The 144,179-nt window shown below is 46.7% G+C and overlaps 1 protein-coding gene across 4 annotated transcripts; it reads left to right on the forward strand.

The window, feature by feature from the left end:
* The first annotated feature begins 26,996 nt into the window (after positions 1-26,996).
* Positions 26,997-109,838, forward strand: gtf2a1 (general transcription factor IIA, 1). 4 transcript variants are annotated; one of them, XM_086002649.1, is made up of 11 exons: positions 26,997-27,290; positions 53,994-54,140; positions 65,712-65,813; positions 82,748-82,952; positions 83,915-83,997; positions 89,607-89,697; positions 90,770-90,918; positions 92,370-92,474; positions 93,053-93,292; positions 94,607-94,696; positions 94,932-94,982. In XM_086002649.1, the coding sequence occupies exons 1-11, from the start codon at positions 27,261-27,263 to the stop codon at positions 94,965-94,967; spliced, it is 1,278 nt and encodes a 425-aa protein (XP_085858775.1). In that variant the 5' UTR covers positions 26,997-27,260; the 3' UTR covers positions 94,968-94,982. The 4 variants fall into 4 exon arrangements, with proteins under 4 accessions (XP_085858775.1, XP_085858774.1, XP_085858773.1 ...); XM_086002648.1 differs by lacking the exon at positions 94,932-94,982 and adding an exon at positions 108,134-109,838 and having other exon boundaries at positions 26,998-27,290; positions 93,095-93,292; XM_086002647.1 differs by lacking the exon at positions 94,932-94,982 and adding an exon at positions 108,134-109,838 and having other exon boundaries at positions 27,000-27,290.
* Positions 109,839-144,179: the final 34,341 nt, after the last annotated feature.

Genomic DNA, 144,179 nt, shown 5'->3' on the forward strand with positions numbered 1-144,179 from the left:
CGACTCCCCCACCCCCAGCATCTCCAACTCCCCCACCCCCCACAATCTCCGACTCCTCCCCCCACCCCACAATCTCTAACTACCCCCCAACTCCCCCCCCCTCCTCCAATCTTCAATTCCCATTCCCCCTCCTGTGATCTACTTACTTGACATGCGCTCCCTGGCTGCTTTCCAGTCCAACAGGCAGGCAGACTGTCAACTCGGCTGGCTGTCGGGCAGGAAACCAGTTGAAAACATTTAAAAGACGGCCTGCAATTAATTTCTGCAGTAAATCCGGGAAAACCGGACTTCCAGGTTTCCCGTCCGGAAATCTTCTTCATGGCCCTGAATAGCCATCTCCTAGAGGATTGGGTGATACAGTGACTTAGCTATTGACCTTTCACCTCTGGGACAGGGGTTTGATTTCAGCTTGGACCAGAAGGAATAAAAGGGCTGGATTTTCTCAATGGGGAGCTTTTGGAGGCGGGACTCCCGCTTGTCGGGTTTCAGTCCCGCCTCCATCGACTTCTGGTCAACCCACGCTATTTTCCCTTGATTGACCAGCGGGCTAAGCAGGCCAATTAAAGGAAAGCCGGTTACAGAGAACGTCAACGTATGAGGTTTCATCTGTCAAAAATTTTTGATGGATGTATTGTCATCGTTTGACAGCTCTGTGAAGCTGTCAAACACTGACATTCTCTGTAGTTTGATGAGTTCTTGAATTCAAGACTCATCAAACCTCTTTATTTAGCAGAAATTAGATGGTTGCTACATTGGAGAATGCAGCGGCCATCTGTCATCTCTGGCGCGGTGGTGCGAGACTCTCCGCATACCCAACTCTTGAAGCTTGCAGGAAGAAACAAAGGTAAGTAAACTTTTACTAACACTTTCCACTCACTTCACATACTCACCTCTCCACACTTGTACCCATTACTTACCTTCACAGTGCACTTTTGCACCCCGCAGACCCACTGCTCGCCTCGGTGACCCTGGCGGGGTTCAGAGCCTTCGGGAAGCCCGCACTTGTGTGGATAAAATGAGGATAATCCTCTTATCTGCCTGTTAACTACCTGTTAACAGGCAGATAAGTGGCACTAATCCCCTTCCTGCCTCCAAGGAGACGGGACCCGGCGCGAGTCGGCTACCCGCCTCCTGGCAAGATGGCACGGAGGCGAATTGGGGACGGGTCCCGCCTCCATAGGGCTGGCAAGATCGCGCCCATTGTCTCCCATGACCTTGCTGTTTGTGGGAGCTTGCTGTGTGCAAATTGGCTGCTGCGTCACCTACATTACAACGGTGGCATCACTTCAAAAAGTACTTTGTTGGCAGTAAAGCGCTTTGGGACTGCCTGAGCCTGTGAAAGGCGCTATAGAAATGCAAGATCTTCCTTTCTTTATCTCTTTGAATGGTAAGGACCCTACTTGATATGAGTTTGGGCATCGCTCACAACACAAGCAGCCCTTACTCGGCACTGAATTGGCAATCCTGGCTAATGCGAGGAATGGAGATGTTACGTTGAAGAGGAGATCATGAGTTAAGAAACAGTGTTGGGTAGAGTTGAGACAACTTTAGGAAGAAAAGAACTTGAATTTATACAGCACTTTATCATGTCCTTAAGCACTTTGCAAGTGATGGATTACTTTTGAAATACAGTTAGTGTTTGGGAGCCAAACACCGCAGCCAACTTGTGCTCAGAAAATGAATGACCAGATGATCTATTTTTGATCGTGATAGTTGAGAGATAAATGTTGGCCAAGATTAGGGTTGCCAACCCGCCAGGGTTGTCCTGGCGTCTCCAGGAAAGACAGATTAATCTCCTGGACACTGCTGCCGGCAACTCAGGAGAAAAATCAATGGAGCTTTAAAAAATTGTGCTTGTTTCATTTTCATTTATTAATTTTTTTTAAATATTGGTAAATGAGGAAAAACAGGCTGTTTTACTGGGTGAAGTAATGTAATGGGATCTCCAGGAACATGACCGACCAGAGTTGGCAACCCGAGCCAAGACAAATATCTGAAAGGCAGCACCTCTGAAAATGCAATCCTCCCTTTAATCACAGGATCATAGAACAGTACAGCACAGGAGGAGGCCATTCGGCCCATCGAGTCTGCGCCGGCTCTTTCGAAGAGCGATCCAGTTCAAGATCAAGATCAAGATACTTTATTTGCCATATGTAACTAGTGCAATGGAATGCTTACTCCCCAATCACTCCCACAATAAAGCTGTGGGAGCTCACAGAGACACGTCGGCTATTTTTACAGCGCCGTGTTCAGAAAGTCAATTCTTTGGCATCCAGTGGCAGTGGGAGCACAATGTCCCTCAGCCGCTCCGTCCTCCTCGTCACCGCGGCCTCCTCCTCACTGTTGCCGGCTCGGCTCCACGTGCGGTAGCCTGCTTCTCCCGCTCACCCTCTGGCCACCATTCCCGGCTCCCCTCCTCCCAGTCCCACTCCCCCGCTCTTTCCCCATATCCCTGCAATTTATTCTCCTTCAAGTGTTTATCCAATTCCCTTTTGAAGACTACTATTGAATCTGTATCCACCACCCTATCAGGCAGTGCATTCCAAATCCTCACCACTCGCTGCATAAGAAAGTTTTTCCTCATGTCACCTCTGGTTCTTTTGCCAATCACCTTAAATCTGTGCCTCCTGGTTATCGACCCCTTCAGCCATTGGAAACAGTTTCTCTTTATTTACTCTATCTAATCCCTCTATCAAATCTTCTCTGCTCTAAGGAGAACATCCCCAGCTTCTCCAGTCTATCCATGTAACTGTAATCCCTCATCCCTGGAACCATTCTAGTAAATCTCTTCTGTTCCCTCCCCAAAGCCTTCCTAAAGTGCGGTGCTCAGAATTGGACACAATGGGGCCGAACTAGTGTTTTATATAGGTTTAGCGTAACTTCCTGGCTTTTGTACTCTCTGGGCTGGATTTTCATTCTGGAGGCGTGTAGGAGGCGGGACTACAACTTTCACGGCTTTAGTCCCGCCTCCATCAAGTTGTGGCCAACCCACGCGATTTTCACTTGATTGACCTTGTTGAGCCCGCCCGGGGCTCAGCAGGCCAATTAAGGGCCACCCGGCAACAGGTGACGTCACAGATTGACATTTCATCTGTCAAGACCTTTTGACAGATGAAATATCAGCGTTTCACAGCTGTTTGAAGCTGTCAAACACTGACAATCTGTACTTCAGGTTAATTCCTTCCTCTCAGGCTGATTTAGAGATCTCCCCAGAACAGAAAGCTGAATGCTGCAGATTTTGACAGCTGGCGGCCATTCTGCTTTCTGTGCCGGTGAGATGAGGGACTCCCGAGACCTGAAGGAAGGAAGGCTGTAAAGGTAAGTAAAGGTTAGTAGAACTTCTTTAAACACTTTACACACACCAAGCACACTTACCTCTGCACTCATGCACCCATCACTCACCTGAACACCGGACATCTCAAACCCTTCAAGCCCTTCAGCCCGACGGTCCGCCTCGCTAACTTGGCGTGGTTTGGAGCCGTCGGGAATCCCGCACTTCAGGGATGAAAATAGGGATTAGGCTAAAAACTGCCTGTTAACTACCTGTTAACAGGCAGTTAATTGGCACTAATCCCCAACCCAGCACAGGTTGGGTATCCGCCTCCTTTGAAACTGGCATGGAGGCAGGTTGAGGGGTGGGATGGGTTCGGGACCCCCAATTTCGAGATTTTAACCCCCCACACGCCTCCAATCCTGCCTCCACGGCCCAATGAAAATCCTGCCCTCTGTCTCTATTTATAAAGCCCAGGATCTCATATGCTTTATTAACTGCTCTGTTAACCTGTCCTGCCATCTGCAAAGATTTAAGTTGTGTTATCGGGGCTTGAACTCATAAGTTGAGAGTGCTAGCAACTGAGCTAAAGAGATGCAGAGGCTGCACATTCAGAGCAGGGAAGGATTTATGGAAGGGAAACCCGGAAGTACTGGGTTTTTTTTTTCCTCCAGGTTTCCTTCCCGACAACCAGTCTGATTGACAGACTGCCTGCCTGGTGGGCGGGAAAGCCTGTAAAACAAGGCCGCAGTGGAGGAACAGGTCAGGGGGTAGCGAGAGATCGTGGCCCGGGGAAGCGTGGGGGTCTAATGGTGGGGGGTGGGGGGGTAAGAGATTGCGGTGGGGTAGACTGTGGTCAGGGGGCCGGGGGGGGAGCGCGGGTGAGATGGTGGTTGGGGGGTGGGGGCGAGATCACGGGGGAGGGGTCGGACCGCAGGGGATGTTTACAGGGTAGCTTGTTGGGCCTGGAGGAAACACTGCTGCTCCTCCTGGCCCACAAGCAGTGCTGTAAAGGCACTCACCTCATGGATCCAGCCCTTCTCGCTTCCTCTTACCTGACGGATTTCCCGAGGCCAGGGAAACCCGCCCGACATGAGTTAAAAATAAAAAGCTTGTTAAAATGGAGACATCCTTAAAAGGTGTTACCGAAAGACCCACGTCCTAAGAGCGAATTGGTCACCCTTCCCCCTCCCCCATCCCGCCTCCGTTAAAACCGGAAGTTGGTGGGTTTGAGGTGGGTTGGGGTTGGATTTGAATTTTAAAACATTTTAGCCTCTCACCCGACCCAAACCCGCCCATTTTTGGGGGTTAAAATTACCCCCTTGGACTCTGCATGGAACGGTTTTGTACTTAACCTGTAAGTGTTTGCTGAAAATGAATGCTTTCCCGGTACTATCATCTTCAGGCTTGATGAGCACAAACATTCATCTTAGCGTTAACAATGTGCAGCCCTCTCATCCTGTCAGCGCGACAGCCTGTATTAAAATGTCCCCTCAAATTAATTACGTGAGGACATGTTGCCCCTGAATATCTTCCCCGCTCATTCATTTAATTTTCTTCGCGCCCCCCCCCCCCCTCCCCGAGTAAGAACTGGAACGCCTACGGTCAGTCATAGCATCATAGAAACTTACAGCACAGAAGGAGGCCATTCGGCCCGTCGTGCCTGTGCCGGCTCTTTGAAAGAGCAGTTGTGCTCAGTTCCCACATCCCCGCTTTTTGTCCGTAACCCTGTAATCTCCTCATCCTCAAGTACCTCTCCAACTCCCTTTTAAAATTATTTATGTAATCGGCTTCCACCACCTTTTCAGGTAGAGCGTTCCAGATCACGACGACTCTCTGAGTGAAAAATATTCTCCTCGCCTCCTCTCTCGATCCTTTGCCAATGATTTTCAATCTATGACCTCTGGTTATTGACCCACTCGCCAGAAGGAATATTTTTTCCCCGTTTACCCTATCAAAACCTCTCATCATTTGAAAACCTCTATTAGGTCACCTCTTAACCTTCTCTGTTCCAAGGAGAACTGTCCTTTTAAATGCCAAAGCCTCTTATAGAGCCTGTGGTTTTCTTAATTAGGTATTTGTGGGACATCAAGATTCTGTAGCTGATCCCGAGCAGATATCTACCGCCATGGTTCCTCCTCAGATCTGTGACTGCTGCCCTGAGTCCTTCACATCTAGTCCAGGGACGTAATGCGACGTGAAGCACCCAGGGTTAAAGGCAGCTTTAGGAGAGAATTGAGCAAAATCCTTGTGATCCTCATTGTGGCTTAACACAGATTTTTTTTTTTAAATCAACCACGGTGCTTGCCAACTGAATGAATAAAGAGCAGTGACAGATAGAAACATAGAAACATAGAAGATAGGAGCAGGAGTAGGTCATTCGGCCCTTCGAGCCTGCTCCGCCATTCAATGAGATCATGGCTGATCATCCAAATTCAGTACCCTGTCCCTGCCTTCTCCCCATATCCCTTGATCCCTTTAGCCTTAAGAAATATATCCAACTCTTTTTTGAATATATTTAATGAACTGGCCTCCACCGCCCTCTGTGGCAGAGAATTCCACAGGTTCACCACTCTCTGGGTGAAGAAATTCCTCCTCATTTCAGTCCTAAATGGCTTACCCCTTATCCTTAGACTATGACCCCTGGTTCTGGACTCCCCGGCCATCATAAACATCCTTCCTGCATCTAGTCTGTCCAGGCCTGACAGAATTTTATAGGTTTCGATGAGATCCCCTCTCAATCTTCTAAACTCCAGTGAGTATAAGCCCAATCGACACAATCTCTCCTCATACGTCATTCCTGCCATCCCAGGTATCAGTCTGGTGAATCTTCGCTGCACTCCTTCCATGGCAAGAACGTCCTTCCTCAGGTAAGGCGACCAAAACTGCACACAATACTCAAGGTGCGGTCTCACCAAGGCCCTGTACAACTGTAGCAAGACATCCTTGTTCCTGTACTCGAACCCTCTTGCTACGAAGGCCAACATACCATTTGCCTTCTTAACCGCCTGCTGCACCTGCATGCTTACCTTCAGCAACTGGTGCACAAGAACACCCAGGTCTCTTTGCACTTCCCCTTCTCCCAATCTATTGCCATTCAAATAATAATCTGCCTTCCTGTTTTTGCCACCAAAGTGCAAAACCACCTCACATTTATCCACATTATAGTGCATTTGCCATGTTTCTGCCCAATCACCCAACCTGAACTGGAGTTTCACGACATCCTCCTCACAGCTTACCCTCCCACCCAGCTTTGTGTCGTCTGCAAATTTGGAGATATTACATCCAATTCCCTCGTCCAGATCATTAATATATATAGTGAACAGCTGGGGTCCTAGGACCGATCCTTGCGGTACCCCACTAGTCACTGCCTGCCACTCGGAAAACGACCCCTTTATTCCAACTCTTTGCTTTCTGTCCGCCAACCAGTTCTCTATCCAAGTAACTTGGCTGTAACCCTTGTGTCACAAGACTTGTGTCCTGTTCAGTTGTGCTCTGGGGCTTCAGAGAGGGAGAATGGGAATAGTCGGAGGGAAGCTTCAAAGCTACAGAATATCCTTACCGTCAGAATGGGAGGACGTGACAAAGAAAAACACATTGGCCTAGAAATTAGGTATAGCCCCGCCAGGTCTTTAGCGCCCGAAATTTAGCGCTCGGCCGGATTCCCGTAGCGCCCGCCTGAAATTCAGTTGCGCCGCCCCAACACGGAGGCGGGCGCTATTGGAGGGTTTGGCCGCCTCGTTTGGGGCGAAGAATGTCAGTTTCAGGCGTCCAGCTGCCGCTGCGGCACCCGATGCGGTGCGGCAGGCTGGGGTACTGCAGGCCTCCTCCTTCTCTTAAGGAGGAGCTGCCTGCAGCCGTGAGATCGCCGCTGGATTCCCCCGGCAAATGAGCCAGGCACCACGGAGAAGTGCCGGGCTCGCGGGAGTGACACACCAATGCCGCGGGGGGGTGGTGCAGGAGTCCGGGGAGGGAGGTGTGGCCAGGCGGCCGCCGGGAAAGCGGCCGGCCGCCCCTCCACCTTTATGCGCCGGCCTCTCGGAGCTGCAAGGCACCGTTTTGCAAACGCTGTTTGCGGCCGCCACGGGAGAGGCGGCCGCAACTGAATTTGGCGGTCGGACCGGAATTGCATTGGAACCGGGGCGCTGCGCACACCGATGACGTCATCGGTGCCGGCGCAGCGCTACCGGCTAACGTCGATGTTACGGACCAACTGAATTTCGGGCGCGAAACAACTTCCGGCGCAAACCACTCTATAGCCCATAAGTGGGCGCAAACGCGACTGAATTTCTAGGCCATTGGCATTTATATCTTCTTGTAACTAAAGCCAACAAACTCCTGTGATGAAAGTTTGTGAATCCGTTTTTTTTTTTAAATTGCATTTACGTAACACCTCGTCATATCCCCAGGACATCCGAAAATGTTTCACGCAAATAATTACTTTTTATGGTGTTTAGTGACTGACATGAATCAACTGAGCGGCCTGCGGGTGGCGCTGTCCAGGGAGAGTATAAATACTCGGGCACGGGCCCAGCTTGTGCAGGACATTCTTAACAGGAACTAGTGAAGGACACAACTAGACCTCCATGTTGTAAAACAGTTGATTAAAGCTTTGTTTAACGCTTAGATCAAGTGCCTAGTAGTTTTCTTACGTCAGTGACTGTTATGTTTTAGTCTGTGGGAATGATGATGCTGTCCAATTGTGTGGTCCAACTCACTGTGTTGCTAGTGCCAGTCGCTTCAGCGCCTTCCCTTCTCTTTCCTAAAGGTGATGACTCATACTGAGGTACGTTCCCAGAGACACAACAACAACAACAGCTTGCATTTATATAGCGCCTTTAATGTAGTAAAACGCCCCAAGGCGCTTCACAGGAGCGTCATCAGACCAAAATTTGACACCGAGCCACATAAGGAGATATTAGGACAGGGCAAAACGGTGGGTTTTAAGGAGCGTCTTAAAGGAGGAGACCGAGGTAGAGAGGCGGAGAGGTTTAGGGAGGGAGGGAATTCCAGTGCTTAAGGCCCAGGCAGCTGAAGGCACGGCCGCCAATGGTGGAGCGATGGAAATTGGGCATGCCCGAGAGAATTGGAGGAGCGCAGAGACCTCGGAGTGCTGTAACACTCAATTAAATTGATCATTTAAGACAATACTTAGCATCCTTGTTTTACAGACAATCTAAGTACTCATACAAAGACAGCTGGTTGATTTAATCTCATCACATCCGTTTCCCAATGTTTATCAAATGTTTCTTTATTAAAATCTGTCAGTCAAATTTTCATGATATCCGGTAATTACTCACGACATTTACAGCCTTACCCCTGCAGTGCAGCTCCATTCCTATATGATTTCATGTTGCCTTGGCTAACCTGGTGTCTGATAGGCACAGAAACCCACCACTCAGGGCTGAATTTTAATAGGGAAGACGGGTTGGGGGGCGGGGCAGAGGGGGCTCCGAGGCAGTTGGGAAACCCAGGAGAACGTTAAATTCGGCAGGGCCTGAATTGAATGTGAAGCCTCGGTTTCCCACAAGCAGCCAGCCAGATTGAGGGGCTCAACGTAAGCTCGAGGAACAGCACCTCATCTTTCGATTGGGCACTTTACAGCCTGCCGGACTCAACATTGAGTTCAACAATTTCAGATAATAATCCCTGCCCCCATTTTTCATGCAGTATGATTTTGCCATTCCCATTTGCAACATTTTCACAGCATGTTCTTTCAATTCCTTCCTCCCCTCCTAACCACCCCCCCCTCCCGTCTCTGTACCTGCTTAAAATCTGTTACATTTCCAGCTTTTTCCAGTTCTGATGAAGGGTCCCAGACCTGAAACGTTAACCCTGTTTCTCTCTCCACAGATGCTGCCTGGCCTGCTGAGTATTTCCAGCATTTTCTGTTGTTATTTCAGATTTCCAGCATCCGCAGTATTTTGCTATTAGATTGAGGGGCTGGCTGGCTGGCTTCAGGCGCGTAGGCCTGAGGCACTAGGCCGCACAGAGGAGGGAGGGAGGGATCGCGTAAGGGCCGGGGTCGGTCTGGAGGGGCGGGAGGGATCGTATAGAGATCGGGGGGCCTGGAAGAGCAGGGGAAGGATCGCAAAAATATCGGGGGCCTGGAGGAGCACGGGCGGGGGGGGGGGGAGGTGTTGGGGAGAGGCCTCATGTGGGGTCTCCGATCGTGGGGGGGTGGGTTAGGCAGGGTCAGCTGGTGGGTTTCACAAGGCCTGCAAAACCCTCCCTGTTAAAGTTAAATTCAAAATGGAGTTTAAAGCAGAGGTCTCCAGCCTCATTATAATATTTAAACAGACGGCCCACCTCCTGGCAGCGGGTTGGCTGCCTGTTCCCCGTCCCGCCTCCGTTAAAACCGAAACTGGGCTGGTTGGAGGCGGGTTCAGGTCGGGATTCTCATTTTTAACACTTTAACTTCCCACACGCCCCCAACCCACCCTTTTTTTAGGTTAAAATTCCCCCCGTCTCCCGCCGGTAAGATTCTGGGACCCTCGTTATCCCGTTCAAATCAGAGTGATAATACAACAATATTATTGATGGAATCAGCTTCCACCACATTTTCAGGTAGAGCGTTCCAGATCCTGACCTCTACAAGCTGCTCCAAAAGCTCTTTCTAAAAAAAACTTTTCAAACGCTTTTTGTGAGGCCAGGATGAATACTAACTAACTTTTATTCGTTCCTGGGGTGTGGGTGTCGCTGACAAGGCCAGCATTTATTGCCCATCTGGAATTGCTCTTGAGAAGGTGGTGGTGAGCCGCCTTCTTGAACCGCTGCAGTCCGTGTGGTGAAGGTGCTCCCACAGTGCTGTCAGGGAGGGAGTTCCAGGATTTTGACCCAGCGACGATGAAGGAACGGCGATATATTTCCAAGTCAGATGGAGGGGAACTTGGAGGTGGTGGTGTTCCCATGCGCCTGCTGCCCTTGTCTTCTAGGTGATAGAGGTCACGGGTTTGGAAGGTGCTGCTGAAGAAGCCTTGGCAAGTTGCTGCAGTGCATCTTGTAGATGGTATACACTACAGCCACGGTGCGCCAGTGGTGGAGGGAGTGAATGTTTAAGTTGATGGATGAGGTGCCAATCAAGCGGGCTGCTTTGTCCTGGATGGTGTCGAGCTTCTTGAGTGTTGTTGGAGCTGCACTCATCCAGGCAAGTGGAGAATATTCCATCACACTCCTTACTTGTGCCTTGTAGATGGTGGAAAGGCTCTGGGGAGTTAGGAGGTGAAACATTCACCGCAGAATACCCAGCCTCTGCCCTTTTCTTGTAGCCACAGTATTTATGTGGCTGGTCCAGTTAAGTTTCTGGTCAATGGTGACTCCCAGGATGTTGATGGTGGGGGATTCGGCAATGGTAATGCCTTTGAATGTCAAGGGACGGTGATTAGACTCTCGCTTGTTGGAGATAGTCATTGCCTGGCACGTGTGTGGCTCGAATGTTACCTGCCACTTATCAGCCCAAGCCTGAATGTTGTCCAGGTCTTGCTGCATGCGGGCATGGACTGCTTCTGAGAAGTTGCGAATGAACACTGTGCAATCATCAGCGAACATCCCCACATCTGACCTTATGATGGAGGGAAGGTCATTGATGAAGCAGCTGAAGATGGTTGGGCCGAGGACACTGCCCCGAGGAACTCTTGTAACGATGTCCTGGGGCTGAGATGATTGACCTCCAACAACCACAACCATCTTCCTTTGTGCAAGGTATGACTCCAGCCAGTGGAGAGTTTTCCCCCCCGACTCCCATTGACTTCAGTTTTACTAGGGCTCCTTGATGCCAGACTCAGTCAAATACTGCCTTGATGTCAAGGGCAGTCAATCTCACCTCACCTCTGGAATTCAGCTGTTTTGTCCATGTTTGGACCAAGGCTGTAATAAGGTCTAGAGCTGAGTGGTCCTGGCAGAACCCAAACTGAGCTTCGGTGAGCAGGTTATTGGTGAGTAAGTGCCGCTTGATAGCACTGTCGATGATACCTTCCATCACTTTGCTGATGATCGAGAGTAGATTGATGGTGGGGTAATTGGCCGGATTGGATTTTTCCTTTTTGTGGACAGGACATACCTGGGCAGTTTTCCACATTGTTGGGTAGATGTCAGTGTTGTAGCTGTACTGGAACAGCTTGGCTAGAGGCGCGGCTAGTTCTGGAGCACAAGTCTTCAGCACAACAACTGGGATGTTGTCGGGGCCCACAGCCTTTGTTGTATGCAGTGCGCTCAGCCGTTGCTTGATATCACGTGGAGTGAATCGAATTGGCTGAAGACTGGCTTCTGTGATGGTGGCGACCTCAGGAGGAGGCCAATATGGATCATCCACTCGGCACTTCTGGCTGAAGATGGTTGTAAACGCTTCAGCCTTGTCTTTTGCACTTGCTGTTGGGCTCTGCCATCATTGAGGATGGGGATATTGCTGGCGCCTCCCCCTCCTGTTAGTTGTTTAATTGTCCACCACCATTCACGACTGGATGTGGCAGGACTGCAGAGCTTTGATCTGATCCGTTTATTGTGGGATCGCTTAGCTCTGTCTATAACATGTTGCTTCCGCTGTTTAGCATGCATGTAGTCCTGTGCTGCTGCTGCTTCCCCAGGTTGGCACCTCATTATTAGGTAGGCCTGGTGCTGCTCCTGGCATGCTCTTCTGCACTCCCCATTGAACCAGGGTTGGTCCCTTGGCTTGATGGTAATGGTAGAGTGAGGGATATACCGGGCCATGAGGTTACAATTCCCACCAATTCGTGCCTTCAAGACTTGGATTTGTCACTTCAGGCTTTTGTATACTTATATTTCCCCCCTCCAATATGAGTGAAGCAATGTTGGGTGTATCTACGGTTTAAGTCACAGTGTCTGTGTAACTAATTGTTTTTTTTTGCACCTTGTAGGCTTATAAATGATAAGACTCTCAGAGCACAGAGGAAAGCCATTTGGCCTGTCGTGTGTTGATAAAAAAGACTTGCTAAAAAGATGGGCGTTTTTCTTTTTACTTAAGTAGTGCCAAAAATAGTCATTGCTGAGAGGTTCAAAACCTTTATTTCCTCCTTCAGCATAGCAAGCAATTTACAAGCGGAGCAGGTTTACAGACAGAGTACCATGAACCTAGGCAGGCATTCTAACGCGGTACTGGCTTTTCCTTTCCTACCGTTCTTCTATATCTAGCAGCCTTGAATCTGCCTCCTTTCCCTTGGTTGGCTTCCTTCTGCCGTCTGCCTTCATATCTACCTCCCCTCTGATGTTCCCTTTAAGCTGCACGGTCCAAGGGGTCCCGCGCAGCCAGCGAGGCGGTTTAAAAAAAAAACACGCACGCGCAGAATTTTCAATTGGCTGCCTGGCCCGTTAAAGGAGCTGCACGCCCCCCCCCCCAAAAATAAATTACGGGGAACATGGCTCCCCTCCAGGACCTTTCCATTGCTTCCGCACTGGCCCAAAGCTCAGGTTATTCTGCAGGTAGAATTTCCCGTTTCTGCCTGTCCACACCGCCACCCGCCCCCCCCCCCCCCACAATCTGTCTGCTTTCTGTGTGAAAACTGCAAAGAAGCAGCTTCGTTTTTCATAACTCTTTCAAACTTTTACAGCCAAAGGCCTTCTTCTGGCAGACGTCCCGTGTCCAGCCTTCTTCACCACATTACAGTTCAATTAAACAAACACATTATCTTGCAGTAATATTTTCTACTCTATATGCTAAGCCAGCTTTTAAACTTCTCAGCTACCTCTCTGCTACTTCCTTTACCCCATGTTCCAACGTCGTGCCTGTGCCGGCTCTTTGTAAGAGCTACCCAACTAGCCCCACTCCCCCTCTGCTCTTTCCCCATAGCCCTGACAATTTTTCCCCTTCATGTATTTATCCAATTCCCCTTTGAAAGTTACTATTGAATCTGCTTCCACCACCCTTTCAGGCAGCGCCTTCCAGATCTCAACGACTCACTGCGTAAAAAAGATTCTCCTCGTCTCCTCTCTGGTTCTTTTGCCAATTAGCTTAAATCTGTGTCACAAAAGCAGAAAATGCTGGAAATGCTCAGCAGGTCTGTAGTGTATGTACCTTTAAGAGCCCCTGTGTACTGTAATACCCATGGTGTGGAGATGCCGGAGTTGGACTGGGGTGGACAAATGTAAGAAATCACACAACACCAGGTTATAGTCCAACAGCTTTATTTGAAATCACAAGCTTTCGGAGCGCTGCTCCTTCTTCACCTGAAGAAGGAGCAGCGCTCCGAAAGCTTGTGATTTCAAATAAAGCTGTTGGACTATAACCTGGTGTTGTGTGATTTCTTACTGTAATACCGGTAGTGACCACTCGGGTATATCAGCCTGTATAGCGTCTTGTATCTTTTAGTTCACCTCCAGACTTTGTTCAGTAAACACCTGTTAAACCAACTCCTGCATTCCGTGTCTCCATTAACACACGGATACAACAAGGTCAGGCATCATCTGTGGAGAAACATAGAAGATAGGAGCAGTAGGCCATTTGGTCCCTCGAGCCTATTCCGCCATTTAATGAGATCATGGCTGATCATCCAAACTCAGTACCCTGTCCCTGCTTTCTCCCCATATCCCTTGATCCCTTTAGCCTTAAGAAATATATCCAACACCTTCTTGAATATATTTAATGAATTGGCCTCAGCTGCCTTCTGTGGTAGAGAATTCCACAGGTTCACCACTCTCTGGGTGAAGAAATTCCTCCTCATCTCAGTCCTAAATGGCTTACCCCTTATCCTTAGACTGTGACCCCTGGTTCTGGACTCCCCGGCCATCAGGAACATCCTTTCTGCATCTAGTCTGTCTAGTCCTGTTAGAATTTTATAAGTTTCAATGAGATCCCCTCTCATTCTTCTAAACTCCAGCGAATATAAGCCCAATCAACCCAATCTCTCTTCATACGTCATTCCTGCCATCCCAGGTATCAGTCAGGCAAAAGAAAGAGTTAACTTTTCAGGTCTATGAGCTCCCATTAAAACACTGAGGCCTAGAAATTCAGTTGTTTGCGCCAGCCGCTAGCGCCTTAGGAGGAGGAGAAGTGGGGTGCTAAGCGGCTAGCGCCCGGGCGCAGCGTGATCTGCGCCTCTCGCGAACTTCAGTTAAGATTTAGCGGCGGCGCAAAACCTTTGCGCGCGCTCAGCTGCGCGCGCAGATCCTGATGTCATTTCATGGTGCAACGCCCTTTGTGCGCCCCAAACCAGAAATTCAGTGGCGCCGGCCTATTGTGCGCCTGGCGCCCCTAGCGACTGGTAGAGGGGAACGGTTCCCAGTCGCTGCGGGGGGTGCTAATTAAAGGGGACTCCTCCTGCAGTATAAATGGCAGCCATTTTGCACCACTCCTTCTTTGTGAGAGACGGATCTTTGGAGAGAGACAAAGGTAGAGAGCTTTCTGGTTTGGCTCAACACTCGCACAGGTACTTGTGGCTTCAGGCCACAGCTTTGCACTTGTCTTTAACTTCAGAGTCATAGCACTGATTGGAAACATATAATGGGGGCTGCAATGGGTGGAAACGTTGGGCTTCTCCATTGCTTTCAAAGGGCTCAGAGACGCCGTGAGAGAGTGCCAATCATGGCCAGACGGAGAAGGGGCAACAGGCGTCGGCAAAGGAGGCCTTACCCACCCAGGGTATACCGCCAGCAGTTCTCATATCTGAACATGTCTGAGGAGCAGTGTGTTCGGAGGCTGCGATTCAGAAGGGCGGTGGTCACTGAGATCTGCCACCTGCTTCGCGGAGATCTGCAGCCACAGCTGAGGAGCAGGACGTCTCTGTCGGTGGCAGTGAAGGTGACGGTGGCTCTCAACTTCTATGCCACCGGCTCCTTCCAATCCACTACTGGGAACATTTCCAACATCTCCCAGTTTGCGGTACATTGCTGCATCCGCCAGGTGACCAATGCCCTTTTCAGAAGGAGACGTCAGTTCATCTCCTTCCCCATGACCGTTGACAAGCAGCAACAGCGTGCAATGGGCTTTGCAGCATTAGCGGGCTTCCCCATGGTGCAGGGCGCCATTGACTGCACGCATGTGGCTTTGCGGGCACCTCTAGAGAATGCCGAGGATTACCGCAACCGGAAGGGCTACCATTCGCTCAACGTGCAGTTGGTGTGTGGCCACAGGCAGCTCATCCTAGCTGTCAATGCCCGCTTTCCAGGCAGCAGCCACGATGCCTTCATCCTGCGCCAGGCTTCTGTGGCAGACATGTTCGAGGCCCAGCCTCACCCACGAGGATGGCTTCTCGGGGACAAAGGCTATCCTTTGTGCACCTGGCTGATGACCCCGCTCTGTGCGCCCAGCACCCCTGCTGAAGAGGGATACAATGACAGCCATCAAGCAACCAGGAACATCACTGAGCAAACAATCGGCGTGCTGAAGCAACGGTTCCACTGTCTGGATCGTTCCGGGGGAGCCCTACAGTACTCGCCTGAGCGAGTCTCCCATTTCGTTGTCGTGTGCTGCATGCTGCACAACCTGGCTATCCGCAGGACTCAGCCACTGCCAGCAGACATTGGAGGACCACCAGAGGAGGAGGAGGAGGAGGAGGAGGAGGACCAGCACAGGAGGGAGGCAGAAAGTGCAAGGGCCGCCCGTCGGCGTCTTATTGCAAGTCGGTTCTAGGCCCCCTCTCAGGGAATGGCTTGTGCCAATGGCAGAAGATGAATGTAGCCGCTCCACAAGCCCTCAGCCGAGCAGGGCGACCAGGACTTCCAAAAGAAAGCATGGACAGTGCGATTTAAGAAATTTTTTTACTATGATACCTCTGTGCCCTTCCCACATGACAAACTAATGGAGAGAAACCCCCCCCAAAAACACACATACACCAGTCTCGGCCTTTACAAGTAAAACAAATATACCAGTCTCGGCCTTTAAATATGAAACAAATACACCAGTCTCGGCCTTTAAATATGAAACAAATACACCAGTCTCGGCCTTTAAATATGAAACAAATACACCAGTCTCGGCCTTTAAATATGAAACAAATACACCAGTCTCGGCCTTTAAATATGAAACAAATACACCAGTCTCGGCTTTTATAAGTAAAACAAAACATTTGGCCACACCTTCTACTTTTTCCCCTGCGAGGGTGATCCGTCTCGCTTCTGTGACTGGCCCCTACCCGCCCTGCTGCTCCTCCTCAATGGGACCCCAGTGGCTGCAGCAAGGCTGGGGGAAGGCTGCTGAGGGTCAGATGGTGAGACGGCAGATGCCCTTGGGGGTCGGCCTGGACCAGCTCTGGGCCTGGAGGGGCCGGCTGCTGACTGCTCCAACTCTGCTTGGGCGGCAGCAGTCTGTCCAACAGCTGGTGGCAGCTGCAATGGAGGAGTGACAGTGTTGGCTGCAGGAATGCTGCCAACCTGACAGATCACAGGCACTCCCTGGTCGGCTGAGACATTGGCACGCGCACGGGCCAGCACTGCAGCATGCGTAGCAATCTGCTGAGGCACAGACTGCTGGGCTGCTGCGGCACAGCGAGTGCCCCGGCGATGCCTGGCCGATCCAGCGAGTGTGGCAGCAGTTAGTGCCTGTGTGGCCCTGGTCTGTGTCTGCATGACAGCAGCCAGTGAATGCCCGGCACGACTGAGCACTTGGCTAGAAGCCGCCTGTGAAGCAGCGAAGTCCTGCTGACTCCTAGCCTGTGCTGCCATGATGTCCTGCAGACTCCTGGCCTGTGCTGCACTGAATTGTTGCTGACTCCTGGCCTGTGCTGCACTGAATTGTTGCAGACTCCTGGCCTGTGCTGCCCCGAATTCCTGCACACTCCTTGCCAGTGACTCTATGGAGTCAGGCATCCTTGCCACTGCAGCCATGAGCTCAGTGTGCCTGTGCTCAGCCTGGGCGCCCATTTCCGCTAGGAGCCGCACCTACTCTGCGCTCACCGTAGCAGGACTGGAGGCCGCACTCACCCTCCGGGGAGAAGGCCGCCGAGCTTCCCCACCCCTCCCACGTTGCTGCAGCCCGCTGGTCCCCGGAGCTTCACTATCCTCCGACCCTTCCCCCCTGCTCCCCTCCAGGGAAGACGTGTCACCATCATGGCCATGGGCTGCCTCGGCTGAGGGTGTCCCTGATGGGCTGGCTTCCTCTTCCTCCTCCTCTATGTCTGACTCGGACACAGTGCCAGCTTGAGGGGCCGCCTCCTCACCTGGCGAGTCACCATCTGAAAGCAGGGAGGCACAAGAGTTGCTTTAGAGTGAGGACAGGGCGGCAGCGAGGGAGGCATGAGTGCTGCTGTGCACTGCATTGGTTCGATAGTGGCAAAGGATGCTGGCGTGAGGCGCAAGTGGAAAGGGAGAGGTCAAAAAGGTGATGACCTTACCATTGGTGCCCAGAACAGGGTCAGCATCTCCAGTGGTGACGGGGCCACTCAGCCGGCCTGCCATGATCCGCTCCACTCGCTGCTCGAGGTCGCTCAGCTGTTTCAGGTCAGGACGGCCTCCCCCGGTCTGTCGCTGCTGTCTTCTGTTATGCGCCAGCTTGGCCTGCAAGAGAAAGGACCGCCTCTAAGTACAGTGTCAAGCCCTGATCTTGCCCGCACTGCCTCCCATGTTCGATTAGCCCTGACAGTGTCAAGCCCTGATCTTGCCCGCACTGCCTCCCATGGTCGAATAGCCCTGACAGTGTCTAAAGTCCTGATTGCGCAAGTGCTTTTCATGCCAGTCCCATAGCTGCTGGATGAGGGCTGGCCATTAGGGCTTTCAGACCTGTTTGGCCATAAAGTGAGGTGCACATGCAGGGATGAGGAGGATACTGGAAAGGGTACTCACCCTGACAATCCGAGTGAGGTCGTTGAATTTTTTCCGGCACTGGGTTGGTGTCCTGCCAACCACGCTGTTGGACGTGACCCTGTTTGCCACATCCCTCCATGCTTTCCGATATTCGGCGGGCTGCGGCCTCCTGCCACCCTCAGGGAAGAGGATATGGCGCCTGCGGTCCACTGCGCCAACCAGCAGCCTCAGGTCACCCTCGCCCAAGCGCTGCGCTCTCTCCCTGGCCTTCTCCATTCTCCTGGGCGTGGAGCTGTTCCAGAAGCAGTGTTCAGGCCTTGCCTTAGGGCTGCTGTGTGCAGGGCGTGGCAGCCAAGCAATTCCACCCTTCCCCTTTAAGTGCTGACCGGCGCCTGACTGTCTGGCCTCAATGAGCAACTCGCCGCACCTGCGCTGCGCCCGCCTTCGGTGTTTGCACCCCGGATCGCCGGCTTAGCGCCTAATGATAGTCGTGCATCGCCTGCTTTAGCGCAGCAGCAACCTCTTGGGGCGATGCAACTGAATATCGGCGAAGGTGGCGCTAAGTTGCGCCGGGCGCAAAAGTTAGCGAACGCCATGCTGTAGCGCCCCAAACGTGGCTGTACTGAATTTCTAGGCCTGAGTATTTCCAGCATTTTCTGTTTTCATTTTAGATTTTCAGCATCCGCAGTTTTTTTGCTTTTAAATCTGTGTCCACTGGCTACTGACCCTCCTGCCCGCGGAAACAGTTTCTCCCTATATCAAAACCCTTCATAATTTTGAACATCTCTATTAGACCTCCCCTTAACCTCTGCTCCAAGGAGAACAATCCCAGCCTCTCTAAATCTCTCCCCATAAGTGATGTCTCTCATTCTGGTAAATCTTCTCCGCACACGTTCCGAGGCTTGAGCATTTCGGAGGGCTTTGGGGGCCATGCCAGATTTGTATTTGAAGCTTTTGGTCACCTTTTTTGTTAGTTTTCTTGGCGAATATGGAGAGTAGCAAGCAGTGGAAGGCCGGCATGCACTCAGGCTACAGGACGATGTAGACGGGTTGGTCAGATGGGCAGAACAGTGGCAAATGGAATTTAACTCTGAAAAGTGTGAGGTGATGCATTTTGGGAGGACTAACAAGGCAAGGGAATACACAATGAATGGTAGGACCCTAGGAAGGACAGAGGATCAGAGGGACCTTGGTGTGCATGCACATAGATCCCTGAAGGCAGCAGGACAGGTAGATAAGGTGGTTTAAAAAAACATATGGGATACTTGCCTTCATTAGCCGAGGCATAGAATATAAGAGCAGGGAGGTTATGATGGAGCTGTACAAAACGCTAGTTAGGCCACAGCTGGAATACTGTGTGCAGTTCTGGTCGCCACACTATAGGAAGGATGTGATTGCATTGGAGAGGGTGCAGAGGAGATTCACCAGAATGTTACCTGGGCTGGAGCGCTTCAGCTATGAAGAGAGACTGGACAGGCTGGGGTTGTTTTCCTTAGAGCAGAGAAGGCTGAGGAGGGACCTGATTGAGGTGTACAAAATTATGAGGGGCATAGATAGGGTAGATAGAAAGGAACTTTTCCCCTTAGTAGAGGGGTCAATAACCAGGGGACATAGTTTCAAGGTAAGGGGCAGGAGGTTTAGAGGGGATTTGAGGAAAAACTTTTTCACCCAGAGGGTGGTTGGAATCTGGAACTCACTGCCTGAAAGGGTGGTAGAGGCAGGAACCCTCACAACATTCAAGAAGCATTTAGATGAGCACTTGAAACGCCATAGCATACAAGGCTACGGACCAAGTGCTGGAAAATGGGATTAGAATAGATAGGGCTTGATGGACGGTGCAGACATGATGGGCCGAAGGGCCTCTTTCTGTGCTGTATAACTCTATGGGGGAAAAATTCAGTTGGTAGCGCCACCCGTTAGCGCCTTAAGAGGGTGCTAAGTGGGGCGCAAAGCAACTAGCGCTTGGGCACGGCGATATCTGCGCCTCTCGTGAAATTGACCGGACATTTTGCGGCAGCGCTAAACAATACTGCCACGATCTCCTGCGCCGGCAGATCGTGATGTCAGTCGAGTGCGCAACGCCCTGGACCGGAAATTGAGTGGCGCCCCCTGCCTTACCGCCTGCCAACGACAGGTTGAGGGGAGCGTTATGCTGTCAGAAAGGGACTGGGGGAGCGCTATTTAAAGGCGACCACTTCCTGCCTTTTTTTGTCGGTGACATTTTTGCACCACCCATTCTGAGAGAGAAAGAGAGGGAGAGGCTTCTGGAGAGATTCAACGCTGTGTGAAGGAGTTTTGGGTACTGAGCAGCACTTTGCAGGTTGGTTTTGATTTGCCCTTCCTTGTATCGATTTAGAAGAGACTGTGGGGGCTGCACTCTGAGCTCTTTCCCTGGTTCTCTCCATTATTCTTTCCAGCAGATTTGATGTACAGGTCTCTCCTGGCCAAGATTCAGGCCGAGATTCAAGGCTGCAATCAGCAGGATGTGGATGCAGAGCAAGATGAACCCTCCCCTTTAAGATAAAAACAGAAAATGCAGGAGAAACTCAGCAGGTCAAGCAGCATCTGTGAAGAGAGAAACAGATTTAACGTTTCAGGTCGATGACCATTCGTCAGAACTCCCCTTTAAGAACTGAATGGTGCCAGTGTGTGTGTTACATTGCTGACTGAAATCACATGAGCTTCGCCAGCGCTCTGAGGTAGCGCCTCGCTCCTCAGCCTTAGCGCCTTAAGAGAGTTGTGTAGCGCCTGATTTAGCGCTCCAATCACCTCCAGGGGCGATAAAAGCCAAGTTTGCTGTCGGAGGCGATAATTAGCGCCAGGCGCTAAACTTTGCGCACCGCCAATAATAGCGCCCCAAACGGGGCGATACTGAATTTCTCCCCCTATGACTCTAAGACTCTATGCAGTGGAACCGACAAGCACTGCTGGGGTGGGGGAGAGGAGAAACATATATAAATGAAACATAACCACTACGGAATCTCCAAAGGATGGAGCAAAGCTCCTTAGTAGGAGTTTAGTTCTATTCCACACCCTTCTTCATTTAGCCTGGAAGACTAGCATGTATAACAGCATAGATGCATTTAAGGGGAAGTTAGACAAGAACATGAGGGTGAAAGGAATGCTGAAATAACAACAGAAAATACTGGGAACACTCAGCAGGTCAGGCAGCATCCGTGGAGAGAGAAACAGAGTTAACGTTTCAGGTTGGTGACCCTTCGTCAGAACAGAAGGATATGCTGTTAGGGTTAGATGAAGTGGAGTGGAAGGAGGCTGGTGAGGTGCATAAACGCCGGCATAGACCAGTTGGGCCGAGTGGGCTGTTTCTTTGCTTCACAGCAGTGTTTCTAAAACGGGGGTCCGTGGACCCCTTGGGGCTCCGTAGACTTTCCAGGGGGTCCGCGATCGGAGGTAATTTCAAGCCTGCCCCTCTTTATAAAATGGACACTGATTCAGTTCTTGCGAATTATTCTCAACGGCTGGGCCTGCCTCCTCACAGAGACCCACAGCTCTCACTCACTTTGCAACGAGTGCTTCCCGTCAGTCGGGCCGATTGCTCTCCCTGGCTCCGCAACCCTGCGTGGGCATCCTCCCGACACGTGATCAGAGCGCCTACGGGGCCCTTAAACAAGTACCTGAACGTGTTCACGCAAAACACGTACAATCCCACGGCGCAGCTGTTACAGAACATGCCAGTGGGACAGTGTGGCGCTGAGTCGTGCTTCCAGCAGCATCCCAGCAGGTACACGGGTGCTCGTGCCCTCACTCACCTTGGCCAGCCTGCTGACGGCTTTAAAAATTGCCCAGCACTAAGTGGCTAATAGTGGCCATGGAGGGATTTGAAAATAAGGATGTGAGAATTTTGAAATCGAGGCGTTGCTTAACCGGAAGCCAATGTAGGTCAGAGAACACAGGGGTGACGGGTGAACGGGACTTGATGTGAGTTAGGACACAGGCAGCCGAGTTTTGGATCACCTCAAGTTTACGTAGGGTAAAGGTTGTTCCATAGGGTTCCAGGTTGTTACATAGAATCTGCAGAGTTAAAAAGACTTGCATTTATTTATATAGCTCCTTTCACGACCACCAGACGTCCCAAAGCGCTTTACAGCCAATGAAGTACTTTTTTTTAAAGTGTAGTCACCGTTGTAATGTAGGAAACGCGGCAGCCAATTGGCACACAGCAAGTTCCCACAAACAGCAATGTGGTAATGACCAGATCATTTTTTTTTTGGTGATGTTGATTGAGGGATAAATATTGGCCAGGACACCGGGGAGAACTCCCCTGCTATAATAACAACAGAAAATGCTGGAAAAACTCAGCAGGCCAGGCAACATCCGTGGAGAGAAATTAGAGTCGACGTTTCGGGTCGAAACCCTTTTTCAAAACTGGAAAGGAAATGAAATAGATCGAAAGGAGGGCTGGGGAGGGAACAAAAGAAGTGAAGAGACATTAAGAGGTATTCAAAACGAGACGAGATGGTAATAGGACTAGTGGAGACAAAAGACGGCTCAGATTAGGTGTGAAATAGACTGGCAGAATGAGAGACAGCTGCCATGTGAAAAAAAAGAGGAAAAGGCGGGGGGGAGGGAAAACCCAAAACAAAGGGGTGGGGGAAAAAAATATATAAGTAAATATGTAATAGGGGCCGAGGTTATGATCTGAAATTGTTGAACTCGATATTGAGTCCGGAAGGCTGTAAAGTGCCTAATCGGAAGATGAGGTGCTGTTCCTCGAGTTTACGTTGAGCTTCCGTGGAACAATGCAAGAGGCCAAGGACGGTGAGGTCCGAGTGGGAATGGAGCGGTGAATTAAAATGACAGGCGACCGGAAGCTCGGGGTCACCCTTACGGACTGAATAGAGGTGTTCCGCAAAGCGGTCACCCAATCTGCGTTTGGTCTCCCCAATGTAGAGGAGACCGCATCGTGAGCAGCAAATACAGTATACTAGATTGCAAGAAGTACAAGTAAATCGTTGTTTCACCTGGAAGGGGTGCTTGGGGCCCCGGACAGTGGGAAGGGGGCAGGTATAGGGGCAGGTGTTACATCTCCTCCGCTTGCATGGGAAGGTGCCAGGCGAAGGGGAAGGGGTGCTGGGGGTGATAGAGGAGTGGACTAGGGTGTCTCGGAGGGAGTGGTCCCTACGGAATGCTGAAAGGGGAGGGGAGGGGAAGATGCGTTTGGTGGTGGGATCACTTTGGAGGTAGCGGAAATGGCGGAGGATAATCCGTTGAATGTGGAGGCTGGTGGGGTGAAAGGTGAGGACAAGGGGAACCCTATCGTGGTTCCGGGAGGGAGGGGCAGGGGTGAGGGCAGAAGTGCAGAACACCCCCGCTCTTCTTCGAAATAGATCTTTTACGTCCACCTGAGAGGGCAGACGGGGCCTCGGTTTAACGCCTCATCTGAAAGACGGCACCTCCGACGGTGCAACACTCCCTCAGCACTGCACTGGGAGTGTCAGCCTAGATTTTGTGCTCTGGAGTGGAACATGAACCCACAACCTTCTGACTCAGAGGCGAGAGTGCTACCCGCTGAGCCACGGCTGGCACTTGCAGAGTTACACAGACGTTGCATAGAGTCCAGAGCAGTGGTTCTCAAACATTTTTTTTGGTTGAAGGACCCCTTTTCAAATAGATTAGTAATCACAGACCTTCTGCCTCTCTCCTCCTTTAAGAGGCTCCTTAAAACCTACCTCTGTGACCAAGCTTTTGGTCACCTGCCCTAATTTCGGTGTCAAATTATTATTTTTTCTTTTAATACTCCTGTGATGCGCTGTGGGATGTTTTACCACATTAAAGGCGCTATATTTAAAAATTCTCATCCGTATCCACTTGGCGAGTTCGGCCAACTCAAACCTGCCAATAAGATTTTGTGTGTGTGTGTGTGTGTTAGTGTGTTAGAGAGTGTGGTTGTTTTAATTTTTTTTATATATACCCTCCGAAATAAAAGAGACTTTAAGATGGGAACCATTTTTTTTTTTAAAAAGCAAATGGTTGTTACAATAGCAAAATACTGCGGATGCTGGAAATCTGAAATAACAACAAAATGCTGGAAACACTCAGCAGGTCAGGCAGCATCGAGGAGAGAGAAACAGAGTTAACGTTTCAGGTCGAGGACCCTTTGTCAGAACTGGAAAAGGTTAGAGAAGAGAGATATTTAAGCAAGTGCAGGGGCAGGGGCAGGGAGGAGGGGAGGAAAGAACAAAAGGGAGGGACTTTGATAGGCTGGAAAGAAAGACTTGCATTTATATAGCGCCTTTCACGACCACTGCGCTTTACAGCCAATGAAGTACTTTTGAAGTGTAGTCACTGTTGTAATGTGGGAAATGCGGCAGACAATTTGCGCAGAGCAAGCTCCCACAGACAGCAATGTGAAAATGACCAGATAATCTGTTTTTGTTATGTTGGTTGAGGGAGAAATATTGGCCAGGACACCGGGGCTAACGCCCCTGCTCTTCTTCGAAATAGTGCCAGGGGATCTTTTACGTCCACCTGAGAGAGCGACAGGGGCCTTGGTTTTAAAGTCTCATCTGAAAGTCGGCACCTCCGACAGCACGGCGTTACCTCAGCACTGCACTGGGGGGTCAGCCTAGCTTTATGTGCTCAAGTCATCTTGGAGTGGGACTATGAACCCACAACCTTCATGACTCCAGGGGCGAGTGTGCTACCAACTGAGACACAGTGCAGGAGAGATTGACTGACAAAAGGGATTATGGTGCAGGCAAAATGGTTGTTGTTGTTCATAGAGTGGTAGAAATTCAGCCCATCTTGTCCGTGCCGGCCGACAAAGAGCTATCCAGCTTAATCCCACTTTCCAGCACTTGGTCCGTAGCATTGTAGGTTACGGCACTTCAAGTGCATATCCAAGTACTTTTTAAATGTGATGAGGGTCTCTGTCTCTACCACCCTTTCAGGCAGTGAGTTCCAGACCCCCACCACCCTTTGGGTGAAAAAATTTCTCCTCAACTCCCCTCTAAACCTTCCATCAATTACTTTAAATCTATGCCGCCTGGTTATTGGCCCTTCTAAGGAAAATAAGTCCTTCCTAGTCACTCTATCTAGGTTCCTCATAATTTTATACACCTCAATTAGATCTCCCCTCAGCCTCCTCTGTTCCAAAGAAAACAACCCCAGCCTATCCAATCTTTCCTCATAGCTAAAATTCCCCAGCCCAGGCAACATCTTCGTAAATCTGAAATAACAACAGACAACGCTGGAAAAACTCAGCAGGCCAGGCAACATCCGTGGAGAGAGAAACAGAGTTAACGTTTCAGGTCTGGGACCCTTCGTCAGAACTGAGAAAAAAAGCAGGAAATGAAACAGATTACATCCTCGTAAATCTCCTCTGCACCCCCTCTAGTGCAATCACACCCTTCCTGTAATGTGGTGACCAAAACTGCACGCAGTATTCTAGCTGCGGCCTAACTAGTGTTTTATACAGTTCGAGCATAACCTCCCTGCTCTTATATTCTATGCCTCAGCTAATAAAGGCAAGTATCCCATGTGCCTTCTTAACCACCCTATGACTCGCCTCTGAGTGCAGTGCTGAGGGAGTGCTGCACTGTCGGAAGTGTCGTCTTTCGGATGAGACGTTAAACTGAGGCCCCGTCTACTCTCTCAAGTGGACGTAAAAGATCCCATGGCGCTACTTCGAAGAAGAGCAGGGGAGTTATCTCCAGTGTCCTGGCCAGTATTTATCCCTCAATCAACATAACAAAAAAACAGATTATCTGGTCATTATCACATTGCTGTTTGTGGGAGCTTGCTGTGCGCAAATTAGCTGCCACGTTTCCCACATTACAACAGTGACTACACTCCAAAGGTACTTCATTGGCTGTAAAGCGCTTTGAGACGTCCAGTGGTCATGAAAGGCGCTATATAAATTCAAGTCTTTCTTTTCTTTCTTTATCTATCTGTCATGCTACCTTCAGGGATCTGAGGACATGCACTCCAAGGCCCCTCTGATCCTCTGCACTTCTCAGTGCCCAACCAGTTACAAGAAGGACGTAAGAAATAGGAGCAGGAGTAGGCCATTCGGCCCCTTGAGCCTGCTCCGCCGTTCAATGAGATCGTGGCTGATCTGATCTTTTCCTCAACTCCACTTTCCTCATAACCCTTGACTCCCTTGTTAGTCATGGAGAGTCATAATGGCACAGAAGGAGGCCATCCAGCTCTCTGTAGAGCAATCCAGTCAGTCCCATTCCCTCCGCCGGCGTTCTATTCCCGTAGCCCTGCAAGTTTATTTCCCTCAACATTACAACAGTGACTACACTCCAACTAGTACTTCATTGGCTGTAAAGCGCTTTGAGAGGTGCAGTGGTCGTGAAAGGCGCTATAGAAATGCAAGTCTTTCTTTCTTCAAGTGCCTATCCAGCCTCCCATTGGAAAACATTGAGTGCCTCCACTTCCTGTATTCCCTCGCCTTGTCAGCCCAACCCCAATGCACTTCAGTCCCACGCTCCTGATCTTTGGTCACCCGCTGCGGAGGGGAGCGGGCAGGTCGGGGAACCTCCTCGTGGGAATGCTCCTGGGCCTGGCCAAAGTGGCCATCAACTGGTCCAGGCAGCGGGCGGTCGAGGGGGTCGTTCGGCCTGACCGCCTGCCTCTCTTCCGCCGGCACGCTCGAGGCCTTCCGCGACCAGTGGGCACCGCAGGGACTGGGAGCGCACCCCCTTCACCGCGGAAACCAAATTTTAATTTAATTTGTTAAAGTTTCATTTGATGTATTTTAGTTTAAGTTAGTTTTTTTTTGTTGTTTCTTGATTGCGCCAAAAAGAGCAGCCCAGCCCCCAAATGCATTTACCTCGCACTTCTCCAGATTGAATTCCAAGGCAAAACAAAATGGTGGATGTGGTGGTGGTGGAAAACTACAACTCCCAGCTGCCTTTGCGGGGTGAGTGAGCGGGGAAAACACCCGGATGTCTCTTTCCTCCAGGAGAGGGAAGGAAAGCGGTTCAGTCAGCCCACTCTCGCGAGAGTTGCCTCAGTCAGTCTGTCGGTGGGGGGGAGGGAAGCGCTGACGCAGCGCCTCATTTGCCGGACCCTCCCTATAGCGGCAATTGAAGCTCCATTCGGCAGTATATAAGCGCTCGCTGGAAGAGGACGGACGGCTTTCCCAAGCCCGCTCCACGCAACCCCGGGAGAGAGAGAAAAAAAAAACAACCCCCTCCCTCAAACAACCCGCATTTTAATTTTGTTTTTATTTTTTAAAAAAATATATAATTTTTTTTAAACCCCCCCTCCCCAATCCCCTTCCCTCTCCTTTTACCTGGAGACATTTCATTTAAAAAATCTCATCCGTATCCACATGGCGAGTTCGGCCAACTCAAACCCGGTGGTAAGATGTTTTTTTGTGTGTTGGAGCGAGTGTGGTTGTTTTTTAAATATATATCCTCCGAAATAAAAGCGACTTTAAGATGGAAACCATTTTATATATGTACATTAAAAAAAAGCAAATGGTTTATTTTATTTTTTGTTTCCACTTCCCCATCTCCTCAAGCAGAAAACGACGATTTAAAAAGTCGTTTATTTCCAGTTCAGTTTTCCCCCTCACCCCGAAAAAAAATTCTTCAGCTGACTGAAATTATATTCCCCCCCCTCTCTTCCTCCTCAAGCAATTTAACTGCAGCAAGTAACACAACAACAACAGAAAATGTGGCTGGAATAAACTGCAGAGTATTTTTTGTGTGTTTGTGTGTGTGGAGCTGTGGCTGGAGTTGTACTTCATGGCAGAAAAGGAGGGGAAAAGAGAAATAATTTCCCATGTCTGTCTCTGGCTCTCCATTTTTTTCTGGAGGGAAAATATATTGAACTTCTGCTGCTTTCTAAAGTGGCTGGGAGAAGAAAAGGGGGAGGAAAAAAACCTCACTCCATTGCTGTCTTTAAAAAAAAAAAAAATAATAATAATAAAGTGAGCACATTTATTAAGATGTTTGATTTGAAGATCCTAAGGCGATTTAAGCAACAAGCTTTATGTCCATGAGGTGATTTAAGCAAAATTAAGTTGGAGATGTTTCAATAAGTTCATGAATTTACATCAAGCATATGATTTAAATTTTTTTTAAATGGTCTAAGTTCGTGAGGGTGATTTAGCAATTAAAAAAAAACATAGAATATTTTGGGAGATTCTTGGAGGGAATCAAGTTTGACGCCAAGAAAAACCCTTTTAAGATTTTGTGTGTGTGAAGAGTTCGGCATGTTCCAAACCACCGTAAACTCTCAGATTTCTAGTTCTTGTGGTGGTTTAATTATTAAAAAAAAAAAATCCTGTTTTGAAGATATAATCCCAACTAAAAGTGGAATTAAAAACCCCAAAACACTAACACACACATTCCCTACCCCCACTAGAGCACACGGGGCGAGAGAAGGCGATGGAGGCTTTAGGACGGTGAACCATTTTGTTTTTTTTACCTTGTCTTTTTTTTCTGGCCCGCCTGACTGAGCGGGAGAAGGAGGCGGGGGTAACATTTCTCTTCTACCCATAAAAGTCGGACTTTTTTTTATTGTGGTTTTCCCCCCTCCATATATTTCCTAGCCTGCCCTTGTGTGTCTCTGGCTCTCTGTTTGCTATGTGGTTTGAGAGAGAGCGAGAGAGATTAGGGTCCTCTCTTCCCTTTCCCCGGCTCTGCCTGCCGCTCTCCAGCCGGCCGCCTCTATTATAATCTCGGCCGGCCCGGCGGGGATGTGCCTGCCAGCCCTACGTCACGGGGGAGAGAGAGAGAGGGGAGGCTCCCCTTCCCTAATATAAGCCGGGAAGGGAAGCTCGACAGCAACAAAGTCATGCCCTCGAAGGCCCCAGGGGAACCAGCTAGCCCGCTTCCTTCTAACTTGTTGGGCCCACGTCTCCTCCCGCCTTTGCCCCCTTGTATTTTTATTTGATGCGGATCTTTTTTTCTTTTGGCCTTCCAGACAAACATTTCCTCTCCACCCACCCCCTTTATTCGGAGCTGTGTACTGCCGCAGGGTTGGCTACACTCTAGTGTTCAGTGTGTGAAAATACACTTTAAAAAAAGCTGCAAACAACCACCCCCCTTCCCGAGTAGTCTTTATGTTCTGTAAATCAACCAAAACACATTTAAACCGAGTTTATTTTTTGTTTTTAATTCCATTGGAATATTGGTGATTGCTTCAATAATTCAATCCTTGTACAATGTACGGTCCTTTTCGCTAATAAAGTAGATAATTATTTGAAGGGGGGGCGATTTGCAGGGCTGTTGGTGGGGGAAAAGGGCAGGAGAGTGTGACTAAATGGATAGCTTTTTCACGATGGCCCGAATGGCCGCCTCTTGTGCTGTATGATTTACAAGCTACGCAGTTCCACTGTTAGTGATTATCTAGAGCTCCCTCTTGCTGGTGAGAATCAGTAGCTTGTTACGCAAATGTTTCTGTGTAACGTTGTGAAAAATAGTTGTCGCATGTGTTGTGTCGTTTTCATTAACACCTCTCCAGCTGGTTATTGATGTCATTTGGGCCCAATGGTTAAACTTTTATTGTCACTTGCTCATATTTTGAAACATCCATCTTTATGCTGCTTTAAATTCTTGGTGTTTTGGGGGGGGAAAAACTTGTTTGTCATTAAAACAGAAAATTCTGAAAAAGCTCACCAGATCAGGCAGCATTTGTACAGAAAGGAATAAGTTAATGTTCCAGTTATAGCCCTTTGTCAGAACTGGAAGAAACAGGAACAGAAGTAGGCCGTTCAGCCCCTTGGCCTGTTCCGCCATTTAATTAGATCATGTTGCTGTGTACTTCATCTGCCTTTGCTCCATATCCTTTGATACCCTTACCTAACAAAAATCTATCGATCTCAGTCTTGGGAAAATTTAAATTGATCCAACATTCACAGCCTCTTGGGGAGAGAGCTCCAGATGTCCACTTCTGATGAAGGGTCATCAACCTGAAACGTTAACTCTGTTTCTCTCTCCACAGATGTTGCCTGACCTGCTGAGTATTTCCAGCATTTTCTGTTTTTATTTCAGATTTCCAGCATCTGCAGTATTTTGCTTCTGTATCCAGATTTCCACTACCGTTTGTGTGGAAAAAGTGCTTCCTGATTTCACTACTGAATGGCCTAGCTTGTCCTCATAATTTAACCTGTTAAGCCCCGGTGAGCTAGTGAATCTGCATTCTGCCCCTTCCAAAGCAGATTCATACTTCCTGAGGTTCGGGCCCCAAAACTGAGCGCAGTACTCCAGATGGTATCTGACGAAAGCTCTCTACAACTGAAGCATCACTCCTCACTATTCACAATCTATATCCATTATTTGGATGAGGGGACCAAATGTAATATCTCCAAGTTTGCTGATGATACAAAACTGGGTGGGAATGTAAGTTGTAAAGAGGATGTAAAGAGGCTTCAAAGGGATATAGACAGGCTAAGTGAGTGGGCAATAACATGGCAAATGGAATATAACGTGGAGAAATGTGAAGTTATCCACTTTGGTAGGAAAAATAGAAAAGCAGAGCATTTTTTAAATGGTGAGAGATTGGTAAATGTTGGTGTTAAAGAGGGACTTGGGTGTCCTTGTACATGAATCACTGAAAGTTAACATGCAGGTACGGCAAGCAGTTAGGAAAGCAAATGGTATGTTGGCCTTCGTAGCGAGAGGGTTTGAGTACAGGAACAAGGATGTCTTGCTGCAGTTGTACAGGGCCTTGGTGAGACCACATCTTGAGTATTGTGTGCAGTTTTGGTCGCCTTATCTGAGGAAGGATGTTCTTGTTATGGAGGGAGTGCAGCAAAGATTCACCAGGCTGATACCTGGGATGGCAGGAATAACATATGAGGAGAGATTGGGTCGATAGGGCTTGTACTCGCCAGAGTTTAGAAGAATGAGAGGGGATCTCATCGAAACTTATAAAATTCTGACAGGACTAGACAGACTAGATGCAGGAAGGATGTTCCCGATGGTCGGGGAGTCCAGAACCAGGGGTCACAGTCTAAGGATAAGGGGTAAGCAATTTAGGACAGAGATGAGGAGGAATTTCTTCACCCAGAGAGTGGTGAACTTGTGGAATTCTCTACCACAGAAGGCAGTAGAGGCCAATTCATTAAATATATTCAAGAAGGAGTGGGATATATTTCTTAAGGCTAAAGGGATATGGGGAGAAGGCAGGGACCGGGTACTGAATTTGGATGATCAGCCATGATCTCATTGAATGGCGGAGTGGGCATGAGGGGCCGAATGGCCTACTCCTGCTCCTATCTTCTATGTTTCTATGTTTTGAATTCCAATCCCTGTGAGAAAATGGCCAACATTTCATTCGTCTCTTTGATGACTTTTTGCACCAGCTTTGTGATTTGTCTACATGGACACCTAAATCCCTTTTGCTCCTCCACAGCTCCTAGTCTCTCGCCATTAACAACATATTCTGATTTGTCTTTCTCGTATCCAAAGTGGATGAAATTGCACTTCCCCACATTGAACTCCATCTACCATAGTTTTGCCCGCTCACTTAGCCTGCCTATGTGCCCTTGTAACTTCCTGCTCCCATCTACACAACTTGATGTGCCTCCTAACTAAATATTACCTGCAAACTTGGATATAGAACTCTACATTCCTTCAGCCAAGACGTACACGGTGAAAAGCGGAGATCCTGGGGAACATCACTTGTCACATCCCGCCAATCAGAATGAATCCTTTATTCCAACTATCTATCTCCGACCTCCTAACCAATTTCCAACCCATTTCAGAAGGCTATTTCTAATTCCATGTGCTGTCCTTTTTGCGATTACTCTCTTGTGTGGAACGTTATGAAATGTCCTGCGCTCGTCTGCCAAAATTGCTCACTATTCCAGAATCATTCTGGAATGCAAAGATAAACCCCGGCTTCTGTTCTCCACTGCTAACCGTCTTCTTAAACCCCTCTCCCGTGTCTCTGCCACCCTCACCTCCGACAGCAAGTATGAGCAGTTCATGGACTTTTTGTCTCCAACACTGAGACCATCCGTTCAGCTGCCTCTGCTACGTCCCTTCCTTCCCCATGCCCAGCGGGCCAAACTTCCTCCAAGGTCCCCCCCCTGCCCTAGCCCTGAACTCACATCTTTCTCCAGTTTCTCTCCGCTCTCCCCTCATGACCTCTCTGCGCTCACTTTGTCCATGAGACCCACTCCCTGATCCTTCGACCCTATTCCCACCAAACTGCTGACCACCCAACTTCCTTTTCTGGCTGCCATGTTAGCTGACATTGTTAACGGTTCTCTCTCCTCAGGTACTGTCCCCCTTTCCCTCAAATCTGCCGTCATCAGCCCTCTCAAAAAGCCAACCCTTGACCCCCCCCCGTCCTTGCAAACTACCGCCCCATCTCCAACTTCCCTTTCCTCTCAAGTCCTTGAATGTGTTATCGCCTCCCAAATCTGTGCCCATCTTTCCTGCAACTCCATGTTTGAATCCCTCCCAGCAGGTTTCTGCCCTCGTCACAGTACCGAAACAGCTTTAATCAAAGTCACAAATGACTGACAAAGGTACACTATCCCGCCTCGCCCTTCTTGACTTGTCTGCAGCCTTTGACAAAGTTGACCACTCCATCCATCTCCAACGCCTCTCCACCGTCGTCAAGCTGGGTGGGACTGCACTCGCCTGGTTCCATTCTTCTCTATCTAATCGTAGCCAGAGAACCACCTGCAACAGCTTCTCTTCCCACATCATTGATGTCTGATCTATCCTTGGCCCCCTCCTATTTCTCATCTACATGTTGCCCCTTGGCGACATCATCTGAAAACACAGCGTCAGTTTCCACATGTACGCTGATGACACCCAGCTCTACCTCACTACCACTTCTCTCGACCCTTCCACGGTCTCTAAATTGTCAGAATGCTTGTCTGGCATCCAGTTCTGGATGAGCAGAAATTTTCTCCAGTTACATATTGGGAAGACTGAAGCCATTGTTTTTGGCCACCGCCACAAATTCCGTTCCCTAGCTAGTGACTCCATCCCTCTCCGTAACATCTGTCTGAGGCTGAACCTCACTGTTCGCAACCTTGGTGTCATATTTGACCCTGAACTGAGCTTCCGACCACATGTCCGCAGCATAACAAAGACCACCTATTTCCACCTCCGTAACATCGCCTGTCTCTGCCCTTGCCTCAGCTCCTCTGCTGCTGAAACCCTCATCCATGCCTTTGTTACCTCTAGACTTGACTATCCCAACACACATCTGGCTGGCCTCCCACATTCTACCCTACGTAAACTTTGTGATCCAAAACTCGACTGCCCGTGTCCTAACTCTCACCAAGTCCCATTCACCCATCACTCCTGTGCTCGCTGACCTACATTGGTTCCCAGTTAAGCAACGCCTCAATTTCAAAATTCTCATCCTTGTTTTCAAATCCCTCCATGGCCTCGCCCCCTCCCGATCTCTATAATCTCCTCCAGCCCCATAACCCCCCAGATATCTGTGCTCTAATTCTACCCTCTTGAGCATCCCTGATTATAATCGCTCCACCATTGGCGGCCGTGCCTTCTGTTGCCTGGGCCCTAAGCTCTGGAATTCCCTGCCTAAACCTCTCCGCCTCGCTACCTCTCTTTCCTCCTTTAAGACGCTCCTTAAAACCTACCTCTTTGAACAAGCCCTAATTTCTCCTTATGTGGCTCGGTGTCAAATTTTTTGTCTTATAATATTCCTGTGAAGCACCTTGGGATGTTTTGCTACTTTAAAGGCGCTGTATAAATACAAGTCATGATGTGGAGATGCCGGTGTTGGACTGGGGTGGACAAATGTAAGAAGTCACACAACACCAGGTTATAGTCCAACAGCTTTATTTGAAATCACAAGCTTTCGGAGCGCTGCTCCTTCGTCAGGTGAAGTCCTGACGAAGGAGCAGCGCTCCGAAAGCTTGTGATTTCAAATAAAGCTGTTGGAATATAACCTGGTGTTGTGTGACTTTTTACATATATAAATATAATACAAGTTGTTGTTTGTCTTCAGGAAACCCTTATTGCTAACACCCATAGACACTCCCTTATCTACTTTCTTAGTGACCGCCTGAAAAAATTCAATTAGATTTAGTCAGATACTTTTTGCACATCAAACCAGTCATTTTGAGTCCCCCACTCCGTCCATAGAGAATTACACTCAGTGGGGGGTACAACACAATGAATATGATTCCGCCATGTTCTTTTGCACTGCTTGGGAATACTTGTCAAATGTTTGCAATAAAGAGGATTGTAAGTGCAGTAAATTTTTCACTTTTATGTATTAAACTATTTATTTCTGCATGCTTTTGATTTTGGAGGAAATTGCTGGAGTGGGGTGGGACAAGGCCAAAGCGAGATCTGAATGCTAGTACTGTACAAAGAACTCCAAGTTAATCCGTCTTTTGGATGAGACTTGAAGCCGAGGCTCTTTCTGCCCTCTCAGGTGGGCATAAAAAAATCTCATGGCACTACTCAAAGAAGAGCAGGGAGTTCTCCCGGTGTCCTTGCTAACATTTCTCCGTCAACCAACATCATTAAAACAGATTATTTGATCTTTTATTTAATTGCCGTTTGTCGATCCTTGCTGTGCGCAAAGTGGCTGCCCTGTTTTCCTACATCACAGCAGTGACTGCACTTCGAAAAGTACTTAATTGCCTGTGAAGCACTTTAGGATGTACTGCGGTTGTGAAAGGGGCTATATAAATGCAAGTTCTTTTACTTCTTTCAATTCACTGGGACATGGAGAGCCATGGAAATGATCAAATGCAAGGACGATGAGGGTGCAAGTCTTAGTATAGGTGAGGACGAAGGTTCTACACTCTGGCTAATCTAGTTGAATTTTTTGAGGCGGTCACTAAGAAAGTAAATAAAGGAGTGTGGGTGAGGATGAAGGTTCTGCAGTCTGGATATTACAATTAGGGCTCGATTGCAATACAGTACTTCTTCATTTGTGCCTAATGGAGAAATCAGCTTCCTACGAGCCAAAACTTTAACTGATGCGCTGAGAGCTAGGATAGTGTGCATCCAGGTAAACAATGAATCCTTCTAGCTTTGGAATATGTACTGTAAATAGTACTGGATATCACCATACAGCCCTAATGAAAAATACACACCGACAGACTGTTAGTTTGAACTAAAAACTAATTACTTTAAGTAAAATTGCAGGAGTAAAAACAGATTACAATACTTCATTTAATTTTAGTGTCTGTTGCAAAACAATAAAAACTCATGTTCCGTCAATTCTTCTCATTTGCCTCTGACGTGAATAGCGGCACAGTGAAATAGGAAAACTGAAGCAATTGCCAGCAGCCGTCATTTATTCCCAGCTTCAGATAGCTTCTGGCTACAGAACGGGCAACCAAAATTAGCATCAAAAACGCCTATAACATGGCAACAGCTGAACTGAACACTGCTCCGCACCTTATTCAGGTGTTGCATATCCAATTAATGCAGTGGTGAGGCATAAACATGTGAGCCTAGGAGCTAGCTAGCTGGCCCATTAAACAAATCATGTAGAGGGGGCAAGAACCCAAACTAGATATTTCTGCTTATAAACTTGCTAGCCAGTGATTTCCCCCATTCATTTTAAATGGAGACGGCACTTGCGGGCTAGTGAGCACAATATCTGAAAGCCCTCGCCAGTTCAAATTCAAATGCATTTCCTCAATGTAATTGGTGGTATCAGAGAAGAGCCATTCAAAAATTACACAATTTGAATATCCAGAGGACAAAGGCTGCTGCTGGAGTCCCAACTTTAAACAACATGATCTGTTTTCCACCAATGCAGACAGACTCTCCCCATCTCAGCAAACAGCAATAAAAGCTTTTTTAAATTAATGCAGTACTGACCTAGCTAAAATTTGTATATATGATCTGAAGCCAGTTGGCTCCCCTTTTTTTTGCACAAGTTGTAGTTTCAGAAGGGAGCCCAGCACGGAGAGTGGGGGAGTAATCAAGCCTCGACTTAATAAAGATTGGTGAAGTCAAGCGTAGGTCCCTTGCAGTCAGAATCAGGGGAATTTATAATGGGGAACAAAGAAATGGCAGACCAATTAAATATATACTTACGTTCTGTCTTCACAAAGGAGGACACAAATAACCTCCCAGAGATGTCGGGGAACATAGGGTCTAATGAGTGGGAGGAACTGAATGAAATCAGTATTTGTAGGGAAATGGTGTTAGGGAAATTGACGGGATTGAAGGCCGATAAATCCCCAGGGCCTGATAATCTACATCCTAGGGTACTTAAGGAAGTGGCCCTAGAAATAGTGGATGCATTGCTGGTCATCTTCCAAAATTCTATAGACTCTGGAACAGTTCCCATGGATTGGAGGGTAGCTAATGTAACCCCACTATTCAAAAAAGGTGGTAGAGAGAAAACGGGGAATTATAGACCGATAAGCCTGACATCAGTAGCGGGGAAAATGCTAGAGTCCATTATAAAAGATGTAATAGCAGAGCACTTGGAAAACAGTGACAGGATCGGACAAAGTCAACATGGATTTACAAAAGGTAAATCGTGCTTGACTAATCTACTGGATTTTTCTGAGGATGTAACTGGTAGAATAGATAAGGGAGAACCAGTGGATGTGGTGTATTTGGACTTTCAGAAGGCTTCCGATAAGGTCCCACATAAGAGATTGGCCCAGAAATTCGGGTTGGGGGCTTCCCGCGGGTGTAAGCCCCCAACCTGCACTTGCCTAGCACGCCGGCCGTTGAGCTGTGAGCCCCAGTGGAATTCCGATCCTGGGCCTTCTCCAACTGCCGGCGCGCAGTGCTTGCGTATCCCAGGGGCGCAGTTAGTTCGATGCGTCCCCTGGGATCACGTGGGCCATGGGGAGCCAATTGGAGCAGGGAATGCTTCATTCATAAGTTTGACAGGAAGGGCTGTCAAACTTATAAATACTACAAGCCCCAAAACATCACTAAATCTTCAAATAAATTTAAAAAAAAAAATCAAATTTTTAAAATAAACTATAAATTACATGAAATAACTATTTTAAACAATAATTTAAATTTGAGAAAAAAATTATTTTCTAACGGGGCTAAAAATAAACTTACCTTTAAAGTATTTAAAAATAATAAACCTGTGGAAAAAATGTTTTAATTTTAATTAATTCACCACTTAGCTTGTAAAAAGCAGGCCTTGCGACTGCTTTTTATATGTGTAACTTCTGGAGACTTACCTTCCTGGGAAAACCTGCAAAAAAAACCCGAAGTTCAATGCGCACGCGCTGCCTCTCCTGCGCACGCGTTCGAACTCTGAACCCCTTCTTTCAGGGGAACGGAAGTGCCGGTTTCCCGCGCATGCGCAGTGCATGCAGGAAACCGGCACTTCCATTGGGCTTAAAGGTGAGTACCCGGTGCGTACTCACCCGTGGAGACCCGAAGTTCTAATAGCGTGCAAAGTTGAAGCACATGCGATTGGGGGTAAGGTACTGACTTGGATAGAGAACTGGTTGGCAGACAGGAAGCAAAGAGTTGGAATAAATGGATTTTTTCCCGAGTGGCAGGCAGTGACTAGTGGGGTACCGCAGGAATCGGTGCTAGAACCCCAGTTATTCACTATATATTAATGATGCAGGCGAGGGAACTAGATGTAATATCTCCAAGTTTGCAGATGACACAAAGCTGGGTGGGCGTGTGTGCTGTGAGGAGGATGCCGAGAAACTCCAGTATGATTTGGACAGGTTGGGTGATTGGACAGATGCATGGAAGATGCAGTATAATGTGGATAAATGCGAGGTTATCCACTTTGGTGGCAAAAACAGGAAGGCAGATTATTATCTGAACGGCAATAGATTGGGAAAAGGGGAATTGGAGTGAGACCTGGGTGTCCTTGTGCACCAGTCGCTGAAGGTAAGCATGCAGGTGCAGCAGGCGGTTAAGAAGGCAAATGGTATGTTGGCCTTCATAGCGAGAGGATTCGAGTACAGGAGCAAGGATGTCTTGCTGCAGTTGTACAGGGCCTTGGTGAGACCACACCCTGAGTATTTTGTGCAGTTTTGGTTGCCTTATCTGAGGAAGGATGTTCTTGCCAGGGAGGGAGCGCAGCGAAGATTCACCAGACTGATACCTGGGATGGCAGGAATGACGTATGAAGAGAGATTGGGTCGATTGGGCTTGTATTCGCTAGAGTTTAGAAGAATGAGAGGGGATCTCATTGAAACTTAGGACTAGACAGACTAGATGCAGGAAGGATGTTCCCAATGGCCGGGGAGTCCAGAACCAGGGGTCACAGTCTAAGGATAAAGGGTAAGCCATTTAGGACAGAGATGAGGAGGAATTTCTTCACCCAGAGAGTGGTGAACCTGTGGGATTCTCTACCACAGAAGGCAGTTGAGGCCAATTCATTAAATATATTCAAGAAGGAGTTAGATATATTTCTTAATTAAGGCTAAAGGGATCAAGGGATATGGGGAGAAAGCAGGGACAGGGCACTGAATTTGGATGATCAGTCATGATCTCATTAAATGGCAGAACAGGCTCGAGGGGCCGAATGGCCTACTCCTGCTCCTATCTTCTATGTTTCTATGTAAAGGCACAGATAAGGATTTGGCAGCAGAGTGGGAACGGTAAACCTGAGGTGGATGCAGTTAGAGGTGGAAGCAGTGTTGGTGGTGATGAATCAGACAATGAGGGGTGGGGGACGTGCGTTTGGGGACAGCTCGGCTTAGTGATCGCAGTCTTGTTGCGGAGTCAGAAGGTTATGGGTTTAAATCCCACTATAGACTTCATATATTCTAGGCCAGCAGTTCAGGATCCTGGCCAGCATTTATCCCTCAATGCACACCACCAAAAGACGTTAACTGGTTATTTATCACATTGTTGGTAGGTTCTAGGAACATAGTAATAGGAGTAGGCCATTCAGCTCCTCAAGCCTGTTCTACCATTCAAATAGATAATTCTGGTCTATATCTTAACTCCATTTTCCCGCATTGGTTCCATATCCCTTAGTGGGGGTACAGCACAATGAATGTTTCCGCCATGTCCTTTTGCACTGATTGGGAATATTTGTCAACATTTTCAATGTTGGCCTTTATTACTAGGGGGTTAGAGTACAAGAGTAAGGAAGTCTTGCTGCAATTGTACAATGCTTTGGTGAGACCACACCTGGAGTACTGTGTATAGCTTTGGTTTCCTTATCTAAGGAAGGATATACTTGCCTCAGAGGCAGTTTAACGAAGGTTCACTCGACTAATCCCTAGGATGAGAGGGCTGTCCTATGAGGAGAGATTGAGTAGAATGGGCCTATACTCTTTGGAATTTTGAAGAATGAGCGATCTCATTGAAACATACAAGATTCTGAGAGGGCGTGACAGGGTAGATGCTGAGAGATTGTTTCCCATGGCTGGAGAGTCTCAGGATAAGGGGTCGGCCATTTAAGACTGAGATGAGGCATTTCTTCACTCAGAGGGTTGTGAATCTTTGGAATTCTCCGCCCCAAAGGACTGTGGATGCTCAGTTGATAAGTATATTTGAGGCTGAGATAAATAGATTTTTGGACTCTCGGGGAATCAAGGGGTATGGGGATAGGGCTGGAAAGTGGTGTTAAGGTCATAGATCAGCCATGATCGTATTGAATGGCAGAGCAGCTACTCCTGCACCTAATTCTTATGTCCTTATAAGGAGGATTGTAAGTGCAGTAGCACCAGCTGTAAATTCTCCTGCTTCTACACGGCTAGTTAAGTGTGCATTTTTCACTGTTTTATGTATTAAAATATTTATTTCTGCATGCATTTGATTTTGCTGAATAATTTTGTTCTGTCATCACATTGGGAATTGATTTGCCTCTGTCCTTGCTCTTGCACCTTGAGGTGGAAAACAGTGAATGCAAACATTTTCTTTTGCTGAGCTGGTTTAGCCATTCACCGCCAGATCTGGCTGGACCACATAAAGCATTATTGGGTCCTGCTCTCGTCTGCCAAAATTGCTCACGATTCCAGAATCATTCTGGAATGCAAAGATAAACCCCCGGCTCCTATTCTCCACTGCTAACCGTCTTCTTAAACCCCTCTCCCCTGTCTCCACCACCCTCACCTCTGATAACAAGTGTGAGGAGCTCATGGACTTCTTTGTCTCTAAGATTGAGACCATCCATTCAGTTGCCTCTGCCACTTCCCTTCCTTCCCCTAGCCCACTGGGCTAAGGTTCCCCCCTGCGCTAGCCCTGAACTCACATCTTTCTCCAGTTTCTCTCCGATCTCCCCTCATGACCTCTCCATGCTCATCTTGTCCATGAGACCCACCTCCTGCTACCTTGACCCTATTCCCACCAAACTGCTGACCACCCAACTTACTTTTCTGGCTGGCAGGTTAGCTGACATTGTTAACGGTTCTCTATCCTCAGGTACTGTCCCCCTCTCCCTCAAATGTGCCGTCATCAGCCCTCTCCTCAAAAAACCAACCCTTGACCCTACCGCCCTTGCAAACTACCGCCCCATCTCCAACCTCCCTTTCCTGTCCAAAGTCCTTGAACGTGTTGTCGCCTCCTGTGCCCATCTATCCCACAATTCCATGTTTGAATCCTTCCGATCAGGTTTCCGCCTTGCCACAGTACCGAAACGGCTCTCATCGAAGTCACAAATGACATCCTCTGTGTCTGTGACAAAGGTAAACTATCCTTCCTCGTCCTTCTTGACTTGTCTGAAGCCTTTGACACGGTTGATCACTCCATCCTTCTCCAACGCCTCTCCACCAACGTCCAGCTGGGTGGGACCGCACTCGCCTGGTTCCATTCTTACCTATCTAATCGTAGCCAAAGAATCACCTGCAACGGCTTCTCTTCCCGCTCCCACATCGTTACCTCTGGTGTCCCCCAAGGATCTGTCCTTGGCCCCCTCCTATTTCTCATCTACATGTTGCCCCTTGGCGACATCATCCGAAATCACAGCATCAGTTTCCACATGTACGCTGATGACACCCAGCTCCACCTCACCACCACTTCTCTCGACCCCTCCACGGTCTCTAAATTGTCAGACTGCTTGTCCAACATACAGTTCTGGATGAGCAGAAATTTTCTCCAAGTAAATATTGGGAAGACCGAAGCCATTGTTTTCGGTCCCCGCCACAAACTCCGTTCCCTAGCCACTGACTCCATCCCTCTCCCTAACATCTGTCTGAGGCTGAACCACACTGTTCACAACCTTGGTGTCATATTTGACCCTGAAATGAGCTTCCGACCACATATCCACAGCATAACAAAGACCGCCTATTTCCACCTCCGTAACATCGCCCGTCTCCGCCCTTGCCTCAGCTCATCCGCTGCTGAAACCCTCATCCATGCCTTTGTTACCTCTAGACTTGACTATTCCAACGCACTCCTGACTGGCCTCCCACATTCTACCCTACGTAAACTTGAGGTCATCCAAAACTTGGCTGCCTGTGTCCTAACTCGCACCAAGCCCCGTTCATCCATCACCCCTGTGCTCACTGGCCTACATTGGCTCCCGGTTAAGCAGCACCTCGACTTCAAAATTCTTATCCTTGTTTTCAAATCCCTCCACGGCCTCGCCCCTCCCTAGCTCTGTGATCTCCTTCAGCCCCACAACCCCCCCGAGATATCTGCGCTCCTCTAATTCTACCCTGTTGAGCATCCCTGATTATAATCGCTCCACCTTTGGTGGCCGTGCCTTCTGTTGCCGAGGCCCTAAGCTCTGGAATTCCCTGCCTAAATCTCCGCCTCTCTACCTCTCTTTCCTCTTTTAAGACGCTCCTGAAAACCTACCTCTTAGCTTTTGGTCACCTGCCCTAATTTCTCCTTTTGTGGCTCGGTGTCAAATTTTTTGTCTTATAATACTCCTGTGCAGCGCCTTGGGATGTTTTACTATGTTAAAGGCATTATATAAATACAAGTTGTTGTTGAGCACGAGTGAGGTGGGGCTGGGGTGGAGGAAGAGGGTGGCGGTAATTCATCTGTTCATTAGATTTAACCTATTTCAGTCATCTGCATTTCTGGGGTTTAACAATTTCTTTATGCTCTTTTGTAGTTGCTCTGGTGTTAGCATCAGCAGCTACCTCATGACTGCATTTTAATTGCCTTCAATGTATAAAGTTAAGCTAAAGCTCCACAATGGCTCTATCCTCAAGGACTTTGTTGGGAAAATATATATGTAGCACTTCCTGGGACTTTTCTTTCAAACTTGTTACACTGTCCCTGTTGCACTTTTGCTTGTCTAGTGCTTTTCTGCAACAAACTTCACATTTGTTTAACCTTGTTTTATAACCTCTGAGTCATTATTCTCACGTGACTACCTTCAGCTGTGGGCCTCCTAGCTGCCAATTGCATCTCTCAACTGCGAGTGGCACTGTTCAACAACTCCATTTGCACGAGAACTGTAAAGATTGTCCTCTTGGCTGACCCAAACTCTTCCTCTAGCTACTGTCACTGCGACCCAGTCTCCACTCCCTGACAGTCCGCCCGGCTTCTCTCCTCGAAGCCAGAACTCTCCCCGTTTTGTTGCAAGAAAGGCAGTATTGCCGAGTTCCTGGCACTGACTTGGGAACCGACCGTTAAGTTCTTTAAAGCGCTTTTAATGAACTAAAAAGATGTTTCCTGTGTCATGCCAGGAAATTGAGTAGTATTGCTTTTCTGGAAGTTGGGGTAGGTGGGCAGTAACGGCATTCCAACCAATGAGTTGTGAACAGTTAAAAAGAAAGTGATACAGCACCTTTCACAACCTCAGGACGTCCCAAAGCACTTTACAGCCAATGAAGTACTTTTTTTTTGAAGTGGGGTCACTGTTGTAGGAAACGCGGCAGCCAATTTGCGCACAGCAAGCTCCCACAAAAAGCAATGTAGTAATGACCAGATAATCTCTTTTTTTATATTGATTGAGGGAAAAATATTGGCCCGAGGACACCGGGGATAACTCCCCTGCTCTTCTTTGAAATAGTGCCATGGGCCCTTTTATGCCACCTGACAGAGCAGACGGGGCTTCGGTTTAACGTCTCATCCGAAAGACGGCACCTCCGACAGTGCAGCACCCCCTCAGTACTGCACTGGAGTGTCAGCCTAGATTTTTGTGCTCAAGTCTCTGGAGTGGGGACTTGAACCCACAACCTTCTGCCTCAGGTGAGAGAGCTACCCACCGAGCCACGGCTAACAGTTTCATAGTTTAAGGCACGTAATTAACTTTTGCGATGTTTAACAACAGTGCAAGCACTTGTAAAGAGTGTTCCCAACTGCGAAATTCATACTTCAAAACGTCTTGAGGAGGGGGGAGGGAAATTTGACCTTTTATAAGAAAGAACTGAAGGGTGTAGACAACATGCAGTTGATTGGAGCTATCTATTGTGGGATTTAGAATAGTTGGAAAGGGTGTTGTTGGATTTAGTGGCAGTTATTGAGCTGCTGGACTTTGGTGGAGCATTGTTGGGATGGTTCTGGTGTGTGGGGGCACTGTGGAGGGGGAATCTGGGGTTTGGTAGAATTGTTGGGATGGTTCTGGTGTGGGGGCACTGTGGAGGGGGAATCTGGGGTTTGGTAGAATTGTTGGGATGGTTCTGGTGTGTGGGGGCACTGTGGAGGGGGAATCTGGGGTTTGGTAGAATTGTTGGGATGGTTCTGGTGTGTGGGGGCACTGTGGAGGGGGAATCTGGGGTTTAGTAGAATTGTTGGGATGGTTCTGGTGTGGGGGCACTGTGGAGGGGGAATCTGGGGTTTAGTAGAATTGTTGGGATGGTTCTGGTGTGGGGGCACTGTGGAGGGGGAATCTGGGGTTTAGTAGAATTGTTGGGATGGTTCTGGTGTGTGGGGGCACTGTGGAGGGGGAATCTGGGGTTTAGTAGAATTGTTGGGATGGTTCTGGTGTGTGGGGGCACTGTGGAGGGGGAGTCGGGGGTTTAGTAGAATTGTTGGGATGGTTCTGGTGTGTGGGGGCACTGGAGGGGGAGTCGGGTTTGGTAGAATTGTTGGGATAGTTCTGGTGTGTGGGGGCACTGGAGGGGGAATCTGGGGTTTGGTAGAATTGTTGGGATGGTTCTGGTGTGTGGGGGCACTGTGGAGGGGAGTCGGGTTTGGTAGAATTGTTGGGATAGTTCTGGTGTGTGGGGGCACTGTGGAGGGGGAATCTGGGGTTTGGTAGAATTGTTGGGATGGTTCTGGTGTGTGGGGGCACTGTGGAGGGGGAATCTGGGGTTTGGTAGAATTGTTGGGATGGTTCTGGTGTGTGGGGGCACTGGAGGGGGAATCTGGGGTTTGGTAGAATTGTTGGGATGGTTCTGGTGTGTGGGGGCACTATGGAGGGGGAATCTGGGGTTTAGTAGAATTGTTGGGATGGTTCTGGTGTGGGGGGGCACTGTGGAGGGGGAATCTGGGATTTGGTAGAATTGTTGGGATGGTTCTGGTGTGTGGGGGCACTGGAGGGGGAGGAGGGGGTTTAGTAGAATTGTTGGGATGGTTCTGGTGTGTGGGGGCACTGGAGGGGGAGTCGGGGGTTTAGTAGAATTGTTGGGATGGTTCTGGTGTGTGGGGGCACTGGAGGGGGAGTCGGGTTTGGTAGAATTGTTGGGATGGTTCTGGTGTGTGGGGGCAGTGTGGAGGGGGAATCTGGGGTTTAGTAGAATTGTTGGGATGGTTCTGGTGTGGGGGCACTGTGGAGGGGGAATCTGGGGTTTAGTAGAATTGTTGGGATGGTTCTGGTGTGGGGGGGCACTGTGGAGGGGGAATCTGGGGTTTGGTAGAATTGTTGGGATGGTTCTGGTGTGGGGGGGCACTGTGGAGGGGGAGTCGGGTTTGGTAGAATTGTTGGGATAGTTCTGGTGTGTGGACACTGGAGGGGGAATCTGGGGTTTGGTAGAATTGTTGGGATGGTTCTGGTGTGGGGGCACTGTGGAGGGGGAGTCGGGTTTGGTAGAATTGTTGGGATAGTTCTGGTGTGTGGGGGCACTGGAGGGGGAATCTGGGGTTTAGTAGAATTGTTGGGATGGTTCTGGTGTGTGGACACTGGAGGGGGAATCTGGGGTTTAGTAGAATTGTTGGGATGGTTCTGGTGTGTGGACACTGTGGAGGGGGAATCTGGGGTTTGGTAGAATTGTTGGGATGGTTCTGGTGTGGGGGGGCACTGTGGAGGGGGAATCTGGGGTTTAGTAGAATTGTTGGGATGGTTCTGGTGTGGGGGGGCACTGTGGAGGGGGAATCTGGGGTTTGGTAGAATTGTTGGGATGGTTCTGGTGTGGGGGGGCACTGTGGAGGGGGAATCTGGGGTTTAGTAGAATTGTTGGGATGGTTCTGGTGTGGGGGGGCACTGTGGAGGGGGAGTCGGGTTTGGTAGAATTGTTGGGATGGTTCTGGTGTGTGGGGGCACTGGAGGGGGAATCTGGGGTTTGGTAGAATTGTTGGGATGGTTCTGGTGTGGGGGCACTGTGGAGGGGGAATCTGGGGTTTGGTAGAATTGTTGGGATGGTTCTGGTGTGTGGGGGCACTGTGGAGGGGGAATCTGGGGTTTGGTAGAATTGTTGGGATGGTTCTGGTGTGTGGGGGCACTGTGGAGGGGGAATCTGGGGTTTAGTAGAATTGTTGGGATGGTTCTGGTGTGGGGGCACTGTGGAGGGGGAATCTGGGGTTTAGTAGAATTGTTGGGATGGTTCTGGTGTGGGGGCACTGTGGAGGGGGAATCTGGGGTTTAGTAGAATTGTTGGGATAGTTCTGGTGTGTGGGGGCACTGTGGAGGGGGAATCTGGGGTTTAGTAGAATTGTTGGGATGGTTCTGGTGTGTGGGGGCACTGTGGAGGGGGAATCTGGGGTTTAGTAGAATTGTTGGGATGGTTCTGGTGTGTGGACACTGTGGAGGGGGAATCTGGGGTTTGGTAGAATTGTTGGGATGGTTCTGGTGTGGGGGGGCACTGTGGAGGGGGAATCTGGGGTTTAGTAGAATTGTTGGGATGGTTCTGGTGTGGGGGGGCACTGTGGAGGGGGAGTCGGGTTTGGTAGAATTGTTGGGATGGTTCTGGTGTGGGGGCACTGGAGGGGGAATCTGGGGTTTAGTAGAATTGTTGGGATGGTTCTGGTGTGTGGGGGCACTGTGGAGGGGGAGTCGGGTTTGGTAGAATTGTTGGGATGGTTCTGGTGTGGGGGCACTGGAGGGGGAATCTGGGGTTTAGTAGAATTGTTGGGATGGTTCTGGTGTGTGGACACTGTGGAGGGGGAATCTGGGGTTTGGTAGAATTGTTGGGATGGTTCTGGTGTGGGGGGGCACTGTGGAGGGGGAATCTGGGGTTTAGTAGAATTGTTGGGATGGTTCTGGTGTGGGGGGGCACTGTGGAGGGGGAGTCGGGTTTGGTAGAATTGTTGGGATGGTTCTGGTGTGTGGGGGCACTGGAGGGGGAATCTGGGGTTTGGTAGAATTGTTGGGATGGTTCTGGTGTGGGGGGGCACTGGAGGGGGAATCGGGGGCTTAGTAGAATTGTTGGGATGGTTCTGGTGTGTGGGGGCACTGGAGGGGGAATCGGGGGCTTAGTAGAATTGTTGGGATGGTTCTGGTGTGGGGGCACTGTGGAGGGGGAATCTGGGGTTTAGGAGAATTGTTGGGATGGTTCTGGTGTGTGGACACTGTGGAGGGGGAATCTGGGGTTTAGGAGAATTGTTGGGATGGTTCTGGTGTGGGGCACTGGAGGGGGAATCTGGGGTTTGGTAGAATTGTTGGGATGGTTCTGGTGTGTGGACACTGTGGAGGGGGAATCTGGGGTTTGGTAGAATTGTTGGGATGGTTCTGGTGTGGGGGGGCACTGTGGAGGGGGAATCTGGGGTTTAGTAGAATTGTTGGGATGGTTCTGGTGTGTGGGGGCACTGTGGAGGGGGAATCTGGGGTTTGGTAGAATTGTTGGGATGGTTCTGGTGTGTGGGGGCACTGTGGAGGGGGAATCTGGGGTTTAGTAGAATTGTTGGGATGGTTCTGGTGTGTGGGGGCACTGTGGAGGGGGAATCTGGGGTTTGGTAGAATTGTTGGGATGGTTCTGGTGTGTGGGGGCACTGTGGAGGGGGAATCTGGGGTTTAGTAGAATTGTTGGGATGGTTCTGGTGTGGGGGGCACTGTGGAGGGGGAATCTGGGGTTTAGTAGAATTGTTGGGATGGTTCTGGTGTGTGGGGGCACTGTGGAGGGGGAATCTGGGGTTTAGTAGAATTGTTGGGATGGTTCTGGTGTGTGGACACTGTGGAGGGGGAATCTGGGGTTTAGTAGAATTGTTGGGATGGTTCTGGTGTGTGGACACTGTGGAGGGGGAATCTGGGGTTTAGTAGAATTGTTGGGATGGTTCTGGTGTGTGGACACTGTGGAGGGGGAATCTGGGGTTTAGTAGAATTGTTGGGATGGTTCTGGTGTGTGGACACTGGAGGGGGAATCTGGGGTTTAGTAGAATTGTTGGGATGGTTCTGGTGTGTGTGGACACTGTGGAGGGGGAATCTGGGGTTTAGTAGAATTGTTGGGATGGTTCTGGTGTGTGGGGGCACTGGAGGGGGAATCTGGGGTTTAGTAGAATTGTTGGGATGGTTCTGGTGTGTGGACACTGTGGAGGGGGAATCTGGGGTTTGGTAGAATTGTTGGGATGGTTCTGGTGTGTGGGGGCACTGTGGAGGGGGAATCTGGGGTTTAGTAGAATTGTTGGGATGGTTCTGGTGTGTGGACACTGTGGAGGGGGAATCTGGGGTTTAGTAGAATTGTTGGGATGGTTCTGGTGTGTGGACACTGTGGAGGGGGAATCTGGGGTTTGGTAGAATTGTTGGGATGGTTCTGGTGTGGGGGGGCACTGTGGAGGGGGAGTCGGGTTTGGTAGAATTGTTGGGATAGTTCTGGTGTGTGGACACTGTGGAGGGGGAATCTGGGGTTTAGTAGAATTGTTGGGATGGTTCTGGTGTGTGGACACTGTGGAGGGGGAATCTGGGGTTTGGTAGAATTGTTGGGATGGTTCTGGTGTGTGGGGGCACTGTGGAGGGGGAATCTGGGGTTTAGTAGAATTGTTGGGATGGTTCTGGTGTGTGGGGGCACTGGAGGGGGAATCTGGGGTTTAGTAGAATTGTTGGGATGGTTCTGGTGTGTGGACACTGTGGAGGGGGAATCTGGGGTTTGGTAGAATTGTTGGGATGGTTCTGGTGTGTGGGGGCACTGTGGAGGGGGAATCTGGGGTTTAGTAGAATTGTTGGGATGGTTCTGGTGTGTGGGGGCACTGGAGGGGGAATCTGGGGTTTAGTAGAATTGTTGGGATGGTTCTGGTGTGTGGACACTGTGGAGGGGGAATCTGGGGTTTGGTAGAATTGTTGGGATGGTTCTGGTGTGTGGGGGCACTGTGGAGGGGGAGTCGGGTTTGGTAGAATTGTGCTGGTGTACGGGGGGTGGAGGGGGAATCTGGGGCTTGGTATTACCGGGGAGGATGCTGCCAGGATGTGGTAGTACTGCGGAGTGCAGGTGCCAGTGTTTGGAGCATTGGTGGGGGGGCGGTAACTGGTTCACATTTTCGGGTCTTATTCTGGTGGTGACCAGAATGAACTTGATACATATTTTCTATTGTGGTTACATTTTTACTTCGGATTGTAATGAATGTTGGTTTGATGTTGCAAGTGGATTGGTACCCGCAATGCATTTCTTGGTTTTTGAAAGGTTTATTTTTCTTATCTTTGGTGTTGAATTTTCTCCTTGTATACCAAAGAGCCATTTCCTAGGTAAGTTTAACAGTCTGTTGCCTGTTAATGTTCTTGGGTGCAACTGGTAAAGCTTCTGGAATGTTCTGTCATGTGTGGTGCTGTTTTAAAGCGTGTAGATCGTGCTATTATTACCTTTCTCTCTTTTTCCCTCCCTCCGCACCCCAATTTTACACTTGTGCCACCTTCTGAAGCTCGTGCTACTATGAGCCAACTAGCACTTTGGTCCAGGAATCATTCTTGCATGAACCTAATATTTGGCAGGCCTATCATTTCCATTTGCATACTTTCTCTGATTGTAATCGGGGAACCCTGGCTGACTTCCCCTCTCCCTCCCCAGCCCAAGGCCACTAAAATTCAATTTAGCTACCCGTACTGCTGTCCTGCAGATAATCTAAATCAGTGATTGATCTGGAGACCTTAGTCTGTATGTGTCATGATCACACATGTAGTGCATTTACCCCTGAGGGACTCAGGTCCTGCTATTAATATATTCATGTGCAGGATGGCGTGCTTTGTGTCTGCTGCAACAGAGCAATTATTTCCTCCTATGCAAATGTATTTTTATCAATATCTAATCTTTCCATTAAGAATCATACTGAAATATGTGAAGAGACTGTTACATAATACTCCACTGTGGGGAAAATCTGATTGGTAATAGATTTAAATTGTAATCATTTTACTTCGCTGTGGGTAGTTACGGGATGACCCCAGGTTGCCTTATGACTGCAGAGTGAGCAACATGATTTGCAATCTGCAGTGTGTCTTCATTTAGTTGGATAACCATAAGGTAATTGTGTTGTTTGTCATAGCCCATTTGGGAAATGCAAACTGGTGTTAATACCCAAATTTTCCTGGAGTAGCATTCACATTCCTTAAGTTGGTAAATTTTGGGAATAGATAATTACTTGGGGTGTTTGCCATTCTGTGCTTTGAAATTTTGACAAGCTGATGATGATCGCCAAATGCCTCTGACAAGATTGGAGAGGTTTACTCAAGTGTATGTATTTCCTCCTTGCCTGTTTTGTTGCAAAGAAATGTGTACTCTACTAAAGACGTTGATGCAAAATGAAAATTTGCATTTCTTTTTTTAAATTACTTGCCAATCACACAGGAAGTCAAAACCAAAGGTAGTATATAAATAAGGGTTGGCGGGCAGGCGATGAGGCAGCGATTAGGAGGGAGCTGGTAAAGGAGAGTGATGGTGATGGGGAGAGAAGGAGAGTAAGGCGTCATGGAGAGGAGGATAGAAGAAGAGGGAGACGGGTACGGGCAGGGAAATGGAGATGGGGGGTGAGGAGAGGGATGGGGAAAATGGGAAATAAATTGAGCTCTTCTAGTGAGGGTGTTCTCTTTCACTCCATCAGGCACAGATATTCATTTCAGCGCGGGGGTGATTGGGCTTGTAATGTACTTCCTTCCCCCCAGGATGGTCTCATTCCTTTCCCAGACTCAGATTTCCTTCATGGTTGGAGGGAGTGGTGAGCTGTTCTTTGAATTTTTCTTGTGGGACGGAGGTGAGGGAGTTATGGCGAGATGGCGTCTTCAGTATGGTTGTGTCAAATTTCACCTCGCAAGGGGAGAGCGAAGACATACCTTGAGCAGCACAGAGTGGCATTTCACTATTGGTGGGGTAGAAGGGGCCCACAGGTCTTCAACATAGTAAAGCAGGATTTTAGTTGAAGCAGGGGGTGGTAAATAAGGCAGTGCTGGTATTTAACACTTAGTCACAGGGTGGTAATTGCGGGTGAAGAACAGATCAGGGCTGTATTTCAGCCCTGGAGGTGGGAGGAGGCATTAAGGTGTCTGGGAGGACAGACGTTTACTGAGAGGCAACTAACATGGGTTTGGGTGGGAAGCAGTGGGGCAGAATGCCTGGGCACCCCCATTTCAGTCTTGGTGTTGGTGGAGGATAGGCAAATGGGCTGGTTTGGTTTGTATTGCATCAGGTGTATTTCGCTGGTGGAGTACAGGGGATGTTACTGGCTGAGTATTGGCATCCTTGGAAAGTTCCAAGAGTCAATCGGTGAGGGCTTGAAGTGTCTTGGTGATGGTCAGGATTAAGGTTGAAGAGATGAATATAGTCCTATGTCCTCTTCTGTGGACATTGTGGGGAGGGCTTCAGAGCTGGGCTTGTGCATGGCTTCTGCAATGGGAGCACGGATTCACTGACTTAAACCAAGTGTGAATAAAACTTCTTGTGCAAATGTCTGAGTACTGTCTCTTTACCCGCAAGAGTACGTTGCTGTGTTTCGGGTAGGGCAGAAACAATTGGGGAAAGCAGTAAGGATCACTGTGGGAGTCATTTAAAAGGTTCCTTGGTGAAATAATGACAGCGCTAATCAATTAAAGCCTGTCATGTAACATTAGCAGTCCCACTGTGCTCAGTCATCTAACGTTATACTCAGAGTGCCACCTACAGGTGCATTACCATTAGACCGTTGAGACCATTCACTGTTCATACATCGCCACATAATTTTTAAGTGATCAACACTTCTAGAACTATAGAAATTAAAGTTCTATTTCAATTTGTGCCATTGCTTCATTGTGGTACATCACACAGTTCTTTAATAAAAAATCTAAACCAAATCCTAAAAGATTTCCGTTTGACTCAGATAGTCTTCAATGAATTATCTTCTTTATCTAATTTTTCAACTCATACATACTTTGGGTGATGTCAATGCAAATAAAGGTCTGTGTTCTCAAAACCAAAGTTGCACTGACCGTGTGTAAGCACCACAATGTCACCCAACTAGAGATAGAAAAAGAAAGAAGAATACAAATGTTGGAAATCTCAGATTAAAATAAAAAACGCAGGAAATAGAGATTTCTTCAAATCACAATATCTGTTGGCATTTGTGAAAAGACAGATTCATGTTTTGGGTAGCAGACCCTTTACCAGATTTGGGACTGCTGTGTATTTCCAGTATTTTCTGTTTCTATTTTATAATGTCCAACCATGCTGTGCCTGTAGAAGAAATAATTTGATCCCTTATCTTTGCTGTAGCAATAATTACAAACCTGGGGCAGACTGGTATGGAATAATGGAATATTTCTTTCTTTCTATTCTCCCTACACGTTTCACTTAACTTCTGAAATCAAACGAGATGTAATGCTGTGTGTTTACAAATTTAAGCTGGCAACGCTAAAATTTACAAATGTTTATCACAAAGTTAAGTGTAGATGAGGGAGGACCTTCGGTTTATCTAACTGATTCTTCCATAAAACCTTGTGGTGCCCCATCACAGCATCGAAATATTTCTTGTATGACTTGAGTTTTTTCCTCCAGTATCCTACCCGTAAGACCATTTTGGGTATCTGTTCTAGTGCATTCATCTTGGAACCAATGCACCAGAACAGCGTAACTGGTCATTCATTTCACTGCCGTGCATAAATTGGCAACCCAGAGGTCCTGAATTCAAATCCCGATTGATTCCCTCATGCCATTCAGGAAGTACAGGAAACTCTCGATTTACCGGCACCTAAATAACCGGAAATCTCTGTTAACCGGCAAAATGCAGGAGTAGGTTCAGGTAAGTTTTACTTCATATTAGTGGCCGTTCCTGGATCTGTGGCTGTGTAACCGGGGTTCCTGCACCTGTTGCTATGCAACAGGGACGTCTGGATTTGTGGCCGGGGTTCCTGCACCTGTTGCCATGCAACAGGGACGCCTGGATCTGTGGCCGTGTACGGGGCTCTCGTACCTTTTACTATACCTCTCTGTAATCCGGACTTTTTGATAAACCGGCACCGCGCCGGTCCCGTTGGTGCCGGATAAAAAGAGTTTCCTGTAACCTGCCACACACACGTGCTTCTGAGTCAGAAGGTTGTGGGTCCAAGTCCCACTCCAGAAACTTGAGCTGATACTCCAGTGCGGTACTGAGGGAGTGCTGTACTGTAGGAGGTGCCGTCTTTCGGATGAGACGTTAAACCGAGGCCCCGTCTGCTCTCTCAGGTGGACGTAAAAGATCCCATGGCACTATTTCGAAGAGGAGCAGGGGAGGTCGCCCCAGTGTCCTGGCCAATATTTATCCCTCGATCAACATTATAACAAAGCAGATTATCTGTTCATTATCACTGCTATTTGTGGGAGCTTGCTGTGTGCAAATTGGCTGCCACGTTTCCCACATTACAACAGTGACTACATTTCAAAGTACTTAATTGGCTGTAAAGTGCTTTGGGATGTCCTGTGGTCGTGCTATATAAATGCAAGCCTTTTTCTTTCACCCCTTGCCTACATGTGATTCTAGTCCCACACTACGTGATTGACTCTTAAATGACCTCAGGGTATTTGGGGATGGGAAATAAATGCTTCTTTGCCAGTGTCACCCACATGCCAAGAACAAGAAAAACATACTCTTGGTGAGGACATTGGGTATATGGCATCTGGTCATACGTAGGCTGGTGTTTCAAACTACTTTTTCCAAGTGAGAAGAAGTCTATGCTGAGTGAATGTGGCAAAGTGCATCTTTGTAGTATTTTCATCTGAATACCTCTGCTCTCATGGTTCCACTCCTACTTTGTTGCACCATTGGCATTGTATTATGTCCAACATGCCTACAAGGCCGTCTTTGTCATACGGCAGAGCTCCATCCTTGCTCCCACCTCTCTTATTTACATGTTACCCATTGATGTCATCTTGGAAGCATGACATCAGCTTCCAAACATACGCTGATGGCCCTCCTTGACCAAGCCCAAGGCTGCGAGTCCAACATTAAGGCATTATTAAGCTGAAAGTTCCTTCAGCTAAATGTCGGCAAAACGGAAGCCATCCTCTTTGGCTCTTGAAAACACCTCCATACCACTGATCTCAACTCCATCAATCTCTGGCTTTGAGCTTAGGCAAATCCCAGAAGAGCATAACTACTCTGCACGGTGGCATAGTGGTTAGCACTGTTGCCTCACAGCACCAGGGACCCGGGTTCGAATCTGGCCTCGGGTGACTGTCTGTGTGGAGTTTGCACATTCTCCCCGTGTTTGCGTGGGTTTCCTCCGGGTGCTCCGGTTTCCTCCCACAGTCATAGAAACATAGAGATAGGAACAGGAGTAGGCCATTCGGCCCTTCGAGCCTGCTCCGCCATTCAATGAGATCATGGCTGATCTTCGTCTGAGATCATAGCTGATCTTACCAGTTCAGTACCCCGTCCCCGCCTTTTCTCCGTAACCCTTAATCCCCTTAGCCTTCAGAAATATATCCAATTCTCTCTTGAAAATATTTATTGAATTAGCCTTCACAGCCCTCTGTGGCAGGGAATTCCACAGGCTCACCACTCTTTGAGTGAAGAAATTCTTCCTCATCTCTGTTTTAAATGATTTGCCCGCTATTTTTAGACTGTGGCCCCTGGTTCTGTGCTCCCCGGCCATTGGAAACATTCTCTCTGAATTCAGCCTGTCCAGGCCTGCCATAATTCTATATGTTTCGATGAGATCCCCTCTCAATCTTCTAAACTCCAGTGAGTACAAGCCCAAACTATTTAATCTCTCTTCGTAGGTCATTCCCGCCATTCCAGGTAGCAGCCTGGTGAATCGCCGTTGCACTCCTTCCATGGCAAGAACATCCTTCCGCAGATGGGGCGACCAAAACTGTACACAATACTCCAGATGCGGTCTCACCAGCACCTTGTACAGCTGCAGTAAGGTATCCCTATTCCTATACTCGAACCCCCTTGATATGAAGGCCAACATACCATTTGCCTTCTTAATCGCCTGTTGCACCTGCATGCTCTCCTTCAGTGACTGGTGCACAAGAACACCCAGGTCCCTCTGCACTTCCCCATCTCCCAATCTATTGCCATTTAGATAATAATCTACCCTCCTGTTTTTACCCCCAAAGTGGATAACCTCGCATTTATCCACATTATAGTGCATCTGCCACGTATCCGCCCATTCCCCCAACCTGTCCAAATCGCACTGTAGCCTCCTGACATCCTCATCAGAGCCCACCCCTCCTCCCAGTTTAGTGTCGTCAGCGAATTTGGAAATATTGCATCCAATTCCCTGATCCAGATCATTTATATATATTGTGAACAGCTGGGGTCCCAGGACAGATCCTTGCGGCACCCCGCTGGTCACTGCCTGCCACTCCGAAAACGAGCCGTTTATTCCAACTCTCTGTTTTCTATCCGCCAGCCAGTTCTCTATCCACGTTAATACTTTGCCCCCAATCCCATGAGCCTTAATTTTGCATGATAATCTTTTGTGTGGAACCTTATCGAAGGCTTTCTGGAAGTCAAGGTACACCACATCCACTGGCTCTCCCCCATCTATTTTACCAGTTACTTCCTCAAAAAATTCCAGCAGATTAGTCAAACACGATTTACCCTTTGTAAATCCATGTTGACTCTGTCCGATCCTTTCCCCATTTGTCAAGTGCTCCGCTATTTTATCCTTAATAATGGACTCTAGCATTTTGCCCACAACCGATGTAAGGCTTACTGGTCTATAATTCCCTGCTTTCTCCAAAGATGTGCGGGTTAGGTTGATTGGCTATGATAAGTTGACCCTTAGTGTTAGGGGGATTAAATATGTGGGGTTACGGGGATAGGGTGGGATATGTGTTGGTGTAGGGGTTACGGGGATCGGGTGGGATATGTGTCGGTGCAGGCTCGATGGGCCGAAATGGCCTCTATCTGCACTGTGGGGTTTCTGTGATTCTGTGATACTCAAACCCAAAGAAGGAACCGCTATTTACATAATACCTTTCACAGCCTCGGGGTGTTCCAAAGCACTTTACATGTTATATAGGCACAGCAAGAACCTACAGTGGTATAAAGCCCTGGTTAAACCACATCTGGAATACTGCATTCAGTTCTGGTCACCGCACCTCAGGAGGGTTATATTGGCCTTAGAGGAAGACCGATTAAATAGCATAGGCTTGCATTCCTTTGAGTATAGAAGATTAAGGGGTGATTTAATTTAGGTGTTTAAGATGATTAATGTATTTGATGGGGTAGACAGACAAACTATTTCCTCTGATGGGTGTGGGGGGGGGGGTCCAGAACAAGGGTGCATAACCTTAAAATCATAAGAACATAACATAAGAAATAGGAGCAGGAGTAGGCCACTTGGCCCTTCGAGCCTGCTTCGCCGTTCAATAAGGTCATGGCTGATCTTGGGCTCAAAGCCACTTCCCCGCCCGCTCCCCATATCCCTTCACTCCCTTATCTTGCAAAAATCTGTCTATCTCCACCTTAAATGTATTCAATGACCCAGCCTCCACGGCTCTCTGGGGCAGAGAATTCCACAGATTCACGACCCTCTGAGAGAAGAAATTCCTCCTCATCTCAGTTCCAAAAGGGCGACCCTTTATTCTAAAACTGTGCCCCCGCGTTCCAGATTTTTCCACGAGGGGAAACATCCTCTCTGCATCTACCTTGTCGTGCCCCCTCAGTATCTTATATGTTTCAATAAGATCACCTCTCATTCTTCTAAATTCCAATGAGTATAGGCCCAGCCTGCTCAACCTTTCTTCATAAGTCAACCCCCTCATCTCTGGAATTAACCTAGTGAATCGTCTCTGAACTGCCTCCAATGCAAGTATATCCTTCCTTAAATAAGGAGACCAAAACTGTACGTAGTACTCAAGGTGTGGTCTCACCAATACCCTGTACAGTTGTAGCAGGACTTCCCTGCTTTTATACTCCAACCCCTTTGAAATAAAGGCTAATATTCCATTTGCCTTTTTAATTACTTGCTGTGCCTGCATGCTAACTTTTTGTGTTTCATGCACAAGGACCCCCAGGTCCCTCTGAACTGTAGCACTTTGTAATCTCTCTCCATTTAAATAATAATTGCTTTTTTATTTTTCCTGCCAAAGTGGATAACCTCGCACTTTCCCACATTATACTCCATCTGCCAAATGTTTGCCCACTCAATTAGCCTGTTTATATCCCTTTGCAGGTTCTTTGAGTCCTCTGCACAACTTGCTTTCCCACCCACCTTTGTATCATCCGCAAACTTGGCTACATTACACTCGGTCCCTTCATCCAAGTCATTAATGTAGATTGTAAATAGTTGAAGCCCCAGCACCGATCCCTGTGGCACCCCACTAGTTACCATTTGCCAACCGGAAAATGACCCATTTATCCCGACTCTCTGCTTTCTGTTAGTTAAACAATTCTCTATCCATGCTAATATATTACACCCAATTCCGTGAGCTCTTATCTTATGCAGTAACCTTTTATGTGGCACCTTATTGAATGCCTTCTGGAAATCCAAATACACCACATCCACTGGTTCACCTTTGTCCACCCTGCTCATTACCTCCTCAAAGACCTCCAGCAAGTTTGTTAAACACAATTTCCCTTTCATAAAACCATGCTGACTCTGCTTGACTGCATTATGATTTTCCAAATGCCCTGCTCCTGCTTCCTTAATGAAGGACTCCAGCATTTTCCCAACGACAGATGTTAGGCTAACTGGTCTATAGTTTCCTGCTTTCTGTCTCCCTCCTTTCTTAAATAGGGGTGTTACATTTGCGGTTTTCCAATCTGCTGGGACCTCTCCAGAGTCCAGGGAATTTTGGTATATTGCAACCAATGCATCCACTATCTCTGCAGCCACTTCTTTTAAGACCCTGAAATGCAGGCCATCTGGTCCAGGGGACTTGTCGTCTTTTAGTCCCATTATTTTACCAAGTACTATTTCCTTAGTGATAGTGATTGTCTTTAGTTCCCCCCTCCCTGTGGCCCCTTGATTATCCATTATTGGGATGTTGTTAGTGTCTTCTACCGTGAAAACAGATACAAAATATTTGTTCAGTCTCTGCCATTTCCCTGTTCCCCATTATTAATTCCCCAGTCTTATCCTCTAAGGGACCAATGTTTACTTTAGCTACTCTCTTCCTTTTGATGTACCTGTAGAAGCTCGGCCGTTCAGAGGTGATGTCAGGAAGCACTTCTCCACATAAAGGGTCGTGGAAACCTGGAACTCTCTCCCCCAAAAAGTTGTTGAGGCTCGGTCAATTGAAAATGTCAAAACTGAGATTTAGATTATTGTTAGTTAAGGGTATTAAGGGATATGGAACCAATGCAGATAAATGGAGTTGAGATACAGGTCAAAAATGATGTATTTGAATGACAGAACAGGCTTGAGGGGCTGAATGGCCTACTCCTGCTCCGATGTTCCTAGAATCTACCAACAGCAATGTGATAAATAACCAGTTAACGTCTTTTGGTGGTGTGCATTTGAGGGATAAATACTGGCCAGGATCCTGAAGTGTCAGCCTAGAATATATGCTCAAGTCTATAGTGGGATTTAAACCCATAACCGTCTGACTCCGCAACAAGACTGCGATCACTAAGCCGAGCTGTCCCCAAACGCACTTCCCCCACCCCTCATTGTATGATTCATCACCACCAACACCGCTTCCACCTCTAACTGCATCCACCTCAGGTTTACCGTTCCCACTCTGCTGCCAAATCCTTATCTGTGCCTTTATTAAGTCGAGGCATGATTATTTCTCCCCCACTCTCCGTGCTGGGCTCCCGTCTGAAGCTACAACTTGTGCAAAAAAGAGGCGTCAACTGGCTTCAGATCATATATACGAATTTTAGCTAGGTCAGTACTGCATTAATTTAAAAAAGCTTTTATTGCTGTTTGCTGAGATGGGGAGAGTCTGTCTGCATTGGTGGAAAACAGATCATGTTGTTTAAAGTTGGGACTCCAGCAGCAACCTTTGTCCTCTGGATATTCAAATTGTGTAATTTTTGAATGGCTTTTCTCTGATACCACCAATTACATTGAGGAAATGCATTTGAATTTGAACTGACTGGCGAGGGCTTTCAGATATTGTGCTCACTAGCCCGCAAGTGCCGTCTCCATTTAAAAAGAATGGGGGAAATCATTGGCTAGCAAGTTTATAAGCAGAAATATCTAGTTTGGGTTCTTACCCCCTCTACATGATTTGTTTAATGGGCCAGCTAGCTAGCTCCTAGGCTTACATGTTTATGCCTCACCACTGCATTAATTGGATATGCGACACCTGAATAAGGTGCGGAGCAGTGTTCAGTTCAGCTGTTGCCATGTTATAGGCGTTTTTGATGCTAATTTTGGTTGCCCGTTCTGTAGCCAGAAGCTGGGAATAAATGCTGGCAATTGTTTCAGTTTTCCTATTTCACTGTGCCGTTATTCACGTCGGAGGCAAATAAGAAGAATTGATGGGACATGAGTTTTTATTGTTTTGCAACGGATGCTAAAATTAAATGAAGTATTGTAATCTGTTTTTGCTCCTGCAATTTTACTTAAAGTAATTAGTTTTTAGTTCAAACTAACAGTCTGTCGGTGTGTATTTTTCATTAGGGCTGTATGGTGATATCCAGTACTATTTACAGTACATATTCCAAAGCTAGAAGGATTCATTGTTTACCTGGATGCACACTATCCTAGCTCTCAGCGCATCAGTTAAAGTTTTGGCTCGTAGGAAGCTGATTTCTCCATTAGGCACAAATGAAGAAGTACTGTATTGCAATCGAGCCCTAATTGTAATATCCAGACTGCAGAACCTTCATCCTCACCCACACTCCTTTATCTACTTTCTTAGTGACCACCTCAAAAAATTCAACATCTCTTAGCCAGAGTGTAGAACCTTCGTCCTCACCTATACTAAGACTTGCACCCTCATCGCCCTTGTATTTGAGCATTTCCATGGCTCTCCATGTCCCAGTGAATTGAAAGAAGTAAAAGAACTTGCATTTATATAGCCCCTTTCACAACCGCAGTACATCCTAAAGTGCTTCACAGGCAATGAAGTACTTTTCGAAGTGCAGTCACTGCTGTGATGTAGGAAAACAGGGCAGCCACTTTGTGCACAGCAAGGATCGACAAACGGCAATTAGGGAAAAATCAGATAATCTGTTTTAGTGACGTTAGTTGACGGAGAAATGTTAGCAAGGACACCGGGAGAACTCCCTGCTCATCTTTGAATAGTGCCAAGAGATTTTTATGCCCACCTGAGAGGGCAGAAAGAGCCTCAGTTTAAAGTCTCTTCTAAAAGACTTTGTGATCCTTGTGCCAGCCTTCGGATCTCGCTTTGGCTTTGTCCCACCCCACTCCAGCGATCTTCTCCAAAATGCACACTGACAGACCCATCAGTTTGGCCCAAAAACAAATTTGTATTTATTAATTAAAATTTGTATTTATTAGTAAAAATATCAACCCACATCTTCCTCTGTGCTTCACCATTGGGGTTGATTCTTCACCTATGTCCTCACTCTCTGGAACACTCTCCCTCCGTACTTTCATCTGTCACACCCCTCCATGCCTTCAAAAGCATCTGCAGCATCTTCAAGACACTTCACCAACCGGGCTTACACTTCCTTCTCTGACCCCTTATACCCCCTCCGTTTCTTCCTTTTAGTGTCTCCTCTTACACCGCCCTGTAAACTGCTTTGAGCTATATTTGCAGTTGGGGGGGGCATTCTCGAAATGCATATTGATGATAACTGGGTGATGCAGTGGATTCAACACGCTCCTTTCCTCTCTGGCACCTGGTACGTATCTGACCCAGACTGATGGATGAGAGCCTCCTCTGTCTGTTGGCTTGTTTGAAACCAATTTCAAAAAAGAAAGACTTGCATTTATATAGCACCTTTCACAAACAGGAATGAGATAAATGCCCAGAAAATCTTTTTTTAAAGTGATGGTTGAGGCATAAATGTTGGCCTGGACACCGGGAGAATTCCCTGCTTTTGTTATAGTGCCACGGACTCTTTTATACCCACGTGAGACGACAGTCAGTTTAACAGCAGACTAGACTGCTGTAAATGGGTGGACATTACCTCTTGGTACTCCAGGGCCAGAGTGATCTGCTGGACTAGTTTCGACCGTCTAAATGGGTCGGAGAGGAATTTCCCAGATTCTCTTCCCCCCCCCCCCCCCCCCCCCCCCCCAATTGGCCTTGGTTTTTAATCTGTTTTTTTGCCTCTCCCAGGAGATCACATGGTGTTGGGTGGGGTGGGGGGTGTTTATATTGTGTTAATGTATCACAATTGTGTGTGATAGGCTGGCTGGATTGGAGGGTCTTTACCTGTCTGTCATTGTTCGTATCTCCACTGACAGAATTTCCATAAGGGTTATTGCATTCGTCAGTGTGGTTATTGTTTAGCCAGTTGCAATACTGACTTTCTGTCACTAGATGGGATCAGCACATCAAGTTCTGCACCAAGTTCCATACACGGAATTTGTTGCAAAGCATTGCAGTGCTATATTTGCCACATATTTACTGCGAGGTGAGTTGGTGCACGCAACTACACTTTACAGGCTAGGGAAAATGCTTGTTGCTTGGCAGACTAGCCTGCTGTAAATGCTGAGCGATCCACGGTGTTGATTGGATGTTGATTACATTGCACTGAATGTGATCGAAGCATTGCAGTCACATTTCTGGCACAGAGTGAACAAAAAGTTCATGACACAATCCCCAGCCCATTTTTTCCAGTCTATTTTAATGGTTTTAGAAATATATTTTACATTCTTCACCCTCCTCCTCCTCCCCTCCCTCCTCCCCTCCCCTCCCTCCTCCTCCTCCCCTCCCCTCCTCCTCCCCTCCTCCTCCCCTCCCTCCTCCTCCTCCTCCCTCCTCCCCTCCCTCCTCTCCTCCCCTCCCTCCTCTCCTCCCCTCCCTCCTCCTCCCCTCCCTCCTCCTCCTCCCCTCCCTCCTCTCCTCCTCCTCCCCTCCCTCCTCCTCCCCTCCCTCCTCCCCTCCCTCCTCCCCTCCCTCCACCCCTCCCTCCTCCCCTCCCTCCTCCTCCTCTCCCTCCTCCTCCCTCCCTCCCTCCTCCTCCCCTCCCTCCCTCCTCCTCCCCTCCCTCCTCCTCCTCCCCTCCCTCCTCCCCCTCCTCCCCTCCCTCCTCCCCTCCTCCTCCCTCCCCTCCCCCCTCCTCCTCCTCCCCTCCCTCCTCCTCCTCCCTCCTCCTCCCTTCCCCTCCCTTCCCTCCTCCTCATCCCCTCCCTCCTCCTCCTCCCCTCCTTCCTCCTCCCCTCCTCTCCTCCTCCTCCCCTCCCTCCTCTCCTCCCCTCCCTCCTCCTCCCCTCCCTCCTCCTCCTCCTCCCCTCCCTCCTCCTCCCCTCCCCCCTCCTCCCCCTCCCCCCTCCTCCCCCTCCCCCCTCCTCCCCCTCCCTCCTCCTCCCCCTCCCCCTCCTCCTCCCCCTCCCTCCTCCTCCCCTCCCTCCTCCTCCCCTCCCTCCTCCTTCCCTCCTCCTCCTCCCTCCCTCCTCCTCCCCTCCCTCCCTCCTCCTCCACTCCCTCCTCCCCTCCCCTCCCTCCTCCCCTCCCTCCTCCTCCTCCCCTCCCTCCTCCTCCCCTCCCTCCTCCTCCCTCCTCCTCTCCCTCCTCCTCCTCCCTTCCCTCCCTTCTCCTCCCCTCCCTCCTCCTCCCCTCCCTCCTCCTCCTCCCCTCCCTCCTCCTGCTCCCCTCCCTCCTCCTCCCTCCCTCCTCCTCCCTTCCCTCCTCCTCCTCTCCTCCTCCCCTCCCTCCTCCCCTCCTCTCCTCCTCCTCCCCTCCCTCCTCTCCTCCTCCTCCCCTCCCTCCTCCTCCTCCCCTCCCTCCTCCTCCTCCCCTCCCTCCTCCTCCTCCCCTCCCTCCTCCTCCTCCCCTCCCTCCTCTCCTCCTCCTCCCCTCCCTCCTCCCCCTCCCCCTCCCCTCCCTCCTCCTCCTCCCCTCCCTCCTCCTCCCCTCCCGTTTTCACCCCTCCTTTCCCGCTGGCACTCATTCTGGTGAGGTATGATTCCTTGATCACACTCCTCCGTTACCTCTCCAGGTGACCATTCTTCACACTAAACCTAGACACTGAGTGTTGGCTGGCTATTTGAAGGCAGCATAGCAGGGGGTGGGGGGGGAGACCTTGTCCACCTGTAAACTCCTTCCAGCCGGGTTTACTGGATTGCAATCAGTAGAAATCATCTCTATCCCAGGATCGCGGAGGACAACTGTAGCACATCCAACATTGCAGAAATCCGCCTGTTCAGCATGAATCGAAGACCTTCCTGGCGTGTATCGCTTAGACCGCATTGGGCAATAAGCCATTGTAGATGCCAAACAGATCTATTTGAACAGATGCAAGGAAACAGCAGTGAGGAAAGTGCGCCGTACAAAATGGGAGTTCAGGATAATTAAATGAAGTAAGAGGACAGGAGAACGGCAGATTTTAGGTAACAAGAAGTAGCTGGAGTGCTAAAGACCAAGTAACAGAAGGGTTGGGTAGAAATATTATATGGTGTTAAGTAGATATTAAATGAATTCTTCACAGATGAAGGCAGTAGACAAGAGTCTAGATCCAGTCAAATTATCTTAAGATGTGTGGAGATTAGCACTATCTGTTGCAAAGAGACTCAAGTAATTTAAATTGCAGCAGAACACACACCACGTAAGATGCTCTGCTAATTCCTGAGGAAATGGGTATGGAGTTAGTTAATCCAGGAGCTGCATTTGAGGTCCTGAGGATGGCACATATTATTCTGCTATTGAGCAGAGGAATGATATCGAATAGGCGATTTATTCACCTGTTGGTCTTAACATCTCTGCTGGAGAAAATGCTTTAAAACACCTTCTGGGATACTATCGATGTTCATTTAATCACATGGCAAGTCAAATTTAACACTGATAAATGTTACACCTAGATTGGAAAATTGTGGGGCAGAAGAATAGGATGAATGAAATTCATTTAGCACAGAGAGGCCTGGGAATAATGTTAAAAATGTCACTTTCAATGTCTAGTCAATGTATCAAAGCAATTAAAACAAACCAGTAGAATCCTGTCCTACATAATCAGGATAATGGAGTAGAAGTCTTACTAATACCACTTGTCACACCACTTTTGGAATATTGGGTATAGTTTGCTCTCCCTCTGCTTGCCTCCTCCCACCCCACCATCCATTCAAGCCCCTCTGGCCCTCATGCTAATGTTAATGCCTTCCCTCTTTTAGGCACCATACCTTTCCTTTTCAGAATCACTGTCTTCATTCCACCCTCAAAAACCACCCTCGATCCATCTACTGTTCTATCTCTAGCCCCCTTTTCCTCTCTCAATGCATTGTTGCCTCCCAGCTCCATTCACATTCATCGTTCTAATCGCTCCAGTCCACTTTCTGCCCTCTCAGCAGCGACATGACTGGCCAAAGTCGCAAATGACATCCTCTGACTGGTAAATTAGACCTCCTTGTCCACTCCACAATGGTAGATAACACCATCCTGGCAAGTTATGGATGAAGCACAGCTTCTTTCAGCTGAACATTGGGGAAACTGAAGCCATTGTTATAAACTCCATTCCCTTGCCACAGACTCCATGCCCTCCTCGGCCATTTGCCAAAATATCTTTCCTATGGCCAACCTTTTAATAGTACTATGGTTATTCAGAACGTGAAGCTAACCAGTAGCTCCAGCTGCAAGACAGCCACACCAGTTTCCATTTTATATGAAGAGTTTCTCTCACTAAAACATCTACTCAGAACAACTGTCAATTATAACTGGTCGATGTTAAAAACTAGGCTTTCAGTTCGATTCAGCTAAGCTGTAAACTCCTTTGAACTGGTCCACGTGAAGTCTAAGCTTTCTGATCGACCCAGAGCTAAGCCTTAAACTCCACATCCTGTCCATCATTAAGAATACTGACTTCCACTTATTGTGTGCCTATGCCTCCACCTCAGCCTCTCTGCGGCTGAAACCATTATCCACGCTCATCACCTCTGGACTCGACTCTTCCAATACCTTGATCCTGTAATGTCTTGTGCTAATTACACCAGTCCCCAATAACCTACATTAGTTCCCTGCTGCTTGTAAATATTAAAGTTAGCACCCTCATTCTCATTTAAAAATCTCTCCACAGCCTTGTTCCACCCTATCTCTGCCACCTTCTCCATTCTTGTATCCCCTCCTGCACCATTAGGTCCACTGACTCTGGTCTTTATACATTCATTTTCCACTCTCTTTCCCCCCCTCCCCCCAGCATGCTACTTCTGTTCCTTTAATTGTGGGCTGCTACTTGTCCCCTGCTCCACCATTGGTAGCCATTCATTTAACCCTGCCACTTGTCCTCTTCCAACTGTTTGCCTGGTTCCATCAGCATTTACCACCCTCCTTCCCTTCTGCCATGTCCCAAACCTCTCAGTTTCTCCCCCTGCTCGGTGTCCCCCTTTTCCCCTCACTTTGAGATGTCTTCTTGCCAGGAGCGCTACGAAAATGCTAATTATTGCAATAATATTACTAATTTTGATAGTTTAATAAAATGGTAAAGTCTTGATTCAGGTCACCCTCTCTGCTAAGTTGCTCTGTTGGTGTTCCTGATGGGGAATGGTCCCTTGTCATTCTAGAAAATAGCGGAAACTACAAATTCAGACCAGCCTGAGAGCTGCTCCAGAGCTGTGGGACCTTGGGAAACCAGACTGCTTGCTAGGAAAGCACTTGCCCAGTCACTAAAATCAATTTTAGCTGATCTAAGCTAGGATGGTGTTAATATTTGTTTTCAATATCCCTGGGCTAGGGAGGAGATAAAACGGCTAGGCTTTCCGCTCCTTTTAATTGTAGGCGCAGTGCTAACCAGTGACTCCTCCTGGAAGCATGTTTGGACATGGCTGCGAATGGGACTGGGTCCAGCCCCAGGTGGTTAAGTGGCCTGTTGGCACTCGGAACAGTCCAGCCTCCCACTCAAAGAACCGTCACTTGAGGGATGTAGTAGAGGGCAGCGGTGCCTATGGAACCATACGCCTGCACACTCAGGAGAAGAGGGAAAGCTGTTCTGGGTGGAATCAGTGACGATGACTCCAGTGTAGAACGCCAGCCTGTATGGCAGGCTGGGAACGCTAATCTTGCTGCTGGTACTAATGCACTCGCCTTGTGGTTTCTGAATAATGATGGGTACAGTTAAGAGGTCACCCACAAGAAGGATATTTTTGCTCCTAATTTTAAAGCTAGTTTTCGAGTTTCAGAAGGCCCTTGGAAGATGATCTGTAGGGTCTATCCTGGAGTGTTCCTTTACTACTAAATCTTGGACAGGTGCCCTGTTTGTTCCCCTTGTAATTCACTCCTGCTGGTCTGTTATAAGTCCAGATATCTTTAAAAAAAAAACTTACGTTAAGGAACAGTTTTCAATGGGAATTCAGCGGTGTTGGAGCTGGATAACTAATGTAATAATATGTGTAAATTATAACAAAGTGGGAGCGATTTATTGTAGTTCTCACTTTTTAAACCCTTCTCTCTAATTTGTCTTTGTTTCTCCAGCCTAAACTCTACAGATCAGTGATTGAAGATGTAATCAACGATGTGCGAGAACAGTTCCTCGATGATGGAGTGGATGAACAAGTTCTCATAGAATTAAAAACGGTATGATTTTTTTTAAAATCCTAATTTTCAAGCAGAAACTAATTAGAAAAATGAATGTGTTATGAAAGCCGCCTTCTGTTATACATTTGAATCACAATTTCCATTCTAATGATGACCAGTTCACAGCTTGGCAGCACCGTGTGTTGACATGTTAGATGTTGGCTAATAAACACTCACCGCCAGAATCCCAACACACAAAATTGATTCTCTATATTTTGATTTCTTTTTCTGGGTTATATATTTTATGTTAGCAATGCAGTAAGTAGTAAATTGCTACTGCGAAGCAATTTAAATTTATCTTTCACAATTCAAAATGAATGCTAGATTGCACTATTTATTTCCATCCACAGTACAATTTTCTCTGTAATTACAAAATGCATTTCTGCAGATGTCTTAAAGTTATACAGAGTTTTAAAAGACATTCTTTTTTGCTAAAATATGCTTTAGGTCCACTATTATTTCCCAGATTGAAAGCATTAAAGATGTCGGCAGTCATTTTTACCACTGTAATCAAAGCTTGCATAATGACTCAGATTTGTTTAGTGGCGCCATTGTAGTTCCAATGAGGATTGTAAATATATCTACTAACCTAACCAAAACTCAGCTGCAGTTTGTTCCTTCCAACTTAAACGTCCATGTGAAAGATTGGCGTCAGTCGTGGCTCAGTTGGTAGCACTCGCGCTGAGTCAGAAGGTTGTGGGTTCAAGTCCCACTCCAGAGTCTTGAACACAAAAATCTAGGCTGACGCTCCAGTGCAGTACTGAGAGGAGTGCTGCACTGTCGGAGGTGCCACGTCTTTCGCATGAGATGTTAAACTGAGGCCCCGTCTGCTCTCTCAGGTGGACGTAAAAAAATCCCAGGTGCCCTGGCCAGTAATTATCCCTTAATCAACATCGCAAAAAAAAACCAGATGATCTGGTCATTATCACACTGCTGTTGTGGGAGCTTGCTGTGTGCAAATTGGCTGCCGTGCTTCCTACATTACAACAGTGACTGCACTTCAAAATGTAGTTCATTGGCTGTAAAGTGCTTTGGGACATCCTGAAAGGCGCTATAGAAATGCAAGATTTTTTAAATTAAAAACAGTGTAAATGAGCCATAATAAAAAAAACTCTTACATTTTAAGAAGACATTAAATTAAATTTCTGTATCCTGGGTGTTCACTGACATCACTTAATGGTTTGCGATGATTTTCTTCCGCCCCCCCCAAGTTGAGCTGTAAAGCAAGCGTGATTTCATTATTGAGCATTTACTCATCTTAAATGAGGAATAGAATCGAAGGAGCAAATGGGCACTTTCCCACAAGTGCTCTCCAGCCTTGGGGAAACTACAGAGAGCTACCTGCACCTGCACTGTATATTTTCTTTTCAGTTTTTCCTTTCGTAGTTTGCTGCTGCGGTTCTTGCACAAGAGAAAGTTTGTAGCTTGTTTTCATCAAGATTTGGCCTTTTGCACTGACCTTTCACCTTTCAGTGTGTTTCCTGATGGGATGTTGAACTTCCCTTTGGAAAGCAGGTTTCCTGTGTCAAATTCTTTTGAAGTAGGTTCTCTGAGATCTCTAATCTTGCTATGGTCAATCTCAGCAGCAATATTTAAATTCGCTTTTATAATTTTTTCCCTGCTCATCAAGGCAAGGTATGTTAATGTTAAGGAACGGGGCATTTCCAATGTTGGACAGCCAGTGTAATTTCCAGGGTAGGCCATAGTACAAATAGATGCAAATTAAAGCTCCTTCCGCTTCTGCAGATGATATGACACAGGCCCAACTTTACAAGAGTACCCCCACCACACCAGTGTAACATTTTCCTGTTTCCCACACCAACTATGTTATGGCCTTTCCAAGTGAGATTGCCAAATTGCCAGAGGCCCATGTCCACTATGAACTATTTGGAAACTGCCCAGATTCGTGTAGGACTCGTACAGTTGGCAGACCTACTTGAACCCAGAATCTAGAGATGAAAGCCAGTTCAATTGACTGTTACCCTTCATGGGGCAAGAATCATAAGAACGTAAGAATTAGGAGCAGGAGTAGGCCATACGGTTCCTCGAGCCTGCTCCACCATTCAATAAGATTATGGCTGATCTTCGACCTCAACTCCACTTTCCTGCCCTATCCCCATATCCCTTGATTACTCGAGTCCAAAAATGTATCTATCTCAGCCTTGCATATACTCAGTGACCGAGCATCCACAGCTCTTTGGGGAGAGAATTCCAAAGATTCACAACCCTCTGAGTGAAAAAATTCCTCCTCATCTCAGTCCTAAATGGCCAGCCCCTTACCCTGAGAATATGCCCCCTAGTTCTAGACTCTCCAGCCAGGGGGAAACAACCTCTCAGCATCTATCCTGTCAATCCCCCTCAGAATCTTATGTTTCAATGAGATCACCTCTCATTCTCGTGTGTCAGCCAGTGGCTCAGTGGGTAGCACTCTTGCCTCTAAGTCAGAAGGTTGTGGGTTCAAGTTTCATTCCAGAGACTTGAGAACAAAAATCTAGGCTGACACTCCAGTGCAGTACTGAGGGAGCGCAGAAAGATGCCGTCTTTCAGATGAGATGTTAAACCGAGTCTGCTCGTGAACATAAAAGATCCCATGGCACTATTTCGAAGAAGAGCAAGGGAGTTATCCCTGGTGTCCTGGCCAATATTTAATCCCTCAATCTACATCAGTAAAACAGATTATCTGGTTATCACATTGCTATTTCTGGGAGCTTGTTGTGCGCAAATTGGCTGCCACGTTTCCTACATTACAACAGTGACTACACTTCAAAAAAGTACTTAATTGGCTGTAAAGTGCTTTGGGACGTCCGGTGGTCGTGAAAGGTGCTATATAAATTAAGTTTTCTTTTAAACTCCAGAGAGTATAGGCTCAATCTCTCCTCAGGACAACCCTTTCATCCCAGGGATCAATCTAGTGAACCTTCGTTGCATCGCCTCTAAGGTATATATGTCCTTTCTCAGATAAGGAGACCAAAACTGTTCATAGTCTTCAAGGTGTGGTCTCATCAAAGCCCTGTACAATTGTAGTAAGACTTCCTCACTCTTGTACTCCAACCCCCTTGCAATAAAGGCCAACATGCCATTTGCCTTCCTAATTACTTGCTGTACCTGCAGGCTAACTTTGTGTTTCCTGTATGAGGACGCCTAAAACCATTCTGAACACCAACATTTAATAATTTCTCACCATTTAAAAAATATTATGTTTTTCTGCTCTTCCTACCAAAGTGAATAACCTCACATTTCCTCACAACATACTCCATCTGCCACCTTATTGCCCACTCACTTAACCTGTCTATATCCCTTTGCAGACTCTTTGTGTCCTCCTCACAGCTTACTGTCCCACCTAGCTTTGTATCATCAGCAAACTTGGATACATTACACTCAGTCCCTTCATCTAAATCATTAATATGGAGATTGTAAATAGCAGAGGCCCCAGCACTGATCCTTGCGGCACCCCACTAGTTACAGCCTGCCAACTGGAAAATGACCCGTTTATCCCTACTGTCGGTTTTCTGCCCGTTAACCAATCCTCTATCCATGCTACTATATTACCCCCAACCCCATGAGCCCTTAGCTTGCATAGCAATCTTTTATGTGGCACCTTATCGAATGCCTTTTGGAAATACGAATTAGGAGCAGGAGTAGGCCACTCGGCCCTTCGAGCCTGCTCCGCCATTCAGTAAGATCATGGCTGATCTGATTACTCCACATTCTCGCCTACCCCCGTAAACTTTTCACGCCCTTGCTTACCAAGAATCTATCTACCTCTGCCTTAAAAATATTCAAAGACTCTCTGAGGAAGAGAGTTCCAAAGACTCACGACCCTCTGAAAAAATTTCTCCTCATCTGTCTTAAATGGGCGACCCCTTATTTTTAAACAGTGACCCCTAGTTCTAGATTCTCCCACAAGAGGAAACATTCTCTCCCCATCCACCCTGCCCAGACCCCTCAGGATCTTATATGTTTCAATCAAGTCACCTCTTACTCTTCTAAACTCCAGCGAATACAAGCCTAACCTGTCCAACCTTTCCTTATAAGACAACCTGCCCATTCCAGGTATTATTCTAGTAAACCTTCTCTGAACTGCTTCCAGCGCATTTACATCCTTAAATAAGGAGACCAATACTGTACACAGTACTCCAGATGTGGTCTCACCAATGCCCTGTATAACTGAAGCATAACCTCCCTACTTTTGTATTCAATTCCCCTTGCAATAAATGATATTCTGTTAGCTTTCCTAATTACTTGCTGTACATGCATAGTAACCTTTTGCGATTCATGCACTAGTACACCCAGATCCCTCTGCATCTCAGAGCTCTGCAATCTCTCACCATTTAGATAATATACTTTTTTATTCTTCCTGCCAAAATGGACAACTTCACATTTTCCCACATTAGACTCCATTTGCCAGATCTTTGCCCACTCACTTAACCTATCTATATCCCTTTGTAGCCTCCTTATGTCCTCTTCACAATTTACTTTCCTACCTATCTTTGTGTCATCAGCAAATTTAGCAACCATACCTTTGGTCCCTTCATCCAAGTCATTTATATAAATTGTAAAAAGTTGAGGCCCCAGCACTGATCCCTGTGGCACACCACTTGTTACATCTTGCCAGTCAGAAAATGACCCATTTATGCCTACTCTCTGTTTCCTGTTAGCTAGCCAATCTTCTATCCATGCCAATATGTTACCCCCTACACCATGAGCTTTTATTTTCCGCAATAACCTTTGATGTGGCACCTTATCAAATGCCTTCTGGAAATCTAAGTACAGTACATCCACCGGTTCTCTTTTATCCACAGCACATGTTACTTCCTCAAAGAACTCCAATAAATTGGTTAAACCTGATTTCCCTTTCACAAAACCATGTTGACTCTGCCGGATTACTTTGAACTTTTCTAAGTGCCCTGCTATAATGTCTTTAATAATAGCTTCTAACATCTTCCCTTGCTAACTGGCCTGTAGTTTCCTGCTTTCTGTCTCCCCTTTTTGAATAACGGAGTTACATTTGCTATTTTTAATGGGACCTTCCCCGAATCTAGGGAATTTTGGAAAATTAAAAGCAACGCATCAACTATCTCACTAGCCACTTCTTTTAAGACCCTAGGATGAAGTCCATCAGGACCCGGGGACTTGTCAGCCCGCAGCTCCATCAATTTGCTCAGTACCACTTCCCTGGTGATTGTAATTTTCTTGAGTTCCTCCCTCCCTTCCATTTCCTGATTTACAGCTATTTCTGGGATGTTACTTGTATCCCCTATAGTGAAGACCGATGCAAAATACCTGTTCAATTCAACTGCCATCTCCTTATTTTCTATTATTAATTCCCCAGACTCACTTTTTATAGGACCAACGCTCACTTTGTTAACTCTTTTCTTTTTAAAATATCTATAGAAACTCTTACTACCTGTTTTTATATTTCTAGCTAGCTTTCTCTTGTACTCTAATTTTTCTCTCTTTATTAATCTTTGTCATTCTTTGCTGTTTTTAATATTTTGGCCAATCTTCTGACCTGCCACCCATCTTTGCGCAATTATATGCTTTTTCTTAAAGTTTAATACTATCTTTAACTTTTTTAGTTAACCACGGATGGTGGGTCCTCCCCTTGGAATTTTTCTTTCTCGTTGGACTGTATATATTCTGTGTATTTTGAAATATCCCCTTAAATGTCTGCCACTGCAACTCTATTGACCTATCCCTTAACCTAATTTGCCAGTTCACTTTAGCTAGCTCTGCTTTCATGCCCTCATAATTGCCCTTATTTAAGTTTAAAATACTAGTCTTGGACCCATTCTTCTCTCTCTCAAACTGAATGTAAAATTCAATCATATTATGATTGCTGCTACCTAGGGGTGCCTTCACTATGAGGTCATTAATTAATCCTATCTCGTTGCGCAATACCAGGTCTAGTATAGCCTGCTCTCTGGTTGGCTCCAGAATGTGCTGTTGTAAGAAACTATCCCGAAAACATTCCATGAACTCCTCATCTATGCTACCTTTGCCCATCTGATTTTTCCAGTCTATATGCAGATTAATATCCCCCATGATTATTGCCGTACCCTCCTGACAAGCTCCCATTATTTCTTCCTTTATACTCCACCCTACCATGTGGTTACTGTTAGGGGGCCTGTACACCACTCCCACAAGTGACTTCTTGCCTTTATTATTTCTCATCTCTACCCAAACCACTTCTATATCCTGGTTTCTTGAACTTAGGTCATCCCTCTCTATTGTGCTAATACCATAATTAATTAACAGAGCCACCCCTCCACCTTTTCCCACCTTCATGTCCTTCCTAAATGTCATGTACCCTTCAATATTCAGGTCCCAACCTATGTCATCCTGCAGCCATGTTTCTGTAATGGCTATCAAATCATATTTATTTATTCCTATTTGTGCTATCAGTTCATCGGTTTTGTTTTGAATGCTCCGTGCATTCAGATGCAGAGCCTTTAGTTTTGTCCTTTTATTATTTTTGTAACCTCTAGCCTTATCTGTTGATTTACTCTTAGAATTGTACTCTCTATCCCTTCCTGTCACAGTCTGTTTATTATTTCCCATATTAATACCTTTCTCTATTGCCTTGTCTCTAATCTTTGAATGACCACATCTTCCCAAATTTGATCCCATGCCCCCAATATTTAGTTTAAAGCCCTCTCTACCGCCCTAGTTATGCGACTCGCCAGAACACTGGTCCCAGCACGGTTCAGGTGAAGACCGTCCCAATGATACAGATCCCACTTTCCCCAGTACTGGTGCCAGTGTCCCAGGAATCGAAACCCATTTCTCCCACACCAGTCTTTGAGTCACGCATTCATCGCTCTAATTTTATTTACCCTATGCCAATTTGCTCATGGCTCAGATAATGTAGACATTATTACCTTTGAGGTTCTGCTTTTTAATTTAGCCCCTAGCTGCTCATACTCTCTCAGCAGAACCTCTTTCCTAGTTCTACCTATGTCGTTGGTACCTACATGGACCATGACCACTGGCTCCTCCCCCTCCCACTGCAAGTTCCTCTCCAGCCCAGAGCAGATGTCTCGAACCCTGGCAGGCAACACAGCCGTCTGGACTCTCACTCTTGGCCGCAGAGAACTGTATCTATCCCCCTGACTATGCTGTCCCCAATTACCACTACATTCCTATTAACTCCCCCTGCTTGAATGGCTTCCTGTACCTCGGTGCCATGGTCAGTTTGCTCATCCACCGCTTTCATCCATAGAGGCCGCATGAACCTCAAACCTGTTGGACAATTGCAGAGGCTGAGACTCCTCCAACTCCTGGGTCCCCTGCCTCACTCGCAGTCATATCCTCCTGTCCCTGACCACTGACCAAATCAGAAGACCCTATCCTAAGGGATGTGACTGACTCCTGGAATAAAGTGTCCAGGTAACTTTCCCCCTCCCTGATGCATCGCAGAGTCCACAGCTCGGCCTCAAGCTCATCAACTCTGAGCCAAAGCTCCTCAAGCCGCAGACACTTACCGTAGACGTGTTCATCCTGGATCACACTGGCGTCCAGGAGCTCCCACATACTGCAGTTGCAACACATCACCTGCCCTGCCATTTTTATTGAGTCTTAATTAATTTATTTTTATTAATTAATCCCTACTACACCTAAGAAGATTTATTACTGCTAGTAAACTAGTACAAATGAAACCTTACAATTACTAATAAATTTCCTGGGCTTTAAAAGATAAGAGAAGTGAGCAAAATACTCACCAACCAATCACTTGCCCTTTTCCCTGTGATGTCACCTTTTATTTTTCTCCAAATGCGGTTGGGGGGTGTCACAGAGCCATTGTCTGAAGGGGCTGCTGCTCGATTTTTGGCTGCACTTCAGTCCCACGCTCCTGATCTTCGGTCACCCGGTGCGGAGGGGAGCGGGCGGGTCGGAGGACCTCCTCGTAGGACTGCTCCTGGGTCTGGCCAAAGTGGCCATTAATAGGTCCAGGCAGCGGGCGGTCGAGGGGGTCGTTCGGCCCGATTGCCTGCCTCTCTTCCGCGGCTATGCTCTCGCCCGGGTGGCCCTGGAGATGGAGCACGCGGTGTCCGCCGGCACGCTCGAGGCCTTCCGAGACCGGTGGGCGCCGCGGGGACTGGAGTGCATCACCTCCCCGGCCGATGTAATTTTAATTTAATTTGATAAGTTTTATTGAAAGTTCTATTAAGTTACAGTTACAGGAAACTTTCGATTAACCGGCCCCTAAATAACCGGAACACTCTATCCACCGGCAAAATTCAGGAGTCGGTTCAGGTAACTTTTTTTTACTTTTATTACTATTTTTACTCCATTTGTTGCTGTGCAAGGGTGTAGCTGAAGCTGTTGCTAAGCTACAGAGACGCTTGCAACTTGTGCCGATTGTTTTGAAGCTAAGCAACAGGGTTTGTTGCTTTATACGGAGCTCTGAGCTCCGTATCTTTTACTATAGCGTTCGGTTATCCGGAATTGTTGATGAACCGGCACCACGTCGGTCCCGTCCGTGCCGGATACCAGAAAGTTTCCTGTAATTGGTTTAACAAAAAGAGGCCTGCCCAAGCCCAGAAGAAACTTAAAACTTAAAACAGTAAATTTAAATTTAAGTTAAATGCTAATTGCAAGCACACAAGACTAGATTTAAGAAAAAAGAAATTAACCTTTAAGATTCACTCCCTCACTCACCAAACTTGCAGCTTTACACTCTGTTCCAAGCTGCACTCTGTGACAAATCCAAATATACTGCATCCACTAGTTCCCCTTTATCCACCCTGCTAGTTACATCCTCAAAAAACTCTACTAAATTTGTTAAACATGATTTCCCTTTCATAAAACCATGTTGACTCTGCCTAATCATTATTATGATTTTCTAAGTACCCTGTTACCACTTCCTTAATAATGGATTCCAGCATTTTCCCGACGACTGATGTCAGGGTGAGTGGCCTGTAGTTCTCTGTTTTCTCTCGCCCTCCTTTCTTGTATAGCAGGGTTACACTTGCTACCTTCTAATCCGCTGGGACCGTTCTAGAATCTAGGGAAATTTAGAAGATCACAACCAATGCATCCACTATCTCTGCAGCCGCCTCGTTTAGAATCCTAAGATGTAGGCCATCAGTTCCAGGGGATTAGCCGGCTTTTAGTCCCATTAGTTTCTCAAGTACTTTTTCTCTACTGATACTAATTACTTTAAATTCCTTACTCTTATTAACCCCATGGTTCCCCACTATTTTTGGTATGCTTTTTGTGTCTTTTACTGTGAAGACAGATACAAAATATTTGTATAAAGTCTCTGCAATTTTCTTATTCCCCCATTATAATTTCACCTGTCTCAGCCTCTAAGGGACCAAAGGTTAGTTTTGCTGCTCTCTTTCTTTTTACATACTTGTAGAAGTTCTTGCAATCTATTTTTATATTTCTTGCCAATTTACTCTCATTCTATTTTCCCCCTTTTATCAATTTTTTGGTCATCCTTTTCTGATTTCTAAAGCTTTTCCAATCCTTAGGTTTACTACTATTATTCGCAACATTATAAGCCTCTTCTTTTAATCTAATACTATCCTTAACTTGTTTAGTTAGTCACTTTTCCCGTGGCATTTTTATTTATCAATGGAATGTATATTCGTTGAGAATTTGGAATATTTCTTTAAATACTTGCCACTGCTTATCTACTGTCATACCTTTTAATCTAATTTCCCAATCTACCTTAGCTAACTCGCCCCTCATACCTATATATTTGGCTTTATTTAAGTTTAAGACTCTCGTTTCCGACTGAAGTATTTTACTCACAATTTCACATTGAGTTTGAATCATATTATGATCACTCTTCCCCAGCTGGTCCTTCACTATAAGATTACTAATTAACCCTATCTCATTACACAATACAAGATCTAAAATAGCCTCTTCCCTGGTTGGTTTCTTGACGTATTTTTCTAGGAAAACGTCTCAAACACATTTCACGAACTCGTCCTCCGGACTACCTTTGCCAATTTGATTTGCCCAGTCTATATGAAGATTAAAGCTCCCCATGATTATTGTACTACCTTTGATACAAGCTCCTGTTATTTGTTGGTTGATATTCTGTCCAACGGTATAGCTACTGTTTGGGGGCCTATAAACTACTCCCACCTGTGTTTTCTGCTCCTTGTTATTTTTTATCTCCACCTATACTGATTCTACTTCCTGATCTTCCAAGCCAAGATCCTTCCTCATTACTGTCCTTATGTCATCCTTTATTATCAGAGCTACCCTCACTCCTTTTCCACTCTGTCTGTATTTTGTAAATGTCAAGGAATATTTAGTTCCCAACCTTGATCACCTTGTAACCACATCTCTGTAATGGCTATTAGATTAGATCAAAGCCATTTATATCTATTTGTGCCACTAATTCGTCTATCTTGTTACGAATGCTTCGTGCATACAGATAAAGAGCCTTTAATTTTAACTTTTTACCATTATTCCCTGCTTTCACCTTATTTGCTGATGCACTATTACCGTTAAACTCTGTTCCTTCCTGTCACACTCGCTTATCTTGATCCAAATCAGCTACATTGCCTTGACTTTTCTCTTTAGATTTCTAAATTTCCCCTCACCTGACCCCCCTCCCTTTTTTTAGTTTAAAACTTTATCTACAGCCCATGTTATTTGATTCACCACGACACTGGTCCCAGCCCGATTTAAGTGGAGCCCATCCCAACAGAACAGCTCCTCCTTTCCCCAGTACTGGTGCCAGTGCCCCATGAATCATCTGTGATCCTATTGACCTTGTTTGGTAACAATTTGGTGGTGAGAGAAGGAAATGGATCGTAGTAAACAGGATACGTATATAGACCATGCACCCATATCTTTCTTTAGTCCACTAAGCACGGTGGCATAGTGGTTAGCACTGTTGCCTCACAGCGCCAGGGACCCGGGTTCAAATCCGGCCTCGGGTGACTGTGTGGAGTTTGCACATTCTCCCCGTGTTTGCGTGGGTTTCCTCCGGGTGCTCCGGTTTCCTCCCACAGTCCAAAGATGTGCGGGTTAGGTTGATTGGCCATGATAAAAAATTTAAAAAAATTGGGGGGGATTAAATACATGGGGTTACGGGGATAGGGCTTGGGTGGGATGGCTGTCGGTGTAGGGACCGGGTGCTAGGGTTTGGATGATCAGCCATGATCTCGTTGAATGGCGGAGCAGGCTCGAAGGGCCGAATCTCCTGCTCCTATCTTCTATGTTTCTTTACTAGTTGTTGCACCTATCCACAAGGTGGCTGAACCTAAAACGGATCAGCCACATATCATCCAACATAAATTATGGCTCACTCTTCAAACAGTGTGGCTGCATACCAGAGATCACATTCAAGGATAAGCAATGAGTTTGTAGATGAACAAAACTATAGCAGATTATTATTATATAAACAAACAGGCATAGACTTGATCCAGTGCTTTGAGATGCACAGAAGATCTATTAATGGTATTGCTAGAATCACGTACCTGCTGTTTCCTTCCTGCTTTTTGACCAAAGAGAATGTGATTGTGAAGGTCAAGATACATCCCTCAAATGTACCTTCCATCTCAACACTCCTGAGCCTAGACTAGCAGGTGGGAAAAAAGGTTTTCCAAGCTTCTGGATCTGAAAATTAGTTGAATAGAAATTTCCCTGTAAATGCTGGATATGTTATTCTAAATGGAGGGCTAAATCTGGGAACATTTCCCTTCGATCCTGCAAATGATCTGCTTCTTGAGGGTTATAATCCTTGAAGAGGTTTTTCTCCTTCTGCAGGTACAGTCATAACATTTAAGAGGACCTCTATAGCAAAGGAATGCGGATTATGGTACTGAGATCATTTCAAACGCCCAATTCCCCCTCTCGACTGATAGCCCATACTGCCTTGAGGTCTATTGCTGTGTATTTAATGTCCACTGCAGTCTCACTTATTGGAAAACCGCAAATGTAACACCCCTATTTAAGAAAGGAGGGAGACAGAAAGCAGGAAACTGTAGACCAGTTAGCCTAACATCTGTCGTTGGGAAAATGCTGGAGTCCTTCATTAAGGAAGCAGTAGCAGGGCATTTGGAAAATCATAATGCAGTCAAGCAGAGTCAGCATGGTTTTATGAAAGGGAAATCATGTTTAACAAATTTGCTGGAGTTCTTTGAGGATGTAACGAGCAGGGTGGATAAGAGTGAGCCAGCAGATGTGGTGTATTTGGATTTCCAGAAGGCATTCGATAACATAGAAACATAGAAGATAGGAGCAGGAGTAGGCCATTCGGCCCCTCGAGCCTGCTCCGCCATTCAATGAGATCATGGCTGATCATCCAAATTCAGTACCCCGTTCCTGCCTTCTCCCCATATCCCTTTAGCCTTAAGAAATATATCCAATTCCTTCTTGAATATATTTAATGAATTGGCCTCCACTGCCTTCTTTGGTAGAGAATTCCACAGGTTCACCACTCTCTGGGTGAAGAAATTCCTCCTCATCTCAGTCCTAAATGGCTTACCCCTTATCCTTAAACTATGACCCCTAGTTCTGGACTCCCCGGCCATTGGGAACATCGTTCCTGCATCTAGTCTGTCCAGGCCTGACAGAATTTTATAGGTTTCGATGAGATCCCCTCTCAATCTTCTAAACTCCAGTGAGTACAAGCCCAATCGACCCAATCTCTCCTCGTACATCATTCCTGCCATCCCAGGTATTAGCCTGGTGAATCTTCGCTGCACTCCTTCCATGGCAAGAACATCCTTCCTCAGATAAGGCGACCAAAACTGCACACAATACTCGAGGTGCGGTCTCACCAAGGCCCTGTACAACTGCAGCAAGACATCCTTGTTCCTGTACTCAAACCCTCTTGCTACGAAGGCCAACATACCATTTGCCTTGTTAACCGCCTGCTGCACCTGCATGCTTACCTTCAGCGACTGGTGCACAAGAACACCCAGGTCTCTTTGCACTTCCCCTTCTCCCAATCTATTGCCATTCAAATAATAATCTGCCTTCCTGTTTTTGCCAACAAAGTGGATAACCTCACATTTATCCACATTATAGTGCATTTGCCATGTTTCTGCCCAATCACCCAACCTGTCCAAATCGTACTGGAGTTTCACAACACCCTCCTCACAGCATACCCTCCCACCCAGCTTTGTGTCGTCTGCAAATTTGGAGATACTACATCCAATTCCCTCGTCCAGATCATTAATATATATTGTGAACAGCTGGGGTCCTAGGACCGATCCTTGCGGTACCCCACTAGTCACTGCCTGCCACTCGGAAAACGACCCGTGTATTCCAACTCTTTGCTTTCTATCTGCCAACCAGTTCTCTATCCAAGTCAATACCTTGCCCCCAATCCCATGTGCCTTAATTTTACAAGCTAATCTCTTATGCGGGACCTTATCGAAAGCCTTCTGAAAGTCCAAATACACCACATCCACTGGTTCTCCCTTATCTATTTTACCAGTTGCATCCTCAAAAAATTCCAGTAGATTAGTCAAGCACGATTTACCTTTTGTAAATCCATGTTGACTTTGTCCGATCCTGTTACTGCTTTCCAAGTGCTCTGCTATTACATCTTTTATAGTGGACTCTAGCATTTTCCCCACTACCGATGTCAGGCTTACCGGTCTATAATTCCCTGCTTTTTCTCTGCCACCTTTTTTGAATAGTGGGGTAACATTAGCTACCCTCCAATCCATGGGTACTGTTCCAGAGTCTATCGAGTTCTGGAAGATGACCAGCAATGCATCTACTATCTCCAGGGCCACTTCCTTAAGTACCCTAGGATGTAGATTATCAGGCCCTGGGGATTTATCGGCCTTCAATCCCGTCAACTTCCCCTACACCATTTCCCTACAAATACTGATTTCTTTCAGTTCCTCCCCCTCATTGGTCCCTATGTTCCCCGACATCTCTGGGAGGTTATTTGTGTCCTCCTTTGTGAAGACAGAACCAAAATATGTATTTAATTGGTCTGCCATTTCTTTGTTCCCCATTATAAATTCCCCTGATTCTGACTGCAAGGGACCTACGCTTGACTTCACCAATCTTTTTCTCTTCACTATCTATAAAAGCTTTTACAGTCAGTTTTTATGTTCCCTGCAAGCTTACTTTCATAATCTATTTTCCCCCTCTTAATTAATCCCATTGTCCTCCTTTGCTGAATCCTAAACTGCTCCCAATCCTCAGGTTTGCTGCTTTTTCTGGCCAATTTATATGCCCTCTCTTTGGATCTTATGTTATCCCTAACTTCCCTTGTTAGCCACGGTTGAGTCACCTTTTTTGATTTATTTTTATGCCAAACTGGGATAAACAAATTTTGTAGTTCATCCATGTGATCTTTGAATGTTTGCCATTGCCTATCCACCGTCAACCCTTTGAGTGACATTCCCCAATCAATCCTACCCAACTCGTGTCTCATACCATCATAGCTCCCTGTATTTAAATTCAGGACCTTAGTCTCTGAGTCAACTACTTCCCTCTCCATCTTAATGAAGAATTCGATCATATTATGATCGCTCTGACCCAAGGGGCCTCGCACAACAAGATTGCTAATTAATCCTTTCTCATTGCATAATACCCAGTCTAAGATGGCCTGATCCCTAGTTGGTTCCTCGACATATTGGTCCAGGAAACCATCCCGTATACACTCCAGGAATTCCTCCTCCACAGTATTGTTACTAATTTGGTTAGCCCAATCTATATGTAGATTAAAGTCACCCATGATGACTGCTGTGCCCTTATTGCACGCTTCTCTAATTTCCCTTTTAATGCCATCCCCAACCTCCGTATTACTGTTTGGGGGTCTATACACCACTCCCACTAATGTTTTCTGCCCTTTGGTATTTCTCAGTTCTACCCATACAGATTCCACATCATCAGAGCCAATATCTTTCCTTACAATTGTGTTAATCCCCTCTTTAACCAGAAATGCTACCCCACCACCTTTTCCTTTTTGCCTATCTTTCCTGAATATTGAATACCCCTGGATGTTGAGTTCCCAGCCTTGGTCCCCCTGGAGCCATGTTTCTGTAATTCCAATCATATTATATTCATTTACCTCTATTTGCGCTGCTAATTCATCCACCTTATTGCGAATGCTCCTTGCATTAAGACACAAAGCCTTCAGGCTTGTTTTTTTTAACGCTCTTAGACCTTTTAGAATTATTATTTACTGTGGCCACGTTTGTTTTAAACCCTTGATTTCTCCGATAGCCACCTTTGTTATTCTCCTTCCTGTCTTTTGCTTCTATCCTTGTTTCCCTTTGTGTCCCTGCTCAGGTTCCCAACCCCCTGCCATTTTAGTTTAAACCCTCCCCCACAGCACTAGCAAACACTCCCCCAAGGACATCGGTCCCGGTGCCACATAAAAGGTTACTGCATAAGATAAGAGCTCACAGAGTTGGGGGTAATATATTAGCATGGATAGAGAATTGGCTAACTAACAGAAAGCAGAGAGTCAGGATAAATGGGCCATTTTCCGGTTGGCAAACGGTAACTAGTGGGGTGCCATAGGGATCGGTGCTGGGGCCTCAACTATTTACAATCTACATTAATGACTTGGATGAAGGGACCGAGTGTAATGTAGCCAAGTTTGCGGATGATACAAAGATAGGTGGGAAAGCAAGTTGTGCAGAGGACTCAAAGAACCTGCAAAGGGATATAAACAGGCTACGTGAGTGAGCAAACATTTGGCAGATGGAGTATAAGTGGGAAAGTGCGAGGTTATACACTTTGGCAGGAAAAATAAAAAAGCAAACTATTATTTAAATGGAGAGAGATTACAAAATGCTACAGTTCAGAGGGACCTGGGGGTCCTTGTGCATGAAACACAAAAAGTTAGCATGCAGGTACAGCAAGTAATCAAAGGCAAATGGAATGTTGGCCTTTATTTCAAAGGGGTTGGAGTATAAAAGCAGGGAAGTCCTGCTGCAACTGTACAGGGTATTGGTGAGACCACACCTTGAGTACTGCGTACAGTTTGGTCTCCTTATTTAAGGAAGGATATACTTGCATTGGAGGCAGTTCAGAGACGATTCACTAGGTTAATTCCAGAGATGAGGGGGTTGACTTATGAAGAAAGGTTGAGCAGGCTGGGCCTATACTCATTGGAATTTAGAAGAATGAGAGGTGATCTTATTGAAACATATAATATACCGAGGGGGCTCGACAAGGTAGATGCAGAGAGGATGTTTCCCCTCGTGGGGAAATCTAGAACTCAGGGGCACAGTCTCAGAATAAAGGGTCGCCCTTTTGGAACTGAGATGAGGAGGAATTTCTTCTCTCAGAGGATCGTAAATCTGCGGAATTCTTTGCCCCAGAGAGCTGTGGAGGCTGGGTCATTGAATACATTTAAGGTGGAGATAGACAGATTTTTGCAAGATAAGGGAGTGAAGGGTTATGGGGAGCCGGCAGGGAAGTGGCTTTGAGCCCAAGATCAGCCATGACCTTATTGAATGGCGGAGCAGGCTCGAGGGGCCAAGTGGCCTGTTGCTGCTCCTATTTCATATGTTCTTATGTTCCCTGTGGTATCTGATTATGGGTGTTTTAAACTCTTCATTCACCCCCGATGCCAGCTTGCAATCCAAGTCTTGTTCTTCACAATCTCGTGTGCGCTTTCTTCGAGCCTTTGGATTTTGGTGTGATCTCAAGTTCCTTGCACTGAATCAGTAACCCGTTTTGCTATGGTCTCTGTAAGCTACACACTTTGAAGATGAAACTGCCCTAACAAAATATGGGCATCGGCAGTGGCAGCTTCTGAAAGACCTGCTTTGAACAATTGCACCAGAATTTCACTTGTCTCCAGAAATGTTACCTGCCATTGAATTCTGCTGATGTTCTGGAACCTAACACACTATTTGGACAGAACAAAAGAGCACATGTCAATCTAATTCATTATTTCTTGTGGCTTTCTTCAGTTGAATGTTTTTTGCCAAAAGTTTATATTAAAAGTTTGATTTTCTTCTTCTTTTGAATTGTGTCAGTTATGGGAGAACAAATTGATGCAGTCAAAGGCTGTAGATGGTTTCCACTCGGAGGAGCAACAGATTTTAATTCAGGCCCAACAGCAGCAGCAGCAACAACAACAACAACAGCAGCACCACCACCACCACCAGCAACAGCAGCAGCAGCATCAGCAGCAGGCTCAACAGCAGACACAGCAAGTGCTCACCATCCCCGCTAACTCAGGTCAGTTACAGCGCGACCTTTTAGAAACAGTGCTTTAGTTAGGGATATTACAAACTAAGTTTCTGGGGGTTCACCACAGTGCATAAATATGGAGGGTGCGTGATGTGAGTTGTAATATTTTTGAATATTAAGGGAGTCAAGGGATATGGGGATAGTGCAGGAAAGTGGAGATGAGGTAGAAGATCAGCCATGATCTTACTGAATGGCGGAGCAGGCTCGAAGGGCCAAATGGCCGACTCCTGCTCCTATTTCTTATGTTCTTATGAGGGGAAAGGGCAGAAGATGGGGTCCCTTCACCATTTTCTTTCTTATATTTCTTTGTGATGCCCTGTGCATCATAAAATTATGAGGGGCCTAGATAGAGTGGATAGGAAGGACCTGTTGAGAGGTCAGTAACCAGGGGACATAGATTTGGAGTCATTGATAGAAGGATTAGAGGGGAGTTGAGAGCTTTTTTCACCCGGAGGGTGATGGGGGTCTGGGGCGCACTTCCTGGAGGGGTGGCAGAGGCAGAGACCCTCATCGCATTTAAAAAGTACTTGGATGTGCACGTGGGGTGCTGTGGCTCACAGGGCTGCAGACCAAGGGCTGGAGGGGTGGGTTGGATGGCTCTTTTTCGGTCGGCACAGACACAATGGGCCAAATGGCCTCCTCCTGCGCTGTAAATTTCTATGATCTCCTTTCAATTTTTACTTGGGCCACTCCCGTGGCTCAGTGGGTAGCTCTCGCCCCTGGGTCAGGAGGTTGTGGGCTCAAGTCCCACTCCAGAGACCTGAACACATAATCCAGGCTGATAACTCCAATGCAGCATTCTCTTTGTTGACTCTGCTGACATGGTATATGGGAATTTTAAAGACCAAGGACCATAAGTTGAACCCAGTGGGGGGGAAGAGCAGGGGAGGATGAATCATATGTTCAAGGTACTAATCACAATATTTCACTTTGCTTAATTTATCCCATAGTTTTCTCATCTTCTCATAAGTCAGGACCGCAAGTTATTATGCAAGATGGGAAGATAATACAGCATATGAATCCAACTGGCATGGTAAGGATATATATATATATTTTGTTTTTTGTTTGTTTCTTGCCTATTTTATTGACTGTTTTCTTCCCTCCTTTCCTCCTCCTTGCCTGTTGCTGGGGTACATTTCCACGGGTGCTGGCCACGCTCTGGTCCCTCACCCAAGTGGTTACTATTCACATGGGCCTTGGTAGTGAGCGTTGGCAAGCTTGTTTTTTTACAGCCAAGCCGTTCCTGTCCTCTCTCAATTCCAATGATAGCTTCTGTCTTTACTAGCGATATGACGAGAATTGAAAAGTTTTGGTGGTAGTATTGATGCGCTATCAATAACTCAAAAGACTGAGATTAAGCGAGTAATTAACAGGCTTTTATTAACAAGAGAATGAAGGTGTGCCTCGAGTGGTCGACCGGTCCAGAATACAGAGGGACTGTGGAGCAGTCACCTTTATACCTGGACTCGTGGGAGGAGTCAGCCGAGACATGTACAGGCATGTACACAGTGGAATACAAACAGTGGTTTACCACAAGTATAAAACTGCCCATCGGTTTATCTTTGCGCCTGGTTTAGGTTGATTTTGTATTCTACTGCCAGAGCTGCTGTCAGATTCACAAACCCCTTGCTGTCAGCACTGGAGGACATTCTGTTTTAATTACTGCCATAAGAGGGTGTTTGACTTGAGTTGTCCAACTTTGCTGTTGTATTAGCTTTTGAGTGTTAAAAAATGATCAATTGGCCATTTTTTCTAGCGTTCCAGTTTGTGGGAGCAATGAACTTGCTACCCGTCTGTCTCGGGCATCATAGAGTCATAGAGTCATAGAGTTTTACAGCACAGAAAGAGGCCCTTCGGCCCATCGTGTCTGCGCCGCCCAGCCATCCCTGTCCAGTCTAATCCCATTTTCCAGCATTTGGTCCATAGCCTTGTATGCAATGGCATTTCAAGTGCTCATCCAAATGCTTCTTGAATGTTGTGAGGGTTCCTGCCTCCACCACCCTTTCAGGCATTGAGTTCCACATTCCAACCACCCTCTGGGTGAAAAAGTTCCTCCTCAAATCCCCTCTAAATCTCCTGCCCCTTACCCTGAATCTATGCCCCCTTGTTATTGACCCCCCCACTAAGGGGAAAAGTTCCTCTTTATCTACCCTATCTATGCCCCTCATTATTTTGTACACCTCAATCAGGTCCCCCCTCAGCCTTCTCTGCTCCAAGGAAAACAACTCCAGCCTGTCCAGCCTCTCTTCATAGCTGAGGCGCTCCATCCCAGGTAACATCCTGGTGAATCTTCTCTGCACCCTCTCCAAAGCAATCACATCCTTCCTATAGTGAGGCGACCAGAACTGCACACAGTACTCCAGCTGTGGCCTCACCAGCGTTTTGTACAGCTCCATCATAACCTCCCTGCTCTTATATTCTATGCCTCGGCTAATGAAGGCAAGTATCCCATATGCCTTTTTAACCACCTTACCTACCTGCTCCGCTGCCTTCAGGGATCTATGTACATGTACACCAAGGTCCCTCTGACCCTCTGTACTTCCTAGGGTCCTACCACTCATTGTGTATTCCCTTGCCTTATTTGTCCGTCCAAAATGCATCACCTCGCACTTTTCAGGGTTAAATTCCATTTGCCACTTTTCCGCCCATCTGACCAACCCGTTTATATCGTCCTGTAGCCGGAGGCTTTCCTCCTCGCAATTTACCACCCCACCAATTTTCGTGTCATCTGCGAACTTACTGATCATACCTTTTACATTTTCATCCAAATCATTTATGTAGATCACAAACAATAAGGGACCCAGCACCGATCCCTGAGGTACCCCACTGGACACAGGCTTCCAGTCACAAAAGCAACCTTCGACCATCACCCTCTGCCTCCTGCCACTCAGCCAGTTTAGGATCCAACGCGCCAAGGCACCCTGGATCCCATGGGCTCTTACCTTCTTGACCAGTCTCCTATGCGGGACTTTGTCAAAAGCTTTACTGAAGTCCATGTACACCACATCCACAGCATTTCCCTCATCCACCCCACTAGTCACCCCCTCGAAAAATTCGATCAGATTTGTTAGACATGATTTACCCTTGACAAAGCCATGCTGACTATCCCCGATTAATCCTTGCCTCTCCAAGTGGAGATTAATTTTGTCCCTCAGAATTTTTTCCAATAATTTCCCCACCACAGATGTTAGACTCACTGGCCTGTAATTCCCTGGTTTATCCCTGCTACCCTTCTTGAATAATGGTACTACGTTAACTGTTCTCCAGTCCTCTGGTACATCCCCTGTGGCCAGAGAGGTTCTGAAAATTAGTGTCAGAGCCCCTGCAATCTCCTCCCTTGCCTCCCACAGCAGCCTGGGATACATCTCGTCCGGGCCTGGGGATTTATCCACTTTTTGGCCCGCTAAAACCGCTAGCACCTCCTCCCTCTCGATGCTAATATGTTCAAGTATGTCACAGTCCCCTTGCCCGATTTCTATGTCTGCATCGTCTTTCTCCATAGTGAACACAGATGCAAAAAATTCATTTAAAACCCCGCCTACATCCTCTGGCTCTACACACAGATTGCCACTTTGGTCCCTAATGGGCCCTACCCTTTCCCTGGTTATCCTCTTGCCCTTAATATACTTATAAAACATCTTAGGATTTTTCTTTATTTTGCTCGCCAGTGTTATTTCATGGCCCCTCCTCGCCCTCCTAATTTCTTTTTTAAGTATGCCCCTGCACTTTTTATACTCCTCTAGGGCTTCTTCTGTCTTTAGTCTTTTGTAACTGCCAAAAGCCCCCCTCTTATTTCTAATGCATTTCTGTATATCCCTTGTCATCCAAGGTTCCCTTTGCTTGTTGGTCCCACCCTTGACCTTTACAGGAACATGTTGGCGTTGTACTCTCTCTATTTCCCTTCTGAAAGTCTCCCACTGTTTTGATGTGGATTTTCCTATAAGCAGCTGCTCCCAGTCCACTTTGGCCAGATCCTGCCTTATCATATTAAAACCGGCCTTCCCCCAATTTAGAACCCTTATTTCCGGGCCGTCTTTGTCTTTTTCCATGACCACCTTAAATCTCACCAAATTATGGTCACTGTCGCCAAAATGCTCTCCTACTGACACTTCCACCACTTGCCCGGCTACATTCCCCAGAATTAGGTCCAGTACCGCCCCCCTCTCTTGTAGGACTTTCTACATGTTGGCTCAAAAAGCTCTCCTGGATGCACTTTAAGAATTCTGCACCCTCTAAGCCTTTCACACTCTGACTGTCCCAATTTATATTGGGGAAGTTGAAATCCCCCACTATTATTACCCTATTATTTTCGCACTTCTCTGAGATTTGCCTACATATCTGTTCCTCTATCTCCCCCTGACTGTTTGGGGGCCTATAGTACACTCCCAGCAAAGTGCTTGCCCCCTTTTTGTTTTTAAGTTCTACCCATATGGCCTCATTAGAGGAACCCGCTAATATATCATCCCTCCTTACAGCAGTAATTGACTCCTTAATTAATATTGCAACACCCCCTCCCCTTTTACACCCCCCTCTGTCTCGCCTGAAGATTCTATACCCCGGAATATTGAGCTGCCAGTCCTGACCCTCCCTCAACCATGTCTCCGTGATAGCAACAATATCGTACTCCCATGTGTTCAACAACAACTTCAGTTCATCCACCTTATTTGCAAGACTCCTTGCATTAAAATAAATGCCTTCCAGCCCTGCCATATTCTCTTTTGCCTTCACATATTTGCTCTGCCTTCCCAGCTGACTTGTTTTTCCCTCTGTATTTGGCCGTAAATCACCCCCTACTATAGCTCCACTCTGTACCCCAACCCCCTGCCAAGTTAGTTTAAACCCTCCCCAGCAGTGCTAGCAAACCTCCCCGCAAGGATATTGGTTCCCCCCTGGTTCAGGTGTAAACCGTCCGACTTGTACAAGTCCCACCTTTCCCAGAAGCAGACCCAGTGATCCAGGAAACTAAAGCCCTCCCCCCTGCACCATCCCTTTAGCCACGCATTCATCTGTTCTATCTTCCTATTCCTATACTTACTAGCACGTGGCACCGGGAGTAATCCAGAGATTACAACCTTTGAGGTCCTGCTCCTTAATCCTTCACCTAGCTCCCTAAATTCTTGCTGCAGGACCTCATCCCTCTTTTTACCTATGTCGTTGGTACCAATGTGGACCACGACCACTGGCTGTTCTCCCTCCCCCTCCAGAATGCCCTGCAGCCGCTCAGTGACATCCTTGACCCTGGCACCAGGGAGGCAACAAACCATCCTGGATTCACGTCTACGGCCACAGAAACGCCTATCTGTTCCCCTTACTATAGAATCCCCTACCACTATTGCTCTCCCACTCTTTTTCCCCCCTTCCTGGGCAGCAGGAGCACCCCCAGTGCCAGGAAGTTGGTGTACTTCCCTCCCGTCCCCTCCCTTTAGACCTGCACCCCATTCTACAGCTCAAGACAGTGGGCTGGTGACGTGCTCCAAAGCTGCTGCCAGTGCTGCTCAGGAATCATCTTGTCGGTGATATACAAGAGCAGGGTTTGTTCTCCCTCAAATCTTCCTGTGTCTTGGGAGACATTTCCTTTTGTATAAGGATTATGGATTTGAATCTTGTAGGGCTCGACCCTTTAGTTTGTGAATGTTCTGGGGTACTCTTCCATATCTCGTTCTGGTATTGCTATTTAGTTCTGAAAAATTAGTTTTTTTGTTATTGATATGGCGGTTGCAAGGGGAAAAGGTATAGGTTCTAAAATTCTTTTGCATAGTGAGTAGCTTGGTGCTTGTTAGAATTTGAAAAGCTCAACTGATGCATCTTAACCTTCGTAATGAGAGGAGATTCAATTCATGTTTACTGCCTTGTACTGATACTAATTATTTAAAAAAATCAATTTCCATGGCTCTTTCCTCTACTGTTTATTTTTCTTCAAATCCCTTCAAGTGTTGGCTGTGGCTCAGTGAGTAGCCCTCGCACCTCTGAGTCAGAAGGTTGTGGGTTCAAGTCCCACTCCAGAGACTTGAGCACATAAATCCAGGCTGACACTCCAGTTGCAGTACTGAGGGAGAGCTGTACTGTCGGAGGTGCCGTCTTTCGGATGAACTGAGGCCTCATCTGCTCTCTCAGGTGGACGTAAAAGATCCCGTGGCACTATTTCAAAGAAGAGCAGGGGAGTTATCCCCGGTGTCCTAGCCAATATTTATCCCTCAATCAACATCACTAAAAAACAGATTAGCTGATCATTATCACATTGCAGTTTGTGGGAGCTTGCTGTGCACAATGTGCTGCCATATTTCCTACATTACAGCAGTGACTACACTTCCAAAGTACTCCGTTGGCTGTAAAGCTCTTTGGGACATCCTGAGGCCGTGAAAGACGCTATATGAATGCAAGTCTTTTTTTCTTTTCTGATGACCTGTTACATGTTCTGATTGACTTGACTTCAATAGCCAATTGTGGTATTAATCCTGAAAAATGTTGCTTACCTTCACAAACCTGAACGTGGCTCCACTACCGCTTTACAGATGTGCATGTCATATGAAGTGTAACTGAAGTGAAAGGTGATCCTTGTGTTTGCACCCCAGGGCTGAAAGAACCTTTCCATTGTGATTGCTTTTCGTCAGTCAAATAAAATCCTTGGCATTTCTTTTTCAGAGCGCAGCTGCCACTGCAGCAACTCTGGCATTACCAGCCGGTGTTCCAGCTCCCTACCAGCTTTCTAACGGACCAATACTAACAAATACAGGTAAAAGCAAGTCCTAATTTAAAGCCTTTATGTTGCCAGTAGGGTGCAGGGAGAGCCGCGAATGCCAGCGTATTGCAACCCCTGGTCTCTTGCTTTTTCGTTCGTATTGCTCCCTACTTGGTTCATTTTTGATGGCATTGTTGGAGCCTATGTTTTGCTTTTTCTTCTTTGATCTTCGCTCTATATTTTGCAAATCCATTTCTACTTTGTAATTTAAATGAGCTTTTTATGATCGAACTCCCAGCTCTGTGGCGAGGAGGGGCAGACGCAGGTTGGGTTGGGTTGGACCTGGCCGAGGAGACGAATGTTGTCGGTTTACAGCCACTCAGCTAATTTGTGGTGAAATGAAAACGTCCCAACGCATCTGGAACGCGCTGCCTGAAAGGGCGGTGGAAGCATATTCAATAGTAACTTTGAAAGGGAATTGGATAAATACTTGAAAAGGAAAGATTTGCAGAGTTATGGGGAAAGGGCAGGGGGGAGTGGCACTATTAGATAGCTCTTTCAAAGAGCCGGCACAGGCACGATGGGCTGAATGGCCTCCTTCTGTGCTCTGTGATTCTCTGAACACATTCCTTGCTTCAAATATCACTACTTTACTGGGTTAAATTTTTAATTTTAAAAATTCTTATCCTTGTTTTCAATTAACTCCATGGCCTCACCCATCCCTATTTCTGTAACCTCCTCCAGCCCTACAACCCTCCGAGATCTCTGCGCTCCTCTAATTCTGGCCTCTTGTTCATCCCCGATTTTAATCACTCCACCATTGGCGGCTGTGCCTTCAGCTGCCAAGGCCCTCGCTAAACCTCTCCGCCTCTCTACCTCTCTTTCCTCCTTTAAGACGCTCCTTAAAACCTACCTCTTCTGCCCATGTATCTCCTTATATGGCTCAGTGTCAAACTTTGTTCGATAACGCTCCTGTGAAGTGCCTTGGGATGTTTTATTGCGTTAAAGGCAAGTTGTTGTTATAAATTTGTGATCTTCAAAAGCCTGAGGAGGAGCCTAACTAATGTTTCCCATTCATCTGTCTATTTTATGTGTAACCTGTTCGACGTTACTTGTTTTTCCACAGGGCAACTGCTGCAATTTGTACGAGCTCCTAATGGGGCCCACTACTTTATCCAGCCACACCAGCAAGTTGTACTGGCGCAATCAGTGACTCAGCAGCAGGTCATTCAACAGATGCAGTCCGGTGGTGTGCAGGCACCTGTCATACAGCAGGTGTGTACAGCATATTAGGTCTCTCGCCCAGACTAAGTACCAGTATTTGTTAGCAAAGAAATGGATAACTTTTCCATTTGGGGATGTTAAGTGAGGTGTGAATTTCAAGATGCTGTTTTCCAATTTGCACCCACTTCAGACCAGTACATATTGTAAAGGAAAAGTGGGTAAATATTTGAAGCAGAGGAACATGACAGAGCTATGGGGACAGACCAGGGCAGATGGAGTAGTTTTGGATTGCTTTAGCAAAGAGTCAGCACAGACACACTGGTGGAATGGCCGCCTTTTGCGATGTAAACTTATATGGTTTTATGGTTCCACCTCTTTTAAAAATAACACAAGAAAGGTAAAATCCTAATGCTTTACAAATAGGCATTGTAAAACCCATATCTACCACAATGTATTTCACAAAACGCGCATCAGAATTGTGGATAAGGGACAAAGAAGTGGGGTATCAATAATAAAAATTATAATATTTTGTTCCTTATCAAGGGATCATAACTCTAAGATAGGCACCATAGACAGTGAGCCTGAATTCCCAATTAAGTTTTTAGATTTTCATTTTCAGTTTTGTTTTTTAACACCACTCTTCTGTGGGGCTGTGTAAGCATCTAATTCGGGCAGCTTGCGGATGAGATGGTGCGCAGGGATTTCCTTGAGTGGATCCACTCGCAGAAAACACTGATAGCTGTTGATTCGAGAGGGATTGGGGCAGGTTGGTATTTCCACTAGCTGTAGAACACAACCTCAGTTGGTCTGCATGTGGCTGACAGAGATCGCTGTCTTGTGGTGAGGCTGTCTCCCTCCGTCCTTACCTACTGCCACCCCGGCACATCTGCACAAAGTGCTGCCTGCAATATTTTTGCTAGGTAAGGGATACAGAACCAAGGCGGGTAGATGGAGTTAAGGTACAGATCAAGCGTGATCTCATTGAATGACTGAACAAGCTCGAGGGGCTGAATGGCCTTCTCCTGTTCCTACGTTCTGAATATATGTTTACAAATCTTCATGGACGAGTTCGATAAACGAACAAACAATAAGAGAAAGGAGTCGATTCTGGATAAATTCCTGTCAGCGATGGTACTTACTCGTGGTATTCTAGTGATTCTGTTTGACTAATTTGAAAGACACTGCCCAATATTTTAAGGAACAGTATATTTCCCCTTTTAAATATTGTTGTTTAAATACAATATGCTTTTGCCTCAATTTATCTAAAGCTATGTTAAACTGCCTTAATCAGTCTACAGTTCCAGTCAGATTGCACTTAAATCAAATAATCAAAAAAAAGCTGTTTTACCTTCTATGAATGCTGAAAGATAACCTTTATTGGTCTTTTGCAATTTGAAGCATTTAAAGTTATTTACACACAGAATAATTTAGATAAAGCTTATCATTTGATATCCTGTTGAAGGAAACTGGTGTAAGGCTTGATTTATTTTCTTTCCCTGTAGATGCTGGCTCCACTGCCACCTGGAAGTATCCCTCAGCAGACTGGAGTGATCATTCAACCTCAGCAAATTCTTGTTGCAGGGAACAAAGTCCCTTCAAACACACAGGTATGCACTTCATTAAAGAACACAGAGTAGATGCGATAGTATGAATCAGTGTTGTTTATTGGCGCTATTTTATGCAAAAATGCAAAAGCGGCAGTATAACGCCACAGTGTGCTTCCAATCTGACTGAGATGTGCTAAGACCTCATTGGGGAAGCCATCTGACACCACTTGGGCATGACACGTTATGGAGTCTAACTCCAGTGTAGTGTCCCCTAACTGCAGGCTTGCCTCCTAACTTTGCACCAAGTCTAGCCTTCTGCTCATTGGTGTCACAGTTGTCAAGAGTTCTGTACTCTCCCCATAGAATCCACGAAATGGCCCTTAACATTGGCTGGTAGCCATAGTGAGGCCATGGATTCATTTGACGATTCTCGTGGCTACTGTAAGATTGGAGCTCACTGCCTGGGTTGCTTACATGAGCTTACACTATATGCAGCATGACAGAAATGTGTGCAGATTGCCCATTCTTTTTGTATATGAAGGTTAAATGTATTCATAGAGCGAGGAAGACAATAGCAATGGTGGACTATCTGTTTAACTTTTTTTTTAAAGTGACAATTTAAAAAATAAACTTTTCAGGTTATGCAAGCAACCACTGTAACGGCAACCCCTTCAACACAGGTTGGCCAGACAAACAGCTCCGCGCCTGTTCAGCAGCAGCAACAACAACAGCAGCAGCCGCCGCCTTTAGTGATGCAAGTAGACGGGTCTGGGGACACTTCTTCAGAGGAAGATGAGGACGATGAAGAGGATGAGTATGACGATGAGGAAGAAGAGAAGGACAAGGAGGAGGCCGGGGAAGACGGGCAAGTTGAAGAGGTAATGTGACTTGCATCTAAAACAGGTTTACGCAGAAATGAATATTCCCAATGCTAAAATTATCCGAGAAATCTCTTCATTCGCCACTTGAAACCTGCTGAAACAAGTCACTTGAAACTGATATTCTGGTTTCATTGGCGTTCAGTATGTCCTTCATGCTGGAATAGGACACCGCACACTAACCAATTCACAAGGGTGTGCTTTAATCTACTTACTAGTTTAAAAAAAAATCTATGCAATGCTCATTATATATTAATATGAATGTCGAGTTGTGGCAGTTAAGCTCATTATAGGGATGCAGGTTGTTTATTAATCAAAAATGAACAAAACCCGCACACTGATGAATTAGAATTGCACTGAATCAATAATCTGCTAACCGTGAAGGGTTAAGATAAAAACCTGGCCTCGGAACTTTTTTGAATTAGAGTTGTTGTGGAATCGAGAGGCTTGTAGGCAGGGGTGGGAGTCAGATTTTATTGATGTAAAATGCAAGTTCAATCAGCAGAAATCAACAGGTTTTTGATTTATGTAGAATTTAGTATTTATCTGGCTCAATGCCAGAGTGCTTCCTGACATGTTAAAATAAGTACCATTATTACTTAATACTGAATCTTTAATGCTTGAAAAACTTTAGTGCTTGAAAAACTTTAGTGCAAGTAAATGGGTGGTATCTGTCTGTTGTGGTAGGGAGTGTTCTTCAGAGGAGTGGCCTTTTGGTTGGTTGTGAGGATAATAAGAGTAGGTACAGTACTGAGATGATATAGGTGACGTGCTAAGTGGAAAGGAAATGTTTCATTATCAATAGTCACTCGCTACAAACAAACATTCCTGTACGTTAGGCTTGTCAAGCTAAATAGCATGCTCGGATGAATACAACAACAACAAATTGCATTAATGTAGCATCTTTTAACATAGAAAAAAATGCCTCAAGGCGCTCTGCAGAAGGGTAATCAGACAGAAATTGAAACCCAGCCAAAGAAGGAGATATTAGGAGGGGGAGACCAAAAGCTTTGTCAAAGGTGAGTTAAGGGAGGGTCTTCGAGCAGTCGAGGGAGGTGGAGAGGCAGAGAGGGTTAGGATGGGAATTCCAAAGCTTAGGGCCTCGGCAGCTGAAGGCACGGCCACCAGTGGTGGGCTGAAAGGAGTGGGTGATGCTCAAGAGGCCAGAATTGGAGAAATGCAGAATGCTCTGAGGATTGTAGGGCTTATGTGCGTGTGTGTGTCTTTGAACACTTAACCAGGCTTTGTAGGCTTTTGTACATTTATTTAAACTGATTAATTATGGGTTAATCACACTTGTTGATTCTCTCCTAGGAGCCACTGAACAGTGAAGATGATGTCAGTGAAGAAGAGGGCCAAGAACTCTTTGACACGGAAAATGTTGTTGTGTGCCAGTATGATAAGGTGAGAACCTAAAAAATAGAACAGAGCCTTGCAGTAGTCCCAGTGCATGGGTCTTATCAAGGATAAAATTCTCGTCTATATTATGTGCTTCATTGAAAACTCCTATGTAAACATTTCCTATGGGAATTGCAAGGTTAAAATGCCCACACTTTCCTGTTATGTTTCCCTGTAGCACCAGTAGGTGGGCCTGTAATGTAATTTCCATTGTTAATGTCTCCACTAACCTTCTCCACAGCTCGTGAGCCTGTTCTCTGCAGCCTCTCAGCCTTGAAAATCTCTGCCAGTAAGTTGCAGTTCTGCACCTAAATTAAAAAATTTCTGCCACCAAGGTTTTGTGCCACCTCTGATTTGTGCCTGAAAGACTTTCTGCATCTTAGTCTTGGTGGCTGTCCCGCTCGACCTACCCCGCTCCCTCCGAATTGTGCCTCCTGCTCTACTGAAATTCCTAATGGCTCCCTCTGGGCCCCGCCCTCTTTCTTCAGCTCTGAGCATCCCCACTCTTTGAGAAAGAGATTTTGCTGGCAGAAATTCATGCTCCAACCCATCAATTGGCTGCCAGTCGCCCCACTAACCCCCATTGGCTGCAGTTGCCTCTCACAGGCTACCCCCTACCCCATGTCAATTCCTTTTTTACAGTAATTCTCTCTTTCCCTCCCTCCCTCCAATGGCTGGCTGTTCAGTGCTTCGACCCCCCCATCCCACTGATCTGAATTTCGTCACTTCCTTCCTCCTCCACCTCTCCTCCATTCCTCCCCTTTCCCTGCTTCTCCTCCCCTGCTTTGCCTTCTCTTCCCCCCCCCCCCCACCACCACCACTTCCCCACGTTAGTTCCATTATTCCCACCCTCTAACTATGCCTGACTTGAACAATACGAATTGTTTTTGACTACCCATGTGCAAGAGATTAATAAGTGTAACCTGGATATCCTTTTAAACTTGGCAGAGTGCCCCAGCTGCTTAGAATGGTATAAATAATTGAGACCAGAACAATCATTTTCAGTAAATCTACATGAGTAAACTATGTGGAACTTCTTGTAAGTCAGCAAACTTAATTTTTCCCAGTAGGTGGACTGTATTTAGCCTCAAACACCTCCCCGGCAAATAGTGGTGTGCAAATAGCTGGCCTGGCCTGCCAAAATGCAGAGGGTCTATTTTATTGGCTTGATCATAGTGAATGGGGATTTTAAAAAAACAACCTACTTTATGTCACATCTTAACCTCTGAGGTTTTCTGGTCGTTGCCTGCTAAAGAGGGTCTTGCTACCTGCCAGTGAGCAGAGCCAGGTCCACTGGGATCTGAGGTGATCTGACCACACCCTCCGTTAAGCAGGTAGCTGGATCTATAGGCCCAGGCAGAGCTACTTGGTCTTGTTTGAGGAGATTTGCCTTTGCCTCATCAAGGAGACAGTTTCTGTACTGTGCTGTCCAACCTGCAGAAAACTGTTGGAAATGAGCTCAGTGCACTTTTGGCTAGCATTGTTCTAGCTCCCAGCAGGTCACGAGTCTCCTATTCAGGACTGGAAATTTGGCCTTTAATAAGAAACATAAGAATAGGTGCAGGAGTACTGCCCCTCGAGCCTGCTCCGCCATTCAGTAAGATCATGGCTGATCTTCGACCTCAACTCCACTTTCCCGCCCGATCTCCATATCACTTGATTCCCCTAGAGTCCAAAAATCTATCGCTCTCAGCCTTGAATATATTCAACGACTGAGCATCCACAGCCCTCTGGGGCAGAGAATTCCAAAAATTCACAACCCTCTGAGTGAAGAAATTTCTCCTCATCTCAGTCTTAAATGGCCTACCCCTTATCCTGAGACTATGCCCCCTAGTTCGAGACTCTCAGGAGAAACAACCTCTCAGCATCTACCCTGTCAATCCCCCTCAGAATCTTATATGTTTCAATGAGATCACCTTTCATTCTTCTAAACTCCAGAGAGCACAGGCCCAGTCTACTCCGTTCCTCCTCATAGGGCAACCCTCTCATCCCAGGAATCAATTTAGATCTCTAAACTGAGATTTAGAATTATAGAAACTTTCAGCACAGAAGGAGGCCATTCGCCCCGTCGTGCCTGTGCCGGCTCTTTGAAAGAGCAGTCGTGCTTAGTCCCACACCCCTGATTTTTGTCCCTAACCCTGTAATCTCCTCAACCTCCAGTACCTGTCCAACTCCCTTTTAGACTTATTTATGGAATCCGCTTCCACCACCTCAGGTCGAGCGTTCCAGATCCCCACAACACTCCGAGTGAAAACATTTCTCCTCCTCTCCGCTCTAGATCTTTTGCCAATGATTTTAAATTTATGACCTCTGGTTGTTTGAGGTCAATTTGGCTGATCAGGAGCTCTGTGAAGAACCTTTATTTTATCCCAAGTGACCTGCTAACTGGCTGGAGCACCATGTTCTGTATTCAGTTCTCATTATGGAGCAAAAGAGGATGTCGGGTCCCTTGTCAACAGAATGCCACCCATAAATAGATGTAGTTTATAAGATTGGCCCCTTGCACGATCATATTAGGTGCGTGGGTTTACCCTTAACGCAACTGCCATGGTTTCCAAAGCCAACGTGAATAGCAGTGGTAGGTATGGGCAATGCACCTGGTCCCATTGTCCCCTTGGGCAAAGGGCATGGGAGAACACCATTTGGAGGTGGTGTATGGGAACCATAAGTTTGCACAGACCTGCCCAAGTTGGAAGAAAGACCTTTGCATTGCCTAAACTGGGTGTGTAATCTTGTTGACGCCCTCCCCAGCATTGAATTATATAGCCAACATTGGGTAACATTCCTGCTAGTACTTAACGAAAAGTGAAACCAGTGCCTCAAACTGTCACAAGGGTGTTTAGTTCCCGAAAGGCTTCCTGGTCCTGGAAGGATCCCCTCCCGATAGTGACAGCAGTATTTCGGCAATCTGATGCACTGTTGACTTTTGAAACCCCAAAAGATTAGCCATAATGCTAAAACTTTTCATAGTAATGAGGCCACAAAATACGAGTAAAATAGGCGAAAAGTGATACTTGTATCTTACCTTTAACTCATACCAAAGTACAGTGGCGATACCAAAACCGTTATCTAATGCAAATTAGTAAGCATTCAGTTGAATGTAAAAGAAAGAGACTTGCATTTATATAGCATCTTTCACGACCACCGGCCGTCCCAAAGGACTTTACAACCCATGAAGTACTTTTTGAAGTGTAGTCACTGTTGTGATCTAGAAAACGCGGCAGCCAATTTGCTGTAAAATTATTCAGCTTGAAGCAGTATCACAGAACTATTTTAATTCAGTTTATACAATCTGTACGATGTTACCTATAGAGGTGAAATTATTTTAGTGCCGTTTATTGTACGATTTACGGAGTGCTCTGTTTTGTCCTGTGTGTTGTCTCTTGCCTGATGTGACTCTCCACCAAAATGTTCCTCATGTATCACCCTAATTAGAACATTTGCACGACGGGGGATGATTGTGTGAGTGGTATTGGACATGGCTGATGCATTATCACAACCATGTGGTGGATTGGTGCTGCAGAAGTCTTTTCAAACGAGTATTCAATCATGGGTAGTCCTACCTCTTGGACTTTGATGTAGTGCTTGTATTTGACCGCTGAGCATTTGGGGCTCTGTGTCTTGTTTGATTTATTATATTTATACTGATTTATTACATTTATATTAGCACAGGAAAACTTAAAAAAAAAGAAACTTACACCAAGTTAAACAAACAGGCCCACCTGGCAGGCAGAGTTTCAACGCATCACAGGGCCGAGTTTCACTCGCGATGTGCTAATAATAGTGACGGCTTATACTGAAATTCACATAAAGTGAACGAAAATCACTTTTAGGCCGTCGTTAATCATACTTTTCAAAACTTGAGAGGAGTTGGTTTATTTTGACTTTCTACAGAAAATCTGATTTGGGGGTTTGTGGAATCTAGAATTTTGAAATGTTACCCCTTTTCTAGGTATTGGCAAAGTTACTCTGTTGATTTGCAAGAGGTTTGCTTTTGTAGGCAAGTGCTGTGCTCCAGGTTGTGCCGTGCCTGACTCTAATCAGAATTGACTGCATTAAGCTTGTTTGCGGTCTGCTTCTGACCGGCTTGTGGTTACAGCTTTTTGCACGTTAATGTCTGGCATTCTGCTCTGTTTTAACTCTGAAATGTAAACCAACTGGAAAATTGGGTATCCGTTGAACAAATGTACATGGTTTAAATTTTGTACATGATCAGATTGTCTCCATTTGCACATTTCAAAAGTTTATATTCTATTGCCTCTGGATACAAAACTAGCATTTTTATTTATTTGTTCCTGGATGTGGGCGTCGCTGACAAGGCCAGCATTTATTGCCCATCCCTAATTGCCCCCTTGAGAAGGTGGTGGTGAGCCGCCTTCTTGAACCGCTGCAGTCCGTGTGGTGAAGGTACTGCCACAGTGCTGTTAGGGAGGAAGTTCCAGGATTTTGACCCAGCGACGATGAAGGAATGGCGATATATTTCCAAGTCAGGATGGTGTGTGACTTGGAGGGGAACTTGGAGGTGGTGGTGTTCCCATGCGCCTGCTGCCCTTGTCCTTCTGGGTGGAAGAGGTCGCGGGTTTGGGAGGTGCTGTCAAAGAAGCCTTGGCGAGTTGCTGCAGTGCATCTTGTAGATGGTACACACTGCAGCCACGGTGCGCCGGTGGTGGAGGGAGTGAATGTTTAAGGTGGTGGATGGGGTGCCGATCAAGCGGGCTGCTTTGTCCTGGATGGTGTCGAGCTTCTTGTTGTTAGAGCTGTACTCATCCAGGCAAGTGGAGAGTATTCCATCACACTTCTGAGTTGTGCCGTATGATCCATAGCCATATGCATTTGAAAGGATGTGCATGGCTATGGATCATAACACTCCTTAAATTTGGTAAGGACTCATTAAAGGTGTGTAGTGGTTGAGCATCTTATTTACAGCTACCTGAAAACCATGAGCTAATGAGGAAAGGCCATTGAGCTCAGTAAGTCAGTTCCTATTAAAGGTCGTGTATATTTTTCCCATCATGGCTCTTCACCAATTCACTGAATTACTGATGGAGTTGACCAAGTACAGGGAAAAAACTGACTAATCCCTGTGAAGTTTCTTCTTGGCTGCAAAGCTAATTGGGTGAAAACCAGAATATCGATTTAGCTCACAACATCTACTGTGCAACTCTGATCAGTTAACATCGGCCTTTGTCGCTTGGAATGCAAAAGTGAGGAAGTGATGCTTCGGTTGTGAATGGCCTAGCTCTTAATTTTAACATTCGGTCCCCTTATTCTTGATTTCCCCCACCAGCGGAAATAGTTTCTCCATATCTACCCTATCAACTCCTTTTAACATTTTAAATGCTTGGATCAGTTCACCCCTCAATCTTCTTTTATACCCACAAGAGGTTTAATGTCTCATCCAAAAGGCGGCACCTCCGACAGTGCAACACTCCCTCAGTGCTGCACTGAGGCGTTGGCCTAGATTGTCTGCTAAAGTCCATTGAGTGGGGCTTGAACCTGCGATCTTCTGATTGATGCAGGAGCGATACCACTGAGCCACAGCTGACACTTTTATATTCTATGCCTCTGGATACAAAAACAAGTATTTGTTGGCCATTTTTATGGCCCACTTGACTTGTGCTGCCACTTTTTAATGACTTGTATATCTAAATACAATACTCATGAACCCTCTACTCCATTTAAGGTGCTTTCTTTTCAGTGGTGTTGCTTCCATTTTCTACATTATCACCTATCTATTCCTTCCTGCACTTTTTCAGTTTGCCATATCGCTCAATTTGGTGTCATTAGCAAATTGAATTCTTCATTTCCAGATTCTTGTACATAAAGTAAGAGCAACCCCAACAATGACGTCTGTCCTCGTCAAACACCGTTCGCCACTTGGGGTGGGGGGGGGGGGGGTAAGAGGCAATGCAATGTTCCTTGTAATTTTTTGTCGCCGCGCGGCCCCTTAAAGGGACTGCATGGGCCATTCACAATACCACGCATGCACAGTTTTTGCATTGAAAAGCCGGCTGCGCGGGATACCTGGAGTGCTGTGCGGCTGCACAATTGAAAGGGAACATTGGTCATGGGGAAGAGGTATTTGCCACTCTCCAGTTCTCTGGCACAATCTTCATTTCCAAAGAATTTAAGAAAATTATAGTTGGACCCTCAGCTTTTCCTTCCCTCTGCATCAGATGTAAACTGTTAGCCTAGTGATTTGTTGAAAAAGTGTAACATCCCCACCGGCACCTGGGAATCCCTGGCCCAAGACTGCACAAAGTGGAGGAGAAGCATCCGGGAAGGCGCCGAACACCTTGAATCTCTTCGCCGGGAGCGAGCGGAAGCCATGCGCAGGCAGCGCAAGGAGCGCACGTCAACCCAAGCACCCCACCCACCCGCCCCTTCAACCACCGTCTGCCCCACCTGTGACAGAGACTGTAGGTCCCGCATTGGACTCATCAGTCACCTGCGAACTCATTTTTAATGTGGAAGCAAGTCATCCTCGGTTCCAAGGGACTGCCTAAGAAGAAGAGAAGATTTGTTAATATGGCAGAATTGCTGACTTTGTGGTTCTGGAAGACTTGATCAGGTGATAATAGAATTGTGATAGGATTTGCTTTCACGGTGATAGTGGCTTTTGCTGGAGGACTCCTTAGCATCTTGGTATTTAGGTTCAAGATGGGATAGTGCAGCAAAGTGGAAACGAGGTAGAAGATCAGCCATGATCTTACTGAATGTCGGAGCAGGCTTGAGGGGCCGAATGGCCTACTCCTGCTCCTATTTCTTATGTAGAAAAAGTATTCTTGTAAATTATTTGGAAACCTAACTATTTACAGGAAACTTTGTGCTATCCGGCACCGACGGGACCGAGCTGTTGCCGTCCCATCAAAACTGCCGGACAAACCAGCGCTAATGTTGAAACATACAGAGATTTTCAGCTCCGTGTGAATCAACAAACCCTGTTGCTTAGCTTCATAACAGTCGGCTGCAGCTTAAAAGCGTCTCTAGCTGAAGCTGTTGCTTAGCTACAGACCTTGCAGAGTCTGACTGGGGAAATAAAAAGCAACGAGAAGTAAAAAAAACTTATAGGAAACGGCTCCTGAATTTTGCCGGTAGATAGAGCTTTCCGGACTTTTAACCTCCGGATAAACCAAAGTTTCCTGTACAAAGATGAAACTAATAGCTCCAAGAAATTAGATGGGGGAGAAAATTTATATATTTTTATAAAATAGGTGACACTCACCAGAAAAATGAAGTCTAGTTCAAGAATTTTGTGACTTGAAGAACATTTTCCGCTGTTGCACAAAGATGTTGAATCTGATTTGTCATTTTGTGTTTTATCTTGCGGGGTGGGGTGGGGGGGGAGGTGTGGGTCTGGGACTGGGTTTGTGCTTTGGGTTCTGTTGCCAGTCATTGTGATGTGGACATACACGTTTGGATTTAAGCGACCGTTTTATTTTTTTTACCAAGATAGGAAGAAAAAAAATACAAAAAGCTGGAAATCTGAAATAAAAACAACATTCCAGCCGGCCGGCATCTGAAAGGGAAAGGCGGGTTAATGTTTGTGGTGTGATTCTTGGTCAGTTCCGGATTTGTGTTGTCTTATTTCATTAGCGTGTTTATCGTTAGCTGTAATTGTATACAGTGCATCTGTGATTGCCTGTAAGAATTTTTTGTGTTCAGTGGGAAACCAGTGGGAGTCGGCACTGCCAGCATTTATTTTCTTCAGCGAGTGGAGCTGGCGCAGAACGTGTTTAAGAAGCCAGGCTTCTATTGAAGCTGGCAGCTGAGGTAAGAGTGCTGATGGGTTCACTGGAGGTGAGCGCGTGATACCAGTTGCGCTCGTCTCTAGCCGGGAAAGGGGGGAGGTGGGGTGTCCATGGTGGGAGCGTTGCCGCAAGAATGCTGTCATGTTCAGCAGCTGGAGTTGCTTCCGCTCCTCTCCCCTTTCATCCCCCAATGTCCTGATAACGGGAACAAGACTGAAGGATCTTTTCCCTGCAGTTCCTGTATGAGATGGATTACCAAATATTTTGTGAAATGTTGGTCTGGGAAGAATTTTGCCTATCTTCCAGCAGAACTGCAGAAAGCCTGTTTGGTCTCTGTAGTCCAGACTTTAGTAAGTAACCTCCATCGGCAACATTTTTCATCTTCTGTTTACAGTAATACAGGAAACTCTCTGGTATCCGGCACCGACGGGACCAGGATGGTGCCGGTTGATTAAAAATTCCAGATAACGGAGAGGATTATCTACCGAGGCTATTTTTAACAAACAAAAATTAAAAAATCAAGAAATGTGCAGTATACAGTAATTGGGTACTCACCTACAGAATGTTGTGTTTAATGGATGGTGGAAGATGCTTGATTAAGTACAGTACTGCCAGTTGAGGGTAATCCATAACTCTTTAATTACATAACAGTAAAACAAAACTTATACAGTGAACGACTATACAGCGCGGGAGAGTCAGACTCCTGTTATTGAGGTGTTCGGACTTCCGACAGCGCCAAGAAGCCGAGTAGTGGCAGTTTGGAGAACTACCCCCACTGACTAACTCGGCCACCGCGGGAGACTCGGACTCGGCAACATTGCCGGTTATTGAGGTGTTGTTTTTGGAGTGAGAATTTTGCCGGTTAATAGAGAATGCTGGATATTTAGGTGCCGTTTAAACGAGGGCTGCGTATAGTGTATTATGTAACTATCTTCCACACACTGCATTTGGCTGGAGAAGGCACTCTGGTTTTTATCTGGAGACGTTGCTGTAGTTCCCAAAGACTTCTTAAATAGACTTTGTTTGGTGTAAAATAAACTCTTTGCTGCAAGTGCCGCCATAGGTGCTGCCCGCCTCCAACTCATTGGCTGACACAGTGGTGTTGATACTCACTTCAAAATTCAAAAGACAGTTCGGTGCGGTAGTGTCGTGGCTATGTTACTGGACTAATAATCCAGAATCCCACCATAGCAGTTTGAACATGTGAATCCATTAAAAAAAAATTAAATCTGGAAATTAAAAAACTGATATTAGTAAGTGTGACCATGAAGCTGTGGGATTGTCGTAAAATAAAACCCAAGGGAGGAAATCTGCCGTTCTCGCCTGGTCTTTCCTATATGTGACTCCAATCCCACAGCCAACGTGGTTGACTCTTCGCTGCCCTCTGAAGTGGCCTAGCAAGCCACTCAGTCATATCTAACTGCTATGGGATGGGCAATAAATGCCGGCCTTGCCGGCCCACAAGCCAAGAAATAATTTTTTTAAAACCTCGTGGCTTTGCGTATGTGGAGACCCTCTCGGCCCCGGGAAGATCAACCCGTGGGGAATTTTGTGAACGATAAATATTTTGGGAATCAGTTGATTTTATAAACAAAAGTTCTTCTTGTGTATAATTCCTGTATTAAAATGCAAAAAGCAAAACTAGAGGCCATCAATATAAGATAGTCGCCAAGAAATCCAATAGGGAATTCAGAAAAAGCTTCTTTACCCAGAGAGTGGTGAGAATGTGGAACTCGCTACCACAGGGAGTGGTTGAGGCGAATAGCATGGATGCATTTAAGGAGAGGCTGGACAAGCACATGAGGGAGAAGGGAATAGAGGGTTATGCTGGTAGTTAGCTGAGGAAAGACGGGAGGAGGCTCGAGTGGAGTATAAACGCCGTCATGGACTGTTTGGGCCGAATGGCCTGTTTATGTGCTGTTATACCCTATGTAATCCTATGTTGCTTGAAACTTGAGCAGGCCGCTGGGACGAGTAACTGATTAGCTGTTTCTGCGTTGTGGGTGGGGCAATGAAGATTTGTCGGCACCGTATTTATTCAGCGATCTGAATTTTCACTAACATTTCACATCGCAATATCACTGGACCCTGACTATAAACCAAAGTATAGTCAAAAAGGAAATTAGTCTGAAGTATGTATGGATAAAAAAGGGTATTTGGTTTATTTTGGCTGATGTTGTGCTGAATGAATAGTAATGAGTCTTGGCATACCATTCCATTCAACACATTTATTTATTTTAGGCATTTAAAAAGTAAAAGATACAGTATCCCTTTTGTTGACTTCTCTCTCAGCTTCTTAGACTGTCCAAAATCTCTGGCATGTACTTCAATCATCTTCACATTCTATTAATTTTCTTAACGGGATTACTTTGGAAAATAATTTGTGGTTTGCCCTATAGATTGCTACATCATTTGAAGCCGCTAAGCTAATCACTGAAAAGCTTAACCAATTTTTAATCTTATTTTTGAGTCCGTTTTAACCCACTGGGCTCCAATTCATGCTTGAGCCAGAAAGCAGTAGGTTCCTTCTTAACTTCTACTGATATTTCTCATTAAGAACTTTTGGAGGGTTTAAAAGTCGTGAGCAAAAATCCATCTCACTCTTGTCAGTAATAGTGTTGAGTAATTTGATAGTGGCGGGGAACAACAACAACCTGCATTTATATAGCGCCTTTAATGTAGTAAAATGTCCCAAGGTGCTTCACAGGAGCATTATAAAACAACATTTGACACCAAGACACACAAGGAGATCACAGAATCACAGAAACCCCACAGTGCAGATAGAGGCCATTTCGGCCCATCGAGCCTGCACCGACACATATCCCACCCGATCCCCGTAACCCCTACACCAACACATATCCCACCCGATCCCCGTAACCCCACGTATTTAATCCCCCTAACACTAAGGGTCAATTTATCATGGCCAATCAACCTAACCCGCACATCTTTGGACTGTGGGAGGAAACCGGAGCACCCGGAGGAAACCCACGCAAACACGGGGAGAATGTGCAAACTCCACACAGACAGTCGCCCGAGGCCAGATTCGAACCCGGGTCCCTGGCGCTGTGAGGCAACAGTGCTAACCACTATGCCACCGTGCCTAGTAGGACAGGTGACCAAAAGCTTGTTCAAAGAGGTAGGTTTTAAGGAGCGTCTTAAGAGGAGAGAGAGGTAGAGAAGCGGAGAGGTTTAGGGAGGGAATTCCAGAGCTTAGGGCCCAGGCAGTTGAAGGCACGGCCACCAATAGTGGAGCGATGAAAATTGGGGATGCACAAGAGGCCAGAATTGGAGGAATGCAGAGATCTCGGAGGGTTGTGGGGCTGGAGGAGGTTACCAGAGATAGGAAGGAGCGAGGCCATGGAGGGATTTGAAAACAAGGATGAGAATTTTAATATTGAGGCGTTGCTGGACCTGGTGCCAGTGTAGGTCAGCGAGCACAGGGCAGGGTGATGGGTGAACAGGACTTGGTGCGAGTTAGGGTATGAGCAGCTGAGTATTGGATGAGCTGAAGTTTATGGAGGGTGGAAGATGGGAGGCCGGCCAGGAGAGCGTTGGAGTTGTCACGTCTGGAGGTAACAAAGGCCTGGTTTCAGCAGCAGATGAACTGAAGCAGGGATGGAGTCGGGCGATGTTACGGAGGTGGAAGTAGGCGGAACGCATATTATTGAAGGTGATGGAAAGTGAGATGAGAAAAAATAATTGAAAATACACAGCAGATCTATGAGCATCTGGAAAGAGAATACAGGTTTAAAGTTTCATCTGTAGACACAGTTCTGATCAAAATGTTACTCTGTTTTATGGACTATTATGTATTGCCATCTTTTTCTAATATAAAATGGGCCTGTTTATTGTTTTTGATGGGAGGGAGGGAACAGGAAGGAGATGTGTGGGTGTGAAAACAATGTTTACTGCTCAGCATAGGAACAGGAGGAGGCCATTCAGCCCCTTGAGCCTGCTCCGCCATTCAGTTAGATCATGGCTGATCTGCACCTCAACTCCAATTACTCACCTTAGCTCCATATCCCTTGATATCCTTACCCAACAAAAGTCTGTTAATCCCAGTCTTGAAAGCTCCAACTGATCCAGCATCCACATATGTCAAGTTCTCTTCTCTCTAACTCAAACACAAGAGGGTGTGAGTTATACCAAACAGGAGGATGCTAAATTCGATTCCTGGTCTGTATAGAATTAGCTGTTCTTGACCAGAGAGGCAGTTTGGGTGGTGCACTGGGACCCTGAGTTAGCAAGGGGATAAATTGGCGACAGGTCTTGCTCCTGCTGACTTTCCAGCAGATGCTGCTTGCATGTGTCGATCTCTACTGATGACGGGATCGGGCTTGGGTGTGATGCCATCTGCAGTCGAATAGCTTCCTGATGTTCAATGTCTAGGTTCATATATAAGAGCATGTGGAAAAGTTCAAGGACAAGAAAAGGTCATTTAAGGGCAGCACGGTGGCATAGTGGTTAGCACTGTTGCCTCACAGCGCCAGGGACCCGGGTTCAAATCCGGCCTCGGGTGACTGTGTGGAGTTTGCACATTCTCCCCGTGTTTGCGTGGGTTTCCTCCGGGTGCTCCGGTTTCCTCCCACAGTCCAAAGATGTGCGGGTTAGGTTGATTGACCATGATAAAAAATTGGCCCTTAGTGTTAGGGGGGATTAAATATGTGGGGTTACGGGGATAGGGCTTGGGTGGGATGGCTGTCGGTGTAGGGACCGGGTGCTAGGGTTTGGATTATCAGCCATGATCTCGTTGAATGGCGGAGCAGGCGTGAAGGACCGAATGGCCTACTCCTGCTCCTAGTTTCTATGTTTCTATCCCAGCTTTCTACTGTTCCCAATATCGGAACTTCCTGCTGCCATGTGTTACTAATCAGATAAGCGTATAATGAAGGGGACAAGGGTGAGGATTTAGAGGACTGCCCTTTACTCTTAAAATAAATTGTTCTCAGAATGTGGGTGACGCTGGCAACATGTATATTGCCCATCCTTAGTTGCTCTTAGAAGGTGGGAGGTGAGCTTTCTCCTTGAACCGCTGCAGTCCCTGTGGTGATTGTGCTGTGGGTGGTGTGGTGATGCTTTCAAAATGATGTTAGGTAGGGAATTCCAAGATATTGACCCAGCAAGAATGAAGGAACGGCCGATCTATGTCCCAAGATAGTGTGTGACTGTGAGGTGATGGTGTTCCCACAGCATTGTTGCTCTCGTCTTTCTCAGTGGTAGGAATCGCAGGGCGGGAGCTGTTGTCTCAATACCAGTACGAGCCAGCACCTTCGCAAGGCGAGACAATTGGAAGAACAAAGCAATACAGGAAACTCTCGATTTACCGGCACCTAAATAACCGGAAATCTCTGTTAACCGGCAAAATTCAGGAGTAGGTTCAGGTAAGTTTTACTTCATGTTAGTGGCTGTTTCTGGATTTGTGGCTGTGTAATCAGGGTTCCTGCACTTGTTGCTAAGCAACAGGGACGCTTGGTCTGTGGCCGGGGTTCCTGCAGCTGTTGCTAAGCAACAGGGAAGCCTGGATTTGTTGCTGTGTACGGAGCTCTCACACCTTTTAACTATACCTCTCTGTAATCTGGACTTTTTGATAAACCGGCACCACGCTGGTCCCGTCGATACCGGATAAAAAAAGAGTTTCCTGTGTTTTGCTAGCACTGTTCATTAGTTTTAATGATGCTTGTTGTATGTTTAGATTCACCGGAGTAAGAATAAGTGGAAGTTCCACCTGAAGGACGGGATCATGAACCTGAACGGGAGGGATTACGTGTTTTCCAAAGCCATCGGAGATGCAGAGTGGTAAGAATTCAGATCCTCTTGAGAAAGGACAGGCTCATCGGACTGGACTAACGTGCACTTAAAACTGAAGTACGAAGCCTGCAAGTGAAAAGAATACAGAACTACTGGAACCCAAGCTACTGAGTTGTACAACACTACATTACGTGGGGGAAAAGCCTTGCCACTGAAATGGCTAACATTTTACACAGAGAGGGGAAAAAAAAACCAACGTGCTTAACTATCAGTCATACCATAATACAGTCACTGCTTGCCGATTGATGAGTTACATCTACAGAGCTAGCGAGTTTACAAACTCCCATCGAGCAAGACTCTTCTGAGGAGAAAGCGTTTAGAGGACCCGGTCACTGTGCTTTGTGCTAAGTGCTGTCATTTGAACTGGATAGAAACTGAAATAAGTTAAAACATTTTTTTAAATGGTTCTTTTATAGGGGAGGTTTATGGGGAAGAAAAACCTTGTAAATTCAAATCCCTTCACTTTTGTGTAGTGATTGACTAACTTCCTGAGCCAGGACCAACACATTCTTAAGGTGTAACAATGGCTGGTATATTTAAAAAAAAAGTTAAACAAAGTTGATAGATGACTTTGAATTGCAAACGGCTTGATGACCTTTTATAATGCTGTGATTCTATTACGGTATGCAATATAGTTGAGACGGACTCTTCTAAACTATTGTCTTCACACCATACCTGTGATAATTTTGAAAATCGGCCAGACCCCAGTGGCTGAACATACCAAACTGTGCTCTTATATAACAGTGCTGTTATCAAGTGTTCCTTTTGCAGGCATGTTTCATAGTTTAATTTTTCTCCGTTTCACTATGTGGCACATCACACTATACTGTAGATCAGTGCGCAGTCTAATTTTAATTGAAGATTTTTTTTACTTTGGACTGTAACAGACCATTACATTAGGTTTTGATAGAAATCATCATTCCTTTTTTTTTTGTTTTTTTCCCCTTCTCCCTCCCCCGCCCCCCACCCCACTATCTGTTTCATGTAATGGTTTTCTAATCTTGTGGAAAAACTTGGAATTTAATAGAACAGTGAGGGGGATTTGCCTTTTTAAAATGACGAGAGCGACATCACTTTTAGCTGTGTTTTCAACGGAGACAGTATTAATGCGATTACTGAAATGATTCTTGAGTACAAGAGGGGAAAGAAGTGGCAAAGTTTGCACATGGAGTGGTGGAGCGTAAGGAAAAGATGACGCCTTTTAAAAGAAGTAATTTTACTTTCTAATACAAAGCCAGCCATTTACAAGTTTTGCTTTTTAAAAAAAAAAAAATTAGAAACGGAAGCCTATACACACGGCAAGTTGGGGGAAAAACCAATTTTCATCAGCTGATCTCTTTTCTACTACCCACAGCTACTTAGTCAACTGGTGTTGTACATAAGTGTAAGAGGGAAATCTATTTATTATGTTTGTATAATTCATCTTGTACCATTTAAATCAAGGTTCTTAATAAAATAAAGTCATCTTTGTTTAAGGCCCTGCTTGTAAGACAATTAGAGAACTTAGTATTTTGTTGTACTAAGATCTATTTTAAGTTACTTAAAAGTATTTTGCCTTTGCAAAAATTTTAATTAAAAATGCCCTTAAAGTTTGTGTTTATTTCTTTAATTTACTAGATTTCATGTAATTCCTCCTGGCAAAATGAGTTGCATACACAGGATGTGGCTCGAGTTTGACCCTGAGCATTGTAGGTTTCAATTCAGATTGATGTTTGGGTGGGTGTATGTATATATGTATATAATTAACCCCGGCTTCAACATTTTAAACTGAGTGAGAATGAATGCTTTGTTATAATTTATATTTTTCATTTCAAATATATTGTGAATCGCTCAAATTGGACAATTCATTGTACAAAAATTAAAAGTTCACTATTTGTAATGCTTTTGGAATAGAGTATTTCAACTTTCATTGAGCAAAGGTTGCCAAAATTAATATATAGGATATATTGGTCGCTAACCAAGAAACCAGCTCGGAGGTGGACTGAAGATTGCATTTTTCAAAATATTAAAGGGAGTTGACACTGATCTGGCCAAATTGTTCACTGATGGAGGGTTCCAACAGCAGGGAAGACCCACTAATAATGAAGTAACCAGCAGTAAGCAGGGGAGTCGGGTAAAGCTTTTTTCAGTCAAAGGGTAATGGTGTTGTAGAATAAAAGACATTGTATAAATGGGTTTGAGTGATTATTAGATGTGTTTCTGGAAAGGGAAGATGAAGGAATATAGTTGTGAAGGTGGGTAGGTGAGGCTGACTTCTGAAAATTGGCAGAGACTTGTTTGATCCTGGAATGTCAGCATTATTCTTAACAAAAGCAAAATACTGCGGATGCTGGAAATCTGAAATAAAAATGATGGGAAACACTCAGCAGGTAAGACAGCATCTATGGAGAGAGAGAGAGAGAAAAACAGGTCGACGGCCGCTCATTATTCTTAATCTCCTTTTTGAGATTTAGAGGATTGAACAAACAGAAACTGTTGTGTCTCGAGGGGTTTTATACCCTTACCTATATAACAATTAAGAAGGACTCTGGGGTGGAGAGTTTAGTTAACGGCCATTTTATTTACAATGTGCTTCTTCACTCAATGCACTACATTTCCCATAGTGCATTGCAAATCACCACTACGGTATCCCATGTGAGACAATTCTAATACACATTCAAAATACACAACATATTTCCTCCCCCTTAAAATAGAATGTCCACAAAACAATAACTGAAAATGACTATAACTTTGGAAGAGAGGGTAGACTGCCTCTACATTCCGCTAACCCTGGGGATTATTCTGCCCCATGCACACAGGTTAGCACTAACTGTAACTAAGGCGCTCTGGAGGCTGCCTTTTTCTTTGGGGGTAACGCCTAGTCTCAGGAGCAGGCTCTGGCTGGCTCTCCCGTGACCCTGCAGGCGTGGCTTCCTCGATGGCACAAGAGTGGATGGTGCCACCGTCTCGGGGTTGGACGACCAGTCCCTGCTGGAGCCCCCAGCAGGTCCTTGATCCTCTGTTTCTTGGGTTACCTGTGGCGACTGTCTTGGCAGTAACTGGTCTACATGCCGTCTCCATGTTCGGTCATCTCCGGTGCAGACTCGGTATGAAACGGGGCCCGTCTTTTAAATGACCGTAGCCGGGACCCACCGCTCTGGGATGGTGTAGTTACGCGCGAGGACTTTGCCCCCCACCACAAAGTGTTGTTCTTTGGACCTCTGAGCTCGTCTGCTGACTTGATCCTGCTGATTGGCGTGCACCACTGCTTCTGTGGACGTTGGCCTCAGCAGGTCAAGGCGTGTCCGTAGCTGCCTTCCCATGAGTAGGTAAGCAGGAGATGCTCCAGTCGTAGCATGAGGCGTGTTTCGGTATTTCAGCAAGAAAGCATTCAGGCGCTGCTTTAGAGGAGCATCACTTCTTGCCGCTTTCAACGCGCGTTTCAGCGTTCTGACAAATTTCTCTGCCAATCCATTCGTGGATGGATGATAAGGTGCAGAGAACGTGTGCTGGATTCCATTGCTCTTGAGGAACTCCTCCATCTCCTGGGCTGTGAACTGTGTTCCATTGTTGGTTACGATCTGCTCCGGCAGACCAAATCGCCCAAACATCTTTCTGAGTCTTGATGGTTTTCTCTGTAGTGGTAGTGGACATTACTGCAACCTCTGGCCATTTGGAATGGGAGTCCACCGCGACCAGGAGCATCGCTCCTTCCACTGGTCCCGCGAAGTCCAGATGGATCCGTTGCCACGGTGTCGCCGGCCATTCCCATGGATGCAGTGACGCTGCTCTTGGCGTATCCCTGGTTGTCTCGCATGATGGGCATGATTTCGCTTCAACTTCAATTTTATGATCCAGACTGGGCCACCAGAAGTAGCTTCGTGCTAGCTCCTTCATCCGGACAATACCACAATGTCCTGAGTGCAGCTCGTTGAGGACATGTTTCCGCAGCTTTGGTGATATGATCACTCGCATGCCCCAAAGGAGGCATCCTGACGTGACAGACAACTCCTTCCCTCTTGACAGGTAAGGTAGGAGCTCAGGTGGTGCGTCTGACACCCGTGATCCGTCTCCTCGCATCACCCGATCCAGCACCTTGGATAGCGTAGGGTCCACTCTGGTCTCTTTCTTGACCTGCCGGGCCGCGACAGGGGCATTGCTCACCATGTCAAAGTAGAAAATCTTCTGCTCACAGCCTTCAGAGGGCACAGGCAGCGAAAGTCTTGACAATCCGTCCGCATTGCCATGTGCTGCTGACCTCCGGTATTTGATGTTGTAATTGTGAGCACTTAACATCAGCGCCCAGCGCTGCATCCTGCACGCTGCCAGGGAGGGTATTCCTGTGTGTGGACCAAAGATCGATGTCAGAGGACGATGATCCGTCAGCAAGGTGAATTTCCTTCCGAACAAGTAGTGATGGAACTTTTTGATTCCAAAGATGATGCCCAAAGCCTCTTTTTCGATCTGCGGGTATTTCACCTCCGCCTTGCTCGGGGACCTTGACGCGAATGCAATCGGCTTCTCTTCGCCTGAGGGAAAGATGTGGGACACGACCGCACCGACGCCATAAGGCGACACGTCACAGGTCAGCTGAATCTGCAACGACGGGTCAAAGTGCATCAACACTCGGGTCAGTCAAAGCTGCTTTGGCTTTCTTGAATGCAGCTTCGCACTCCTTCGTCCACGCCCAGGCCTTGTCCTGACACAGCAACTCATGTAATGGCTTCAACAGTGATGCCAGCTGTGGAATAAACTTTCCGTAATAGTTCAGGAGACCTAAGAATGACCGCAGCTGGCCGACATTTGTAGGTGCAGGAGCGTCAGCAATGGCTTTCACTTTCGACGGTGCTGTGTGTAGGCCATCCGCGTCGATGACATGGTCTAGGTACTCCATTGATGGCTTGAAAAATTCGCATTTGTCCTTGCGAACGCGTAAGCCATATTCTTCAAGTCTTCCCAGTGTCTTCGTCAGGTTCTGCAGATGCTCGTTGTCGTCCTTTCCTGTGACAAGGATATCGTCGAGATAACATTGTACCCCTGGAATGCCACTTAAGATCTGGCCCATAGCCCGCTGAAACAATGCTGGTGCTGACGTTATACCAAAGGGTAGGCGGCAGTACCTGTAGAGGCCCTTGTGATGGTGGGTGGTGATGGTGAGCTACTTCTGTGAGTCCTCTTCTACATGCATCTGCAAGTAGGCTTGGCATAGATCAATCTTGCTAAACTTCTGACCGCCTGCTAGACCCGCGAAAAGATCTTCAATGATGGGGAGGGGGTACTGTTCAGCTGAGAGCACAGGATTCACTGTTACTTTGAAATCTCCACATAAGCGAACCGCGCCGTCACTCTTCATCACTGGTACCACGGGCGTGGCCCACTCACTGTGCGAAACCGGCACCAGGACCCCTATCTTGACCAGATGCTCCAGGTCAGCCTCCACCTTTGGTCTGAGGGCATAGGGAATGTTCCTGGCCTTCAGGAATCGTGGCTGGCTGTCGGGCTTCACCTTGAGTTTGACCATAATCCCCTTCATACTCTCCAATTCTCCGTCAAAGACAGCCGCATGCTTTGTCAACACTGCCGCTAGCCCTGCCTCTTCGACTGACACCGCATTCACTTTTTTCCAATCCAGATGAATTTTTTCCAACCATGGCCTGCCCATCAGGGATGGATAGTCACCCTTGACCACGTAAACTGGCAGCATCACGGTTTGTCCATTAAGCTCCACCTTGACCTCCGTCTTACCCAGCATTGGGACTGTTTCCCCAGTGTAGGTCTTTAAGATGAGCTTGGCCGGCGTCAGTGATAGGTGGTTCAGTTTTTCTTTGAATAGCTTCTCTGATATCAAGGAGACAGCGGCCCCCGTACCAAGCTCCATTTTGACCGGTATTCCCTCTAGTAGTGGAGTGACTCCATAGCTTGATGAGCCTTCATTCACCGTTAACACATGGAGATTCAGCTCCCCATCAGAGTCTGTGTCACTGTCTTCCTGTTCTTGTTTCACCATGTGTAGGTTTTTCTTTTTAGAACACTAGTTGGATGTGTTTCCTTGTTTGTTTTTGTGTGTCTCTGTGTAGGATTGTTTACTTTGCCCTTTACACACACGTTCAATGTGTCCTTTTCACATTTCCGACAGGCCAGCTCTTTACACCAGCAGTCAGATGGCTGATGACCTGACCGTGCACATCTGTAACACTCTGGCGCCCCTTGCATGCTTATCCGGTGTAGCTGCTACCCTGTGCACTCTTGTTGCAGCCCCCAACAGCTGTGCATCTTTAGCTGCTAACTCCATAGACACAGCGAGCTCCACTGCTGATTTAAGCGTCAGTTTGTCAGTCGTGAGCAAGCGCTTCTGTGTTGCTTCACATCTTAATCCACACACAAACCTATCACGGACAGTGTCATTTAGAGTTTCACCAAACTCATAATGCTCAGTTAGCTTCTTTAGCACTGCAACATATTCGGCTATGGACTCACCCTCCCCTTGGTTTCGTTTGTGAAACCTGAACCTCTCGGCAATCAGCAGCAGCTTGGGTGCGAAATGTGTTTCCAAAACTTCCACAATCTGATCATATGTCTTAGCGCCGGGCTTATCCGGGTGCATCAAACTCCGTAACAAGCCAAATGTTTTTGCTCCGATCACACTGAGGAACGTCGCCACTTTCACGTCATCTTTAATGCCATTTGCAGTCACGAAAAATCCAAAACGCTCTGTATAAGCACTCCATTGCTCCGCCGTTTCATCAAATGGTCCAAACGCTCCGGTTAGCATAGCCATTTTGTTATCTTTTTTTCTTTACAGTCCTTTTCCTCCACTTCGTTTCACTGTATCGTTACTCTCCCCCTTCTTATTTGTGTAACACACGAACCGCCACCTTTACGAGGCGATTGCATCAGCACTAAACTGCGGGCGCGCCATTAAGAAAAGACTGGAACTTCTTACTTTAAACATCGCCGATTCCAGTGCAAAGTGATGCGCAAGTCCCTCGTCCTCGTCGCCAGTTTTGTTGTGTCTCAAGGGGTTTTATACCCTTACCTATATAACAATTAAGAAGGACTCTGGGGTAGAGAGTTTAGTTAACGGCCATTTTATTTACAATGTGCTTCTTCACTCAATGCGCTACATTTCCCATAGTGCATTGCAAATCACCACTATGGTATCCCATGTGGGACAATTCTAATACACATTCAAAATACACAACAGAAACCATAAGTAAGGCAGAACTCTCTGAGCTCTTCCACTGCACAGGTAGTGAACACTGACCAATGAACCTCGACACAATCATCAAACCTGTTTAAAATGCAACTTGAGGGCTGGTGGGTTTCCATTTCAAGGAACTCCTGATACATGAGGGAGGGGTGGGGGAATAGTGAGATACAGGAACAGGGTGGGAAGAGGGAGAGGTAATTAGAGACGGAGGGGGCTCGTGTGGAGCATAAACACCAGCAGAGTTGGGCCGAATGCCCTGTTTATGTGCTGTAGAGTCTATGAGTTGGTCTTAATATTACAGCTGGAAGATTTCCAATCTTACTTGCTATCAAACGGAGCATCAGACCCTTGTTTGAAACTGGGGCAGTGTATGAATGTTGGGAATTCAGGCTTGCAGTTACCCTTGTCCATCCGATTTTAATCGTTAATGGCCGTGCTTTCAGCTGCCTAGTCCCTAAACTTTGGAATTATCTTCCTAAACCTCTCTACCTCTCCTCCTTAAAACCTACCTCTTTGACCAAGCTTTTGGTCATCTGCCCTAATATCTGCTCATGTGTCTTGGTGTCACATTTAGTTTGCTAACGCTCCTGTGAAGCCTTATAGCGCTATATAAATGCAAGCTTGTCTAGCAGGAATCTGGGCCATGCAACCTACAACAGTACACATTTCAAGGAACTCCTGATACATGAGGGAGGGGTGGGGGAATAGTGCGATACAGGGACAGGGTGGGAAGAGGGAGAGGTAATTAGAGACGGAGGGGGCTCGTGTGGAGCATAAACACCAGCAGAGTTGGGCCGAATGCCCTGTTTATGTGCTGTAGAGTCTATGTAGAGACATATCACTGAGCCCTTTACAGAATGGTGGGCATCAAGCGGGCAGGGGAAAGGAATAGAGGGATTGAAAGGGGGCAGTGCACGTTGGAAGAGAATGGCAGAGATGCTGGAGGGTGGGGACACATTGGCCGAAGGAGAAGCCACAAATGATGGGATCATCGAGCATAAAGCAACATACAGCTGGAGAGGATTGTGGAGGCAGGGAGGGTCTGAGGCCAAGAATGGATTTGCAGGCGAGCCGATGAATAATGGCCACTTGTATGAGGTACAGTTCCATTGGTACTCAACAAGTAAAACAAAAGTCAGTAGCTATCACATGTTCCTGTCAATAGTCTCGGAAAACTATGGCGTTGTAGTTATTTGGAAATGCAGTGGACGGTATCAGACAGAGGCAAAACTCACTGAACAACGAACTGCCTTTAATTGTTTTGTTTTCCATCACATACCACTAGTGCCTGCAACCTAAGAGGTGACGAGCTGTACACCAGTGTACAACAGCACCTCTGCTGTATTTTGATGGTGCACTCTTCAAATCTAAATAGGAGTTCCTTGGGTAAGTGGAATAATTGGGTTTAGTGCCATCAGACATCCCGTTGCGTCTGAGTATTGATCCTATGTCTAATTTAAGAATGAATTATGTGAAGGCAGCACACATTCTTGAAACAATCAACTGGCAACTAATGGTCCTAATCAACATAGAATCACAGAGCACAGGAGGCCACCATTCGGCCCATCATGCCAGCTCTTTGGTAGAGCTATCCAATTAGTTCCACTCCCTTCGCTCTTTGAAAGTTTGAAAGTTATTATTGAATCTGCTTCCACCGCCCTTTCAGGCAGTGCATTCCAGATCATCATAACTCGCTTTAATAAAAAAATGTCTCCTCATCTCCCCTCTGGTTCTTTTACCAATTACAGGAAACTTTGTGTTATCCGGAGGCTAAATGTCCGGCAAGCTCGAGCCACCGGCAAAAATCAGGAGCCGTTTTGTTAGGTTTTTTTTCTTCTCGTGGCTTTTTTTTCCAACAGTCAGGCTCTGCAAAGTCTCTGTAGCTTAGCAACAGCTTCAGAGAGACGCTTCCAAGGTACGGGCTGACTGTTTAGAAGCTGTTGCTAAGCAACAGTGTTTGTTGTCAGATACGGAGATGAAAAGCTCCGTATGCTTCAACATTAACGCTGGTGTGTCCGGCAGTTTTGAGGGAACGGCAACAGCTCGGTCCCGTCGGTGCTGGATAGCACAAAGTTTCCTGTAACTTAAACCTGTGCCCTCTGGTTATTGACCCTCCTGCTAGTGAAAACAGTTTCACCTCATTTACTCAGTCAAAACCTGTTAAATCTCCCTTTAGCCGTCTCTGCTCGAAGGAGAGCAATCCCAGCTTCTCTCGTCTCTACATAACTGAAGTCCCTCATCTTTGATAGTTTCTGTGTCCCTCAGGGATGTCGATTAGGGCCATTAGTTGGAAAATCAGAAGCAGCAGCTATTAAAATTGTGTATTCTCACATTCCAGATCAGCTTTGACACAATGAGTCCTTTGTGAACTGAATTCTAACTTCATAACAACAGCATGATATAAATTAAAGCAAAACCTCTTCTATTGCCAACAGGTAAACAAAAAAAATCAACGTTGCAATTACCAGCACATGTGAGTCCTGTGATTTGAATTATAATGCTCGCTATTGAAGAGGGAAATTGAAACATGCTTGCCTGAATTGTGAGCATTGAGAAAATTTGAGCAAATATAGATATGCGAGTGAATTGTGAAAATGGGCAGCACTTTTAGAAGCTAGGAAGTGACGGGCAGTATCGGCAGCAAGCACTCCCGATTTAGATATAGCACAGGTTAAATCCTATACTGCTCAAGTAATGTAATTTGGCTAAATCTTAGGCATCCAACTGCGCCAGTGTAACAATTTTCACTCCCTGTACCAGCCCTCTCCGAGATTGCCAGTCCTTACTGCCAGTCGACAAAGGGGACTTTCATCCCATCAGTTTGGGCTGGTCTCAAAACCAAATACCAGAGCACAGAAGGAGGCCATTTGGCCCATCGTGTCTGTGCCGGTCGAAAAAGCTATCCAGCCTAATCCCTAATACATTTCCCATTCCCTGTGGAGGGGATTTTAATCTTTACATATTAATAATACTCGGGTTCAAATCCCAGTCTTGACTGGCTTTTGCAGTAGGATTTTCCAGCCTGGAGGATGAATTTTGCCACACTTATGAGATGGGAGGGAAAGAGCATAAGAAATAGGAGCAGGAGTAGGCCATTCAATATCATGGCTGGTCTTCTACCTCAACTCCACTTTACTGCACTATCCCCATATCCCTTGATTCCCTTAATATCGAAAAAACTATCGATCTCTATCTTGAATATACTCAACGACTGAGCCTCCACAGCCCTCTGGGGTAGAGAATTCCAAAGATTCACGACCCTCTGAGTGAAGAAATTTCTCCTCATCTCAGTCCTAAATGGCTGACCCCTTATTCTGAGACTGTGACCCCTGGTTCTAGACTCCCCAGCCTGGGGAAACATCCTCCCTGCATCTACCCTGTCAAGCCCTGTAAGAATTTTGTATGTTTCAATGAAATCACCTCTCATTCTTCTAAACTCTAGAGAATATAGGCATAGTCTACTCAATTTCTCCTCATAGGACAATCCCCCCATCCCAGGAATCAGTCTAGTGAACCTTTGTTGCACTCCCTCTATGGCAAGTCTATGTTTCCTTAGGTAAGGAGACCAAAACTGTACACAATACTCCAGGTGTGGCCTCACCAGGGCCCTATATAATTGCAGTAAGACGTCTTTACTCTTATACTCAAATCCTCTTGTAATAAAGGCCAACATGCCATTTGCTTTCCTCATTGCTTGCTGTACCTGCATGTTAACTTTGTGATTTGTGTACAAGGACACCCAGGTCCCTCTGAACACCAACATTTCCCAATCTCTCACCATTTAAAAAATACTCTGCTTTTCTATTTTTCCTACCAAAGTGGATAACTTCACATTTCTTCACATTATATTCCATTTGCCATGTTCTTGCCCACTCACTTAGCTTGTCTATATCCCCTTGAAGCCTCTTTACATCCTCCTCACAACGTACATTCCCACCCAGTTTTGTATCATCAGCAAACTTGGATATATTACATTTGGTCCCCTCAGCCAAATCATTGATATGGATTGTGAATAGCTGAGGCCCAAGCACTGATCCTTGCGGTACCCCACTAGTTACAGCCTGCTAACCCCAAAATGACCCATTTATTCCTACTCTGTTTTCTGTCTGTTAACCAATCCTCAGTCCATGCTAGTATATTACCCCCCAATCACATGAACTTTGTTTAATAACCTCTTGTGTGGCATCTTACCGAATGCCTTCTGAAAATCCAAATACAACACATCTACTGGTTCCCCTTATTTACTATGCTAGTTACAACCACAAAAAACTCGGAACAGATTTGCCAAACACGATTTCCCTTTCATAAATCTGTGTTGACTCTGCCCAATCCTATTATTATTTTCTAAGTGCCCTGTTACCACGTCCTTAATAATAGATTCTAGGATTTTCCCTACTACTGATGTCAGGCTAACTGGTCTGTAGTTTCCAATTTTCTCTCCTCCCTTTCTTAAATAGTGGGGTTACATTTGCTACCTTCCAATCCGTTCTAGAATCTGGAATTTTGGAAGATGACAACCAATGCATCCACTATCTCTATAACCACCTCTTTCAAAACCCTAGGATGTAGGCCCTCAGGTCCAGGGGCTTTATCGGCTTTCAGTCCCATTCATTTCTCCAGTACTTTTTTTTACTAATACTAATTTCTTTCAGTTCCTCATTCTCGCTAGACCCTTGGTTCTCCACTATTTCCGGGAAGTTTTTTGCGTCTTATTCCGTGAAGACAGGCACAAAGTATATGTTTTCTGCCATTTCCTTATTCCCCATTATAATTTCTCCTGTCTCAACCTGTAAGGGACCCAAATTTACTTTTGCTAATCTTTTCCTTTTTACATACCTATAGAAGCTTTTACAGTCTGTTTTTATGTCTCTCGCCAGTTTACTCTCATTCTATTTTCCCTTTCTTTATCAATTTCTTGGTCCTCCTTTGCTGAATTCTAAAATCCTTCCAATCCTCAGGCTTACTACTCTTTGTGGCAACATTATAAGCCTCTTCCTTTGATCTAATACTACCTTTAACTTCTCTTGTTAGCCACAGTTAGACCACTTTTCCTGTGGGGTTTTTGTGCCATTATGGAATGTATATTTGTTGTAAATTATGTATTAATTCTTTAAATGCTAGCCGTTGCTTGTCTACCATCATACCTTTTAATGTAGCTTCCCAACCTACCTTTGCCAACTTGCCCCTCATACCTATGTAGTTTGCTTTGTTTAGATTTAAGACCCTAGTTTCGGATTTAACTAAATCACTTTCAAACTCAATATAAAATTCTATTATATTATGGTCACTCTTCCCTAAAGGCCCCTTTACTACCAGGTTCTTAATTAACCCTTTCTCATTGCACTAGATCTAAAACCTAGTTGGTTCCTCAACATACTGATCAAGAAAACTATTTTGCATACATTCCACGAATTCATCCTTCACACTATTACAGGTAGACTACCCTTTATCCGAACTTCCGAAAACCGAAACCCTCTAAAAACCGAAGGTTTTTTCGGTCAGCGTAAGTCGTGCGCACGACATGACCAGAGTGGCGCACGACTTACGCTGAGCAGAGGGTCAGCGTAAGTCGTGCGCATGACCCCCCGCGGACCCCCGCCGACCCCCCCGCCGACCCCAACCCCCGCGGACCCCCGCGGACCCCCGCCGACTTACGCTGAGCAGAGGGTCAGCGTAAGTCATGCGCACGACCCCCCGCGGAACCACCTGACTCTCTTCCAAAGGCTCGAAAGCAACGAGAGCTCTAAGCCCGCGGCGGTGCCGGCCCCTGTTCCGACCGAGCACGACGACCTGTTGGTGGAAATGTGGAACTTCACTGCATTCCAGGCTCGCAGCGACGGACAAGCCATGACTGCGGACCCCCCCGCGGACCCCCGCGGACGCCGACCCCCGCGGACCCCCGCCGACCCCGACCCCCGCCGACCCCCCCGCGGACCCCCGCCGACCCCGACCCCCGCGGACCCCCCCGCCGACCCCCCCCCCCCCGCCGACCCACCTTCCGAAATCCGAAATTTTCCGAAAACCGAAACACGGCTGGTCCCGAGGTTTTCGGATAAAGGATAGTCTACCTGTACTGCAAATTTGGTGGAAAGCTGGGTGGGGGCGGGGTAAATTCTGTGTGCTTATTTTTGGGGAGATGATGTTGAACAACATTTTTATTGTAGAAAATCATCTTTGACCGAACAAGCTGATCACTAACTACTGACCAAGCATATGTGAACAGATTTGTGGCTTGCAAGCTAAAAACACCCAATGACTCGATCCCTTTTTTCTTTCTTGCCTCTGCTTTTCTCCACGCCTACAGGTAATTTGGCAAGTGCCTATGCTTCACATGCAAGGCTATGAAGTGAGTACTAGTAATCTATCCATACATGGAAGGGCATCACTCCCTAACCCAGAGGCATTGAGGCAGATTATTACACCTCAGAGAGTCACTAGCTTTTGGTCAGCTAACACAGCAAAGATTGGAAATCGAATCTGGCACCTTCTGTATGGCTCAGTCACGTGTGGGTGAGTGCACTTACATAGAAAGCCATTGAGAAAGCTATCAATCCCTTCTGAAAAGAAAAAGAAGAACTTGCATTTATATAGCGCCTTTCCCGACCTCAGGACATCCCAAAGCGCTTTACAGCTAATGAAGTATTTTTGAAATGTAATCACTATTGTAGGAAACGCAGCAGCCAATCTGTGCACAGCAAGCTCTCAAAAACAACAATGTGATAATGCCCAGATAATCTGTTTTTAGTGATGTTGGTTGAGGGATAAATATTGGCCAGGACACCGGTGAGAACTCCACTGCTCCTCTTTGAACTAGTGCCACGGGATCTTTTACATCCACCTGAGAGAGCAGACGGGGGTCTCAGTTTAACAGCTCATCCGAAAGACTGCACCTCCGACAGTGCAGCACTCCCTCAGCACTGCACCGGAGTGTCAGTCTAGATTGTGTGCTCAAGTTGCTGGAGTGGGACTTGAACCCACAACTTTCTGACTCAGAGGTGGAAGTGCTGCCACTGAGCCACAAGAATGCTTTTTAAAACAAAAAAAAATTAGTCAAATCTCCAAGACTACTGTTATGGTGGCCAAATAAGTCAAATTTCCTTTTATTACGTGGTATTAATGACATTTTTAACTAATAGTTTGGAGACTGGTTGCTGCCATTCATTTTAGGTTCGCTGGTTTTGGGTAATTGCTTAAGTGAAATTCTGCCTTTATTACGTGAAGTTTTTCTGAGATCCTTTGTCGGTGATTGGGACATCATGGCCCAGAATTTGCGGTTGTAATGTTGGCAAAACTGTCAACTTTTGCCGTCATTACAACTGTGAAACTGGCAGCAACTTCTGGCGTCCGCACATGTGCGGTTAAATGTGGTAATCCAGAAGTTGCTGTCAGTCATTCCCTGCCCCTCCACAGGGTGCGCTGTTGAACTCCCCAGAGCCGGCAATCAATTGGAATCACTGAACTGACGAGAACTTCAGCTTTCACTCTCTAATATCGCTGTTAAAACCCCCCAAAAAAGTTAAGGCTTGTTCAATCAGGTGTAACTGGCTTTTTAACGGTGCACTGAGTCGGAACTACTGCTGAACAACCGTTCTGGCCCTGAAAAACTAATTTTATATTTGTGGAATGTCAATCTTTTCCATTAAGATAAAAATTCCATGGTTTTTAATATATATATATATATTTTTAAGTTTATGATATTTTAGCTTCTACCTTAAAACCCATGTGTATGTCCCAATCTTAATTTTGCACTCTGTAAAATGATTTAAAAAGTCAAGGATAATCAGTGCATTTTAGTTCCTGGTTTGCTGTCTGTGAGAATTCTTCAATGTGATTGGCTGCTTAGCCAGCTTGATGACATCACTGTTGCTGGACGCTGGAGATCCCCTAGACTTGGTGCCAGAATCAAATTAACGTCGGGAGAGGTGACATCGAAGCCACAGAGATCTTTGTGGGCAGCTTTCTTCGTGGGCAGCAGCGAGCGCCGTCACTTCACCGCTGACCGTAAAATCCGGGCCTATATTCCAGAATTCTGACCATGTGCTCCATTCCCCCATGAAAACGGAGAACCAGTGGCCTTGTAAATCATGACCACTTTCCAAAGGAGCAATCATTTTTAAATTTGATGCTTCTTGATTCCTTTAGTTCAAATCCATGCACCCAACATCCATTTGCTTTGGTGTGAAGCCAGTGTGTGCTGGATCAGACCCATCTTTAGTCCCCAGACTGACTACTGAATAAACGTCTGCTATTTAGTTAATCCTTTATTACAATAACAGAAGACTGAAATACTTTTAAAGACAGAACACACCACTTGATCATGACTTACATTCAAATAGTTCTTCAGCAAATATTTTCTTGGCTTTACAGTCCGACTGTTCTGATGTTTAAACTTGGGAATATAATCTTTATGTTTAATGAAGTTAAGCAGTAGAATGTAGACTGGCTACTGGTGCGGTAAATTAGTGGGTGGGGCAAATTGTGAAATTGTATGCAATAGATTTAGTAAGCTTTTGGCTAGCAGGAGAAAGCTATGGAAGCTCCTGGCTTGTTGCAAAAACCCATCTGATCCACTAAAGAAAGAACTTGCATTTATATAGCACTTTTCATAACCTCAGGACTTCCCAAAATGCTTTACATAAGACGTAGGAGCAGGAGTCGGTCATTTGGCCCCTCGAGCCTGCTCTGCCATTCAATAAGATCATGGCTTTACAGCCAATGAAGTACTTTTTGAAATGTAGTCACTGTTGTAATGTGGGAGACGTGGCAACCGATTTGCGCACAGCAAGCTCCCACAAACAGCAAAGTGATAATGACCAGATAATCTTTTTTTTAGTGGTGTTGGTTGAGGGATAAATATTGACCAGGACACCGGGGGGGGGGGGTGGAGAACACCCATGCTCTTCGAAATAGTGCCCTGGGGTCTTTTACGTCCTCCTGAGAGGGCAGACGGGGCCACGGTTTAATGTCTCAACAGTGAAGGAGTCCTGAAGCCCCTACCCGGTCTGGCCTACACGTGATTCCAGTCACATCCTCCGCGGTTGACTCTTAATACCTTCTTAATTGGTTTAGTGAGCCATTCAGTTGTGCAAAGAATCGCTGCAAAGCAGTAGGCCCACCACCTTCTCATTAAAAGGCCTTTATGGGCACCAAATGTGACCCTGCCGGCTTCGATTCAACTCTTCCTAGTTTAACCTCGTCGTAAATGCTGTAATTTACAGTGAGCTGTTTCCGTGTACAATACCTGTCCCCCTGTCCCCAACCCACGCCGCTAACGTGCCGGTGGGACATCTAAATAGGCAATAGAAACTCTGGAATACCCTCCCTAAAGCTCCCCGCTTCTCTACCTCTCTCCGCCTTTAAAACAGTCCTTAAAACCTACCTCTTTGACCAAGCTTTTAGTCACCTGTCCTAGTATTTGCTATGTGCAAATTGGCTGCCGCATTTCCCTACATTACAACAGTGACTACACTTTAAAAGTACTTCATTTGCTGTAAAGCGCTTTGGGACGCCGTGAGGTCATGAAAGGCGCTATAGAAATGCAAGTCTTTCCTTTCTTTTATATGTCTGATAATCGCTCCTGTGCAGCGCCTTGGGACGTTTTACTACATTAAAGGTGTTATATAAATGCAAGTTGTTGTTGTTGTTGCTGTAGAAGGACTACATCTGGACCTGGGCACATGGGTAGCCATTTGAGGCTCCTTCCTAACACCATCGCCTCCTCCTCCTAAGGCTTGAGGGGCAGCTGGGGGGGCACTCGTCACACAGAGGAAGCTGAAAGGTTCTTGGAATGCACATTCCAGGAGATGGACACTTCGCAGGCAGAGTAATCGAGGTTAATGAGGAAGAGAAGCATTATAAAAAGTAAAAGGGTAATTAGGGTGGGACTGCTCAGGGGTGAATAACAACAATAACTTTTATTTATATAGCATCTTTAATATAGTAAAATGTCCCAAGGTGCTTCACAGGAATGTTAACAAACAAAATTTGACACCGAGCCACATAAGGAGATATGTGGGCAGATGACCAAAAGCTTGGTCAAAGAGGTTGGTTTTAAGGAGCAAAGAGAGGCAGAGAGGTTTAGGGAGGGAATTCTGGAGCTTAGGGCCCAGGCAGCTGAAGGCACGGCCGCCAATGGTGGAGTGATTAATATCAGGAATGCTCAAGAGACCCGAATTAGAGGCGTGCATATGACACCAAGGTTGCGAACAGTCTGGTTCAGCCTCAGACAGTTGCCAGGGGGAGGGATGGAGTCAGTGACCAGTGAACGGAGTTTGTGGCGGGGACCAAAGACAACGGCTTTGGTCTTCCCAATATTTAGTTGGAGGAAATTTCTGCTCATCCAGAACTGTATGTTGGACAAGCAGTCTGACAATTTAGAGACCGTGGAGGGGGTCGAGAGAAGTGGTGGTGAGGTAGAGCTGGGTGTCATCAGCGTACATGTGGAAACTGACGCTGTGTTTTCGGATGATGTCGCCGAGGGGCAACATGTAGATGAGAAATAGGAGGGGGCCAAGGATAGGTCCTTGGGGGACACCAGAGGTAACGACGTGGGAGCGGGAAGAGAAGCTGTTGCAGGTGATTCGCTGGCTATGAATAGAGGAATCAAGTGGAGTTATAAAGTAAATGATGTTGGAAGTGAGATTATAGGTGTACTAGAGGAGGATGTTGAAAATTTGTTAAAGTTGGTCTGTCGAAAAGGTATTGATTTTGTAAAAGAAATCAGGGGAACTCAAAGTGGAAAAGTCACCATGAATCCTGGGCTGTTGATGAAAGTTGGGGAGGAGACTCTCAGCAGCGGCTTTGACGATAATAATTGAATCCTGTAGATTGCGAGCTGTGCCAGAGGGCTGGAGGATAGCCACTATTGTTCAAGCAAGGGGAGGAGGATAATATGGATAATGATGGACCAGTTAGCCTAATGTCAGTTGTGGCCAAACTCCTGGAATCCACAGCTTGAGATCGAATTAGTGAGCAGTTGGCGATACTTGGGAAAAATCAAAGACAGTCAACGTAGCACAGGGAGTGATTGAGGTGAATAGCAAAGACCCATTTAAGGGGAAGCTAGAAGCTTGTTCAAGGCAAGTTGAGTCTGACAAATGTAATAGTTTTTCCTGTTAGAGTGACTGATTGTGTAGATGTAGTCGATATAGATTTTCAGCAGCTGTTTGATAAAGTGTCTCACAGGAGACTTGCTACAAAAATTCAGGCGTATGGTATGAGGAAAGGTAGCAGTAGAAAGTTGGGACGGGCAGCAAAGGGGTGGGGTTAATTTGGCGTTGGGTAGTACTGCACGTAGGAAGGAAACAGAGGCAATTGAAGTACTTCGTGCATGGTGTCAAAATAGCCAAGGATGAAGGTGAAAGAATTCTAGGGGTTTTAGAATAACGTAGAACTGTATAGAACTTACAGCGCAGAAACTGGCCATTTGGCCCGCCTATGCTCCACACAAGCCTCCTCCCACCTTACTTCATCTCACCCTATCAGCACAGCCTTCTATTCCTTTCCTCCTCGTATACTTATCTAGTTTCCCCTTAAATGCATCTATGCTATTCGCCTCAACCACTCCCTGTGGTAGCGAGTTCCACATCCTAACCAGTCTCTAGGTGAAGAACTTTCCCCTAAATTCCTAATTGAATTTATCGGTGACTATCTTATATTTATGATATAAAAAGAAAATACTGCAGATGCTGGAAATCTGAAATAAAAACAGAAAATGCTGGGAGATACTCAGCGGGCCAGGGCAGCATCTGTGAAGAGAGAAACAGAGTTAACGTTTCAGGTCGATGGCCTTTCGTCAGAACTGGAAAAAAGCAGGAAATGGAACAGGTTTTTAAGCAAGTGTAGGGGCTGGGAAAGGGGGGAGGGGAGGAAAGAACAAAAGGGAAGGCCTGTGATAGGGTAGAAGGCAGGAGAGGTTAAGAGACATTGAGAGATATTCAAGGTAAAAGGGGATGGTAATGGGACAGGTTAAGAAACAAAGGGTGGCTCTAGATGAAGTGTAAATTGCGCTGGCAGAATGGAAGACAGCTGCCCTGTGGGAGAGAAGAACAGAGCAAAAGTGTGGATAAAAAATATATATATATGTTATGATCTGAAATTGTTGAATTCTATGTTGAGTCCAGAGGGCTGTAAAGTGCCTAATCGAAAGATGAGGTTCTGTTCCTCGAGCTTACGCTGAGCTTCATTGGAACAATGCAAGAGGCCGAGGACGGTGAGGTGCGAGTGGGAGTGGAGCGGTGAATTAAAGTGACAGGCGACCGGAAGCTCGGGGTCCCCCTTACGGACTGATCGGAGGTGTTCCACAAAGCGGTCACCCAATCTGCGTTTGGTCTCCCCAATGTAGAGGAGACCACATCGTGAACAGCGAATACAGTATATTAAATTTATATTTATGATTATTTTGTGATTATACAGCAAGGGTGTATCTGATGGCGCAATGGAGGCTCGATGTTAAACATGCCCAATCACCGTGGTGCACCAATCAACAAAACAAATTGAATGATGAACGATATTGGAGGAATAGCCAGTATGACATCCAGTACTGGATGAGCAGAAATTTCCTCTAACCAAATACTGGGAAGACCAAAGCCATTGTCTTCAGCCCCCGCCACAAACTCTGTTCCCTCGCCACCGGCTCCATCCCTCTCCCCGGCAACTGAGGCTGAACCAGACTGTTCGCAACCTTGGTGTCATATTTGACCCCGAGATGAGCTTCCGACCACATATCCAGTCCATCACTAAGACCGCCTATTTCCATCTTGGGAACATCGCCCGACTCCACCCTTGCCTCAGCTCATCCGCTGCTGCAACCCTCTTCCATGCCTCTGTTACCTCTAGACTTGACAATGCCATCACACTCCTGGCCGGCCTCCCATGTTCTACCCTACATAAACTTGAGGTCATCCAAAACTCGGCTGCCCGTGTCCTAACTCGCACCAAGTCTCGTTCACCCATCACCCCTGTGCTCGCTGACCTACATTGGCTCCCGGTTAAACAACGCCTCAATTTTAAAATTCTCATCCTTGTTTTTAAATGCCTCCATGGCCTCACCCCTCCCTATCTCTGTAATCACCTTCAGCCCCACAACCGCCCGAGATATCTGCGCTCCTCTAATTCTGCCCTCTTGAGCATCCTCAATTTTAATCGCTCCACCATTGGTTGGCCGTGCCTTCAGCTGCCAAGGCCCTAAACTCTAGAATTCCCTCCCTAAACCTCTCCGCCTCGCTACCTCTCTTTCCTCTTTTAAGACGCTCCTTAAAACCTACCTCTTTGACCAAGCTTTTGGTCACCTGCCCTAATATCTCCTTATGTGGCTCGGTGTCAAATTTTGTTTTCTAACGTTCCTGTGAAGCACCGTGGGACATTTTACTACATTAAAGGCGCTATATAAATGCAAGTGGTTGTTGAACCTCGTTTCAACTGTACAATTTCCTGATGGGACTACATCTTGTGTGTTGAGTCCAATTTGGGCAGCAGTGCGTAGGGTGACAATCAAGCCCTGAAGGTGCAAAGAAGAGGCAAGGTCAGGAGGAAAGACTGGGGCTGGGGAGGTGGGGGGAGGGGAGGAGTTTAGTTTTGAAAGGCAACTGTGAGGTGACCTTATATCGAAGTATATAAGATAGTAGGCTCAGGTAGCACAGGTTCAACCTAGTCAAAGAAAGTCCTTCATACAAAGAATAATCAATATACAAATAGACGTCTGGGTAGGACAACGGAAGCAAAAAAGCCCTGGAATTATTTAACAGTGATTTTAGATCGGTGTGTGTTTAGTTCAGAGTGTGGAAGACTGGTATCTGTGTGGCAGCTCTCCACCCGTACAAAACTAAATCTGGCTCTCATATCCCAGTGCTGAAAAAATAGGCCCTAATTCTACCATCTTGCCTTCCTGGTTGACATCTATATTGTGATTTAAAAAAAAAATCTACCTTAAACATCCCAGTGCTGGAATTGAAGTGTGTTTGGAAATGGGTTCTTGTTGTTACTTTGAGAGAACTGACTGCTGCTGAACAAAGAGGGGATCTCATTGAAACTTATAAAATTCTAACAGGACTAGACAGACTAGATGCAGGAAGGATGTTCCCGATGGCAGGGGAGTCCAGAACCAGGGGTCACAGTCTAAGGATAAGGAGTAAGCCATTTAGGACTGAGATGAGGAGGAATTTCTTCACCCAGAGAGTGGTGAACCTGTGGAATTCTCTACCACAGAAGGCAGTTGAGGCCAATTCATTAAATATATTCAAGAAGGAGTTAGATATATTTCTTAAGACTAAAGGGATCAAGGGATATGGGGAGAAAGCAGGGACAGGGTACTGAATTTGGATGATCAGCCATGATCTCATTAAATGGCGGAACTGGCTCGAGGGGCGGAATGGCCTACTCCTGCTCCTATCTTCTATGTAAGGTGTCTGGGTCAAGGCAGAATAACTGGGATTGGGACCATACGGCTTCTGCCCAATTTAATTAGATAGTATTTACAGCGCAGGAACAGGCCATGCAGCCCAGGCAGGTCCATGCCGGTGTTTATGCTCCACACCAGCCTCCTCCCACCCCTCTTCATCTCACCTTATCAGCATAACCTTCTATTCCTTTCACCCTCATGTGTTTATCTAGCTTCCGCTTAAATGCATCTGTGCTATTCGCTTCAACTGCTCTCTGTGGCAGCGAATTCCACATTCTCACTCCTCTCTGGCTAACAAAGTTTCTCCTGAATTCCTTATTGGATTTATTGGGGTTTATCTTGCGTTGATGGCCCCTAGTTTTGGACTCCCCCCACAAGTGGGAACATTATTACTGTTTGTGTTGAGTAGGTTAGCCACTGTTATTGCAGGGGGTAGTTTTCGTGCATCTGCCTGTGTGTGCTGTGTGCACGGGCTGCGCTCAGACTCTGGGCTCAGGTTGCTGGCAATGATTGACGGGCTAATTATTCTATTTCTCCATTCCCGCGGTAACTGAGCTCCTGAATTGGGGGGCATTTTGATTGGTGCTACTGAGCCTGGAGGTTAATGGGGCTGTCCAACTGATGGATGGCAAGGCTTTCTCCTGCTAATGTTGCGACATTCTGCACAAAAGACTGACCGCCGATCCAAGCATGAATAGCTTAGATGCTTTCAAAAGGAAACTGGATGAGTACACGAGAGAAAAAGGAATAGAAAGATATGCTGAAAGGCTGAGATGGGACCACATGGAATAAACAGGAAGTATTATGGGTGCATTCCTTGCTGAAGTTACTGTGGGACAAACTAGTTGAGGAATAATGGAAAAGTACATCATTGAGGCCATGTCAGAAACAGGATCAAGCTTGAGATGGTCTTGAGATAAGGGAATGAGCAGCATCTGGTACAGATAAGGTTAGAACAAGAAAGGTAAAGACAGCCGCTGAGAGGGAATTACACAACTCCGTTCAGCTGTGCTTGTTTACTAATCTGTATAAAAATGAGTGATTTGTAACGCAAGGTGTCCCAGCACAGCAAACTGCCATGGGAGATATCGTTCACATAAGAACATAAGGAACAGGAGCAGGAGTAGGCCATTTGGCCCCTCGAGCCTGCTCCGCCATTCAATAAGATCATGGCTGATCTGATCTTGACCTCAACAACACTTTTATACATCCCTGATGGTGTGCATGTACATAGATCCCTGAAGGCAGCAGGACAGGTAGATAAGGTGGTTAAAAAGGTATATTAGATACTTGCCTTCATTAGCCGAGGCATAGAATATAAGAGCAGGGAGGTTATGATGGAGCTGTACAAAACGCTAGTTAGGCCACAGCTGGAATACTGTGTGCAGTTCTGGTCACCACACTATAGGAGGGATGTGATTGCATTGGAGAGGGTGCAGAGGAGATTCACCAGGATGTTACCTGGGCTGGAGAGACTGGACAGGCTGGGGTTGTTTTCCTTAGAGCAGAGAAGGCTGAGGAGGGACCTGGTTGAGGTGTACAAAATTATGAGGGGCATAGATAGGGTAGATAGAAAGGAACTTTTCCCCTTAGTAGAGGGGTCAATAACCAGGGGGCATAGTTTCAAGGTAAGGGGCAGGAAGTTTAGAGGGGATTTGAGGAAAATCTTTTTCACCCAGAGGGTGGTGGGAATCTGGAACTCACTGCCTGAAAGGGTGGTAGAGGCAGGAACCCTCACAACATTCAAGAAGCATTTAGATGAGCACTTGAAACGCCATAGCATACAAGGCTACGGACCAAGTGCTGGAAAATGGGATTAGAATAGACAGGGCTTGATGGCCGGCGCGGACATGATGGGCTGAAGGGCCTCTTTCTGTGCTGTATAACTCTATGGCCTAGAAATTCAGTTAGGGGCGCCCAGCTCGCCTGGGCGCCGGAATTACCGCTGCGCGCGGAACCACTTGCGCCAGCGGGATATTCAGTTTCAGCGCCCCAAGTGGAAGCCGGCCGCTAAACAAGGGTTTCGGCGCCCCGCTTGGGGCGCTGCAACTGAATATCGGCGTGCAAAGTGCCGCAGCGCCACCCGCTGCGGCACGGCAGCCTGCGGTACTGCAGGCCTTCCTCTCATTCTTAAGGGGGAGGTGCCTGCAACAGCGCGATCCCCGCTCGCGAGTGCCGGCAAATGAGCCCGGCACCAAGGAGAAGTGCCGGGCTCTCTGGAAACAGCCGGCAATGCCGCGGGGGGGTGGTGTAGGTGGCCGGGGACGGAGGTGCGGTCAGGCGGCCGCCGAAAAAGTGGCCGGCCGCACCTCCACCTTAACTCGCCCCACTACCGGCACAGGTAGGCCCTGTGTACCGGTCGCTGTTTGCGGCCGGCGCGGGGGAGGCGGCAGCGACCAAATATGGCCAGCGGGGCGATAGCGGGGCGCTGCGCACACCGATGACGTCATCGGTGGCGGCGCAGTGCTACTGGCTAACGCCGCCATTAGCGCCCCGCTAAATATCGCGGTAGGTTTGCACAGTGGCGCAAAAGCCCTCTTTGGGCGCAAACTGGTGGCGCAGGCCACTGAATTTCTAGGCCTATGACTCTATCTATTGCATTGAATCTTACAGCACAGAAGGCGGCCATTCGGCCCATCGTGCCTGTGCCGGCTCTTTGAAAGAGCTATCCAATTAGTCCCACTCCCCCCTGCTCTTTCCCCGTAGCCCTGACAATTTTCTCCCCTTCAAGTATTTATCCAATTCCCTTCTGAAAGTTTCTATTGAATCTGTATCTGTAATATGTATTAGACAGTCCATTCCAAATCATAATGACTTGCTGCGTAAAAAAATTCTCCTCATCTCACCTCTGGCTATTTTGCCAATTATCTTAAATCTGTGTCCTTTGGTTACCAACCCTTCTGCCACTGGAAACAGTTTCTCCTTATTTACTCTATCAAAACATTCATGATATTGAGCACCTCTATCAAATCTCCTCTTAGCCTTCTCTGCTCTAAGGAGAAGAATCCCAGCTTCTCCAGTCTCTCCACATAACTAAAGTCCCTCATTTCTGGTACCATTCTAGTATATCTCCTCTGCACCATCTCCAAGGCCTTAACATCCTTACTAAAGTGTGGTGCTCTAAACGTCGGTTGCCATTTGGACTGATTTTGAAATTGCTTCCGTTTACTGCCATTTCTTGTTACGGGATTTTAAAAATTCATTAATGGGTTGTGGGTGTCGCTGGCAAGGCCAGCATTTATTGCCCATCCCTAATTGCCCTTGAGAAGGTCGTGATGGTGAGCTGTTTCCTTGAACCGCTACGGTCCGTGTTGTGATGGTACTCCCACAGTGCTGTTAGGGAGGGAGTTCCAGGATTTTACCCAGCGACGATGAAGGAAATGTGGTATATAGTGTGTGACTTGGAGGGGAACTTGGAGATGATGGTATTCCCATGCATCTGCTGCCCTTGACCTTCTAGGTGGTAGAGGTCACGGGTTTGGGAGGTGCTGTCGAAGAAGCCTTAGTGAGTTGCTGCAGTGCATCTTGTAGATGGTACACACTGCAGCCACGGTACGCCGGTGGTGGAGGGAGTGAATGTTTAAGTTGATGGATGAGGTGCCAATCAAGTGAGCTGCTTTGTCCTGGATGGTGTCGAGCTTCTTGAGTGTTGTTGGAGCTGCACTCATCCAGGCAAGTGGAGAGTATTCCATCACACTCCTGACTTGTGCCTTGTAGATGGTGGAAAGGCTTTGGGGAGTCAGGAGGTAAGACACTCGCCACAGAATACCCAGCCTCTTACCTGCTTTTGAAGCCACTGTATTTATGTGGCTGGTCCAGTTAAGTTTCTGGTCAATGGTGACCCCCAGGATGTTGATGGTGGGGGATTTGACCAAGGACCAAAATCGCAGGAACACCATCACCAGTAGGGTTACTATTTGAACATGGATTGTATGCAACAATACTACATATTCACTCTCAATTAACCAAATAGAAGAAATGTCCCCTGCCCTAAATATGATTGATCTGCAGCTCTTCAATTATCAATCGTTGACCACCTATTGAGGGACTGACACAATCAGCATCCATAGTTGGTCATTTCCCAGATAGCAGTTCCCTGTTAATGGAACTCTCACAGAATAAAATGGTATATTGCGATGTCTACCTTTTTAATGTTTTTCTCATTTGTTCTTGGAATGTTGACAACATTAGCAAAGCCAGCATTTAGCAGACATCCCTATTTGCTCTGAGAAGGTGGTGGTGAGCCTTCTCCTTGAACCGCTGCAGTCCGTGTGGTGAAAATACTCCCACAATAGCGATAGGTAGGGAGTTCCAGGATTTTGACCCAGCGACAATGAAGAAACAACGGTATATGTCCAAGTCCGGATGTGAGTGACTAGCGCCGTGGGATGTTTTACTACGTCAAAGGGCACTATATAAATGCAAGTTGTTGTCGTTGCAAGGGAACTTGGCGGTGATGGTGTTCCTGTGATTTTGGTCCTTGGTGGTAGAGGTCGCAGGGCTGTCAAAGTAAGCTTGGCGAGTTGTTGCCGTGCATCCTGTAGATTGCACATACTGCAGCCACAGTGCGCCAGTAGAGGAGGGCATGGGTGTTGAGTCCAGGGGTCAGGACACCAATCCTGTGGACTGCTCAGTCCAGGATCCTAATAGTCGCCTGTCATTTCAATTCACCGCTTCATTCCCACTCGGACCTCACTGTCCGCGGCCTCTTGCATTGTTCCACGGAAGCTCAGCGTAAGCTCGAGGAACAGCACCTCATCTTCCGATTAGGCACTTTACAGTCTTCCGGACTCAATATCGAGTTCAACAATTTCAGATCATAACCTCAGCCCCTATTATATTTTTTATCCACACCTTTGGTTTGTGCCTTTTCTTTTTTCTCTCTCCCACATGGCAGCTGTCTCTCACTCTGCCAGCGCATTTCACACTTCATCTAGAGCCATCTTTTGTCTCTTTACCTGTCCTATTACCATCTCGTCTCGCCTTGAATATCTCTTTATGTCTCTTCACCTCCCTTTGGTTCTTTCATCCCCTCCCCCATTTCCCAGCCCCCAAACTGACCTTTTAATCTGTTTCATTTCCTGCCTTTTTTTTTCTCAGTTCTGACGAAGGGTTTCGACCTGAAACGTTGACTCTGTTTCTCTCTCCACGGATGTTGCCTGGCCTGCTGAGTTTTTCCAGCGTCTTCTGTTGTTAATCCTAATAGTCTTGTCTACTTTCTGAGAAGACAGGAGGGCAACCTGTTCCCAGACCAGTGGCAGTGATTCAACAACAGGAAATGCTGTAAATGCTCAGCAGGTCCGGCGGCATCAGTGGCGAGAGAAGCAGAGTTAACGTTGCAGGTCGATGACCCTTCGTCAGAATTGGAAAAAGTTGGAGAAGTAACAGATTTTTAAGCAAGTGTAGGGGCAGGGAAAGGGGGGAGGGGTGGAAAGAAGTTGCCGGGTGAAGGGAAAGGGGTGTTGGGGGTGATGGAGAAGTGGACCAGGGTGTCGCGGAGGGAACGGTCCCTTCGGAATGCTGAAAGGGGAGGCGAGGGGAAGATGTGTTTGGTGGTAGGATCACACTGGAGGTGGCAGAAATGGTGGAGGATGATCCATTGAATGTGGAGGCTGGTGGGGTGAAAAGTGAGGACAAGGGGAACCCTATCGTGGTTCCGGGAGGGAGGGGAAAGGGTGAGAGCAGAAGTGCGGGAAATGGAACGGACACGGTCGAGGGCCATGTCAACCATGGTAGAGGGGAATCCTCGGTTCTCTTGCCTTCCACCCTATCACAGACCTTCCCTTTTGTTCTTTCCTCCCCTCCCCCCTTTCCCTGCCCCTGCATTTGCTTAAAAATCTGTTACTTCCCCAACTTTTTCCAGTTCTGACGAAGGGTCACCGACCTGAAACGTTGACTCTGTTTCTCTCTCCACGATGCTGCCTGCTGAGTGTTTCCAGCATATTCACAGAATCACAGAAACCCCACAGTGCAGATAGAGGCCATTTCGGCCCATCGAGCCTGCACCGACACATATCCCACCCGATCCCCGTAACCCCTACACCAACACATATTTAATCCCCCTAACACTAAGGGTCAATTTATCATAGCCAATCAACCTAACCCGCACATCTTTGGACTGTGGGAGGAAACCGGAGCACCCGGAGGAAACCCACGCAAACACGGGGAGAATGTGCAAACTCCACGCAGACAGTCGCCCGAGGCCAGATTCGAACCCGGGTCCCTGGCGCTGTGAGGCAACAGTGCTAACCACTATGCCACCGTGCTGTTGAGTTGTTTCAGATTTCCAGCATCCGCAGTGTTTTGCTATTGTGTTGTTGCAGTAGCACTGATTGCTGCCTCTGGTCATGAGGAGATGGGTGAGAGTGGCCTTGGATAGACTCATGCTCTGAATTTTCTTCCCTCCCTATAGAGAAGCAGGTGGACTCCCCTCAGCTCTGTACCCAACGACATGTTGGAGATGAGGAACTCTTAGGAATCATCCCTTTCTCTCTGTGGCTTTGTGAGTTGAGGTTCAAACAAGTTGTGACACAGCACCACCGTGTTGCGGGAACAATATGAAAACAACAAAAGAACACAGTATAGAATTGCCTAAAAGCAACAAAGGAGGCTCCTGTGGAACTCTACACTGGTAAAAATAACATTTTGTGGTCAGAATAGTTTGTTCAAGTTGATATTTATTGCAAATATTGAGAAAGCAGACACTGTTCCAATGTAAAAGGCCAAAAGTGATGCTTGCGGCAATATGTATGTTTTTATTTGTTTGTCTTGGCAGCCAATTAGTTCAACGTGGACCCAGGTACTCAAGACGCCAATAACAATGTTGCTTAGCAACCCAATGGCACCTACATTGTGGTAAAGGGGAGTGCCGCCATTGTGGAACAAGAGGAGTTCTGAGGGTAGAAGCAATGCCTCTTTTCCTGGGTCGTAATTCTTAGTTGTTGCGAGCTCGTAGCTCAAAAGACCAAAGATCCTGGGTCTACAATGGCGGGTTGGTAACACACGCTGGTCTTTCCAGTGCTTGGTAAATTTTGAGTGGGTATCAGTGATTTACCGGTCAGGGTTTGTCAAAGTGATGTGACTGGGGATGAATTCAGGTCATCATATCGTTGACTGTATCTACTGCAAATTTTGTTTGATTTCTGTTAAAGAGTTAAGAGATCAGAAATACAGAACTTGTATTTCTCTTTTTTTATTCATTCATGGGATGTGGGCGTCGCTGGCAAAGCCAGTATTTATTGCCCATCCCTAGTTGCCCTTGAGATGGTGGTGGTGAGCTGCCTTCTTGAATCACTGCAGTCCGTGTGGTGAAGGTACTCCCGCCGTGCTGTTAGAGAGGGAGTTCCAGGATTTTGACCCAGCGACCATGAAGGAACGCCGATGTATTTCCAAGTCAGGATGGTGTGTGACTTGGAGGGGAACTTGGAGGTGGTGGTGTTCCCATGCGGCTGCTGCCCTTGTCCTTCTAGGTGGAAGAGGTCGCGGGTTTGGGAGGTGCTGCCGAAGAAACCTTGGCGAGTCGCTGCAGTGCATCTTGTAGATGGTACACACTGCATTTCCACTAATGTCAGTGGGAAAGAAAATCAGGAAGGGTGTTGAGCTACGAGGCCATTTCACACTGGTGGCTGAAACCAATTTCACCCCTGTAGAGTGTCTAGTCTGCAAAGACTCCACTCAACTTCATCCTTAGCTGTTTGTCTCCTTGACGAGCAGAACAATTCACCAATAGATAAATTAACAACTAACAGATCAGCTGACAGTTGGAGCTACTCTGAGGTGATTTAACTTTTCCCAGACTCAACTCAAAATGATGCTGTTCTTGAGATATACGTGTCACAGGTTGACCTGTGACTAGCCTCTCACGTGACTGACCTTTGCCCGCTCTTTTCAGATGAGCCCCTGAGATGTCCCTTGTCACTGAAGGTCAAAAGTGCTCTGTTTCTGAAAATGCAATGTTAATTTTGATCCACGTAAGCAAAGGTTTGTGTTTTGCCTCAATCTGACTGAGCTAGGAAAAGTTTTAGGAAGGTTATCGTATGTGGGGAACGGTAGCATAGTGGTTATGTTACTGGACTAGTAATCCAGAGGCCTTGATTGTTGGTAAAACCCCATCTGGTTCACTGATGTCCTTTAGGGAAGGAAATCTGCCGTCCTCACCCGGTCTGGCCGATATATGACTCCAGGCATAAGAACATAAGAAGTAAGAGCAGGAGTAGGCCACACGGCCCCTCGAGCCTGCTCCACCATTCAATAAGATCATGACTGATCATCGACCTCAACTCCACTTTCCTGCCCGATCGTCATATCAATTGATTCCCCTAGAGTCCAAAAATCTATCGATCTCAGCCTTGAATATACGCAATGATTCAGCATCCACAGCCCTCTGGGGCAGACCCTCAGCAATGTGGTTGACTCTAACTGCCCCTCTAAAATGGCCCAGCAAGCCACTCAGTTGTATAAGGCGGCGGCTCACCACCACCTTCTCAAGGGCAATTAGGAATGGGCGATAGTGCAGCGACGCCCACATCCCATGACCAAATTTTTAAAAAGGTATGGGGGTACTCGAATTAGTTATCTTTAGCTTAAATTAATGGCTATGGTCGTGTAGTGGTTACGTGACTGGGCTAGTTATCCAGAGGACTTGACTAATAATCCAGAAGAATGTGAGTTTAGATGCCACCTTAGCAGTTTGAGAATTTGAATCCAGTTAAAAAAAAATCTGGAAATAAAAATAACAACAGAAAATGTTGGAAATACTCAGCAGGCCAGGCAGCATCCGTGGAGAGAGAAACAGAGTTTTCAGGTCTGTGACCCTTCGTCAGAACTGGAAAAAGTTAGAGATGTAACAGATTTTTAAGCAAGTGTAGGGGGCGGGGAAAGGGGGGAGGGGAGAAAAGAACAAAAGGGAAAGTCTGTGATAGGATGGAAGGTGGGAGAGATTAAAAGACAAAAGGTATGAAGGTGCAAGGCAAAAGGAGATGGTAATGGGACAAGTAAAGAAACAAAAGATGGCTCTAGATGAGGTGCAAATGGCACTGGCAGAATGATCGACAGCTGCCATGTAAGAGAGAGAAAAAAGAAAAAATATATTTTTTAAATAGATGCCGAGGTTATGGTCTGAAATTGTTGAACTCAATGTTGAGTCCAGAAGGCTGTAAAATGCCTAATCGAAAGATGAGGTGCTGTTCCTCGAGCTTACGTTGAGCTTCATTGGAACAGTGTAAGAGGCCGAGGATGGAGAGGTCAGAGTGGGAGTGGAGCGGAGAATTAAAGTGACAGGCGACCGGAAGCTCAGGGTCACCCTTACGGACTGAATGGAGGTGTTCCGCAAAGCGGTCACCCAATCTGCGTTTAGTCTCCCCAACGTAGAGGAGACCGCATCGTGAGCAGCGAATAAATGGTTTTTCTCGCTCCACAGATGCTGCCTAACCTGCTGATTGTTTCCAGCATTTTCTGTTGTTATTTTCAGATTTCCAGCCTCCGCAGTATTTTGCTTTTGTGTCTGGAAATAAAAAGTTGGTATCAGTAAAAGCAACCAATGTCATAAAACGGTTCCCAACTGTCCTTTAGGGAAGAAAACCTTACCCGGTCAGGCCTATACGTGACTGCAGTTCCACACCAAACAGCTCAAACTAAGATTGACTTGCACCCAGTACGGTGCAGTTTAAAGATAATCGTGAGGAAAATAGTGGGAGAAGGACGTTATAGCAGAAATTTTAAAATGGGTTCTTTCTCAATGTCCTTTCCTGTAATTGATGGGATTGTCAAATTGACCGAGAAAATAAGAGATAAAAACAGAAAATGCTGGGAACACTCAGCACATCAGGCAGCATCTGTGGAGAGAGAGAAACAGGGTCAACGTTTCAGGCCGATGACCTTTTGTCAGAACTTTTTCCAGTTCTGACGAAAGGTCATCGACCCGAAATGTTAACCCACTGAGCCACAGCTGACACATAACAGAACTGAGCTACAGATTTATAAGATAATTTAAAGGCGATAATTCCAAGCCAGCTTTGGGCTTATGAAAGGCTAGCGCTGTTTAACAACTTACTGGAATTTGAGGAGGTAACAGAATTGGCAAATGATGGTTTAGTGGATATTATGTAGTTTGACTTCCAAAATGCATTTGAAAAGGCTTGTGAAGATCTTGGGTTTAATGAAGAATTAGTGATGGCAGTGCTGAGTGCTACATTGTTGGAGGTGCCGTCTTTCGGGATAAGGCATTAAACAGTAGAAGAACAGAAGAGTTCTCCCGGTGTCCTGGCCAATATTTATCATTCCAGCACCACCAGCAAAATAGAGTAACTAATCTCATTGCTGGTTGTGGGAGCTGGCTGTGTGCAAATTAGCTGTGGTATTTGGCTCCATTACAACAGTGACTACACTTCAAAGCTACTTCATTGACTGTAAAGCACTTTGGGACATCCTGAGGATGTGAAAGCCACTAAATAAATACAAGTCTGTATTTCTTTAGTAAATTGGTCACTGAATTGGGTAAATGTGAAGAAATAAAGTTCAGTATTCAAAGGTAATAGTCAACTGGACCAGCCACATAAATACTGTGGCTACAAGAGCAGGTCAGAGGCTGGGTATTCTGCGGCGAGTGTCTCACCTCCTGACTTCCCAAAGCCTTTCCACCATCTACAAGGCACAAGTCAGGAGTGTGATGGAATACTCTCCACTTGCCTGGATGAGTGCAACTCCAACAACAGTCAAGAAGCTCGACACCATCCAGGACAAAGCAGCCCGCTTGATTGGCACCCCATCCACCACCTTAAACATTCACTTCCTGCACCACCGGCGTACCGTGGCTGCAGTGTGTACCATCTACAAGATGCACTGCAGCAACTTACCAAGGCTTCTTCAACAGCACCTTTCAAACTCACGACCTCTACCGCCTAGAAGGACAAGTGCAGCAGGCCCATGGGAACGCCACCACCTCCAAGTTCCCCTCCAAATCACACACTATCCTGATTTGGAAATATATCGGGCGTTCCTTCATCGTCACTGAGTCAAAATCCTGGAACTCCCTCCCTAACAGCACTGTGGGAGTACCTTCACCACACGGACTGCAGCGGTTCAAGAAGGCGGCTCACCACCACCTTCTCAAGGGGGCAATTAGGGATGGGCAATAAATGCTGGCCTTGCCAGCGATGCCCACATCCCGTGAATGATTATAAAAAAACGGAATAGTTGTGGCCGGAGGAATGTTCCAGAGATCAGTCCCAAGGGCTGATTAAGGGTTCAAATACCAGGGAACTTAAGTTTAAAGAGAAATTGTTAGGAGAGGTAATGGCCAAAAAAATATAGTCCCCAGTCGGGACCAGCGGGAGCAGCGAGGAGGAGCTCGGGAGAAAACCCGGCGACCAGCGAGGCCCGAGACCAGTCGGGAGCAGCGTGGTGAGACCGGTATAAAAACCGGAGAGAGGCGAGGCCCGAGACCAGTCGGGACCAGCGGGAGCAGCGAGGAGGAGCTCGGGAGAAAACCCGGCGACCAGCGAGGCCCGAGACCAGTCGGGAGCAGCGTGGTGAGACCGGTATAAAAACCGGAGAGAGGCGAGGCCCGAGACCAGTCGGGACCAGCGGGGAGGAGCTCGGGAGAAAACCCGGCGACCAGCGAGGCCCGAGACCAGTCGGGAGCAGCGTGGTGAGACCGGTATAAAAACCGGAGAGAGGCGAGGCGTACCAACTCAGCAGCGGGGAGAGAGGTAAAAAGTAATCAGTGTGTGACGTCACCAGGGAGCAGGTAGGTGATTGGTTGGTGAGTATTTCTCTTTTTTCAATACAAGCTTGAATTCTGTGGTGTTAAATTTCTGTGGTGTAGTGGGGATAGTTGGTAAATAAAGCGCCCTAGAGCATACCTGTAACTGGGGTATTGAATAAATTTTTTTAAGTAATTAAAGGGGTAAGTCATGGCAGGAGAGTTCAGACCCGTGCTCTGCTCCTCCTGCTCTATGTGGGAAGTCAGGGATGCTGCCAGTGTCCCTGACGACCATGTGTGCGGGAAATGCATCCAGCTGCAGCTACTTGTAGACCGCATTGCGGCGCTCGAGCTGCGGGTGGATGAATTTTGGAGCGTGCGCGATGCTGAAAGGCTCGTGGATAACACGTTTAGCGAGTTGTGCACGCCTCAGGGTAGGGCAGCACAGGGGGTGACCATCAGGCGGAGCAACAAAGGCAGGCAGGTAGTGCAGGGAACCCCTGCGGACATCCCCCTTTCAAACAAGTATACCGCTTTGGATACTGTTGAGGGGGATGACTCACCAGGGGAAGGCAGCAGCGGCCAACTTCCTGGCACTGGGGGTGCTCCTGCTGCCCAGGAAGGGGGGAAAAAGAGTGGGAGAGCAATAGTGGTAGGGGATTCTATAGTAAGGGGAACAGATAGGCGTTTCTGTGGCCGTAGACGTGAATCCAGGATGGTTTGTTGCCTCCCTGGTGCCAGGGTCAAGGATGTCACTGAGCGGCTGCAGGGCATTCTGGAGGGGGAGGGAGAACAGCCCGTGGTCGTGGTCCACATTGGTACCAACGACATAGGTAAAAAGAGGGATGAGGTCCTGCAGCAAGAATTTAGGGAGCTAGGTGAAGGATTAAGGAGCAGGACCTCAAAGGTTGTAATCTCTGGATTACTCCCGGTGCCACGTGCTAGTAAGTATAGGAATAGGAAGATAGAACAGATGAATGCGTGGCTAAAGGGATGGTGCAGGGGGGAGGGCTTTAGTTTCCTGGATCACTGGGTCTGCTTCTGGGAAAGGTGGGACTTGTACAAGTCGGACGGTTTACACCTGAACCAGGGGGGAACCAATATCCTTGCGGGGAGGTTTGCTAGCACTGCTGGGGAGGGTTTAAACTAACTTGGCAGGGGGTTGGGGTACAGAGTGGAGCTATAGTAGGGGGTGATTTACGGCCAAATACAGAGGGAAAAACAAGTCAGCTGGGAAGGCAGAGCAAATATGTGAAGGCAAAAGAGAATATGGCAGGGCTGGAAGGCATTTATTTTAATGCAAGGAGTCTTGCAAATAAGGTGGATGAACTGAAGTTGTTGTTGAACACATGGGAGTACGATATTGTTGCTATCACGGAGACATGGTTGAGGGAGGGTCAGGACTGGCAGCTCAATATTCCGGGGTATAGAATCTTCAGGCGAGACAGAGGGGGGTGTAAAAGGGGAGGGGGTGTTGCAATATTAATTAAGGAGTCAATTACTGCTGTAAGGAGGGATGATATATTAGCGGGTTCCTCTAATGAGGCCATATGGGTAGAACTTAAAAACAAAAAGGGGGCAAGCACTTTGCTGGGAGTGTACTATAGGCCCCCAAACAGTCAGGGGGAGATAGAGGAACAGATATGTAGGCAAATCTCAGAGAAGTGCGAAAATAATAGGGTAATAATAGTGGGGGATTTCAACTTCCCCAATATAAATTGGGACAGTCAGAGTGTGAAAGGCTTAGAGGGTGCAGAATTCTTAAAGTGCATCCAGGAGAGCTTTTTGAGCCAACATGTAGAAAGTCCTACAAGAGAGGGGGGCGGTACTGGACCTAATTCTGGGGAATGTAGCCGGGCAAGTGGTGGAAGTGTCAGTAGGAGAGCATTTTGGCGACAGTGACCATAATTTGGTGAGATTTAAGGTGGTCATGGAAAAAGACAAAGACGGCCCGGAAATAAGGGTTCTAAATTGGGGGAAGGCCGATTTTAATATGATAAGGCAGGATCTGGCCAAAGTGGACTGGGAGCAGCTGCTTATAGGAAAATCCACATCAAAACAGTGGGAGACTTTCAGAAGGGAAATAGAGAGAGTACAACGCCAACATGTTCCTGTAAAGGTCAAGGGTGGGACCAACAAGCAAAGGGAACCTTGGATGACAAGGGATATACAAAAATGCATTAGAAATAAAAGGGGGGCTTTTGGCAGTTACAAAAGACTAAAGACAGAAGAAGCCCTAGAGGAGTATAAAAAGTGCAGGGGCATACTTAAAAAAGAAATTAGGAGGGCGAGGAGGGGCCATGAAATAACACTGGCGAGCAAAATAAAGGAAAATCCTAAGATGTTTTATAAGTATATTAAGGGCAAGAGGATAACCAGGGAAAGGGTAGGGCCCATTAGGGACCAAAGTGGCAATCTGTGTGTAGAGCCAGAGGATGTAGGCGGGGTTTTAAATGAATTTTTTGCATCTGTGTTCACTATGGAGAAAGACGATGCATAGAAATCGGGCAAGGGGACTGTGACATACTTGAACATATTAGCATCGAGAGGGAGGAGGTGCTAGCAGTTTTAGCGGGCCAAAAAGTGGATAAATCCCCAGGCCCGGACGAGATGTATCCCAGGCTGCTGTGGGAGGCAAGGGA

Source organism: Somniosus microcephalus, chromosome 12, assembly GCF_052327205.1.
Source record: "Somniosus microcephalus isolate GS21.2 chromosome 12, FLI_Smic_1.0, whole genome shotgun sequence".
Classification (NCBI taxonomy): domain Eukaryota; kingdom Metazoa; phylum Chordata; class Chondrichthyes; order Squaliformes; family Somniosidae; genus Somniosus; species Somniosus microcephalus.

Excerpts from the sequence above, each read along its gene's own strand:
- gtf2a1 (XM_086002647.1), top strand. The coding sequence starts at position 27,261 with ATGGCGAGTTCGGCCAACTCAAACCCGGTG. Across the intron at positions 83,998-89,606 it reads ATATGAATCCAACTGGCATG|AGCGCAGCTGCCACTGCAGC; the intron begins GTAAGGATATAT and ends TTTCTTTTTCAG. Across the intron at positions 90,919-92,369 it reads AGGCACCTGTCATACAGCAG|ATGCTGGCTCCACTGCCACC; the intron begins GTGTGTACAGCA and ends CTTTCCCTGTAG.